Source organism: Oncorhynchus masou, chromosome 5 (genome assembly GCF_036934945.1).
Source record: "Oncorhynchus masou masou isolate Uvic2021 chromosome 5, UVic_Omas_1.1, whole genome shotgun sequence".
NCBI lineage: Eukaryota > Metazoa > Chordata > Actinopteri > Salmoniformes > Salmonidae > Oncorhynchus > Oncorhynchus masou.
Window position 1 is genome coordinate 18,624,917 of NC_088216.1, and position 141,143 is coordinate 18,766,059.

Below are 141,143 nucleotides of genomic sequence, written 5' to 3' on the forward strand. Positions count from 1 at the left end.
ACTAACTAGTCTGTATTCAGAGGGGAAGTGTACTAACTATTATGTATTCAGAGGGGAAGTGTACTAACTAGTCTGTATTCAGAGGGGAAGTGTACTAACTAGTCTGTATTCAGAGGGGAAGTGTACTAACTATTCTGTATTCAGAGGGGAAGTGTACTAACTATTCTGTACTCAGAGGGGAAGTGTAATATAGTCTGTATTCAGAGAAGCTTAATTTGTATTCTAAAGGAAGGGAAGGCTCTGGCAAGGGCCTGTTTTGTTTGTTTGTGTGTGTGTGTGTGTGTGTGTGTGTGTGTGTGTGTGTGTGTGTGTGTGCGTGCTCCAGTATGTGTGTGTGTGTGTGTGTGTGTGTGTGTGTGTGTGTGTGTGTGTGTGTGTGTGTGTGTGTGTGTCTGTGCGTGCTCCAGTATGTGTGTGTGTGTGCTCCAGTATGTGTGTGTGAGATATAGCTCCATTTCTTTCCAGTTCTGCTGTGGTTGATTGGATCAGGCTAACCCACTCCACTCCACTTAGTTTAGCTGGAGACCAAATCCCACAGCCAGGTAGCTAGCCGCACAGTTCTGTGAAATCCTATTTCAATTTCACAACTTTCCCAGATAGACCAGGAGAAAGAAACACACACATTGTTGCCAACCTGTTCTCCACCCCCCCTTGTATATATCCACAGCCTACCTGGTAGACTGAGATTATATTTATATAATATAAGCACACGAGTGCAAACATAATCACTAACACATATATTGAACAGTTTCAACTGTTCTACCTTATTATTATTCGACCATGCTAGTCATTTATGAACATTTGAACATCTTGGCCATGTTCTGTTATAATCTCTACCCGGCACACCTGGAAGAGGACTGGCCCCCCCACATAGCCTGGTTCCTCTCTAGGTTTCTTCCTAGGTTTTGGCCTTTCTAGGGAGTTTTTCCTAACCACCGTGCTTCTACACCTGCATTGCTTGCTGTTTGGGGTTTTAGGCTGGGTTTCTGTACAGCACTTCGAGATATCAGCTGATGTACGAAGGGCTATATAAATAAATTTGATTTGATTTGATTTGATATATGCATTTGTACATGCCCTCTGACACTAAACACACACACACACACACACACACACACACACGTGCGCACCACTTGCAGTGCCGACACAAAGCCCATAATAAGAGCCAGACGTTGGCAGACCACACAACCCTGAGTTGTGGTGAAAACAAAGGCTATTCATATCCCTCCACTCGGAATGAACGTTCTCTCTCCATTCCCTCTCTCGCCTCTCCCTCTCTCTCCATTCCCTCTCTCTCCTTTCCCTCTCTCTCCATTCCCTCTCTCTCCATTCCCTCTCTCTCCATTCCCTCTCTCTCCATTCCCTCTCTCTCCATTCCCTCTCTCTCCTTTCCTCTCTCTCTCCATTCCCTCTCTTGCCTTTCCCTCTCTCGCCCTTCCCTCTCTCTATTCCTCCTTCGCTCTCCTTCTTGCTAGGTGGCAGGTAGCCTACTGGTTGGGCCAGTAAACAAAAGGTTGCTGGTTCCAATCCCCGAGCCAACTAGGTAAAAAAATATTTAGATGTGCCCTTGAGCAAGGCACTTAACCCTAATTGTGCCTGTAAGTTCCTCTGCATAAGACCGTCTACTAACATGTAAATATTCTCTTTCAATCTCTATCTCCTACTTACATTTTTTGGAGGTATAATCTGAGCCCACAACGTTTTTTTCATTTCTTGCGGCTTGTGTGATTTCTAATCATCTTTATTAGCACATAAACTTATTTTTACGGTGAGGCCCTCGTTTTTAATGTGGGCACACTGTTCTCATTGTTGAGAGAGAAGGGGAGAGAGAGAGGGGGGAGAGGGAGTGAGAGCGGAGACCACTGAGCTGGGATAAGAAGGAGAGGGAGAAGGAGGGAGAGGCGGCCCACTGATAACACAATGCATGATGGGAAAGGGATGCTGCCACCCAGTCCAGTGCCAGGACACGTGTTAGATAGCAGGTCTTATTGGCCTGTGTTCCTCATGGACCTTAGCCACAGCACCTGTGTGTGTGTGTGTGTGTGTGTGTGTGTGTGTGTGTGTGTGTGTGTGTGTGTGTGTGTGTGTGTGTGTGTGTGTGTGTGTGTGTGTGTGTGTGTGTGTGTCTGGGGGTCTGACTGTCTGATCTGAAGCCCACTGTTAACACTGTAACCGGCCCCTAATGCATCACCAGGTGCACAGGCCCTCTGTGATTGGACGTCCCGGGTAGAGACAGTGTCAGTTGTTCTGATTGGCTAAGCCCAGACACAAAATGCTACGTGTTGGCACTGGGCACATGGGCTGGTCCAATTGGCTGCTGACTCATTTACTGTGTGTGTGTGTGCTTGCATGTGTGTGTGTTTGCGTGTGTGTGTGCGTGCGTGCGTGCGTGCGTGTGCGTGTGTGTGTGTGTGAGGAAGCTACTAGGCCTGGTGAAAGATGGTGTTCTGCAGTTGGATGGAGAATGATTGCAACAGGAAAACCCTTCTCGTCCTTCTATTGGGGAACACATGAAAACCTTGTCATTACACAGTAGAATAAAGGTGAAGCAATACCATGCTCTCCACCTGTCAAGGGAGGGATAACACAGACCCCACAACATACTGTCTCCCTTTGTACTGAACCAACCCCCCTTCGGTTCTGTCCCAAATCTATCTCCTCTTATCACTGTTCATCCCTGAGCCATGTATGAATGATATATTGTACTGTATATACAGAACATATGCTTGGTCCATATGGCCAGCCCTGAGCGGAAATATCTCAAAGCACAGGCTAATTAACATTTTAGAGGGAAGAGACCAAGGCGTTGGAAACGGAGGCCTCGTCCCAAATGGAACCCTACTCCCTTTAAGGTGCACTACTTCTGACCAGGACCCCTATGGACCCCGGTCAAATGTAGTGCACTATAAAGGGAACAGGGTGCCACTTGGGACGCAAACAGAGTCTCTGACCTGTTTGGAAGTGGATCACCAACACCAACCCAATGCAAATGTGTTAATTGAGACTTTTTTTTTTAACCATCTGATATCAAAGACGTGAGATGGATATAGGATGGATGCTTTTGTGGGAAGATCCAGTTGGTTAAATAAATCGCCATCCGGCTTGGTAAAACTAACAAAAGAGAGATTCTTTGTGGGGATGTATTGTGGACCATATGGCCCAACTGGAGGTGAGATCTCCAAAAACCTGTACTGGAACACACTAATAACCACAATCACACACACACAATCTCTCTCTCACACACACACAATCTCTCTCTCACACACACACAATCTCTCTCACACACACACAATCTCTCTCTCACACACACACAGTCTCTCTCTCACACACACACAACCTCTCTCTCTCTCACACACACACACCTCCATTGAGCCTTGGGATTGATCCTCAGATAGTTCAGTTTAAAAGTGAATTATTGGAACCGTATCAATAATTACACAAATGGCCACACACACACACCTCCATTGAGCCTTGGGATTGATCCTCAGATAGTTCAGTTTAAAAGTGAATTATTGGAACCGTATCAATAATTACACAAATGGCCACACACACACACGTGCCCGTGCACACACAGCCACAAACCCGCACATCCTCTTCCATGTTCACACACATGCTGCCCAGCACAGTACACACCACACCTGAAAGATGCTGCTCTCCCAAACCAGTTATTCTGGCTGCAGAACAATCATCACAACTATCCAACCGTTGTCAGTTTCTCTCTTTAACAACCAGTAATTATTATCAGAATTATTGTTTTTATTTATTATTATGAATTTGGTGGCCGGGATATGATGCCAAATAAACACACACAGAGCCACGCACGCACGCACGCACGCACGCACGCACACGCACACACACACACACACACACACACACACACACACACACACACACACACACACACACACACACACACACACACACACACACACACACAGCCGTATGCACAGACACCAATAAACCAAGGAAGCCAACCTGCATGAGATGGCAAGCACATCAAAGGCTGGGCCGAAACCGGTCTGTTCCAGTGTGTGTGTGTGTCTGCGTGTGTGTGTGTGTGTGTGTGTGTGTGTGTGTGGGGGGGGGTGTATGAAAGGCATGTGAATCCCTGCCAGAGCCACCTCAGGGAGAAAACGTTGAAAAAAATTGATTTTTCACACCGCTATCTCAGGGGGGTGAGGAGGGAGGTAGGGAGAAGGTAAGTAAGGGAGGAGGAGGGAATAAGGGAGGAGGAGGGAATAAGGGAGGAGGAGGGAAGAAGGGAGGGAGGAGGTGGAGGGAGGAAGGAAGGGAGGCAGGAGGCAGGGAGGAGGGAGGGGGAGTAAGGGAGGAGGAGGGAGGAAGGGAGGAGGAGGGAGGGATGAGGACAAAAGAAAAACAGAGAAAGAGGAGGGAGGAGGGGGTGAGTACTGGTTGTGTGTGTGTGTGTGTGTGTGTGTGTGTGTGTGTGTGTGTGTGTGTGTGTGTGTGTGTGTGTGTGTGTGTGTGTGTGTGTGTGTGTGTGTGTGGTTTTGGAATGGATATGGGGCCTGTGCTAATTATTTCAGTTCACTTTTAGGGGGTTTAACATTAGTTTAATGGGTTCAGATGTTGAAGCCAAGACAGAGTGGTGCTGAATGTTGTTTTCTGCTAAATAGCATAGCAGGTTTACACAACAGTAAACTGTGGTTAGAGCAACATGTAGTACACACATTCTGTAGGTGGGTAGAAAACTCCTTTACAAAATGTCTGACTTCACTTCGGTGTCAATTCATGATGTGTGTGTGTGTACACGTTTACTATACTTGTGAGTACCAGAAGTCTTCAAAAGAATAGTGAACTACCTACATTTTTGAGAAGTGAGGACATTTTGCCAGTCGTCACTTGTAAAACAAAATGTGGGTTAGGATTAAGGTTTGAGTAAGAATTAGGGTTAGTGGTTAGGTTTAGGGTTAGGAGTTAAGGTTAGGTTTAGGGGATAAGGTTCACATTTTGAATGGGAATCAATTGTTGGTCCACACAAGTATAGTAAGACATAGCTGTGTGTGTGTGTGTGTGTGTGTGTGTGTGTGTGTGTGTGTGTGTGTGTGTGTGTGTGTGTGTGTGTGTGTGTGTGTGTGTGTGTGTGTGTGTGTGTGTGTGTGTGTGTGTGTGCGTGCGTGCGTGCGTGCGTGCGTGCGTGCGTGCACACGCGGATGTGTGTTGTGTGGCCACGACAAGTACCGTTACCCACAACAAGTGTGAGTGGTGTGTGTGACTGACTGTGTGTGGGAGGCTGAATGAATAAAGCATTGACAATGGAGACCAGCCCAGGCCAGCAATTACCCAGACTAACCGACTGACAGACATAGGGTAGAAAACCCCTCACATCCTAAGAGTTCAAGGCAGACAGGACAGGGTGAACAAGTTCATACAGAACTGCATGGCTGCGGGACAGACTTAGTGTACACCACCACGCCCTAGAGATGCACTATAAACCTGGCATGGTGACAAATATTAGACAAGACAGGTAGTTCGGTGTAGGGTGAAGTTCCCACGGCCTAGACGCTGATCTTAGATCAGTTTAGCGTTTCCGCCACTAATGGTTAAGGTTAGGATTGGGGGAGGGAAAGCTGATCATAGATTTGTCCCTAAAGGAAACGTCACCACGGAACAAATAGCTAACTTCCAGCACAGGGCTGTAATTGTATCAATAAACATGCATTGTATTTATACTAGGTCTGTATCGAGTACCACAGTATGAGTCATAATAGCCATAAAACCTGGCTACATTTCTTTAAATGGGAAATTCTGTGATCTGTCTTGTGCAAGTTTTAAATTGACACAATAACTGTTAGCAAAGGTGTCAGCTAGAGATGATGTGCAGGGGCTTGCATGGATTGGTAGTTTTCCTTGATGTCGACTTTGATACTAATCAGCATTTTGTAATCTGAGAGTAAATAGAGATGAATATATTGATAAAAGTCACCTTGTCCGAGAGAGATTTACATGGTTATCAAAATGTCACGCCAGGGTAAGCCTACACGAAACACAGCCCTTATTTTAAGTGTTTATGAAGTCTCTTATGGGAAAAATTTATGGTGGAAAAAGGATTGGAACCATTTCCATGTTTGACCGCTAAGTTTAATGGGTATTATGACACCTCTAATGTGGGGCTCTATAGTATCAATAAAGATGTATTGTTTCTATACCAGGGCTGTATTGTATCAATAAAGACATATTGTATTTATACCAGGGCTGTATTGTATCAATAAAGACATATTGTATTTATACCAGGGCTGTATTGTATTGAATAAAGATACATTGTATTTATACCAGGGCTGTATTGTATCAATAAAGACATATTGTATCTATACCAGGGCTGTATTGTATTGAATAAAGATACATTGTATTTATACCAGGGCTGTATTGTATCAATAAATATATATTGTATCTATACCAGGGCTGAATTGTATCAATAATATATGTTGTATTTATACCAAGGCTGTGTTGTATCAATAATATATGTTGTATTTATACCAGGGCTGTATTGTATTAATAAATATATATTGTATTTATACCAGACTATATTGTATCAAAAAATATATATTGTATTTATACCAGGGCTGTATTGTATAAATAAAGATATATTGTATTTATACCAGGGCTGTATTGTATAAATAAAAATATATTGTATTTATACCAGGGCTGTATTGTATTAAAAAATATATATTGTATTTATACCAGACTGTATTGAATCAATAAAGATATATTGTATTTATACCAGGGCTGTACTGTATCAATAAAGATATATTGTATTTATACCAGGGCTGTACTGTATCAATAAAGATATATTGTATTTATACCAGGGCTGTATTGTATCAATAAAGATATATTGTATTTATACCAGGGCTGTATTGTATCAATAAAGATATATTGTATTTATACCAGGGCTGTACTGTATCAATAAAGATATATTGTATTTATACCAGGGCTGTATTGTATCAATAAAGATATATTGTATTTATACCAGGGCTGTATTGTATCAATAAAGATATATTGTATTTATACCAGGGCTGTACTGTATCAATAAAGATATATTGTATTTATACCAGGGCTGTACTGTATCAATAAAGATATATTGTATTTATACCAGGGCTGTACTGTATCAATAAAGATATATTGTATTTATACCAGGGCTGTACTGTATCAATAAAGATATATTGTATTTATACCAGGGCTGTACTGTATCAATAAAGATATATTGTATTTATACCAGGGCTGTACTGTATCAATAAAGATATATTGTATTTATACCAGGGCTGTACTGATTCAATAAAGATATATTGTATTTATACCAGGGCTGTACTGTATCAATAAAGATATAATGTATTTATACCAGGGCTGTACTGTATCAATAAAGATATAATGTATTTATACCAGGGCTGTACTGTATCAATAAAGATATATTGTATTTATACCAGGGCTGTACTGTATCAATAAAGATATATTGTATTTATACCAGATATATTGTAGGTGTGTTTCATCCCAGGAAGATGTTCCTTTCTTTCTGTCCTTGTTCCCTTCACATGTCTCCAACTTCAGCCCAGCATAGGTGAGTAAGTGGGCTGGAACAAAACCCTGCATAACCCACAATATTTACAGTATCTCCAGCACTATGTAGTGAGGGAGATCCCTATAGGCCAACACTATACACCTAGTTACACAGTAGTGAGGGAGATCCCTATAGGCCAACACTATACACCTAGTTACACAGTAGTGAGGGAGATCCCTATAGGCCAACACTATACACCTAGTTACACAGTAGTGAGGGAGATCTCTATAGGCCAACACTATACACCTAGTTACACAGTAGTGAGGGATCCCTATAGGCCAACACTATACACCTAGTTACACAGTAGTGAGGGAGATCCCTATAGGCCAACACTATACACCTAGTTACACAGTAGTGAGGGAGATCCCTATAGGCCAACACTATACACCTAGTTACACAGTAGTGAGGGAGATCCCTATAGGCCAACACTATACACCTAGTTACACAGTAGTGAGGGAGATCCCTATAGGCCAACACTATACACCTAGTTACACAGTAGTGAGGGAGATCCCTATAGACCAACACTATACACCTAGTTACACAGTAGTGAGGGAGATCTCTATAAGCCAACACTATACACCTAGTTACACAGTAGTGAGGGAGATCCCTATAGGCCAACACTATACACCTAGTTACACAGTAGTGAGGGAGATCCCTAGAGGCCAACACTATACACCTAGTTACACAGTAGTGAGGGAGATCCCTAGAGGCCAACACTATACACCTAGTTACACAGTAGTGAGGGAGATCCCTATAGGCAGTACACCTAGTTACACAGTAGTGAGGGAGATCCCTATAGGCCAACACTATACACCTAGTTACACAGTAGTGAGGGAGATCCCTATAGGCCAACACTATACACCTAGTTACACAGTAGTGAGGGAGATCCCTATAGGCCAACACTATACACCTAGTTACACAGTAGTGAGGGAGATCCCTATAGGCCAACACTATACACCTAGTTACACAGTAGTGAGGGAGATCCCTATAGGCCAACACTATACACCTAGTTACACAGTAGTGAGGGAGATCCCTATAGGCCAACTCTATACATTTAGTTGCACAGTAGTGAGGGAGATCCCTATAGGCCAACACTATACACCTAGTTACACAGTAGTGAGGGAGATCCCTATAGGCCAACACTATACACCTAGTTACACAGTAGTGAGGGAGATCTCTATAGGCCAACACTATACACCTAGTTGCACAGTAGTGAGGGAGATCTCTATAGGCCAACACTATACACCTAGTTACACAGTAGTGAGGGAGATCTCTATAGGCCAACACTATATATTTAGTTGCACAGTAGTGAGGGAGATCCCTATAGGCCAACACTATACACCTAGTTACACAGTAGTGAGGGAGATCCCTATAGGCCAACACTATACACCTAGTTACACAGTAGTGAGGGAGATCCCTATAGGCCAACACTATACACCTAGTTACACAGTAGTGAGGGAGATCCCTATAGGCCAACACTATACACCTAGTTACACAGTAGTGAGGGAGATCCCTATAGGCCAACACTATACACCTAGTTACACAGTAGTGAGGGAGATCCCTATAGGCCAACACTATACACCTAGTTACACAGTAGGGAGATCCCTAGAGGCCAACACTATACACCTAATTACACAGTAGTGAGGGAGATCCCTATAGGCCAACACTATACACCTAGTTACACAGTAGTGAGGGAGATCCCTATAGGCCAACACTATACACCTAGTTACACAGTAGTGAGGGAGATCCCTAGAGGCCAACACTATACACCTAGTTACACAGTAGTGAGGGAGATCCCTATAGGCCAACACTATACACCTAGTTACACAGTAGTGAGGGAGATCCCTATAGGCCAACACTATACACCTAGTTACACAGTAGTGAGGGAGATCCCTATAGGCCAACACTATACACCTAGTTACACAGTAGTGAGGGAGATCTCTATAGGCCAACACTATACACCTAGTTACACAGTAGTGAGGGAGATCTCTATAGGCCAACACTATACACCTAGTTACACAGTAGTGAGGGAGATCCCTATAGGCCAACACTATACACCTAGTTACACAGTAGTGAGGGAGATCCTATAGGCCAACACTATACACCTAGTTACACAGTAGTGAGGGAGATCCCTATAGGCCAACACTATACACCTAGTTACACAGTAGTGAGGGAGATCTCTATAGGCCAACACTATACACCTAGTTACACAGTAGTGAGGGAGATCCCTATAGGCCAACACTATACACCTAGTTACACAGTAGTGAGGGAGATCTCTATAAGCCAACACTATACACCTAGTTACACAGTAGTGAGGGAGATCCCTATAGGCCAACACTATACACCTAGTTACACAGTAGTGAGGGAGATCCCTATAGGCCAACACTATACACCTAGTTACACAGTAGTGAGGGAGATCTCTATAGGCCAACACTATACACCTAGTTACACAGTAGTGAGGGAGATCCCTAGAGGCCAACACTATACACCTAGTTACACAGTAGTGAGGGAGATCCCTATAGGCCAACACTATATATTTAGTTACACAGTAGTGAGGGAGATCCCTATAGGCCAACACTATACACCTAGTTACACAGTAGTGAGGGAGATCCCTATAGGCCAACACTATACACCTAGTTACACAGTAGTGAGGGAGATCTCTATAGGCCAACACTATACACCTAGTTACACAGTAGTGAGGGAGATCCCTATAGGCCAACACTATACACCTAGTTACACAGTAGTGAGGGAGATCCCTATAGGCCAACACTATACACCTAGTTACACAGTAGTGAGGGAGATCCCTATAGGCCAACACTATACACCTAGTTACACAGTAGTGAGGGAGATCTCTATAGGCCAACACTATACACCTAGTTACACAGTAGTGAGGGAGATCCCTATAGGCCAACACTATACACCTAGTTACACAGTAGTGAGGGAGATCCCTATAGGCCAACACTATACACCTAGTTACACAGTAGTGAGGGAGATCCATAGAGGCCAACACTATACACCTAGTTACACAGTAGTGAGGGAGATCCCTATAGGCCAACACTATACACCTAGTTACACAGTAGTGAGGGAGATCTCTATAGGCCAACACTATACACCTAGTTACACAGTAGTGAGGGAGATCCCTATAGGCCAACACTATACACCTAGTTACACAGTAATGAGGGAGATCTCTATAGGCCAACACTATATATTTAGTTGCACAGTAGTGAGGGAGATCTCTATAGGCCAACACTATACACCTAGTTACACAGTAGTGAGGGAGATCTCTATAGGCCAACACTATACACCTAGTTGCACAGTAGTGAGGGAGATCTCTATAGGCCAACACTATACACCTAGTTGCACAGTAGTGAGGGAGATCCCTATAGGCCAACACTATACACCTAGTTGCACAGTAGTGAGGGAGATCCCTATAGGCCAACACTATATATTTAGTTGCACAGTAGTGAGGGAGATCCCTAGAGGCCAACACTATACACCTAGTTACACAGTAGTGAGGGAGATCTCTATAGGCCAACACTATACACCTAGTTACACAGTAGTGAGGGAGATCCCTATAGGCCAACACTATACACCTAGTTACACAGTAGTGAGGGAGATCCCTATAGGCCAACACTATACACCTAGTTACACAGTAGTGAGGGAGATCCCTAGAGGCCAACACTATACACCTAGTTACACAGTAGTGAGGGAGATCCCTATAGGCCAACACTATACACCTAGTTACACAGTAGTGAGGGAGATCCCTAGAGGCCAACACTATACACCTAGTTACACAGTAGTGAGGGAGATCCCTAGAGGCCAACACTATATATTTAGTTGCACAGTAGTGAGGGAGATCCCTAGAGGCCAACACTATACACCTAGTTACACAGTAGTGAGGGAGATCCCTATAGGCCAACACTATACACCTAGTTGCACAGTAGTGAGGGAGATCTCTATAGGCCAACACTATATATTTAGTTGCACAGTAGTGAGGGAGATCCCTATAGGCCAACACTATACACCTAGTTACACAGTAGTGAGGGAGATCCCTAGAGGCCAACACTATACACCTAGTTACACAGTAGTGAGGGAGTAGAGGCCAACACTATATATTTAGTTGCACAGTAGTGAGGGAGATCCCTAGAGGCCAACACTATACACCTAGTTACACAGTAGTGAGGGAGATCTCTATAGGCCAACACTATACACCTAGTTGCACAGTAGTGAGGGAGATCTCTATAGGCCAACACTATACACCTAGTTACACAGTAGTGAGGGAGATCTCTATAGGCCAACACTATATATTTAGTTGCACAGTAGTGAGGGAGATCCCTATAGGCCAACACTATACACCTAGTTACACAGTAGTGAGGGAGATCCCTATAGGCCAACACTATACACCTAGTTACACAGTAGTGAGGGAGATCCCTATAGGCCAACACTATACACCTAGTTACACAGTAGTGAGGGAGATCCCTATAGGCCAACACTATACACCTAGTTACACAGTAGTGAGGGAGATCCCTATAGGCCAACACTATACACCTAGTTACACAGTAGTGAGGGAGATCCCTATAGGCCAACACTATACACCTAGTTACACAGTAGTGAGGGAGATCCCTATAGGCCAACACTATACACCTAGTTACACAGTAGTGAGGGAGATCCCTATAGGCCAACACTATACACCTAGTTACACAGTAGTGAGGGAGATCTCTATAGGCCAACACTATTCACCTAGTTACACAGTAGTGAGGGAGATCTCTATAGGCCAACACTATACACCTAGTTACACAGTAGTGAGGGAGATCCCTATAGGCCAACACTATACACCTAGTTACACAGTAGTGAGGGAGATCTCTATAGGCCAACACTATACACCTAGTTACACAGTAGTGAGGGAGATCCCTATAGGCCAACACTATACACCTAGTTACACAGTAGTGAGGGAGATCCCTAGAGGCCAACACTATATATTTAGTTGCACAGTAGTGAGGGAGATCCCTAGAGGCCAACACTATACACCTAGTTACACAGTAGTGAGGGAGATCCCTATAGGCCAACACTATACACCTAGTTACACAGTAGTGAGGGAGATCTCTATAGGCCAACACTATACACCTAGTTACACAGTAGTGAGGGAGATCCCTATAGGCCAACTCTATACATTTAGTTACACAGTAGTGAGGGAGATCCCTATAGGCCAACACTATACACCTAGTTACACAGTAGAAGGGTGGTATTAATGTATGTGACACATTAACTCTGGATCTACATATCTGTCTTTACAGAGATACTCTTACTAGTGAAACCACACTCTCTTACAACATGAAACCACAGTGTGGTAACTTACTAGTGAAACCACACTCTCTTACAACGTGAAACCACAGTGTGGTAACTTACTAGTGAAACCACACTCTCTTACAACGTGAAACCACAGTGTGGTAACTTACTAGTGAAACCACACTCTCTAACAACGTGAAACCACAGTGTGGTAACTTACTAGTGAAACCACACTAACAACGTGAAACCACAGTGGGTTAACTTACTAGTGAAACCACACTCTCTAACAACGTGAAACCACAGTGGGGTAACTTACTAGTGAAACCACACTCTCTAACAACGTGAAACCACAGTGTGGTAACTTACTAGTGAAACCACACTAACAACGTGAAACCACAGTGGGGTAACTTACTAGTGAAACCACACTCTCTAACAACGTGAAACCACAGTGGGGTAACTTACTAGTGAAACCACACTCTCTAACAACATGAAACCACAGTGTGGTAACTTACTAGTGAAACCACACTCTCTAACAACGTGAAACCACACTGTGGTATGTGTACTCAACAATAATGTTTCTCCTGGTTACAATAACCTCATTGTTTCCCACAATAGGCTGATCATGGGGAGTAATTTGCTTCTGAGCTCTAACACAGGGAGAGTTTACCACAACGCATTAGATTACAAAACACAAGCGTTTCAATGGGGCACATAACGGAACACACGTTTCAATGGGGCACATAACAATAACACACGTTTCAATGGGGCATATAACGGAACACACATTTCACGTTTCAATGGGGCACGTTTCATGGGGCATATAACGGAACACACGTTTTGGGGCAATGGGTTTCAATGGGGCATATAAACGGTAACACACATTTCAATGGGGCATATAACGGAACACACGTTTTTCAATCAATGGGGCATATAACAATGGGGCATATAACGGAACACACGTTTCAATGGGGCATATAACGGAACACACGTTTCAATGGGGCATATAACGGAACACACGTTTCAATGGGGCATATAACGGAACACACGTTTCAATGGGGCATATAACGGAACACACGTTTCAATGGGGCATATAACGGAACACACGTTTCAATGGGGCATAACGGAACACACGTTTCAATGGGTCATATTTCAATGGGGCATATAACGGTAACACACGTTTCAATGGGGCATATAACGGTAACACACGTTTCAATGGGGCATATAACGGTAACACACGTTTCAATGGGGCATATAACGGTAACACACGTTTCAATGGGGCATATAACGGTAACACACGTTTCAATGGGGCATATAACGGTAACACACGTTTCAATGGGGCATATAACGGTAACACACGGTGAGCCCATAGAAATAGAATCCAGATATTCAAATCAGTCAAATGTCATGGTGATGATGTGATGTCGAGGTTTACGCCCCTTTGCCAACTCACCAATTACAATAATGCACTTGACAGACGAGACAGCTCAAAGTTCAAATCAGAGGCTAATGATAACCACAACATAGACTACAGGAAAGCTTGTCAATGCTGGTAATGATGTTTTGTGTTGTATTATCGTGTTCACTGATGCATGAACCAACCATTTGTTAGGATCAACTTTTCTATCTCCCAGGAACTTGTTTTTACGTCCCTGTCCTTCTATAGCAGGGTTTCCTCACTCTGTCATCGGAACCCCGAGGGTGCACTTTTGGGGTCCCGAGGATCGAGTTTGAGAAATGCTGCTCTACAATATTTACTAAGTCACCTATAACGTAGTGCCTGCACAACTACCATATGGTTATGGATGAAGACCCCTCATGAAAGTAAAATAACCGTCATAAGCGTAACGAACAGCTGACTGAAGACGGGAAGGCCGGGAATTCATGCAGTTGAGTCTGTTTTGGGCTTAACATGGACTCTTAACATGATGAAACGTTGTTGCTCCTTGCTGAAACAAGCAAACTAGTCTCGGTTGCCTAGGCAACGGTCTCCACAATGCAGCAGCAGCATATAGAAACAGAATGAATAGAACAGGCTTGGAAACTCTTAACACTGGCAATTTGACTGTCAAACTCATGGGTACACTCAATAATTTCTATGGTAATGTAGAATGTTCAATCAAATTATGTTAACTGATGTGGCTCATGAAATGGAGTGCATTTTTTGTCATTTCAGTTGAGTTGAATCAACAAATCACACCGCATATTTTAGCACAGATATTTACTTCCTGTTTTGCTCCTCTTTGCTGGTATGGGGCTATTTGAACGGTTATTACGGTGACAGCAGTCATTTGACTGGCCAATTACCATCATCCAAAATGCCATGACTGTCACAGCCCTACAGTATAACCTGTTAATGGATCATGTTATGTTTGTACGTTTGAGAGTCAGTGATGTGAGATTCCATGTGTGCAGATGAGAGCCAGTCAGACTGACGGGCTGTGTAGATTGAATAATCACATCAGACACACACCACACACCCTATCAAGTAGTACATTTCAGAGGTGGGTGTTTGCCTCAGAAAGCAGGCTTCAAGAAAAGGCCTAGGACTACACTAATGTAACTCCTAATGTGACTGGAGTGTAGGTTACAGTGTATTATTACTGATGCTGCCTGAATAATACACAGAAAATGGCATTTTTTAATTAATGTTAACTATGGACTTAAATATATTATTATTAGTGACCTCTTGAATAATAATGTCTTTTCTATATACACTGAGTGTATACAAACCAGATAATGCATTTAAAAACTACACAGAACTATCAAAAGTGTAATGCATCTGTCCCTTTACATATCAAATCATATATGAAGGAAGAGTTATGATACAGAGATTACAATGGTAATCCAATGCGGTTAGGGACAGTCAGAGTTAAGGAGAGGAACACCTTCCTAATATTGAGTTGCACCCCCTTTTGCCTTCAGACCAGCCTCAATTCGTCGGGGCATGGACTCTACAAGGTGTCAAAAGCGTTCCACAGGGATGCTGGCCCATGTTGACTCCAATCCTTCCCACAGTTGTGTCAAATTGTCTGGATGTCCTTTGGGTGGTGGACCATTCTTGACACACACAGGAAACTGTTGTGTGAAAAACCCAGCAGCGTTGCAGTTCTTGACACACTCAAACCAGTGTGCCTGGCACCTACTACCATACAGTACCCCGTTCAAAGACACTTAAATATTTTGTCTTGCCCATTCGCCCTCTGAATGGTACACACACAATCCATGTCTCAATTGTCTCAAGGCTTAAAAATCCTTCTTTAACCTGTCTCCTCCCCTTCATCTACACTGATTGGATTTAACAGGTGACATCAATAAGGAATCATAGTTTTCCCTGGATTCACCTGCTCAGTCTGTCAAGGAAAGAACAGGCATCCGCAATGTTTTGTACACACAATGTATGTTATGTGCTATATATTTTAGGCTATATTATTCATTTAGATTATTCATTTAAATTGTATTTCATATCATATATTATTCTAGTTATTATTAGCATATTATTATAGCTTGTGGTAAGGTAACCACATGCTTCTGGCAACAACAAAAAAGTCTGATATCCATTGGATGGTTTTACGGGCCTCTGAACTATAAACACACCAATACTGAGGGGAAATCTATTCCCGCTTCCCCCTCCCTTTTCGGGAGCCTATATGAAGTGTCATCAACTACGCAACTCAATTAGCCGACCCATTGATGAAAATACAACCGACAGGCTACAGGGGAAAAAAAGACAATTCCGCAAGTAGGAGAAAGAGATCGGGATTATTTGTGTATTAGTAGGCCTATTGTACTGTTAGACATTCACTGCACTGCTGGAGCTAGGAACAAAAGCATTTCGCTGCACTTGCTTTAACATCTGCTAATCTGTGTATACATACACAACCAAATACACATTTATTTGATTTGAAAGAGATGCACCCCAGACAATGAAGCTTCTAAAAGGTTGAACATTTGGTCTCCGACACACAAGAACCACCCGCACTGTCCCATATTCTGGCCTGTCAAACTGCTCTCTTAGAACGATAAAACATGCTGTCGTCGTTGGGTGTTCTTTTTGATGTAGGCTAACCACCGCAGAATAGACCCAGCATCCCGCCACTTCGTCGTCACATGGGTTTTATATTCAGACGACTATTTTTGTTCTCAATGTTTTTTGAATTTTTTTATATAGCCTCATATTTATTTTGACTTCGATAATAATAAATAATAGGCATATAGGCAAAATATTATAAATGTTATAATAAATGTAAAATAATGTATTATAATAAATTATAATATAAATAATAACAGGCCTACATTTAATTAAAATTCGTGGTTTAAATAAAAAGAGTGTGAGAAAATTAATGTGGGATAATAAGCTGTTTATGATAGTCAGACACATCACAGCAACAAAACGGAGGAGTTACCACTTGTCTAGACAATTATAGCTAGCATCGGGGATACAGGTGAGCTTTGCTTGCATTGTGGTGCTTCACTTTTGACCGTTAAGTGTCACACAGTCACACACGAAATAAAATAATATTACTTAAATGATACAATAATACACCGGTAGGCACTAAAGTTATTAGTCTAATCAATAACAAATACTCCTCTTTTGACTGAGATGTAGATTTTGACTGACGTGAATCAAATAATTCCCCTCTTAAATGAATTGTAACATAATTATAACATATTGTTAAAGTGTAAAGGTATTCTACATATCAACCTTAGAAATAATATGGCAATGCTTTGAAAGGCTTTCTCCAGTGATGATATTAATTTACATAGCACGTACCATTATAGCGCAGGGAGATGTGCCAACTCTCTCAAAGACCCATTTTACTTTAAAAATTCTGCTTCCAAAAAAAGTGAGAGAGAGCGAGAGGGAGAGAAGAGGGCGAGAGAGCGCGACTCTGTTTTTTCTTCGGTGTTACCGGAAGCAAAAACAAGTCCTTTAAACAAGTCGGCCTGTGGCCCAGAAAACGGTCTTTGAAAAAGTTAGTCTTCTCTTCTGCGAGAGAAAAGGAAAGGAAGGACAGCGTAGCAGCAGACTCCCTACTTCCCCTAGTGATTCTGGATTCTTCTTTTCACTTGTTATCACAAGTTGCATCCATCCTCAACGCTCGTCGACGGCCCAAGAAGTTCGGGAGACGTTCGAGTCCAAGTCCTGCTGCCTTCAACACGGAGCAGTGAAAGAAAGTTCTGCAACTAATCAGTGACGTGAGAGAGACGCCGAACCACCAACAAACGTCTCACAAATAGGTCAAATACTGTGTGGACGGAGATAAGATAGAAAGTAAGTTTTGGTTTATGTATTTTTTCCACCTTCAAAATAACAGCTCTCTGCTCCCGTTTCCAAAATGTGTATCCAAACTAACACCAACACCCCAATCTCTTCCTCCAACTGTCTGTCTTCTCGTTCTGCTTTCCCCTTGTCCCCCTCTCTCACTCTTGATCCACAATCGGAGAGTCCCCTGGTCCCACGCCTCCTCCTCCTCAAAGCGTACGAGATGAAAGAGACGTCTTCAAAATCGTTATTGCATTGCCGAGATACCAAAATGCCTACACCGCAGCAACAAAGACCTGTCGAGAAATCCTCGTGTAAAATGCTGACTACTTATGTGATAGCCGTAGCCTACGTTCCAATGTCAATACTGATAGCGGTTTATACCCCAATATCAGCGACACAAAAGGAGGTTAATGTCCCTTTAAAATGGAATAAGAATGATGGCAGTTGTATAGCCTTATTAGCGTCGGGGCCGGTCAGAGCGATCAGCCGGTCGTGGTCTCGTGGAAGCGTCGAGTTGGTTGAATTATTAATAACGCGAACTGTTCGCAGTCTGTCGCGGGGAGCAAGTGGCCAGGGTAGCAGCTGGGGGTTTAGGAGCATTATGCGGGCTCGGGCTAAATCACGGGCAGCGGGGATTACGGGCTGCCTGTACTGTCTTGCGCTACCGTTACCAGCCGCAGAGGAACGGAGAGAAAAAGAGGGAGATGAGTAAAGGATAGAGGTGTCAGGTGTAGGCTCGTGGAATAGTCCAGGTCAGGTCAGGACAGGTAGTTAGTTCAACTTGGAACTTTGCCCTGTGTTTCGTAGTGACATTCATGAACTGCAGTCGATAGAAACATAATAACTATGCCAACATTCAAAATAATGACGTATTTCTAGGTCATTTGGGTCAGCGACAGTTTCTAAAGTGGCCAGAGTGCACGGCCTTGCGCGGCCTTTGGCAGTGCCACACATTTGGTGAGATGAGGCAGCGCGCGCTCCGAGGCCTTCCCAGACGTTCTCATAAAAACGCCTCAAAGTTCCGAGCCTATAGAAAATGATATGTAATATGTATGGATCATGGATGCAATAGCAATTGAATTTGGAATATCCCACATTGGAATATAAAAAAAGGTTATGGATAGAACCAAAAAATAGTTATATGCTTACTTCATATATGGCACCCCTTAAGGTTCTACCGTGGAACCAAACTTGGTTCCACATAGAACCCTATATGGAACCAATTTTGGTTCAGTGAAGAAGAACCCCTGGGGTTCTGATCAAAGAACCCTACAACACGGTTCTATATAGAACCTTTAGGGGTGCCATATGAAGCAAGCAATATAACCCTTTTTGGTTATATCCACAACCTTTTTTTCTAAGAGTGTATCACAGAAAAAAAAGTTGACTATCAAGACACAAGCTGAAGAAAGTTTAGGCTATCCACCTAAGTTTATTTAGCTAACAGGTGCAGGACAATTGATGTGACATTACTGACTTCAAGAATGGAATTTAACCCATAAAGTTGGGTTTTAACACATAAATGGTTTATTGTTCTGTGTCTGTCCTGCATGGCTATACTTTTCGGGAGTTCGTGCAGTTTTTCAAAAGGTTATATAGGACTGATATGCCGCTCATTTGCAGTCATACTCAAATTTGCAACGCAGGTTGAAGACACAAACACACACACACCACAAAAAGGCCTCCCCACATGCGTAAAAAAACCCAACAACTTCTAAATAGGCTATTTATGTACCTTTGATTAAAAAACGATAATCCCTTTTAACGATAAATGTTCACTGATTTTGTTATTATTTTGGGGTTGATACTATCCGGACTACAATCTGGATCTAGTCAACCAGACATGCCACATATACAATACATGTATTTGTTTTTGATACTCTAAATATATCTTTCTTTATACGTGAGGTCTATTTTTTGGTTTGTTTGAGATGAAATAATCTGGAGCTATTCAATCAGACACGCAATGACATTCCTGCAGCACATCACATCAGGAGTAACATAACGGCGTGATCAATTATTGAACATTGACCTCTCAACGCATTTGGCCTCATCTATTATTCATTCATTGAATTATGATTTAAGTTATCATTTAACACGAGAGGGTTAAAAGGTGTGGGGGAGGGTGGTGCGGGAGAAAGTCTGTCAAGAACGCGACAAAACATTTCGCTCAAAGTTTATGCTCTGCTTTTGAACATAAGAAATATACTGCAGTGTGTTGAGGAGTGTAGCCTGGAAACGAAAGACAAACAGAGTTGAACTTAATCCTCGCACAGTTAGGCCAGTTATTTCTCCTAACTCATTTTAACAAACAAAACAAAAACATTGTGATAAATGTCTCTCAAATATGTCTATCTTTGGCAAACATTATTTTGCCATGGTAATATTGATTTTCACAGGCCTTAGACAAATGTTCTCTCTGAAGCAATCAAAATAGAATAGAGATTCCAAATTCCAATCGTTTCTCTTTTGCCGTCTGTTGTAGGTCATTTCACCGATAGAATATAGCTTACCACAATAACAAATATTAAACAATAAGTAGGCTAATAAATACAACTTCGATCACTAAATAGCATGCAGGGTAGGCTATGATGATATATTGACAATAGGATCTTAGTTATGAAGATGAGATGACCCACTGTTTATGTATCAGACCTATGAAAATGTCACTTAGTTTAACTGTTAATTGCAATAGTCTATCAGCTATAGCCTTTTTTGGAATAACTGTACAGAATTTTCTTTTCAAAATATGTTGTCCATTTAATTATCTAGGGCAAGTCCTTATTAATTCATATACAGTATTATTTTATAACAAATTATTTGCATACTTCCCAAAGCCTACAATAAGGGCATTTAATTATTTTAGTAATTAATTTTCAATGCATTGGTTTTTCATCGTTAACTGGAACATAGTGTTTTATAAGTTATTTCAGTATTTTTTTATCATTCTTTACAGAATTTAGGACATCATATTATATTTCACACACAGGTGCTAAATGAGAAGCTGCCTCTTCTATGACACAGTAAAGTATATCTACGAATGAATACTTTTATATACTCCATCGTTACAAATTATATTTCTTCATGGTCACAATATCAATTTAGCATAACCAGTTTCAATTTAACCCCCTAGAAACCGGTTTGACATTAGTTTTCATTTAGCAAACAAATTATTACTGTTACACATTTCAGAAGAACAATGACAAATCTAAAAACGAAAAATGACTTTTGTTCAACAAATATTTCAAGGTTAAGAGTTGAGGAACCGAATTTACCTCCAAAGCAATTTGTCATGTGTGTTTTTATGGTTAATTCTTCAGGTCCGTTTTTAACACTTTTTAAACACCTATTATTTTCTATTCTTTGTATTAATTGAAATAAATTTAAAAAAACTACAAATATGCACAATTATAGGTATAATAAAACTGTTCAGAAGAAAATAATTTTAAAGTAAAAAGAAATTGTCAATCAATTCGTAAAATATTCCATCTGAAAGATAAACACTTTGTTGAAAATAATATTGTTAAAAATGTATATCGCATTAAGACTAAACGAACGAAGAAAAACGAATAATGACGAGCTATATCGAAAAATGTTCAGTATGACGATAAATGAATGCAAGAACTTGGACCAAAAGGACTGGATATGCCTGCAGTATCGGGGCTATAGAAATGCATATAAAATAGGAACCTATTATGGTGGTAAATTCTGCAGTACTTTGTGCACGAGGGCACTGCAATGAGTCGGACTCTTGTCGCATAGCCTATATTTTTTTTAAATAAATACTAAACCTCTGTCACATATGGAAATAAACACACTAATTTCAACGAAAAACGTAGTGAAATTTCTCTAAAAAATATGACAACTGACAGATTAATAATTAATAACTATATATTTTTTAAGTGGCCAAGGCTTGTTGATGGCATGCATACACGCGAAGCTGGCTGTCCTATATTCACAACTCAGTGTGGCAGGGATGAAACTGCCCTCGGAATTGTAATTTCATGATTTGACAATAGAATCAATAATCATAATATATTGTAATCTAGGCATAATATAATCTATTCCTGCAATATGAAGTCTCCATGGGGCGGCAGGGTAACCTAGTGGTTAGAGTGACTTGCAAAATAAAATAAAGGTCAAATTAAAAAAATGCCCCCCTCCAGTTTTACCCCATAACCTTTGTATTATAGTAATCATTCCCTATTTGTATTTATATTTGATTAACAGTATTTACTTGAAACTTGGTAGATGAAAACTATTTGTTTATAAAAACATTGAAATAATGTTTTTAAGATGTTGGGATAAAGTCATAAATAAACTAATTGGGATTTGCTTGATTTGGTTTATCAAACACTATAGGCCAGGGCTGGGCCGCCTAGCCAAGAAGAGAAAATAACACTAAGACTGTAAGCCTTCAATGCTGGTTAAAACGGCTTCAAATAGTGTGTTTTCTCTTGGACGGAGACAACATGGGGCCAAACCATTCTCTTAAAAAATATCGAAATAATACTATGTTCCAGGGAGTTAAAAAACAAACAGTTGAACTTTTGTTGCCGTGCCGACGCAACACGGCCTAATTGTCTCCACACAGCAAGAGCAAAGGCAAGCCTTAACGCGAGCCCTCTACGCGTCAATTAGAGGAAGCTTTGGACTAATTAAAGGTAATTAAGGGTTAGCGGTGCACAGCGGTTACCGCAGCCCCCATCTCTCGCGACCGCATTGTTTTAAGACCAGCCATTATGTGGGCTATGAGTCTTAAAAACCTCACTGGCTGGAAGCTCGAGTGACGGCGGTATCTGGAACGATCAGAGCGGAACGTTCAGCTGGGACCCTCTTTCAACTTCTCTGGCTCTTTATCGATTAGACAAATTAGTTCTGGAAGAAAAAGTTATGGGATAGGTGGCCTGTAGTTCTGAAAAAACAAGGCACAACAAGTTAGGCGGGCCCAGTTATTGCAGCATAGAGGGCAAGTGTCAATGTTGAGAAAGACATATTTCTATCACCTTTCCTAAAACACGTGGATGTATTAATTACGAAATTACATATTCCCTCACACCAGGAACTGGCTCACCACTTTGCTCATCATATCATTTAGTATAGGTGAGCAGTTGAACAATATAGATCCACACTAATGTCATCCAGGTGTACACACTGAGACTCAGCCCTCAAACTGGGCCTTTGGTCAGGACATCTTCTATCTACAGTTGAACTATATACAGGAACTTCATGTCGATGGACCTACTAACAGCAAACGGAAAACACACAGGAGACCAAACGGATACGAGGAGATATGATGACTGCCGATGTGACCTTGACAAGAGGTCTCCCACATACAGAATCCCCACCCTGACATTACAGATCCATACAGACACGGTCATGTTAGCAGGCCTATCTCAACATTCCCTCAAGCAATCAAATCAAGATAAAGACAAGAGTTCAGCCTTCAACATTAAAACCCCAAACCGAATCTGATCTGCCTAGCAGGCCTATACTGTGTGTTCCTCCTCTGTTTGGGACTGGTCAACAGAGCTGTGAGAAGGGAAAAGTGCCATATCCCACACAAGGTCGTTCGTCCCAAATGGAACACTATCCCCCATAGGGCAGTGTTCAAAAGTAGTGCACTACACAGGGTTTGGGTGCCATTTGGGGCGTACACAAGGCCCTGGAACACACAAGGGCCTGTTTGTCTGCAGGCTGAGAGGGAGAGGGGTTTATTCTAGCATCGCATTGCGACTGACTGAGTGTTGTCTAGCATTACAAATCTCACTCTCTGGCTGGATGGAGTTTGGACGGCTTTTCTGGCCATTTCTCCTTTTCTCTGTCTGCATCTCCTTTACAGTCTGACAGTGAGAGTAACAGAAAGAGAGGGAGGGAGAAAGGGGGAAGGAGAGAAAAAACAAAACAAAGTGAAACATAGGCACTACTGGCCAACGAAGGGTTGGTCGCTGCCCCCTGGCTGGCTGACCAACAGGCTCTCACAGTCTCTTTACAAGATGTTCCAAACATGTTTAAGGTTAAGTTTAGACATTAACTCAGAATCTTCCAGGCCAGGGTTAAGTTTAGACATTAACTCAGAATTTTCCAGGTTAGGGTTAAGTTTAGGCATTAACTCAGAATTTTCCAGGTTAGGGTTAAGTTTAGACATTAACTCAGAATTTTCCAGGTTAGGGTTAAGTTTAGACATTAACTCAGAATTCTTAAGGTTAGGCATTAAGTCTGAATAGTTCATGTAAGGGTTAAGGTTTGGGACAGGCTGAACACAAAAATCAACAACAACTTTCTTTTGCTGGATTCGAACATACAACCTTTGTCACTAGAGGCAGATGCTCAGGCCCATCCTCGTCCACAACGCCCTTGAAAAACCCAAACCTACTTGAAGGTAACAGTGCTGTTACCCCTAGTGGTCTTTTTACACGTCTGCTCCCGACCTCCTCAGACATGGATGCACATCGAATACTGATTGTGTCACAGGTGACCTGGCTGGGCTTGATACAGTTACGGTTAGAGTGTATAAAGTATGTCCCCATCGCTGTGAGACTCAATACCACGTGGCTGTGAAACTCCACGAAACCCAATACACAACTAATACTCAAAGGCAAAAAGTGAGTTGAGTTCCTGGTTGCTAGACTTCTGGTTACAGGACCAGGAGTTGAAAACGGAACACTACCCTGCTAATGACTGACCTTGTCCAGGCTGGTACAGTCTGGGACCGGTGCTTATCACCTACTGCCATGGGCAGCTCTGTAAACCTGAATAGATACTAGGAGACGCAGGCTGGCGCGTGCGCTCACACACACACACAGACGACACACACACACACTCAGGCACAGACACAGACGACACAGACGACACACACACACACACACACACACACACACACACACACACACACACACACACACACACACACACACACACACACACACACACACACACACACACACACACACACACACACACACACACACACACAGACACAAATGACACACCCACACAGACAGACAAACAAACAAACGATAGCCATGCACACACACCAGTACATCACTGGGACAAGCTTCCTGACGTCCAGGATCTATATAATAGGCGGTGTCAGTGGAAGGCCCAACAAATTGTCAAAGACTCCAGTCACCCAAGTCATAGACTGTTCTCTCTGCTACCACACGGCAAGCGGTACCGGAGCGCCAAGTCTAGGACCAAAAGACTCCTTAACAGCTTCTACCCCCAAGCCATAAGACTGCTGAACAATTCATCCACCGGACTATTCACATTAACCCCCCCCCCTTTGTTTTTACACTGCTGCTACTCGCTGTTTATTATCTATGCATAGTCACTTTACAAATGACCTCGACTAACCTTTACCCCCGCACATTAACTCGTTATTGTTATGTACATTTATTGTGTTACTTTTTGATTAATTGGATTTTTTAAAACTTTCGTTAATTTAGTAAATATTTTATTAACTATTTCTTGAACTGCATTGTTGGTTAAGGGCTTGCAGTAAGCATTTCACTGCAAGGTCTACACCTGTTGTATTTGGCACATGTGACAAATACAATTTTTATTTGATATAAAAACATTCATACACCGAAATAGAACCACAAGATGCACAGACACCTGCCCCTGAAATGGAGCAACCGAGCCATCGACAGCGGCAGTGTGTACCTCAGTAGGCTTTCTAAGTAAATACTCCCTCCCATTAAACAGCCATAAACTGTTTGCAAACGTGACACAGGGCAGAGAAACCAGTAATTACACCTCTAAGTCCACATGTTGGTCAAAGGAGGAGATGGAACACACAAACCGTCTTCAGTTCAGCCGTGAGAAAACAAGCTAATTAACTAAGCAGTGGGCCGGGTCAGTTAGAGTTAGCTTCAGCTACTCTTAGCCAACACAGTTGTTGTTTGTAAAGAGGACTGGTGCAGTGGAGGGTCTACAGTGTGTGTGTGTGTGTGTGTGTTAAAGAGTGTGTGTCTGTCTGTGTGATGTGTGTGTTCGGGGGGGGGGGGGTGGTTCTCTGCTCCCCCAGGAGAAAAAGAGTGGACTCCTAATCTGTTTTCCTGGCTCTTCTTTAAAGGGAGAGCATGACACTAGAGACACTCTCTGATCTGCTGCCCCATCCCTCGCTTTCTCTCCTCCATCTCTCCATCCTTCTTGCGGTCCCTTTAGCTTTTACCCCTGCTGTTTTGGCCAGTGTGTGTGTGTTCTTTTCATTCTGACAGCCCCTCTCCTCTCCTGATGCCGTAGCTATAGAACTGTGACGCCATCATCACATCACTCACTTTTGATTAGTTTTCCTTCCAATCTGTTTTCTATTACAACAGAATGCATGTATGTACTGTGTAAAGCCATAGGCTGTCACAGTGCTTAGTCTTGTGTAACCAGACAAGTGTGTCTCTGAATATTGCATATACTCAGCTGTGACAAAGATTATAATGCTTTACACTTTGTGGTGGTAGCTAACTCACCCCATCCACTGTCAATGTGTAGCTAGAATTAGCGACCACCTGGTAGATTTGGTAATGTTAAAAAATAATAATAATTTATGATGCCACTTATTTAGCTGTTTGGATGACTCCCTTACATTTACATTTGAGCCATTTAGCAGACGCTGTTATCCAGAGGGACTTACAGTTGGTACGTTCATCTTAAGATAGCTAGGTGGGACAACCACATATCACAGTCGTAGTGAATACATTTTTCCTCAATAAAGGACCTATTAGCAAAATCAGAGATTGGGAGGGTCTGGGGGGAGTCAACTGTAAGTGTTAGTTCAGGAATTCTGAATATCATTTTTATTTGAGGTGAGGAGGAGGATTATTTAAGATACTCTGGAAGCTGAAATTATCTCGCCCCAAAATGGACGCCGCCCGTCACTCGATGGCCACCATTTTGTTGGCTCTAGTCTGTTTTCGGCACTTCTCGTGCATAGCTTTTTGGATGAAAATATTTTGGATGAAACTACTCTGTCTCTGTGTCCCACTCCTTAGATGACTGCTTGTCTTCTTATTGGTTACGGTTTGTGTATTTTGAACTCTTCGACCAATGAGAACCAGGCGTTTGACGTTTCCCTCCCTCTCTCTGTTTCCAGGGGCTTCCTGTGTGTGACCGGGGGAGACATGGGCGCTGCCCATCGCCTTTACTGACTCTACTGGGAGAGAGTGAGAGCGAAAGGGGGGGGGTAATAGGGAGAGCGAGGGAAGGAGAGAAGGCGAGGGAAGGAGAGAAGAAGAGTGCAAAAGAGCTAGAAAGACAGAACATTAGAAAAATGAAGAAAGATAAAGAAAGATGGAGGGAGAAAAAGACAGAGACAGGCAGGAATCTGCCTGGATTTTTGATCCTGCCTGGGCAGAACTCAGCTGTGATCACAACATTAATATTCATGAACTCAGCCCCTCACATCCCAACTCAGACCCCCTCCCCACACCCTCTCCCCCACCACCCTTTCTCCCCCTCACCCACTCCCACTCCATTGGGTGGCAACACTTGGTAGTGCCACATGGTGAGACAGCTGTTGCAGGCCAACATGGGCATCTGTGCCCACTACAGAGAGAGAGAGAGTTCAGGAGAGGAAGGAGGCAGGCGTGGGGTGGCATCAGTTGGGCCAGGGCAGGGAGAGATAGGCCATCAGTGGGCCAGGGCAGGGCAGGGCAGGGAGAGATAGGCCATCAGTTGGGCCAGGGCAGGGCAGGGAGAGATAGGCCATCAGTGGGCCAGGACATTGAGGGCAGGGAGAGCAGGGAGACGACCCTGATGCAACCTGAGGCCTGGACTGAAGGAGAGATAAGGGAGAGAGAGGGGTATAATCACCCAATTCCAGCCTGTATGGTGAAAAGTAGAGAGATGGAAAGAGAGAGGGGTAGTTGTGCCATAAGCATCCGATGCCAGCCGTGGGTAAAAGGTAGAGAGAGTGACAGAGACATTGAAAAAGAGAGAGGGGAGGGGGGAAAGAGGGAGAGAGACAGGGAAAAATAGGGATAGAAAGGGAGAAAGAGACAGGGAAAAAAAGAGCGAGAGACAGGGAAAGAGGGGGAGAGAGGGAGACTGGGAGAAAGAGGGAGAGAGAGGGAGACTGGGAGAAAGAGGGAGAGAGAGGGAGACTGGGAGAAAGAGGGAGAGAGAGGGAGACTGGGAGAAAGAGGGAGAGAGAGGGAGACTGGGAGAAAGAGGGAGAGCGAGGGAGACTGGGAGAAAGAGGGAGAGAGAGGGAGACTGGGAGAAAGAGGGAGAGCGAGAGAGACTGGGAGAAAGAGGGAGAGCGAGAGAGACTGGGAGAAAGAGGGAGAGCGAGGGAGACTGGGAGAAAGAGGGAGAGAGAGGACTGGGAGAGAGAGACTGGGAGAAAGAGGGAGAGAGAGGGAGACTGGGAGAAAGAGGGAGAGAGAGGGAGACTGGGAGAAAGAGGGAGAGAGAGGGAGACTGGGAGAAAGAGAGGGAGAGAGGGAGACTGGGAGAAAGAGGGAGAGAGAGGGAGACTGGGAGAAAGAGGGAGAGCGAGGGAGACTGGGAGAAAGAGGGAGAGAGAGAGAGACTGGGAGAAAGAGGGAGAGCGAGAGAGACTGGGAGAAAGAGGGAGAGAGAGGGAGACTGGGAGAAAGAGGGAGAGCGAGAGAGACTGGGAGAAAGAGGGAGAGAGAGGGAGACTGGGAGAAAGAGGGAGAGCGAGAGAGACTGGGAGAAAGAGGGAGAGAGAGGGCATCACAAGCATCCCATGCCAGCTTGTTATGGGTGAGAAGTAGCACCTGTCCTTTAAGAGCAGAGCGGAGCATTAGCATGATAAAACCATCCATACTCCCAGTTCCATGTGAAGTGTTGAGTTCTCTCAATACATACACTAACAACCCCATCCATTCTCTCTCTCTCTCTGTGTCTTTCTCTCATCTCCCCACACCCCCTCACTCTATCTCTATATCTCCCCCTCTCTCTTCATCCCTCTTTCTCTAACACCCCAACACCTCCCCATCCCTCCCTCCCTGATATCTACAGAGGGCATGGGACCATTCCCAGGGTGATTATCCCATGCCAGGTGCCCCCTCCTCCCCCTCTCCTTTCCTCACTCCCTCAGCCCCACCACACACCCTTGCCATTTCCCTCTCTCCCCCGAGCGCCAGCAGTGCCCCCCCCCCCCAGTGGCAGTGCCAACGTGGGCAGCCTCTGCCTTGGCGGTTCCCGGGCCTTCTGGTGCCCCAGATAGGCCGTGTGTGAGTGTGTGCGCAATGGGCCAGCCCTATGTGGGCATCGCCAGGCCTTTAAACTGTGTCAATGCTCCAGATGCTGAGAGAGACTGGGATTAGAACAGGCGGACAGGCATCCGTGTGGACACACACACAGACACACACACACACCAACATTAATATTGTATTAGGATCCCCATTAGCTGTTGCGAAAGCAGCAGCTACTCTTCCTGGGGCCCAACACAGAACATGAACCATGACATAATACGGAACATTAATAGACCAGAACAGCTCAAGGACAGAACTATATACATTTAAAATAAAAATATACATGCTTTCATACATTACTGCCTTCATAATCATGTGAGTCATAATGCTACTGAATGCCAGTGTAACACATTAAAATGCAATAACAAGGAGGTGCGTTGCAAATAGGCTGACACTTTTGGCTAAATTCCCCTGATGTGAATGAAGCTACCTTGTTTCTATAGTTACCGCCCGTAATGGGTATCCTGGGGTAAAGTATAGACTTTTTACAGTTACCACCCGCAATGGGTTTCCTGGGGTAACATGTCATCTCTTAAATTTGTAGGCCTTTGGTACAGATACCACCCGCTATGGAATTATTTAGGTACAATGCAACATTCATGAAATAACCAGGCCTTGAATCTTGAGCCTTGTTACAGTCTATCACCCTTAATGGGTTAGCTGAGATAGTGTAATGGGTTGCAGTCTACCACCCTTAACGGGTTAGCTGAGATAGTGTAATGGGTTGCAGTCTACCACCCTTAATGGCTTGCAGTCTACCACCCTTAACGGGATAGCCGAGATAGTGTAATGGGTTGCAGTCTACCACCCTTAACGGGTTAGCTGAGATAGTGTAATGGGTTGCAGTCTACCACCCTTAACAGGTTAGCTGAGATAGTGTAATGGGTTGCAGTCTACCACCCTTAATGGGTTAGCTGAGATAGTGTAATGGGTTGCAGTCTACCACCCTTAATGGGTTAGCTGAGATAGTGTAATGGGTTGCAGTCTACCACCCTTAACAGGTTAGCTGAGATAGTGTAATGGGTTGCAATCTACCACCCTTAACGGGTTAGCTGAGATAGTGTAATGGATTGCAGTCTACCACCCTTAATGGGTTAGCTGAGATAGTGTAATGGGTTGCAATCTACCACCCTTAACGGGTTAGCTGAGATAGTGTAATGGATTGCAGTCTACCACCCTTAATGGGTTAGCTGAGATAGTGTAATGGGTTGCAGTCTACCACCCTTAATGGGTTAGCTGAGATAGTGTAATGGGTTGCAATCTACCACCCTTAACGGGTTAGCTGAGATAGTGTAATGGGTTGCAGTCTACCACCCATAAAGGGTTAAGGTCCTTGGCTCCCACTGAGACTTTCACCTCAGCCACCGTGATCAGAGTTAACAGACGTGAACGCAGCAACCTTGAATCGGTTGGAGTTTCCTCCCTTTAAACTCTCCTATTTCATGGTTTCCACCTCAACAGCTTGTCTTATATTTCCATCTTAATTCCGCAACACCACATTCACACCCAGCAGTGTCCACCAGTCACTAGTGATGGGGGGAGAAAATCGATACAGTTACATATCGGGACATCGTTTTTTTTTTACAATAAATCGTATCATTTCGACAATTTCACAATATTATTTTTGCGCTCGTTGGCTGTACCTGCACCAGAACTCCAGTATTTTTCCTTAATAGCTTGTTCTCCATCTTCTTTTTTAAATAGCGACACAAATGTTTTCAGCCCTCTTGTTTCCATGACCGATCAAACTCCTTATTTAATGTCTCTCTCTTGTCCCTCTGCGGCAGACATGGTGAGCAATATGTCTGGAACATCGAATCGCAATAAAAATCACAATATCGAACCGCAATACACATAGAATTGTGACAATCGTATCGGCACCAAAGTCTGATGATAATATGGTATCGTGAGGTCCCTGGTAATTCCCAGCTCTACCATTCACACTCATACCAGTACATAAAGGTATCAACTCAAGGACAGAACTACATACATTTCAAATACGAATATACAATTGATACACTTAAGCTCAACGTTCCATACATCAACAATACTTCGCTGTACTGAGGAAGGCCCAGATGTCCTAATGTCACTGCACCAATGTTCGTCACATCACACACGTGCTAAACACGTAACACACACACATGATCATCCATGAAAGTAAGTTATTGCTACCATTTATGTTCGTATTTACAACTGCTGTGCAGTATCACTGCAGCTTGCTAAAGCATTTGTAATGTACTTTGCACAAATAAGTTAGTTACTGATCAATGTAGAGAACATGAATCATTTGAATATAGTGGTTGAAATATATTGCAAGTCAAAAGGCTTTGGCAATGGCGTCACATGGTGTATTAATGCCAGAGCAGCACCTTTGAAAGTGGATTTGGATTACACAGAGAGAGAGAGGAGGGGGGCCTTGGAGACCTGACATACACACACCCCTGTGTCCACACACTGGCCATTGAGCTGGGTGCCAACACCCCGCGGGCATGGGGAGATTGGAGACAAACACACTTATACATTCAGGCACATACAGTGCCTCCAGAAAGTATTCACACCCCTTGACTTTTTCCACATTTTGTTGTGTTACAGCCTGAATTTAAAATGGATTCAATTGAGATTTTGTGTCACTGGCCTACACACAATACCCCATAATGCCAAAGTGGAATTATGTTTTCAAAAATTGTAACAAACAAATTAATTAAAAATGAAAAGCTGAAAGGACTTGAGTCAACTATTCAACCCTTCACATAATAAGCTGCATGGACTCAATAATAGGGTTGAATGTGATTTTTGTATGACTACCTCATCTCTGTACCCCACACATACAATTATCTGTAAGGTCCCTCAGTCGAGCAGTGAATTTCAAACCACAAAGATTCAACCACAAAGAACAGGGAGGTTTTTCAATGCCAGGCAAAGAAGGGCACCTATTGTTAGATAAAAAAAGCAGACATTGAATATCTCTTTGAGCATGGTGAAGTTATTAATTACACTTTGAATGGTGTATCAATACACCCATTCACGACAAATATACAAGCGTCCTTCCTAACTCAGTTGCCGGAGAAGCTCAGGGGTTTTACCATGAGGCCAATGGTGACTTTAAAACAGTTACAGATTTGAATGGCTGTGATAGGAGAAAACTGAGGATGGATCAACAACATTGTAGTTACTACACAATACTAACCTAAATTACAGAGTGAAAAGAAAAAACCTGTACAGAATAAATATATTCCAAAAACATGAATCCTGTTTGCAAAAATGCACTAAAGTAAAACTGCAAAACCTTTCTGTCCTGGATACAAAGCATCATGTTGGGGGAAATGCAACACAACACATCACTGAGTACCACTCTTCATATTTACAAGCATGGTGGTGGCTGCATCATTTTATGGGTATGCTTGTCATCGGCAAGGACTAGGGAGTTTTCTTTGGATAAAAATAAACGAAATAGAGCAAAACACAGGCAAAATCCTAGAGGAAAACCTGGCTCAGTCTGCTTTTCAACAGACACTGGGAGACAAATTCACCTTTCAGCAGGATAACAATCACATTTCTAAAAACATGTTTTCAAATTGGTGTGTGTAGATGGGTGAGAGAAAATATACATTGAATCCATTTTGAATTCAGACTGTAACAACAAAATGTGGAATAAGTCAAGGGGAACAAATACTTTCTGAAGGCACTGCATGTGTACACAGTGACAAGCAGTCATGCACACGCACACGCACACGCACACACACCAGGATGGTGCTGGACAGTTCTGAAACAGTTGAAGAGCTGCATTAGTATTAGGGGGGAAGATGGTGATGACACCAAGATTGTAAATAAGGGTGGCACATGCGCTTGCTGAAATTAGCTAAGGCTGTATACCATATACAACATCTACAGTCAAATTAATTCAAGTGAGTGAGTGGAAATGTTAACAAGGGCCTCTATCTCTCTCTCTCTCTGTGTATGTACAGTGGGGCAAAAAAGTATTTAGTCAGCCACCAATTGTGCAAGTTCTCCCACTTAAAAAGATGAGAGAGGCCTGTAATTTTCATCATAGGTACACTTCAACTATGAAAGACAAAATGAGAAAAACTGTAGGATTTTTAATTAATTAATTTGCAAATTATGGTGGAAAATAAGTATTTGGTCACCTACAAACAAGCAAGATTTCTGGCTCTCACAGACCTGTAACATTCATTTAAGAGGCTCCTCTGTCCTCCACTCGTTACCTGTATTAATGGCACCTGTTTGAACTTGTTATCAGTATAAAAGACACCTGTTCACAACCTCAAACAGTCACACTCCAAACTCCACTATAGCCAAGACTAAAGAGCTGTCAAAGGACACCAGAAACAAAATTGTAGACCTGCACCAGGCTGGGATGAACTGAATCTGCAATAGGTAAGCAGCTTGGTTTGAAGAAATCAACTGTGGGAGCAATTATTAAGAAATGGAAGACATACAAGACCACTGATAATCTCCCTCGATCTAGGGCTCCATGCAAGATCTCACCCCGTGGGGTCAAAATGATCACAAGAACGGTGAGCAAAAATCCCAGAACAACACGGGGGGACCTAGTAAATGACCTGCAGAGAGCTGGCACCAAAGTAACAAAGCCTACCATCAGTAACACACTACGCCGCCAGGGACACAAATCCTGCAGTGCCAGACGTGTGCCCCTGCTTAAGCCAGTACATCTTCAGTCCCGTCTGAAGTTTGCTAGAGAGCATTTGGATGATCCAGAAGAAGATTGGGAGAATGTCATATGGTCAGATGAAACCAAAATATAACTTTTTGGTAAAACTCAACTCGTCGTGTTTGGAGGACAAAGAATGCTGAGTTGCATCCAAAGAACACCATACCTACTGTGAAGCATGGGGGTGGAAACATCAAGCTTTGGGGCTGTTTTTCTGCAAAGGGACCAGGACGACTGATTCGTGTAAAGGAAAGAATGAATGGGGCCATGTATCGTGAGATTTTGAGTGAAAACCTTCCATCAGCAAGGGCATTGAAGATGAAACGTGGCTGGGTCTTTCAGCATGACAATGATCCCAAACACAACGCCCGGGCAACGAAGGAGTGGCTTCGTAAGAAGCATTTCAAGGTCCTGGAGTGGCCTAGCCAGTCTCCAGATCTCAACCCCATCGAAAATCTTTGGAGGGAGTTAAAAGTCCGTGTTGCCCAGCAACAGCCCCAAAACATCACTGCCCTAGAGGAGATCTGCATGGAGGAATGGACCAACATACCAGCAACAGTGTGTGAAAACCTTGTGAAGACTTACAGAAAACGTTTGACCTCTGTCATTGCCAACAAAGGATATATAACAAAGTATTGAGATAAACTTTTGTTATTGACCAAGTACTTATGATCTACCATAATTTGCAAATAAATTCATAAAAAATCCTACAATGTGATTTTCTGGATTTTTTTTCTAATTTTTGTCTGTCATAGTTGAAGTGTACCTACGATGAAAATTACAGGCCTTTCTCATCTTTTAAGTGGGAGAACTTGCATAATTGGTGGCTGACTAAATACTTTTTTGCCCCACTGTATGTCCTCCTGTCTGTCAGTGAGCAGTAGTTAGTTCTAGTAGTACCAGTCAGTTCTGGAGTGTTATCCCTCCTATCTAGTTAGTAGTTAGTAGTAGTAGTACCAGTCAGTTTTGGAGGGTTATCCCTCCTATCCAGTTAGTAGTTAGTAGTAGTAGTTAGTAGCCCTCCTATCAGTCAGTTTTGGAGTTATCCCTCCTATCAGTTAGTAGTTAGTAGTAGTAGTACCAGTCAGTTCTGGAGTGTTAGCCCTCCTATCTAGTTAGTAGTTAGTAGTACCAGTCAGTTCTGGAGTGTTAGCCCTCCTATCTAGTTAGTAGTTAGTAGTAGTAGTACCAGTCAGTTCTAGTTAGCCCTCCTATCTAGTTAGTAGTTAGTAGTAGTAGTACCAGTCAGTTCTGGAGTGTTAGCCCTCCTATCTAGTTAGTAGTTAGTAGTAGTAGTACCCAGTGTTATCCCTCCTATCTAGTTAGTAGTTAGTAGTTAGTAGTACCAGTCAGTTCTGGAGTGTTAGCCCTCCTATCTAGTTAGTAGTTAGTAGTAGTAGTACCAGTCAGTTCTGGAGTGTTAGCCCTCCTATCTAGTTAGTAGTTAGTAGTACCAGTCAGTTCTGGAGTGTTAGCCCTCCTATCTAGTTAGTAGTTAGTAGTAGTAGTACCAGTCAGTTCTGGAGTGTTAGCCCTCCTATCTAGTTAGTAGTTAGTAGTAGTAGTACCAGTCAGTTCTGGAGTGTTAGCCCTCCTATCTAGTTAGTAGTTAGTAGTAGTAGTACCAGTCAGTTCTGGAGTACCAGTCAGTTCTGGAGTGTTAGCCCTCCTATCTAGTTAGTAGTAGTAGTTAGCCCTCCTATCTAGTTAGTAGTTAGTAGTAGTAGTACCAGTCAGTTCTAGTTAGTAGTTAGTAGTAGTAGTACCAGTCAGTTCTGGAGTGTTAGCCCTCCTATCTAGTTAGTAGTTAGTAGTAGTAGTACCAGTCAGTTCTGGAGTGTTAGCCCTCCTATCTAGTTAGTAGTTAGTAGTACCAGTCAGTTCTGGAGTGTTAGCCCTCCTATCTAGTTAGTAGTTAGTAGTAGTAGTACCAGTCAGTTCTGGAGTGTTAGCCCTCCTATCTAGTTAGTAGTTAGTAGTAGTAGTACCAGTCAGTTCTGGAGTGTTAGTATCTAGTTAGTAGTTAGTAGTAGTAGTACCAGTCAGTTCTGGAGTGTTAGCCCTCCTATCTAGTTAGTAGTTTAGTAGTAGTTCTAGTACCAGTCAGTTCTGGAGTGTTAGCCCTCCTATCTAGTTAGTAGTTAGTAGTAGTAGTACCAGTCTGGAGTGTTATCCCTCCTATCTGGTCAGTGTTAGCCCTCCCTAGTTAGTAGTTAGTAGTAGTAGTCAGTCAGTTCTGGAGTGTTAGCCCTCCTATCTAGTTAGTAGTAGTAGTAGTACCAGTCAGTTCTGGAGTGTTAGCCCTCCTATCTAGTAGTACCAGTCAGTTCTAGTGTTAGCCCTCCTATCTAGTTAGTAGTTAGTAGTAGTAGTACCAGTCAGTTCTGGAGTGTTAGCCCTCCTATCTAGTTAGTAGTTAGTAGTAGTCAGTCAGTTAGTAGTTAGTAGTAGTAGTACCAGTCAGTTCTGGAGTCCTATCAGTTAGTAGTTTAGCCCTCCTATCTAGTTAGTAGTAGTAGTACCAGTCAGTTCTGGAGTTAGCCCTCCTATCTAGTTAGTAGTTAGTAGTACCAGTCAGTTCTGGAGTGTTAGCCCTCTATCTAGTTAGTAGTTAGTTAGTAGTAGTTAGTAGTACCAGTCAGTTCTGGAGTGTTAGCCCTCCTATCAGTTCTAGTAGTAGTAGTACCAGTCAGTTCTGGAGTGTTAGCCCTCCTATCTAGTTAGTAGTTAGTAGTAGTAGTACCAGTCAGTTCTGGAGTGTTAGCCCTCCTATCTAGTTAGTAGTTAGTAGTACCAGTCAGTCTGGAGTGTTAGCCCTCCTATCTAGTACCAGTCAGTTCTGGAGTGTTAGCCCTCCTATCCAGTTAGTAGTTAGTAGTAGTAGTACCAGTCAGTTCTGGAGTGTTAGCCCTCCTATCTAGTTTAGTTAGTTAGTAGTACCAGTCAGTTCTGGAGTGTTAGTAGTTAGTAGTAGTAGTACCAGTCAGTTCTGGAGTGTTAGCCCTCCTATCAGTTAGTAGTTAGTAGTAGTAGTACCAGTCAGTTCTGGAGTGTTAGCCCTCCTATCAGTTAGTAGTTAGTAGTAGTAGTACCAGTCAGTTCTGGAGTGTTAGCCCTCCTATCTAGTTAGTAGTAGTAGTACCAGTCAGTTCTAGTGTTACCAGTCAGTTCTGGAGTGTTAGCCCTCCTATCTAGTTAGTAGTTAGTAGTAGTAGTACCAGTCAGTTCTGGAGTGTTAGCCCTCCTATCTAGTTAGTAGTTAGTAGTAGTAGTACCAGTCAGTTCTGGAGTGTTAGCCCTCAGTTCTATCCCAGTTAGTAGTTAGTAGTAGTAGTACAGTCAGTTCTGGAGTGTTAGTTCTGGAGTTCTGGAGTGTTAGCCCTCCTATCTAGTTAGTAGTTAGTAGTAGTAGTACCAGTCAGTTCTGGAGTGTTAGCCCTCCTATCTAGTTAGTAGTTAGTAGTAGTAGTACCAGTCAGTTCTGGAGTGTTAGCCCTCCTATCTAGTAGCCCTTCTATTAGTTAGTTAGTAGTAGTAGTACCAGTCAGTTCTGGAGTGGAGTTTTAGCCCTCCTATCTAGTTAGTAGTTAGTAGTAGTAGTACCAGTCAGTTCTGGAGTTTTAGTTCAGTTAGTAGTTAGTAGTAGTAGTACCAGTCAGTTCTGGAGTGTTAGCCCTCCTATCTAGTTAGTAGTTAGTAGTAGTAGTACCAGTCAGTTCTGGAGTGTTAGCCCTCCTATCCAGTTAGTAGTTAGTAGTAGTAGTACCAGTCAGTTCTGGAGTTTTAGCCCTCCTATCTAGTTAGTAGTTAGTAGTAGTAGTACCAGTCAGTTCTGGAGTGTTAGCCCTCCTATCTAGTTAGTAGTTAGTAGTAGTAGTACCAGTCAGTCAGTGTCTGGAGTGTTAGCCCTCCTATCCAGTTAGTAGTTAGTAGTAGTAGTACCAGTCAGTTCTGGAGTGTTAGCCCTCCTATCCAGTTAGTAGTTAGTAGTAGTAGTACCAGTCAGTTCTGGAGTGTTAGCCCTCCTATCCAGTTAGTAGTTAGTAGTAGTAGTACCAGTCAGTTCTGGAGTTTTAGCCCTCCTATCCTATCAGTCAGTTCTGGAGTTTTAGCCCTCCTATTAGTTAGTAGTTAGTAGTAGTAGTACCAGTCAGTTCTGGAGTTTTAGCCCTCCTATCTAGTTAGTAGTTAGTAGTAGTAGTACCAGTCAGTTCTGGAGTTTTAGCCCTCCTATCTAGTTAGTAGTTAGTAGTAGTAGTTAGTTAGTAGTTAGTAGTAGTAGTACCAGTCAGTTCTGGAGTTTTAGCCCTCCTATCCAGTTAGTAGTTAGTAGTATACCAGTCAGTTAGTAGTTAGTAGTTAGTAGTAGTAGTACCAGTCAGTTCTGGAGTTTTAGCCCTCCTATCTAGTTAGTAGTTAGTAGTAGTAGTACCAGTAGTTCTGGAGTGTTAGCCCTCCTCTAGTTAGTAGTTAGTAGTAGTAGTACCAGTCAGTTCTGGAGTTTTAGCCCTCCTATCAGTTAGTAGTTAGTAGTAGTTAGTTCTGGAGTTTTAGCCCTCCTATCTAGTTAGTAGTTAGTAGTAGTAGTACCAGTCAGTTCTGGAGTGTTAGCCCTCCTATCTAGTTAGTAGTTAGTAGTAGTAGTACCAGTCAGTTCTGGAGTTTTAGCCCTCCTATCCAGTTAGTAGTTAGTAGTAGTAGTACCAGTCAGTTCTGGAGTGTTAGCCCTCCTATCTAGTTAGTAGTTAGTAGTAGTAGTACCAGTCAGTTCTGGAGTTTTAGCCCCTATCTAGTTAGTAGTTAGTAGTAGTAGTACCAGTCAGTTCTGGAGTTTTAGCCCTCCTATCAGTTCTGGAGTTATCTAGTTAGTAGTTAGTAGTAGTAGTACCAGTCAGTTCTGGAGTTTTAGCCCTCCTATCCAGTTAGTAGTTAGTAGTAGTAGTACCAGTCAGTTCTGGAGTTTTAGCCCTCCTATCCAGTTGGTAGTTAGTAGTAGTAGTACCAGTCAGTTCTGGGTGTTATCCTATCAGTTAGTAGTTAGTAGTAGTAGTACCAGTCAGTTCTGGAGTGTTAGCCCTCCTATCCAGTTAGTAGTTAGTAGTAGTAGTACCAGTCAGTTCTGGAGTTTTAGCCCTCCTATCCAGTTAGTAGTTAGTAGTAGTAGTACCAGTCAGTTCTGGAGTTTTAGCCCTTCTATCCAGTTGGTAGTTAGTAGTAGTAGTACCAGTCAGTTCTGGAGTTTTAGCCCTCCTATCTAGTTGGTAGTTAGTAGTAGTAGTACCAGTCAGTTCTGGAGTTTTAGCCCTCCTATCTAGTTAGTAGTTAGTAGTAGTAGTACCAGTCAGTTCTGGAGTTTTAGCCCTCCTATCTAGTTAGTAGTTAGTAGTAGTAGTACCAGTCAGTTCTGGAGTGTTAGCCCTCCTATCCAGTTAGTAGTTAGTAGTAGTAGTACCAGTCAGTTCTGGAGTTTTAGCCCTCCTATCCAGTTAGTAGTTAGTAGTAGTAGTACCAGTCAGTTCTGGAGTTTTAGCCCTCCTGTCAGCCTCGGTTGGCACTGCGTTGGCAACAAGCCCTAATTTAGGGAATTAAAAAGCACTAGACAGGCCCTTTGTGCCACTGCGCGCCCGCTTTAATCTCCCCACGCCTCAGCGGGCACCCACAGCACGCGCACACACACACACAAACACATGCACACACACAGTGTCAGAAGTGGGCACGGTGCCCATATGACCCTGGGCAATATGGAAATGTCCACCAAAACCACTAACTAAGCGCCCAGGCTGCCTCTGGTAGAGTCAGTACACAGTGGGAACACACTCTAATACCATCCCCCCACTGCACTGAAGCACAGAGATGCACAGAGATACACACCACACCACACCACACACACAACACCACACACACCACACCACACACACCACAACACGCAGATGCTTGCACATGCAATTAAATGTATGCATAGTTGTATTCATAGAAAGAGCGAGAGAGAGACACACAGACACACACGCATACGCATGCATTATTTCAGTCTTTTTCTATCAAACACAGAAGTTTGTGTTTCTCTTTGAAGTGTGGGTAAGTGTAACTGCAGTGTCAACGACAAGGCCAATTTCTCATGAGGTCATCCATCACCTCTAATGAAACTGGCAGAGCCTAACTGTCTTGCTGTGTGTGTGTGTGTGTGTGTGTGTGTGTGTGTGTGTGTGTGTGTGTGTGTGTGTCTCTCCCTGGGCAGATCCACTGGCGCCTCGCTAACCCAGGGAGGAGAAATGGACTGATTTAATTACAGATGAAACACACACACACAGGCTGGCTATCACACAGACAGATTTTTTTTCACACAGACTCGCACTCAAAGAGCATAGATTTTAAACAAAGTTCATAAACACACACCTTTTTTCAAGCCAGTCTGTTCATGTTAGCATGTTAGGAGGCTACAATGGGGAGCTGAGTGGGTGCTGACTGGTGTGATGTTGACATGTGTTAAAGCTATAGCTACAAAGCCAAAGCTAACTTAAAAGTGGCAATCAGCAATTGCTACATCCATTTTTGGACTTAATTATACGTACCGATAGATTTTTGAAGAACATAACGGGAAAATGCCTCATGAGCTTAGTTCAACTGTCGTACCACATCAGAACCAAAAATATAAGCGTGTTTTACTTCAATGTTTGCGAACAATGTAACTTGTAAACAAACACTGTATAGCCTCAAAACATGGTTAAAACTCTAATGTTGACAACATGGAGGGTCAGTCCTTGCATCCATAGCTTTATCTGTTCATTTGAGTGGTTACATTTCTCCAGTGCCATCCCTCAGCTTTTTACAGAGACAGGAATATGCTTTATGGTTTCTACTGCTGATGGCTGCTTTCAGTAGCTTCATAACACGACAGCATGAGAGTTACAGTTGAGGAGAAAACGATCAGCGTTTGGTCAATCTGTAGTTAAACGGTCCTCTTTGATGGTGACGGAGGTGAATATCTCTTTGATTCTTGTTACGAAACCAATAACTAGCCTGCTAATATTGTTGCACTCACTAAGTCTAGGTGTCTGAGGCCTAGTTAACTGGTCTGTAACCGCATTTAAGCTTGTAAATGTGTGAGAAATCAGCGTATGCGCCTCGGTGTTGAAGGTTCAATATGGATGGGAGTGTGTCCTGGATAGTGTGTTTGTCTATGTCCGAGCACTAACCCCCCCCCCCCCCCATATCATATCATTCTAAAGAAGGGCAAACCAGCTGATGATGATTTGCTCTTTCATTCAGGCTAATTTTTATCCAGAATTTAGATGTACGGCTGTTGGCCAAAACCTTGGCCACTAGGCTAGAAGCGTTGCTCCCTTCACTCATCAATATCGACCAGACGGGGCTTGTCGAGGGCAGATACTCGTAGCATAATATAAGGAAACTTCTAAACATTATTCAACATGCAAATCTATATAGCCCGGAGGCCTTAGTGATCTCACTTGATGCAGAGAAGGCCTTTAACAGGGTCGAGTGGACCTATCTGAATATGACACTAGGAGATGAGTTCATCAAATGGATAGGGGTATTTGACACCTGTCCTACTGCTGCTGTTCTCACCAAAGGGGTCAGATTTCACACTAAGACATGGAACCAGGTAGGGTTGTCCAATGACCGCTCTGTTATTAGCTGTGGCAATAAGGCTAGAGGATGCTATAGGTGGGATCCAATAGGGGACCAAAGGCAATAACATTTCTCCATATGCGGATGATGTTTCGCTGCTCGTGTAGAAATTCTATTCCAAAACTTGTAGACCTTATTACCTGTTTAGGAGCTTCCTCTGGGTATAAAGTCTGAGGCTGGGGCACGTGGTGACTCCCAGGCTATTCATTCAACAATCAGCCTTTCCAATGGCCTCCCTCTGCTTTCACGGACTTGACTATTCAAATCTCTCCTGTGCTAAAATGCATGTATAGATGACCCCACTCCTGCTCTCTATTCAAAATGATCTTCATAGGTGGTGTTGCCCGCCTCTGTCGTGGTTAGGCCGTACTCACCTTATCAAAATGAATATTCTCCCTCGCCTGCTATACCGTTATCAAATGGTCCCACTTTTACTTCCCAGAAAAACCTTTACCCAGTTAGACCGTGCTATCATCATTTTCTCCTGGCCAAGGAAAAGACCTAGGCTGAGGGTACAGCTATCTCACTCTACCTACCAGGTTAGCTGGTCTAGCAGCCCCTTCTCTTAAATGTTATCAACTGGCATCTCAACTGAGCTTTATTGAGAGTATTGAAAACTCAAGAGCCTCTTGGCTTAATGGTGAATCAGCTACTATTGGGACAATCCCACTCCGTAAACTTTTATGCATATCGCAGACAAAGATAGGCAAATAACTAAAGACAATTCATTACATGCTGAAGAACATCTCTCTATTTGGGGACAGGCCCGAAAGTTAGAAGGGCACAATGATTGTTCCTTATTACTGACCCCTTTGAATGAAACCTAATGTGTCTTGTCTTTACAGTAGGTCTCAGGAAGCAGGAGGTTCCCTTATCCATTGTTTCTGGGATTGTTGTTACATAAAAACCATTCTGGTCGGAGGTTCTACAGGAGATAGATAACGTTTTTGAACGCTCTCTCCAGCTGGGAGCAGCATTTTGTAGACTGGAAACTAGAGAGGAGCTGCCTCTTCGATTTCCTTACGCACATGTTACACATTTTATTACATTGTACACAACAAATGTATTCTTCTGCTGTGGATACCTGATAAGGCTTCCTCAAGAAGCCAATGGGAACAAAGGCCATTGATTTAATTCCCAATGAGGCTTTCTCTACTCTAAATAAGCCTTGTCAATTTCTTAAGATGTGGGACCCCTTCGTGAACCAACTCTGTCAAAACAAAGTGTTAATATCAGGACTGTCAGGCCTGGCCTGGCACGATTCAGCTACTCGAGGACAAATCTACTTTATGTAGGCTGTTTGTACTCATACTTGACCTCTGTGATTGTGTAGTCTGATGCTTATTGTGGGTCTATGATCTGTATACTGATTAATGGTATTTTATTTATTTTTTATTCTTGTCTTGTCTGTCTGTCTGTCAATTGTGCTCTTCATTCTCCTGTGTCTTGTTTTTTTTGCCTTGTTTTGTGTATTTTTCTTACTCTGTAAAAGCCACAAAAGTTAATACAAATGATATTAAAAAATATATATAATACATTTAAAAAATCTGCAGTTAAGTGCTAACAAATACTGGCATAATCAGTGAAAAGCTGATTGGCATTAGCGTTAGTACGCTAACTAGCCTAGCTGCCCCTCCCTGCTGCTCTCGGCAGGTTCACAGTGTTAGCACACTAAATAACCTAGCTTCCCTCCCAGCTGCTCTAGGCAGGTTCACAGTGTTAGCACACTAACTAGCCTAGCTGCTCCTCCCTGCTGCTCTAGGCAGGTTCACAGTGTTAGCACACTAACTAGCCTAGCTTCCTTCCCTGCTGCTCTTGGCAGGTTCACAGTGTTAGCACACTAACTAGCCTAGCTTCCCTCCCTGCTGCTCTAGGCAGGTTCACAGTGTTAGCACACTAACTAGCCTAGCTTCCCTCCCTGCTGCTCTAGGCAGGTTCACAGTGTTAGCACACTAACTAGCCTAGCTGCTCCTCCCTGCTGCTCTAGGCAGGTTCACAGTGTTAGCACACTAACTAGCCTAGCTGCTCCTCCCTGCTGCTCTAGGCAGGTTCACAGTGTTAGCACACTAACTAGCCTAGCTGCTCCTCCCTGCTGCTCTAGGCATGTTCACAGTGTTAGCACACTAACTAGCCTAGCTGCTCCTCCCTGCTGCTCTAGGCAGGATCACAGTGTTAGCACACTAACTAGCCTAGCTTCCCTCCCTGCTGCTCTAGGCAGGTTCACAGTGTTAGCACACTAACTAGCCTAGCTGCCTCCCCCCTGCTTCTCTAGGCAGGTTCACAGTGTTAGCACACTAACTAGCCTAGCTGCCCCCCCTGCTTCTCTAGGCAGGATCACAGTGTTAGCACACTAACTAGCCTAGCCCCCCTGCTGCTCTAGGCAGGTTCACAGTGTTAGCACACTAACTAGCCTAGCTGCCCCCCCTGCTTCTCTAGGCAGGTTCACAGTGTTAGCACACTAACTAGCCTAGCTGCCCCCCCCTGCTTCTCTAGGCAGGGTCACAGTGTTAGCACACTAACTAGCCTAGCTGCTCCTCCCTGCTTCTCTAGGCAGGTTCACAGTGTTAGCACACTAACTAGCCTAGCTTCCCCCCCTGCTTCTCTAGGCAGGTTCACAGTTCACTTAAAACAAAGACACACTTTGGCCCAGAAACCGGATACACTCCCACTTCTCCTCCTTCTCTCTCTGCCTTTCTCCTTCTCTCAATCTCCACCTCACACTTTCTTTCTCCCCTTCTCCCTCCTCACCTTGTCACTCTTTCCCTATTTCTTTCTCTGCTTCTCTTTCTCCCTTCTCCTTCGCTCAACCCTCTCTTTCCTTCCCCCCTCTCCTTTTCCTTCCCTTTCTTATTCTCTCCATTTCTCTCTCCCCACTGGTTTCACTTAATAAGCTTCAAAGGGTTTCTGGGCAACGTGCTATCTTAAAAAAAGTAACCATGGCATTTATTTGGCACACAACATCTTCCCTCTTTCTGAGGATATGGGGGTTGCCATGACATCAGTGGGCACCTTATAAAGCACACCATTGTTGCTGTTTGTGTGTATGTGTGTATATGTGTTTGTGTGTGTGTGTGTGTGTGTGTGTGTGTGTGTGTGTGTCAGGCGTCTTGTGCCAGCTTGGTCTAAACGCTCAGGCTCCTCATATGAAACGCAGAACGTTGCCTATGCCAGGGAGGAGAGAATACAATTATACCGGCCAACTCATGCTTACCAGACTAGTCACACACATTCTCTCTCCTTTACTCTCCCTCCCTCTGACACACACAACTGAAAGGTTACACATACAGTGTTCACACTAAACTACGATAATTCTATAAGATAAAATGTCGTGGTTAGGGGTTATATTAGCCTATGTGTTAACAAGTAGTGTTTAAAATAGTTTTTTCTCTCTCAGTGCCAACTCCTCCTTCTCTAACAATGATCTCCTGTAGCTCCCCCTTCCCCACACTACCCACTCCTTAGGCTCTCTTCCTCTATGCCCAGAATGCTTTCCTCAGACACCACTGAACACACGCACACACAAACCTCTGTCAGACACACACACACACAATGGACTGAGGGTCTTGGGCCCATGCAACCATGGACTATGTGTGGTGAGTTCTCATCTCACATCTCTATATTCTGGGCCTCTGGTGGTCTCTATTGGTCACTGTATGTAATTACATTTCTATTCAACCTCAGGTATGAGGCTGGAATTGATTCATTCAATGAAGTTGAAAGAAAAATGATATTATTTCATTTAAAGTCTGCATTGAACCATCCTATTGCAGCTACTGTATATTATAAATATTGCTGTTTTTTAAAATCTGTTTATGTTTGACTAACTGATAGTCAGGGGCCAAAGCAAAACCTTTCTCCCCTCTAAGACAAAGTGGACTTATTTTGTTACTGGTGTTGATGGCAGAATTCCCAGTACAGAATTAGGGCCTCTGAGCTCTGATACCGCTCCTGAATCCCATTCCCGGCAAGGCATCATTGCTTTCCTGGTGATCACAGTGGAGGACACCCCTTCTATATCAAGCCAAGTCTCTCTCTCTCTCTCTCTCTCTCTCTCTCTCTCTCTCTCTCTCTCTCTCTCTCTCTCTCTCTCTCTCTCTCTCTCTCTCTCTCTCTCTCTCTCTCTCTCTCTCTCTCTCTCTCCCTCCCTCCCTCCCTCCCCCTCTCTCCCCCTCTCTCTCTCTCTCTCTCTCTCTCCTACTCCCTCCCTCTCTCTCTCTCCCTCTCCCCTCTCCCTCCCTCCCTCCCCCTCCCTCCCTCCCTCTCTCCCTCCCTCCCTCATGGGTTCACACACACAGCCTCATGGGTTCACACACACAGCCTCATGGGTTCACACACACACCGCCTCATGGGTACACACACACAAACAGCCTCATGGGTTCACACACACACAGCCTCATGGGTTCACACACACACACAGCCTCATGGGTTCACACACACACCGCCTCATGGGTTCACACACACACAGTCTCATACAGTGTAAGTGAGCTACTCCCTGAGCCCAGATAGGATTTAGTTATTAAAAGTGAGTAGTACTACTGTTTGAGTAAAAGTTAGACAGTGTTACTGTGACTATTGACTAAGGCTTCTCATACTGAACTTGAAGGATCACTCACACAGAGGACAAAACAGAAAAAACATCTGATAAAACTGCAGTTCCACACAATAAGATGACAGCTCTTAAGATTGTTCAAATAGAATGAAGACCAGCTCTATTATACGACATTAAAACAAATAGTTTTGAGCTGATTGGAACTCTGGGTCCAATTCATTAAGGTAGGCCTTTGAAGGCGTTAGAAAAGTCCCCTTTATCAAAATGTTCTCTGGGCTGGCTCAGTCCAGTCCAACCTGCATTGATTAATATGTGTATTCACGCTTCAGGCAGATAGCTGTGAGGGCTAGCCTAAGCCAGCCCAACACAGGCTAGCACACACCAATCCCACATCAGCCCAACATCGGATATCCTACATCAGCACCCAGCCCAACAAAGGCTAGCCCACACCAACCCAACACAGGCTAGCCCACACCAACCCAACACAGGCTAGCCCACACCAGCCCAACACAGGCTAGCCCACACCAGCCCAACACAGGCTAGCCCACACCAGCCAAACACAGCCTAGCCCATACCAACCAAACACAATCCCACATCAGCCCAACATCGGATATCCTACATCAGCACCCAGCCCAACAAAGGCTAGCCCACACCAACCCAACACAGGCTAGCCCACACCAGCCCAACACAGGCTAGCCCACACCAGCCCAACACAGGCTAGCCCACACCAGCCAAACACAGCCTAGCCCATACCAACCAAACACAAGCTAGTCCACACCAGCCCAACACAGGCTAGTCCACACTATCCCAACACGGGCTAGCCCACACCAGCCCAACATGGGCTAGCCCACACCAAACCAACACAGGCTAGCCCACACCAACCCAACACAGGCTAGCCCACACCAACCCAACACAGGCTAGCCCACACCAACCCAACACAGGGTAGCCTACACCAGCCCAACACAGGCTCGCCCACACCAACCCAACATGGGCTAGCCCACACCAGCCCAACACGGGCTAGCCCATACCAACAAAACACAGAATAGCCCACACCAACCCAACCCAATGAGCAAAGGCACATCGGCCCAATGTGGGCAGCCTAGATGGGGCCAATATTTTAGCCCAAATTGGACCCATACCGAGACGATGTGGACATGTTTGCTGGGGCTAAAACCTACAATTTCTAGTTCCTTGTAATTTTATCGCTCTCTCCACGGTGCCGCGAGAAAACAATATAGTCCAAATCTCCCAACCTCCTTAATGTTGTTCGAATCTAATGTCTCACGTTGGGCATATTAAGCAGATTGCCTGTGTTAAACTACTGCTGTCAGAGCAGCATGACAGACATTACCAAGCACTTAAGGCACTTTGTTTGTGTGTGTGTGTGTGTGTGTGTGTGTGTGTGTGTGTGTGTGTGTGTGTGTGTGTGTGTGTGTGTGTGTGTGTGTGTGTGTGTGTGTGTGTGTGTGTGTGTGTGTGTGTGTGTGTGTGTGTGTGTGTGTGTCTCTGTTTGTCTGCATGTGTGTGTTTGTTTGTAGGTGTGTATGTGTGTTCGAACACCCCAAATCTGATTTTGCCCATTCATCCAAGTCTGTAATCGTGCCTGACAGTTTGGTCCATTTAAAATGTAAAAATACAGTAATAAAGGCTCAATAGAGTAATCATATCATGCTGCTGCTCTACAACTGTGCTGTCACCTCTACTGTGATCATAAGAGACAGGACCTGAGAGAGAATGACAACATCAATGCTTGGCTAACAACTATCACTGTAATAAATATGTGTATGGATCTGAAAGGCCTTGGTAGACTGTATATTGTGTCAGTACAATGGATATCTTTAATGCCATACAAACCCCATTAACACAATATCTGCTTTACATGCCACTGTTCTTAAGGCCGACACACACACACACACACACACACACTTGTTACTTGTGGATAATGTGTGCATTGTTATTGTATTGCTAGATATTGCTGCATTGTTGGAGATAGAAACATAACCATTTCGCTGCACCTGCGATAACATCTGCTAAACTGTGTACGCCACCAATAAACTTTGATTTGATCTGAAACACACTCAATCTCTCTCTCTCTCTCGCACACACGCACACTCATACACCCCCCCCCCCCACAACGCCTCATTAAAGAAGCCTCTTCATGGGTTCAGTACCAGTTCCCCCAGGCTCCTATCCTGACAGGTGTCTCCCACAGTAGTCCTGTAGGCCCTGTCTAACCCTGTACCAGTGGAGATGCACAAAGTCCTCATTGTGTGTCCCCACAACCCCCCGTACCATTCCTAACACCCCCGTCACACCCCTCCCCCCGTAAAAGCATCCTGGGCATCCTTCTTTAACCGGGGGAGATTATGCAGATTAGCTCTCATGCCACCACAGTGACAGAAGCCCACTTATAAGAGATTCATTCAGAGGAGTCTATAGATCACAGTTCATATAGTCTGTCTATAGATCACAGTTCATATAGTCTGTCTATAGATCACAGTTCATATAGTCTGTCTATAGATCACAGTTCATATAGTCTGTCTATAGATCACAGTTCATATAGTCTGTCTATAGATCACAGTTCATATAGTCTGTCTATAGATCACAGTTCATATAGTCTGTCTATAGATCACAGTTCATATAGTCTGTCTATAGATCACAGTTCATATAGTCTGTCTATAGTCTATAGATCTGTTGTATAGACCACAGTTCATATAGTCTGTCTATAGATCACAGTTCATATCGTCTGTCTATAGATCACAGTTCATATAGTCTGTCTATAGTAGAGACTGGGATGTATGATACTGTTGTATAGACCACAGTTCATATAGTCTGTCTATAGACCACAGTTCATATAGTCTGTCTATAGATCACAGTTCATATAGTCTGTCTATAGACCACAGTTCATATAGTCTGTCTATAGATCACAGTTACTATAGACCACAGTTCATATGTCTATAGACCACAGTTCATATAGTCTGTCTATAGACCACAGTTCATATAGTCTGTCTATAGACCACAGTTCATATAGTCTGTCTATAGTAGAGACTGGGATGTATGATACTGTTGTATAGACCACAGTTCATATAGTCTGTCTATAGATCACAGTTCATATAGTCTGTCTATAGATCACAGTTCATATAGTCTGTCTATAGACCACAGTTCATATAGTCTGTCTATAGACCACAGTTCATATAGTCTGTCTATAGATCACAGTTCATATCGTCTGTCTATAGACCACAGTTCATATAGTCTGTCTATAGATCACAGTTCATATAGTCTGTCTATAGATCACAGTTCATATAGTCTGTCTATAGACCACAGTTCATATAGTCTGTCTATAGACCACAGTTCATATAGTCTGTCTATAGACCACAGTTCATATAGTCTGTCTATAGACCACAGTTCATATAGTCTGTCTATAGACCACAGTTCATATAGTCTGTCTATAGACCACAGTTCATATAGTCTGTCTATAGTAGAGACTGGGATGTATGATACTGTTGTATAGACCACAGTTCATATAGTCTGTCTATAGATCACAGTTCATATAGTCTGTCTATAGACCACAGTTCATATAGTCTGTCTATAGTAGAGACTGGGATGTATGATACTGTTGTATAGACCACAGTTCATATAGTCTGTCTATAGACCACAGTTCATATAGTCTGTCTATAGATGACAGTTCATATAGTCTGTCTATAGATCACAGTTCATATAGTCTGTCTACAGTAGAGACTGGGATGTATGATACTGTTGTATAGACCACAGTTCATATAGTCTGTCCATTGTAGAGACTGGGATGTATGATACTGGTCTATAGATCACAGTTCATATAGTCTGTCTATAGATCACAGTTCATATAGTCTGTCTACAGTAGAGACTGGGATGTATGATACTGTTGTATAGACCACAGTTCATATAGTCTGTAGATCACAGTTCATATAGTCTGTAGAGACTGGGATGTATGATACTGGTCTATAGATCACAGTTCATATAGTCTGTCTATAGATCACAGTTCATATAGTCTGTCTACAGTAGAGACTGGGATGTATGATACTGTTGTATAGACCACAGTTCATATAGTCTGTCCATTGTAGAGACTGGGATGTATGATACTGGTCTATAGATCACAGTTCATATAGTCTGTCTATAGATCACAGTTCATATAGTCTGTCCATAGTGGAGACTGGGATGTATGATACTGTTGTATAGACCACAGTTCATATAGTCTGTCTATAGATCACAGTTCATATAGTCTGTCCATTGTAGAGACTGGGATGTATGATACTGTTGGTGGCTGCAGGGGGTGTTCACACATACATACTGGCTGGTTAGCGGGCTGTACACACACACACACACACACTGCTGCCTAAAGTAGCCCCCCCCCATACACACACCATGCCCACCCTGAGGTCTATATGTGGTCAGTAGCTACTGGTTGGTCAGGCTGTGTAGACTGGGGCTTTGTCACAGTGTGGCATGTAAATCAATAGACTGGGGCTTTAATAGACCCTGTTCACCCTCCTGTGTCTGAATTGGACCTGTGTGTGTGAGGGGGGGGGGGTGCGCTAGTTTAGGCAGCAGTGTGTGTGTGTGTGTGTGGGCGTGTGCATTCAATCATGTCAGTTGGTTGAAGGGATTAGGAAAGACAGGGATGGTGTTTTAGAGGAATGCAGAGATGGGTGGGAAGAAGAGAGAGAAGAAAGTGATGATAGAATAAGGAGGTTCTGGGATAGGTCGGGGGTCAGATAGGGACAGAGGTTATAAGAGGGTTAAACTTTTCCCTACATGATAAACAGCAGAAAACAGATTTAAGAGAGAAATGCATGCCAATAACGACCATCTGGTTTATTTACCTCATCCTTTTCTCCCAATCTCTTTCCCTCTCCTTTTCTCCCAATCTCATTTCCCTCTCCTTCTCTCCCAATCTCTTTCCCCTCTCCTTTTCTCCCAATCTCATTTCCCTCTCCTTCTCTCCCAATCTCTTTTCCCTCTCCTTCTCTCTCTGGTTCTTTCCCTCTCCTTCTCTCCCAATCTCTTTCCCTCTCCTTCTCTCCCAATGCCCCTCTCCTTCTCTCCCAATCTCTTTTCCCTCTCCTTCTCTCCCAATCTCTTTTCCCTCTCCTTCTCTCCCAATCTCATTTCCCTCTTCTTCTCTCCCAATCTCTTTCCCTCTTCTTCTCTCCCAATCTCTTTTCCCTCTTCTTCTCTCCCAATCTCTTTTCCCTCTTCTTCTCTCCCAATCTCTTTCCCTCTCCTTCTCTCCCAATCTCTTTTCCCTCTTCTCTCCCTCTTTCCTCCTCTCCCTCTTTTCCCTCTCCTTCTCTCCCAATCTCTTTTCCCTCTCCTTCTCTCCCAATCTCTTTTCCCTCTTCTTCTCTCCCAATCTCTTTCCCCTCTCCTTCTCTCCTTCTCTCCCAATCTCTTTTCCCTCTCCTTCTCTCCCAATCTCTTTCCCTCTCTTCTCTCCCAATCTCTTTCCCTCTCCTTCTCTCCCAATCTCTTTCCCTCTCCTTCTCTCCCAATCTCATTTCCCTCTCCTTCTCTCCCAATCTCATTTCCCTCTCCTTCTCTCCCAATCTCTTTTCCCTCTCCTTCTCTCCCAATCTCTTTTCCCTCTCCTTCTCTCCCCTCTCCTTCTCTCCCAATCTCTTTTCCCTCTCCTCTCCCAATCTCTTTTCTCTCTCCTTCTCTCCCAATCTCTTTCCCTCTCCTTCTCTCCCAATCTCATTTCCCTCTCCTTCTCTCCCAATCTCTTTCCCCTCTCCTTCTCTCCCAATCTCTTTCCCTCTCCTTCTCTCCCAATCTCTTTTCCATCTCCTTCTCTCCCAATCTCTTTCCCCTCTCCTTCTCTCCCAATCTCATTTCCCTCTCCTACACCCCCAAATTCCCCCATACCCATCTCTCAAATCTCTCTATCTACACTGTACATATTTGTCAAATCCTAAATAACAAAATCTCTTCATATTGTATGAGGGCTGACACAAGACAAATATGTTTTTTCGATATGAGAATGATAACAAACTGAAGTCCAACTGTCAACTATGTTTAGTGTAAAGGCACCTCTATCTGCAGAGCAAAACAACCTTCTTTTGTCTTCAGTTGGATTTGATAGCTTTTTTTTTTTGTTCCCCCAAAAATCTCATGGAACACGTGCCAACATTTTTAAGAGCTACGAAATAACTGGGCTATTTTTTTTTTACGTCTTCTTCCACCACCTCGCAGGTGTTTCGTTTTAAGGCGTGCTGCACAATGCCAAGCGCTGCTCGCCTTGGCTCGTCTTGAATGCAGAGGGCCCACGGGGGAAAACTTGGGTTGCAGGAGAGAAATCGTATTGATTAGCAATGAACTACGCTTCCCTGTCTCTGTTCTTTATGTCTCTTTCTCACACACTCTCTCTGCTCCACTTTTAAAGTGTCGATGGGGGAAGAGAGAGAAAAAACAAAACCTTTGTATACCAAGCCAAAAAAAATTGGGGAAGAGAAAACTAAACGTTAAACTGAAAACGTACCTTCTGGTCTGTAGAGAAAGTGAGTGTGCTTGAAGTGGTACAGAACAAAGACGTTGCTTTAAGTGAGACTTGGCGTTTGAAATTAATAAGTGTGACAGGGTGTGTGTTTGCTTCCTTACTTGTGCGCGTGTGTATGTGCATGTGTGTGTGTGTGCGTGTGCGTGCAACAGCAGTATACGTGGCAGCAGAATCTACCTTTGTCCGGACCAGCTAGCTTTAGGCCAAAGCGTCAGTCTAACACGAACACCTCTCTTATTTCACCCCTTCATGCCTTTAGGCCAAACACCGGCTCTATAGGCTTTACCTATTAAACCACGTTCTGAGATACATTTCTATAATGATTTTTCTGCCTCAAAAATAGCCGCCTGTATGAGCAAATATTCAACATGCTATCTCGTTCTGAAACTTGACCTGTTTTGTGAGACAGTGTTTAGTATTCTGGATAAGTCAGTGCTTTAGATACACAAGAACACACACTTGTGTGAAAAAGAACACGGACAAATACATATACACACGCTGCTACTACCACTAAACCATACAATCACAGCCAGAAGTTTGTCAATCTATGTCAAAACAGAAAACATTGCAGTGTTTTATACTGCCGCCATGTGGTTTCCTTGAGTAACTACCGGTGAGTCATTTTTAATCGGCCGAGGCTGCGGATCCGTAGGTCACCGCCTCGTTCTTCCCCCCAGGATCCCGCTGGAAAGATTCATATCATGTTCTGCGCATGTGTTTTCTTTACCTCTACTTTACGCACACATTTTTGTTGACCTTCCCTTCAGATGATGAATTTATTATTATTATCACATTTTTCATTGTCAATCGTGAACGATACTTGTTCAAGTTTTCCCGGTGAAACGCCCATGCAGCATCTTCATGCCAATCATTTGAACTCAATCAGTTTAATGGGAATATGCATTTGGATATTGTTTGGTTATGTACAGTGAGCTGATTTTAGAACATATGCTGTTAAACTGTAACATAGCCTAACTGCGTTTTGTTCAAATCAAACCACTTATTTTGCCTAGTGGCGCACGCTGTTGAGTTGAGGCTGCATGAGAGGAAAATGCGTAGGTTCACACAATCATCCTAAAATGTCATAAGAAATTATGTGCTGTTTTTTTACTTTACAGTGACAACCTATGCTATTATTCAGTTCTATTATGTACAATACTATCGTTATGTGCTCTTGCAGACATTTATTCAGCTTTGGTCTAACTTTATTAAACAAGTACCAATCGCCAGAGTAGCCTGTTCTCTACTATTGGTAGATAGAGACTTTGCAAATAGAGAATTCCGAACATGTGCAGAAGCTTCGGGACCTTCAGCAGTTGGTAATGTTCAGAGAATACTGATAGTCACTGAGAATGAGTCACTGATGATATGTCCCAAATAGCACACTATTCCCTATGGGCCCTGGTCAAAAGTAGTGCACCACATAGGGAATAGGGAACCATTTGGGATGCCTCCATGGGGAATAGTGAACCATTTGGGATGCACCTGAAAGGGCGTGGGTTCTGGTTGAGTAGAGATCTCCTCTAAACACAGTACAGAGGATTGAAGTATGATGCATTGAGCATGATAGGGACATAAACAAACACACACACACTCATTAACAAACACATACACTCTTCTAGACTATATATTTTATAAGAGAGAGGAGAGAGAAAGAGGGAGAGGGAGGAGAGAAGAGGATGGACAGGTGGTCAGCCAGTCAGGATCAGTCATACACCTGCTAGATGTAGATGAAAGGATGAGAAGAGGGGGGAGATGTATGAGATGGAGAGGGGGATGAAAAGAAGGAGTGGGGAAAGAGGGACCATCTGCTTTTTTTTCAGAGGGACGAAAAAAGGGGAGATAGAACTGGAGAGAGAAGTGGTAAGTGCCAGAATATAGCAGAGGAGAAGAGAGGAGAGACGCAGGAGATGAGAGGAGAGGTAAGGAGATGATGAGATGGGGGGTGATTTGGATGAAACACGGGAGGAAAAGAGCGGAGAAGAGGAGAGACGACACATGATGACAGCAGGAGGAGAGGAGAGAGTCTTCCAGGAGGGGGGTCCAGGAGGAGAGGAGAGACACATAACAGGAGAGGAAAAATACATTACAGACAAAAAGAGGAAGAGAGACACGGGAGGAAAGGAGAGACACCAGAGAAGAGGAGAGGCAGGAGGGTGGGAGAGACACAGGAGGAGAGGAGAGACACAGGAGGAGAGGAGAGACACAGGAGGAGAGGAGAGACACAGGAGGAGAGGAGAGACACAGGAGGAGAGGAGAGACACACAGGAGGAGAGGAGAGACACATCGCAGAGAAGAGGAGAGGCAGGAGGGTGGGAGAGACACAGGAGGAGAGGAGAGACACAGGAGAGACACAGGAGGAGGAGAGACAGGAGGAGAGGAGAGACACACGGAGGAGAGGAGAGACACAGGAGGAGAGGAGAGACACAGGAGGAGAGGAGAGACACAGGAGGAGAGGAGAGACACAGAGAGGAGAGACACAGGAGGAGAGGAGAGACACAGGTGGAGAGTAGAGACACAGAGATGAGGAGAGGAGGAGGGTGGGAGAGACACATGAGGAGAGACACAGGAGGGAGGAGAGACACAGGAGGAGAGGAGAGACACACCAGGAGGGAGGAGAGACACAGGAGGGAGAGACACCAGAGAAGAGGAGAGGCAGGAGGGTGGGAGAGACACAGGATGAGAGGAGAGACACAGGAGGAGAGGAGAGACACACGGAGGAGAGGAGAGACAGGAGGAGGAGAGACACGGAGGGAGGAGACACCAGTGGAGAGGAGACACACAGGAGGAGAGGAGAGTGGAGAGGAGACACCAGAGGAGAGGAGAGGCAGGAGGGATGGGAGAGACACAGGAGGAGAGTGGGAGGAGACACAGGAGGAGAGGAGAGACACCGGAGGAGAGGAGAGACACCAGTGGAGAGAGGAGAGACACCAGAGGAGAGGAGACACCAGTGGAGAGGAGACACAGAGGAGGAGGGGAGACACAGGAGGAGAGGAGAGACACAGGAGGAGAGGAGAGACACCAGGAGGAGAGGAGAGACAGGAGGAGAGGAGAGACACCAGAGGAGAGGAGGAGAGACACCGGAGAGACACCGGAGGAGAGGAGACACCAGAGGAGAGGAGACACCAGAGGAGAGGAGACACCAGAGGAGAGGAGAGGCAGGAGGGTAGGAGAGACACAGGAGGAGAGGAGAGACACAGGAGGAGAGGAGAGACACCGGAGGAGAGGAGAGACACCGGAGGAGAGGAGACACCAGTGGAGAGGAGACACCAGAGGAGAGGAGAGGCAGGAGGGTAGGAGAGAGGGCTTGCAGGGCTAAGTCTGGCAGCGGTGTGGATGTAGTGGCACACTAGCATCAGGAGGGGACATGACTCTGCATGCAACTGGGGTCCAGCTGGGTCAACGCTTTGCACAGCCATGTTGTTTTGGCTTTGGTTCTCTAACACACACACACACACACACACACACACACACACACACACACACACACTCTCTCTCTCTCTCCCTCCCTCCCTCTCTTTCTCTCTCTCTCTCACACAAACACACATACAGACCCAAACACACACATAAATTGCGTGGCTCTGGCTATGCCAGGTCGCTTCCAATGGAAACGCCAAACTGGTTACTCTAACGCTGGGTGACAAGGGCACCTTGGGCTGCAGATGTTCCTCTCCATGACAGATGGTGTTGGCATTGCCAGGGGACAGTGGGCCCGTGCCCGCCCGTGCCAGCCTGCTCCATGCCACCTGCACCCCCTTATACTTCCTCTCTCTGTGGCACACACACACATGCAGGCAAGAAAGCACACACACTACAGATACACACATATGAATGCATACACACAAAGACAGACAGACCTAATCTAATCACTCACTCACACATACACACACGTTTACTACTTCTCTGTGTACTCAACCATCCACACCACACACACACTCAGGCCCTCACAGACACACACACACCTCACGGCCAACGCAACAATGCCTGTGTGCTTTTGTAGACACACATCCATCTCCATGGCATTTCAGTGTGTATTTATCATGAATGGATCTCGTATTGCCGTTGGTACTAATAGCATTGTAGCTGCTAGTAGTGGGTATTGTAACACTCAGAATCAGCCATTATGACATAGTCCCAGTAATAACAACATGTATTCAACTCAAATTGCTTGGTGTGAAACACCGTTTTTTGGCAATAACACAAGAAAAGGTTAAAACCGCTGCTGCTTTATCTGAATTCTGGAATGTTATTGGACCCTCTGTTACAAACCCTGAAACGTTGAATCATGTTGAACATTATCCATTGCAATTTTGTATTTCCACATAAAAAAACAGGATTCCAACAGGATGTTTAATCGATGACAGAGCCTGTTTAATGATACCATTTATCTTCATAGAGATGGTGACAGGATCCTGGAGGCGATTCGTCTGGCCTGGCGAAATCAGCGCTCCACCAGGATTATAACTCCCTCCCTCCCTCCCTTTCCATTCCTCCCTCCCTCTCTCACTCTAAGCTTCTCTCTCTCTCTCTCACTTTCCCTTCCTCCCTCACTCTCTCTGCCTCTCTCTTTCTTTCTCTCTCGCTCAAACCCTGCTGGTGGCCAGATCACCAAACTACTCCACTCTACCACTCCATTCGATTTCAATCAGACACATTTTACAATGTCGTAAAAGTGTGTGTGTGTGCCATCACATAAAAGCCCACTTCAAAAGATCTAAAAGTGTCTGGAGTCAGATTACTACACCTACCGTATCCACCATGTTTGGCGGGTCCTCACAACCCTTCCCACTGTTGGCTTCTGGTCTTGGGACATCTCTGAAACCATGGATAGAGGAAGACATTGGAATGGATTGGCTGAGAAATGCAGGAAAATGGAGCTGCGGGTAGACAGATGTCCCAAAAGGCACCCTATTCCCTACTTTTGACGTGCACTTTAAAGGGAGACACTTGGAACACAGACATAAACTCATCAAAGGTTTTCTCACAGACGTCATGATGGATTTTCTGGAGGTCTGGACGAGTGAAAGTGCCCCCATGCCAACTAGCAAATAGACAAATCCAACTCTCTCTCACACACACACACACACACACACACACACACACACACACACACACACACACACACACACACACACACACACACACACACACACACACACACACACACACACACTGCTGTCAGCTAGAACCAGGCTCGGTTAGATGAAACCAGGAAACCAAAAGGGTTTCATATGTTTCTATAATTTAGATCACCTTAGTCGGCCAGATCAATGTCTCCGTCTTGGCCTTGTTCGGTCGTTCCCACTCTGTCCTTCACTTTGTTCTGTGAGAGATTTGGAGGAATGAATCTGGATGGTGAAACCCATTCTTTTGATGCATCATGAGAAATAGAGTAGAATAAATGCTGTAATGGATCTGGAATGGTCCTGTATGTTCCGACTGGAATGTTGTGCTTCTACACGTTACTATGCTTGATTGGATACTTGCTAGTGTTACGGTAAATAAGGTGACCTTGACATTTGGCTGAACTAGTCCTTCATGATGCATGTCGGTATGTGTCGCTCATATTCTAAATGAATGAATACAGTCTCCCTGTTTCTTATCTGAGCGACAGACGGATGCAGGGGATCAGTGGAAGAGACTTTGTCTGTGGTTTCTTCTCCCCACCTGCTGAGTCTGACACACAATCCATTAACACTTGAGTTTGGCAAAGCCAGACTACTTTCTCTCTGCACTTACTTACAACAGTTAACTCCACATTCTGAGCAGAAGGAGATCGCCCCTGGATCCCCCTGAGTCTGTCACTCACCGACCCAGCTGGAGTCTTTTACAGTATCCCCGACTCACCCACACTACACCCGTATCCAAAACGATAGGACCCTTTTATCCCTGCCACCCTTGCCCCCGTGCCAACAAGCACTCGCCGCCTCTGTCCTAAAACCATGTGTGACATGTCACTACCCAGAGCCACTACCCAGCTCCCTCGGCAAAAAAAAGTACAGGGAAAAGAAAACCAGAACAAAACAACGATCTTATCCCGCCTCGTTAGAACCTGGCAATCCTCCCTCTCTCCTTCCTGTCGTCGTTAGACAATAAGTTGAGTGGAGATTCTCTTAAGTGCTTCTGAAGTAGACCGTTTAGGAGCTTTTAGACGGCATGTTTTTTTTAAGCGCTGGCGGGTAGCGATGGTCGTGGCAACTGGCAGGGGAGGGGGGAGAGAGCTGTGCCTGTTTTTCTGCCCATGAGGAGAAATGTTGAGTGGTGTGTGTATGTATTTGCATGTATATATATATATATATATCCCATTTACGCTTTTGTGCATACAAGTGTGGGGTCTGTGTGGCGTATCTACATGTGTGTCTGTGTGTATCTAATGTCTGTGTGCGTGTGAGACAGGAACCCCATGGATGGATGATGGCATGGGGCGGGCGCCATGGCGACGTGCGGTGATGAAAGCCCACAGCAGGGTGAGGAGGAGGAGGAGGAGGAGGAGGAGAAACAGGGCAAGACGAGAGAGGAGGTGCAGCGGTCTCCATTCTCTTCGCCCTGCCAGGTCTTGATTATGTTAATTGGAATCATTAAGGGAACGACGAGAGACGTCACCTGCAGCTCACACAGCCCTGCACCTGCCACCGCAATGACAACATCATTATCATCACACACACACACACAGGGAAGGAAGGAGAGGGAGAGACAGGGGGACAATGGCAGCTCCTGAACAGCCGACTGACGACATCCAAAATAGTGATTCTATTCTATCCTACACTACAGTTCCACTGGATATATGGAAGAGTGGTCACCTGTCCAGGAACATGGCGGTTGTGGCCCAAATCCCACACTATATTTGTTTCACGACTTTGGCACCACCCTATGGGCCTTGGTCAAAAGTAGTGCACTACATATGAAATAGGATGGCATTTGGGATGAATCCATGGTTTGAGAATGTTATCGGACACAGTAAGACCCACTAGAACCTGGCCCATGATAGCATCTATGAATAAACCCTTCTCTTTCAATTCACTAACAACCAGAGGGATTCTTCTGTCTCAGCTTGATACTGTTAGCAGAGTGCGAGGATCTCATCTGACAATAAGTGAGGATGTAGTATAATACTATCCACAGCAAGTCTCTTTGCTCCACTAATTGTGAAAGAGGTTTCATAGACTGGCAGACTGGCACCATTACTGGCACACATCTCCAAGTCCTCCTCATTATTGTGCCCATCCCCATCCCCCCGGCTACACCCATCTCTGCCCCCCCCCAGCACCCGGCAAGCTGGCACAGCCCCCAGGCACTGTCTCCCTGCCCAGCTGCTCCTGTCGTTAGTGCCATAGAATGTATCTACCACTGTATTGGTGTAAAGACCAGTTATTCTACCGTCTATCGCCTATTGCCCAGGACCTAGCAACTGCCTCCTCTAGCCTGGCATTTCAACATCTAAAGCCCAGGAAAGCCTCAGGCGTTTGGGGAAGGTCCGGTCCTCTGCCATGCCATCCGGAGGCTTTTAATTAGCCCCACTGTCAGAGGTCTGAAGGAGCAGAACCAACCACACAGCTCAGAGACATGGGGATATCAGGCTGAGTAGGTCTAACTACCAATACAACTGTTTGCTCCAAAAGGCTCTGAGGGCCAAGCTGGTCAGGTCAAAGATCACATGCCTGGTTTTCTTGGTGGTTCTGGTTAACTCATGTTTATGGGATAACTGAGAGGTGACCTAATTAACCACCAATATTCAGTAAGGTACACGGTGAGATTTACAATCAATGTATACTGAACAAATTTAGTGCATTCGGAAAGTATTCAGACCCCTTGACTATTTCCACATTTTGTTACGTTACAGCCTTATTCTAAAATTGATTAAATAAATATTTTTCCTCATTAATCTACACACAATACCCCATAATGAGAAAGCGAAAAGAGGTTTTTAGAAATGTTTGCAAATGTATTAAAAATAATAACAGAAATACCTTATTTGCATAAGTATTTCAGACACTTTGCTATGAGACTTGAAATTGAGCTCAGGTGCATCCTATTTTCATTGATCATCCTTGAGGTGTTTCTACAACTTGATTGGAGTCCACCATCAATTGATTTGACATGATTCGGAAAAGCACACACCTGCCTATATAAGGTCCCACAGTTGACAGTGCATGTCAGAGCAAAAACCAAGCCATGAGGTCGAAGGAATTGTCCGTAGAGCTCCGAGACAGGATTGTGTCCAGGCACAGATCTGGGAAAGGGTACCAAAAAATGTATGCAGCATTGAAGGCCCCCAAGAACACAGTGGCCTCCATCATTCTTAAATGGAAGAAGTTTGGAACCACCAAGGCTCATTCTAGAGCTGGCCACCCGGCCAAACTGAGCAATTGGGGAAGAAGCGCCTTGGTCAGGGAGGTGACCAAGAACCTGATGGTCAATCTGTCAGAGCACCAGAGTTCATATATGGAGATGGGAGAACCTTCCATGACCACCATCTCTGCAGCACTCCACCAATCAGGCCTTTATGGTAGAGTGGTCAGACGGAAGCCACTCCTCAGTAAAAGGTACATGACAGGCCGCTTGGAGTTTGCCCAAAGGCACCTAAAGGACTCTCAGACCATGAGAAACAAGATTCTCTGGTCTGATGAAACCAAGATTGAACTTTTTGGCCTGAATGCTGAGTGTCACATCTGGAGGAAACCTGGCACCATCCCTACAGTGAAGCATAGTGGTGGCAGCATCATGCTGTGGGGATGTTTTTCAGTGGCAGGGACTGGGAGACTAGTCAGGATCAAGGGAAAGATGAAAGGACAAAGTACAGAGAGAGGCTGTAATGATGCCAAAGGTGCTTCAAGGAGAAGAACCCACCACACAGCTCAAAGACATGGGGATATCAGGCTGAGTAGGTTTGAATACTTATGTAAATGTGATATTTCCATTAAAAAACATGTATACATTTGCAAACATTTCTAAAAACCTGTTTTTACTTTTTCAATATGCGGTGTATTGTGTGTAAATTTCAATATTGTGTGTAAATTGATGAGGGAAAAAAATATGGAATCATTTTTAGAATAAGGCTGTAACGTTACAAAATGTGGAAAAAGTCAAGGGGTCTGAATACTTTCCGAATGTACTGTATATAATTAACACAACATGCAACAATTTCAATGATTTTACTGAGTTACAGTTCATATAAGGAAATCAGTCAATTTAACTAAATTAATTAGGCCCTAATCTATGGATTTCACATAAATGGGCAGAGGAGCAGCCATGGGTGGGCCGGGGAGGGCATAGGCTCACCCACTGGGGAGCCAGGCCCTGCCAGTCAGAATGAGTTTTTCCCCACAAAAGAGCATTATTACAGACAGAAATACTCTCTGTTTCATCAGCTGGCCGGGTGACTGGTGTCAGACGATCCCGCAGGTGAAGAAGACGGATTTTGACGTCCTAGGCTGGTGTGGATACACGGTCTGCGGTTGTAAGGCCGGTTGGATGTACCAAATTCTCTAAAACGAAGTTGGAGGCAGCTTATGGTAGAGAAATTAACATGAAATTCTCTGGCAACAGCTCTGGTGGACATACCTGCAGTCAGCATGCCAACTGCACACTCCCTCAAAACTTGAGACATCTGTGGCATTGTGTTGTAAGACAAAACTGCGCATTTCAGAGTGGCCTTTTTTTGTCCCCAGCACAAGGTGCACCTGAGTAATGATCATGCTGTTTCATCAGCTTTTTGATTTACCACACCTGTCAGGTGGATGGATTATCTTGGCAAGGGAGAAATGCTCACTAGTAGGGATGTAAACACATTTGGGCACCACATTTTTGAGAAATAAGCTTTTTGTGAGTACGGAAAATGTCTGCAATCTTTTAATTTCAGCTCATGAAACATGGGACCAACACTTTACATCTTGCTTTTATATTTTTGTTCAGTATAAATGACTACGAATGCAAATGGAATGGGCTTCTAATCGCTGACTCTAAAATGGGGACAATGAACCTATTCTAACCTATTCTAATTGCATGGAGCACTTGAACTGTGATCACTTCACTACAATTCTTCCCACTAAACTCTGGGACCCCTGAAGAAAGTGTAAACTCTGAGCCTCATTGTTTGTCTTTTGGCGTTAACTAGGCCACTTAGCGATCCGCCATGACGATGATCGGATCCCCCAGGCGTTGAACTTGGCAGCGTCGCCGTGCCCACGCCAAAAAACGAATAAGCCCCCCCATCGTCGTCACTCTGCCCCTATTCCCTCCCTCCCTCGCCATGGGAACCAGGCCATCTTTAAAAACGCAGGAGTGCTCGACGAAGCTCCCACAATGCAAGAGGGCTGACATCTGTCTCGCTAAGTGGGCGCACTCTAGTGCTCCTTGTTTGTTCCAATCACGCCCGACCCCCCTCCTCCATCCTGTACCCTTTCTTTTACTCTCCCCTTCTCTCTGTCCCCCTCTCTCTCCCCCCTCTATACTCTAGTGTTCCTCCTGTGTTCCCATCACCCTCCCCCTTACCTCTCTTCTATCTCCTCCCTCTCTCTCTCTCTCCAGAGAAGAGAGGAAGGAAGATGAGTCACATGGAATGTGAGGAGGAGAAGGGGAAGATATAGGGTGAAGAGATATGAAGCTTTTTGCTCATGAGATCGCAATCTCAAGATCACTCAGTACTTCCCAGCATATACTGCACGACCTCCCCCCACTATATCCTGAGATTACTTCCCTTTCACCATTATGTAAATTAAGCATGCAAACATGCAACATTCAGTCTTGGAATATCCAGTCAGTCTGTTGATTAAATATCTTGATCATTAGCACGTCAGATGGATGATTGAGATGTAGGCCTCAGAGCTGAGGCAACTCTGATTGGATGTGTTAGTTTACCCTCGTAACCTCCCCACTCAACGGAGATGAGAAATAACAACAGCCCAGACCTTCCCCTCCTTACTAACCAGACCCCCTTATTTCATTCTATATGTTAAGTCCAGAGCAAATATTATTCTCGTCAAACTCTTTTGTGGAAATATAGCCGTCAACCCTTTGCAAATGCAAATGTAGGCCTAAATCCATGGGTCTCAATCAATGCAAGCATCCCCCATAGCTTTATAAAACACTGAATGCAAATTGCTGTGAGTAAGTAAGTAAGCGGTGTTATTGACAGCATGCCAAGGCCAGGCTACACAATGTAAAGAAGAGCCTCCTTTATATTCCACTGGGGATGTATGGATGTGTGGGATGAGTTCATTTTACCAGGCACACACACACACACACACACATGCACTCACGCACAAAGGTCCAGGTTCCAGGAAATAAATGAATAATACTTGTTTTAGGCCCCTAACTGAAAACACTCAAGTGCATCTGCAGGTTTAAAAGCTACAGTCTGAGATCTGGGACACTGTTCAATAGTAATTTCAACTAATTATATACCCATTGATTGTTGAGGAATGGAACATATAAATGCCTCATAAGCTCAGTATAACCTTAAAGAATCATTGGTACAACAGATTTTAATTTTTGAGTGGTTACATTATCCCTCAGTTTTATACCAAACCAAGTAGTGTGGCAGGGCCACCGTTTTGCTGAAACACAAACTCCAGATTGTGGCTTTAAGGATGTCAAGAAGAATTCCCACCACAGTGAAAGAGCCAGGGGAGAAAGAGACAAGATGCCTGATACATAATGCAGTGTCTCATGCTGAAACAATTCCCTCTGTTTGCTCCTCTAAAGTGCCCATGTTCAATGCTTGTGTACACACCAGCTCTTCATCCCAAATGGCACCCTATCCCCTATAGAGTGCACTACGTCTGACTATAGTGCACTAAATAAGAAATAGTGTGCCATTTGGGCAGTTCACTGCTTTCAGATGTAACTGGAGTGTGGTGAAACTGCACTAAAACATTTTAATAAAACATGGAGGCCGATACTACTGGAATACTTTAGTGCTTGGAATACTACATGTTTTCTATGTATATTCTCCTGGAATACTACATGTTTTCTATGTAGATTCTCTTGGAATACTACATGTTTTCTATGTGGATTCTCTTGGAATACTACATGTTTTCTATGTGGATTCTCTTGGGAATACTACATGTTTTCTATGTGGATTCTCTTGGAATACTACATGTTTTCTATGTAGATTCTCTTGGAATACTACATGTTTTCCATGTGGATTCTCTTGGAATACTACATGTTTTCTATGTGGATTCTCTTGGAATACTACATGTTTTCTATGTAGATTCTCTTGGAATACTACATGTTTTCTATGTAGATTCTCTTGCATGAATCAAAGCACATCAAGGGTAAAACCAAGTAACAAGCCAAAAATAGATTGACATTTTTATTTCACAAAAAGAAAAGGCAGTTCAGTTCAGATGAAACTAAACAAGTTATTCAACATGATTACACTGTGGAGTGGATGACTCATTCTGCCACAGGGTTGAACAGAAATGTTCATGACTAAAAATGTTAGTCACTTGTCAACAATCATTGGTGGCACTTGCCTCCAAATCGTTTTTCTCTGAATTAGAAATTCAGACTCACACATACAATACACATAATCAATGTCCACATCTGACATCACAATAGAAATATTTTCTGTCCAAAAATGATGAATAGTCATCAAAATAGGCTAGAGCAGGTGCTGTGGGGGGGGGGGGGAACAAGTATTTAGGGCGATATCTTCGTAGTGCAAGAATGTTGCGTTGCAATGTGCAAAAATACTATAAACTTCATTATAATCTCGCAGTGTGCGTTTTCTAATTCGCACAGAGCATTTGCACCTGGAAAATGTCGCCCTTAAACTACAGTATCTTCAGTTACAAGTGCATGGAGGCCACAGCCTCAATATTCCCCTCCTCACGACCAGTCTCACATTTGCATTCTTCCACCACCATCACGCGCTTCTCCCGCACCTCCACCCCACAGCGCAGAGGCACCGTCACCGTGTGAGCCTTGGATGGAGCGCAGCGGGAACAAGGCGCGCGGCGGTGTCCCCCTGCACCCGTCAGCCTGGCAGACTCCCAACCAGAGGGAATGAACAGCGAACTGCATTGACCGAAGCACAGTTTGTTGTGGACTGTCACCGCTTCGCAGCCATCCGACGTTATCCGCTGTACATGGAAGATCAATTTTTTAAAAATTAGACTCGCATAAACATTTCGTATTTTGATGTTTCAAGCATTAGGCCCTACTTATTAAAAATATCACTTTTAACTTTCTAATTTAGTCTAATAATTTGATTAAACATTAGGCCTACGGTCCTCTATTGTCCTACACCATCTTTGTCATTATTAACCAAAATTGAAAGGTCTGCCTCACCTGAGTAAAAGGCACCGCGGCGCAGCTCTGTCTGTTGGCAGAGTCTTTGAGACTGAGGGGCAGCGACATGGACATGGCCTTACTGTGGTCGCTCTTATCCATGGCCCTTTGCCACATCTCAAATCCTTGCCTCTTCTTCAAACCCATCCCGCCATTGCCCTGACTGCCGTGGTGCAGATGTGACAGTGGATGCAGAGGCACCGCAGCTGCTTTGTCAGGGAGCGCAGGAGGGCCAGGGCGACCCGTGGACAAGAAGGCTGGGAAAGGCATCCTCGGACCGGGCGCACCTCGGGGGAAAATCCCGCCTCGTCTAAAAAGACCCGACAGACCCAGGTTATTGGGGTTGAGTTTGACTACTTTGACCGTTCCCCGAAAAGGCTCCTGTTCGTCGACTGGACCGTTACCGGATGATTCAAAGTCCCGGCTCGCGCCATTCTTAGGAACGTTCTTGATGGAGTTGTGAGGGAATGGAAGAGACAAAGCCACGGCAGAAAATGTGGACAAAAACACAAAGTTGATGAAGAAAGTCATTTTTCCCCAACAAAAAGAGAAAATCTTTGATATTTTGTTCCAGATTCAGAAAACGCTAATTATTCCGCAGCAAATAAATCAATAATCAATTGGTTGTCTATATTTTAGTGGTTCAAGGTTCCAAATGGAAACCTTGCTGTCAGTCTGGGCTACGAGACACTGGAGTTGGTGGCAGCCTTTTATAAGAAATAACCAACCCAGCCTTAGCCTCTTGGAAGGTGTCATAATTCCCATGCTAATGGTCAGTATATCACACCTAGCATTTAGGATTTTATTAGGATCCCCATTAGCAGTTGCTGAAGCAGCAGCTACTCTTCCTGGGATCAACACAAAACATGACATAATACCATAAAAACATCTTTCTTTAAACATCAAGAACCGCCCAGACTGAACTACACCTGCTGGGTCATAAGATCCATTGACATTTACAACTTCAAAGGGTTTAAGTTTATTACAGGTGAGTGTTTGAAAGGTGGTGAAGACATTTGAAGTAGTTCTATAGAGTTTTGCTAAGCTCTGAGGATGTGAGTTTGAGAGGTACCCTGTATCAACAGAATAATACCTAGCCAAACAACGGGCTTTCACTACATGTGGTGGTAAAGTCATAATGGGTTTATGTTCCGTGGGTATAAAGCCCAGCTCCCTTGTTATGGCCCATCATAATGCCATTAGAGTCCTGTGTTCTCTCACCCATGACCTGATCAATCACTGGCTGTCTGGAGTTCTAGAACCCTGCTAGGAGTTCCCATGGGCTCTGTGTTAATTGACACATGAAATTTCCCATCCCCACCCCCCCTCGACCACTTTCCCATAGGCAGCTTCTATCTGTTAGACACCTGACCAAGTGAAGTTCAGAATAACTGTTACTGAGTGAAGTGACTGTTAAGGAGAACAAAAATGTATGTACGTACTACCATAAACCCCTTTGGATTAAAGTGTCTGCTAAATGGCATATATTATTATATTATAACTCAATGTTACTTAATGTTCCCAGACATGTGACTGACCATGATACTGTGATTCTGCCTCTGACACTTCAGATATATTCCACAAGAGGGAGTAGTTGTCAAAGAGTTTTCCTGTTCACTAGACTGCTAATCATCACAAATTCACATACAGAGAGAGACAACCACTCCCCATCTACCATAAACCCTAAGCACCACAATAACCACAGTCTACTGACAAGGAGGCTTCATCTGCAAGTCTCATTTATTATGGTGTTGTCTCTGGTCTGGTTGACCTACCATGCCTGGGTCAGGCTCTGTTGTCTGTGTTGCTGCTGGTCTAATAATAGGTGTTGCCTAGTCTGACGAACAACACTGCTGACACCATCATGGACGCCAACTGAAACAGACACACACAACAAAAACCACACACACGTATTTGGCCACGGGAAACACATTGAAGCGTCATTAACACACACCACAGGCCACGGAAGGGAAACTATAGCTCTGTCTAACTTTGACTCTTCTGAAATAGGTTTAGCTGGCTTTGCTGAGTTCACTCATGTGGTAATGGGGTTGTTCACATCGAGCACGCGCACACACACACACACACACACACACACACACACACACACACACACACACACACACACACACACACACAGTGCATGTGGAAACTATGTTTTAACACAAAAGTCTAACTTTGAGGCTAAGCTAATGTTTCAGTTCATTTGTGTTGGGGTGGTATTAGTGGTTGTGGAGTCTCTCAGGAGAACAGTGTCATGAATGGAGTCATTTCAATCGTGGATGCAAAGGCAGATCTGCATCCTAAATAGCATAAGTCTACATCCCAAATAGCATAAGACTGCATCCCAAATAGCACGCTATTCCCTACTGTACATGGTGCACTACCTTTGATATGGGCCCTGGTCAAAAATAGTGCACCATATAGGGAATAGGGTTCCATTTGGGATGTAGACTTAGTCTTATCTGCCTTGGCATCCACTATTGAAATGACTCCATTCATGACACTGTCTTCCTGAGTGAGAGACTCAATAACAGCTAGCAGTGATTGTGTTATTTTGTCGATCCTTGTTGATTCACAAGGCCAATTTACTGTTTAAGACTTTTATTTACACAATGGTGATCACAATGGAAACCACCTGTGACTGTTTGTGGCCAATGTCTCTACCCTCTAGTCATTTTGTCCCCATATATGTTTGGGCAACTCTCCCCATATACATTTGGGCAACTCTCATCATATACATTTGGGCAACTCTCCCCATATACATTTGGGTAACTCTCCCCATATACATTTGGGCAACTCTCCCCATACACATTTGGGCAACTCTCATCATATACATTTGGGCAACTCTCCCCATATACATTTGGGTAACTCTCCCCATATACATTTGGGCAACTCTCCCCATATACATTTAGGTAACTCTCCCCATAGACATTTAGGTAACTCTCACCATATACATTTGGGTAACTCTCCCCATATACATTTGGGTAACTCTCCCCATATACATTTGGGTAACTCTCCCCATATACATTTGGGTAACTCTCCCCATATACATTTGGGCAACTCTCCCCATATACATTTGGGCAACTCTCCCCATATACATTTGGGCAACTCTCCCCATATACATTTGGGCAACTCTCCCCATATACATTTAGGTAACTCTCCCCATATACATTTGGGCAACTCTCATCATATACATTTGGGTAACTCTCATCATAGACATTTAGGTAACTCTCATCATATACATTTGGGCAACTCTCATCATATACATTTGGGCAACTCTCATCATATACATTTGGGCAACTCTCCCCATAGACATTTAGGTAACTCTCCCCATATACATTTGGGTAACTCTCCCCATATACATTTGGGCAACTCTCCCCATATACATTTGGGTAACTCTCCCCATATACATTTGGGTAACTCTCATCATATACATTTGGGTAACTCTCCCCATATACATTTGGGTAACTCTCCCCATATACATTTGGGTAACTCTCATCATATACATTTGGGTAACTCTCCCCATATACATTTGGGCAACTCTCCCCATATACATTTAGGTAACTCTCCCCATATACATTTAGGCAACTCTCCCCATATACATTTGGGCAACTCTCCCCATATACATTTGGGCAACTCTCACCATATACGCTACCATTCAAAAGTTTGGGGTCACTTAGAAATGTCCTTGTTTTTGAAAGAAAAGCACATTTTTTGTCTATTAAAATAACATCAAATTGATCAGAAATACAGTGTAGACAATGTTGTAAATGACTATTGTAGCTGGAAACGTCTGATTTTTAATGCAATATTTACATAGTCGTACAGAGGCCAATTATCAGCAACCATCACTCCTGTGTTCCAATGTCACATTGCGTTAGCTAATCCAAGTTTATAATTTTAAAAGGCTAATTGATAATTAGAAAACCCCTTTGCAATTATGTTAGCACAGCTGAAAACGGTTGTTCTGATTAAAGAAGCAATAAAACTGACCTTCTTTAGACTAGTTGAGTATCTGGAGCATCAGCATTTGTGGGTGAGATTACAGGCTCAAAATGGCCAGAAACAAAGAAATTTCTTCTGAAATTCATCAGTCTATTCTTGTTCTGAGAAATGAAGGCTGCTGGCCATATCTCAGACTGGCCAATACAAATAAAATATGGTCAAAAGAACACAGAAACTGGACAGAGGAACTCTGCCTAGAAGGCCAGCATCCCGGAGTCGCCTCTTCCCTGTTGACGTTGAGACTGGTGTTTTGCGGGTACTATTTAATGAAGCTGCCAGTTGAGGACTTGTGAGGTGTCTGTTTCTCAAACTAGACACTCTAATGCACTTGTACCTCTTGCTCAGCTGTGCACTGGGGCCTCCCATTCCTCTTTCTATTCTGGTTAGGGCCAGTTTGTGCTGTTCTGTGAAGGGAGTAGTACATGGTATAGCCTTCATTTCTCAGAACAAGAATATACTGACGAGTTTCAGAAGAAAGTTCTTTGTTTCTGGCCATTTTGAGCCTGTAATCGAACCCCCAAATGCTGATGCTCCAGATACTCAACTAGTCTAAAGAAGGCCGGTTTTATTGCTTCTTTAATCAGAACAACAATTTTCAGCTGTGCAAAACATAATTGCAAAAGGGTTTTTTAATGATCAATTAGCCTTTTAAAATGATAAACTTGGATTAGCTAACACAACGTGCCATTGGAACACAAGAGTGATGGTTGCTGATAATGGGCCTCTGTACGCCTATGTAGATATTCCATTAAAAGAAATCAGCCGTTTCTAGCTACAATAGTCATTTAAAACATTAACAATGTCTACACTGTATTTTTGATCAATTTTATGTTATTTTAATGGACAAAAACAAGGTCATTTCTAAGTGACCCCAAACTTTTGAACGGTAGTGTAAGTTTGGGCAAATCTCACCATATAAGTTTGGGCTAATCTGGAAGGACACTTACCTCCATGACACAGATCCCAGAAGCAGTGGAGCCAAAGATGACGCTCTGGTCCCGGATCACATTGATCAGTTTGTTAATGCAGCTCTGGTGACCGACAGATAGATAAAGAGGATGTCACCATCTGTTCCTTCACAAGACATGGCCACTACCCAAGTTAGGATTTGGCCCTTAGAAATAGGCAACGGAGTAATGGCTTTTGACACTGCTACATCCACCATAGTTTCTGGAACCATGCTGAAAAAGACAAATGTAAGAACATATCCAAACCAGAACAGTTTGATGTGGGTCAACACGATAGAGTGAAAGGGGTCAAAGTCGTCCCAGCTATGGTGGATGTGTAACCAGGCCAGCTCGGTACAGCTTGGTTTGGCTCGGCTTATTCATGTGGAAAAGTCTACCCTACCTTTGGGTGTATCAGGCCCTGGGTGGTGTCGAGGCCGTCGCAGGCGGTGCTCGTCAGGTCAACACAGCACGTCTTGGGGTACAACAGGCCAGTGTTAGCACTGAACGCGGAGTTCTTGAAGTCATCCGTGGAGTTGTCAAAGCCACAGCACTTGTACTGCACACAGTAGAGAAAGGCAGAGCGTTGAGACAGTGAAACAGATGGGCTTCTATTGGTTCCCATTGACAATTTCGATGGGCTTAGATGTTTCTTCCGGAGCTTTTGCACATGTACAGTGAAGAATGGTAGCTCTAGTCTGAATACCAGACCTGTTTAGTGCAAACATTGCACTCCTTGTAGTTCGTGTCATATGCCAAAGTTTGGCATGACAATGAGAGGCAAGGAGTGGAATGATAGACTGGTACCCAGGGTATGGTAGATCCTACTGGTATTAAGCAGCAATCAGCAGTAAAAACAATGACAAAGTGTCCCCCCCACCTGTTTTGGTAAAAAGCTGAGGGATGAGGCTGGAGAAATTTAACCACTCTCAAATTCATAAACAGAGATATGGATTCAAGGACTGATCATCCATGATATCAACATCATAGTTGTAACAATGTTTTTAGGCTATATAGTGTTTGTTTACATTTACTTTGTTCACAAACATTGGAGTAAAACAAGCTTACAGTATATTTTGGGTTCTGAACTAAGCTCATGAGGCATTTATAAGTTATAAACTTCAAGAATCAATGGGTACATATAAATAATTTATAAGTCCAAAAAATGAATGTAGCCATTGCTGATTGCCCCTTTAAAGTCAGAGTTCACATAGCCCACTAACATGGACCATGATGGTGTTCCAGGCTGTTGATATGGGGTCTGAAGCCGTTGGTCCCATATAGGACATCCGTAAAGAGTCCTTACTGGCTCCACGAATCATAACCTCCACCTGAAACACAGGAAGTCGCCCAATCATTTACCCCAGTGCTTGACTGTTAATCCCACCAAGAAAACTTTACAGCATTTTTGTAGCAGTTCAGACAGTAAGGCTGTGTGTGAATCATCTGTGCTTTGTACAGTTTCTTTGTTGCAGTTTAGATAGTGAAAGTGAATAGATCATCTGTGCATTGTACAGTATCTTTGTTGCAGTTTAGACAGTGAGGATAGGGTCAATGTGGATTGTCTGTGCTTCGTACACTTTTTATTTTGCAGTTTAGACAGTGAGGGTGTGAGTGGATTGTATGTGCTTTGTATGGCATCTTCTTTACAGTTTAAACAGTGAGGGTGAGTGGATAATCTGTGTTTTGCACATTATCATAGTTACAGTTGAGCCAGTGAGGGCGTGAGAGTGGATCGTCTGTGCTTACCAGATCTTTGTACACCAAGATGAAAATAACCCCAGTAACCTCAGCTGTAAACATCATGGACACGATGAAGAAATACTGTCAGATCAAGGAGAGGGTTAGAATCAACCACAACATAGTTCCAAAGGTGAGCAGGGTAAGAACTGTACACTCTCTATACCTGTGCATTCCCACTTTCTGGTCTCCTGTGACCCAACATATAGTTCCATCTAGTGTACAAATAATTAAAGTGACGCTACAGATGTTTTGTATAATTTCACCCAGTAGTTTTGAAAGTAGCGCTCACTAGCCAAAACAGGCGCCTGAAAAGTGTGCACAATTTTGTACAACGTCATCCATTTCGAATGATATGCTACGTCCCAAACAAAATAGATATTTTTTAAAAATCGTGCAATTCTTATGCTATGTTAGCAATTCCAATTCGTACGATATGTTACGAATTCGTAAATGCTTAAGATCCCGTTCAATCTCTTTAAGTGGAATACGCAAAGACTATAGAGCAACCATCAAATTTCTCTGTGGAACTTGCCTAGCACATCTGATTCAACTAATAATCAAGCCCTTGATTGACTACTTAAATCCGTTCAGAAGGACACAACATCTTGGAACGTTCAGATAGAAATATGTTATGTAGAACAAACATGCCTCTCCAACATGTGGAAAAAGGAATCATGTCGGCTATACTCATGGCTTCACTATCTGCAATGTTCGACAACATTTGGCAACTGAACGTGGCCCAGGTGTGCTAGTTCAGGGCTACAACAAAATTGTGAAACATCTGGGGGTCCCCGAGGAGAGGTTTGATTAACAAGGGTATAGACTACACAACACAACAACCAAATAAGTAGGCCAAAATGGCTCCTTCTAACACTCTCAACCATTACCAAGACTTTATGAAGACTACACTCCACAAAAGTGACCCACCTTTCTTCTAGACTGAGCCCCAAATGGTAGTCCCCCCCATGTTATACTGTCGATGAGGTTTATATCTTGTAAAACGACAGGGGAAATTTGCTCATTTGAATTTCATGTTTGTTTTATTATTTAAAAGTGAAACATGAATTGACTCCTTCAAGTCACAAGTTTGTCCAGAAGTTAGAGTTTATTGACCCCCTTGTCACCCTCTGGAAGTCACCCTCTGAGTTTTGACATCAACACGCGTCAACAGAGGGCCCTCAGAGCGAATTGGTCGGGGCGATTTGGGATTCACGGTCTCTTACCAGCAAGATGAGGCAGCGGTTCTCGCTCCAGGCCCCGTAGCAGCCAATGAACCCCAGCAGAGACAGGATGGCCCCCAGGCACATACACACATAGCTGATGGTCACCAGCTGTGCCGAGAAAGAGCCCATCACCTGGACAAAGGTGGCCGCCCCGTACCTAATCCACACGCCTAGGCCAAACAGCACAAGGCCACTCACCTGGATGGGGGAAGAGATGGACCATAGAGTTAGAATGACTAGATTGTAGAACCTTCTGATTTAAGACAGTGTCCCAGACAGTGTCCCAGACAGTGTCCCAGACAGTGGGGGAACTGGTCAGGCGACCATATTGGGGTAGAGAATGAGATGCGCATCCATGAGATTGGATGCGCATCTGGTTGTTAGAGCGTTGGACTAGTAACCGAAAGGTTGCAAGTTCAAATCCCTGAGCTGACAAGGTACAAATCTGCCGTTCTGCCCCTGAACAGGCAGTTAGCCTAGGAACAGTGGGTTGTCATTGAAAATAATAATTTGTTCTTAACAAAGGTTAAAAAAACAAACGTGTAAAGGGTATTGATAGAGTGTATTGACATTGGACATACTGATTGGGTGAATTAACATGAGATTGATCATATTGATGCATCATTATCGTGTTTTCCCCAACAATTACTGTAGACGCGGGCTAAGAGTTGTTCAAACTAGATTCTGAAATGAATGCAGGTCCTCAACTAAACTATATTGAATTTAAAATGTTGGACTATCCTGAGCATACCATCAGTAACACATAGGGCCAGTTTCCTAGAACCGATTAAGCATAGTCTTGGACTAAAAAGCTATTTGAATTGAATTTATTTTGGGTAACAGACATATACAACAAAGTGTACAATATGGACCCAGAGGATATCACTTGAAAGTATTCATTAAAACGCTTGTTTCCAAAGTGGTCCTCAATGGTAAAAACAATATGATTAAAAGGCAAGACAAAATTACAAACAACCATAAATACATTCATTTATATTGCCATCCTAAAAAGCAGCACCATGGAGATTCAAAGGAGATTCTCTGAGGTCTGATGATTCTATCGAACTTTCACTCCAACCTACATGTTGTAGTGAATGTAATCGTTCTGCAGTGTGGGTTTGATTGAGGTCCAGCCTAATAGCCTCTTTTGGTATAATCTACAGATAACCCCCCCCAAAAAACGATGCACTTACAAATATGAAGCCACTGAGTGACATCATCAGGTACCTCAACAGGCCATACAGGTGATGTAGTCTGGACATGGCTGACAGCGCTGTAATGTCATGAACCGGTTGGTTCAATCTACGGAAACCATACATACAGGTTAACATTTTTCATAGACCAACAATCTGGAAATGTTCAATACTCAACGTTGTTGTTGAATTGTTATCCATCATTGACATGACAAACACTCATTACATGCAAAAATAATGTTATCCAAAGTTAGCTAGAAGTTAACTAGTTACTATAGGCTTGGATATTTCATATTCATTTTGAAAAATTTGCATTTTTAGCTAGTTAAATAACGTTAGCTAGCTAGCTACTGTATCACCCTTGCTTTAATAATGACCAGAAAAACTATAAAATTGGCCAAAGGCAAAAGCTAAAAGTTATGAAATTCCTTATTAGCTGTTCAATAATTGACAAATTAATGAGTTGCACTTGCATTCTTAATTACCTTTTTGTAGGCTACAAGTGGTATTTAGCTAGCCCAGCTGACAAGCTAACTTGCTATCGGTATCTTCTTTTGACAGGAGCACGAACCTTCATGACAATGCGCATCCGTTTCCCAGGGCAACGCAGTTCATAAGGTCATAATCAGAGGTGTCACTTATTAACATTTTGTAACAATAGATGTAGCTCGAGGATACAACGTTAACTTTATTTCTATTGTGCTTTTCAATAGCAACCTTGTCTCAGAGCATTTCATATTATTCTGTATGGAAATCTATGACACTCTACAGCCCATCGGAAAGTATTCAGACCCCTTGACTTTTTCCACATTTTGTTACGTTAGCCTTATTCAAAAATATATATTTTTTATCCCCTCAGCAATCTACACACAATATCCCATAATGACAAAGCGAAAACAGGTTTTTAGAAATGTTAGCAAGTGTATTTAAAATAAAAAGCAAATACCTTATTTACTTAAGTATTCAGCATATTTTCTATGAGACTCGAAATGGATCCTATTTCCATTGATCATCCTTGAGATGCTTCTACAACTTGTTTGGAAACCACCTGTGGTAAATTCAATTGATTGTACATGATTTGGAAAGGCACACACCTGTGTAAATAAGGTCCCACAGTTGACAGTGCATGTCAGAGCAAAAGCCAAGCCATGAGGTCGAAGGAATTGTCCGTAGACCTCTGAGACAGGGTTGTGCCAAGGCACAGATCTGGGGAAGGATATCAAAAAATGTCTGCAGCCTTGAAGGTCCACAAGAACACAGTGGCCTCCATCATTCTTAAATGGAAGAAGTTTGGAACCACAGAGACTCTTCCTAGAGTTGGCCACCTGGCCAAACTGAGCAATCGGGGGGGAAGGGCCTTGGTCAGGGAGATGTCCAAGAACCTGATGGTCAATCTGTCAGAGCACCAGAGTTCCTATGTGGAGATGGGAAAACCTTCCAGAAGGACAACCATCTTTGCAGCACTCCACCAATCAGGCCTTTATAGTAGAGTGGCCAGACAGGAGCCACTCCTCATGAAAAGGCACATGACAGCCCGCTTGGAGTTTGCCCAAAGGCACCTAAAGGACTCTCAGACCATGAGAAACAAGATTTTCTGGTCTGATGAAGCCAAGATTGAACTCTTTGGCCTTAATGCCAAGCTTCACATCTGGAGGAAACCTGGCACCATCCCAACGGTGAAGCATGGTGGTGACAGCATCATGCTGTGGGGATCTTTTTCAGTGGAAGGTACTGGGAGACTAGTCAGGTATGAGGGAAAGATGAACGGTGCAAAGTACAGAGAGATCCTTGATGAAAACCTGCTCCAGAGCGCTCGGGACCTCAGACTGGGGCAATGGTTCACCTTCCAACAGGACAGCAACCCTAAACACACAGCCAAGACAACATAGGACTGGCTTCGGGACAAGTCTCTGAATGTCCTTGAGTGGCCAAGCCAGAGCCGGACTTGAACCCGATCGAAAGTCTCTGGGGAGACCTGAAAATAGCTGTGCAGCAATGCTCCCCATCTAACTTGACAGAGCTTGAGAGGATCTGCAGAGAAGAATGGGAGAAACTCCCCAAATACAGGTGTGCCAAGCTTGTAGCGTCATACCCAAGAAGACTCGATGCTGTAATCGCTGCCAAAGGTGCTTCAACAAAGTACTCAGTAAAGGGTCTGAATACTTATGTAAATGGCATATCAGTTTTTATAAATATTTTTGCTTTGTCATTATGGGGTACTGTGTGTAGATTGAGGGAGGAAAGCAATTTAATACATTTTAGAATAAACCAGTAACGTAACAAAATGTGGAAAAAGTCAAGGGGTCTGAATACTTTCGAAAGACACTGTATATAGTATGATGTGTTACGTTTTGTAGGGTATGTATTAATTTAAGGATGTTCACCACCCATTTTGTATGATATGTTACAAATTACAATAAAACATACAGTATGTTACAAAATATAGCTAGGTGGCTAACTTTAGCTAGCTGGCTAATGTTAGCTAGGCTTGGGGTTAGGGTTAAGGTCAGGGAAATGGTTAGCTAAAATGGTTATGGTTAGCTAAAAGGGTTAGGGGAAGGGTTAGCTAGCATGTTAAGTAGTTGCAAAGTAGCAAAAAAGTAGTAAGCAGTTTCTAAAGTTGTCCGTGATGAGGTTCAAACTCTCAACCTTTGGGTTGCTAGACGTTCGCCTTATACGCCCACCCAGTCAACCACTTTGCTTTCATTTAATTAACCATCTGTTATGTAACCATACCAAAAGTAACATATCATACTATTTTGCATTTCACAGATTTACATTTACTATGTTACATCTAGTCTGAGACCAGGCTGTCAATTTCAAGTAAAAGTGCTTCATATCATAAAATTACTAACAAAGACAGGAGGAAGGAGAATTAAAAAAATAGCCATTAGCTAATAGCTAATTAAAATCATGCTTTTAATGTATCTTCATAAAAGTCTTGTCTTCAGCAGGGATTTAAAAAGAGGCACCGAATCTGCAAGTCTGATCTAAAAAGTAGCCTAGTCGATGCCAACTTTAGGTGAATATGATTGAGAAACTATTGCAAATAAGAACATGTTTAATTTCCTCATAAAGAATAGAACAAGAAATAAACAAGTCAGTGGTAATTTCTAAACTTCAATATTTATATGTACAAAATGAGACACTGTATATCCATTCAAGACTGTTGAATAAAAAATAAAAATAAAGTCTTGCCAGTTAGAGCAAGTGTAAAGCAATTACCTTCTCAAAACATCATGTAAAGTCTTCAGCTTCAGCAAGAAACAAATAAGGATAGAGATAAAGAAATCTAAATTTACAGATAAATAAGTACTGAATGCATACAGTAGGCCCTATACAGGATACAGATATTGTTGATATACCATGGAGGTGATCGAGTCACAACAGGGTTTTGAACAACGCTCCTTCCTCTCTTGTTTTTCTTTTATAATTGAAATATTTTAATAATCTTTGGTGTTTGAAATTAAACATGTCGACTGAAGGTGTCAAGGTGAGGCAATGATGATGGTTAAACAGGCGTGGTCCTGGATGTCGGTGTCCTCAGTGCTACTTGTTACCAATCTGTTGGTAGAGAACCATTGACACCACCATGGCAGCAATCTGAAACGATGACACGTCACAAGTGTTAACAGAATATAATGGTTACGTTCCAAATGGCATCCTAATCCCTTTAGAGTGCATTACTTTTGACAGGGGCACAAATTGCACCCTAATACCTTTATAATGCACTACTCCTGAAGAGGGCCCATAGGGCTCTGGTCAAACATTGTGCACTATGTAGGGAATAGGATGCTATTTGGGATGCTGATAGTATTGTAACAGGTGTACTGTACCTCAAGCGCAGCGATGCCCAGTCCAACAGCTCCAATGATGACAGCGTTGTCCTCTATCAGGTTCAGCAACATGGTAAAGCAGCCAATGACATTCTGGGTAGGAAACAGTACTCCAGTATTAGAATTAGATAGCTGCATGGGGATTCAATGATTATAAACACACAAACACAGGCTATTAAATGTCAAACCTAGCCAGGGGCAGGAGATGTTCATGACTATGTGACCCAACCAAAGTGTAAGGAAACCCTCCTGGTCTAAACACAGCACATCGGATGGCCCTGTATTGTACTGTTAGATATCTGTACCGAGTGTTTAGCAGCAGCAGCTGCACAGGTTTCAGTTTTACTACAACATGTTGGTGGGTACGTAGGGTTAGTTGGGTTCTCTTGGAAAGGGGATCCATCGAAGTCTGTGTAATTGCGGTATCCACAGCACTTGAACTAGGAGGGAAGCACAGAGACACAAATCATTATGACATGGTAGCATCTACAGAACACAGTAAGCAACTAGCGTAGCCAAGCACCACTGCCTTCTCTGAAACCTGCATAACATATGCATTTATTGAGTACACAGAAGTGCGCTAATAACATCCACTGGCAGAGTGGCAGTAAATTCACTACTTAATATAGTAGAATGAATGAATGAAGTATACCCGTTCCATGGTACCATTCCATAGTGAAGTCAGGCTCTCATCCTTCCCATAGTCTTTTTGAATGCTGTCAACAACCTTCCCACTAAGGTCCTCAAGAACTTCCTGAGCCTAAAACATACAAAACAGAACACAAACCCATTTCCACAAATTCAGAAAATCTTTATTATCCCAACATTAGGCAATTTGATTTACTACTGTATAAAAACTGTTTTCATCTGCCAATATGAACAAAACCACCACCAGCACAGCCAAATAAAGTTTCAAACGTTCCCCCTATTTACTAATTAGCGCACTGCTTTTGACCAGGGCCCATACAGTGTTAATAACTACCTACCAGTGGTTGGAAGACGAGGACCACCACACACCCAGCCACCTCTGCAATGAATATGATCAGGATGATGATGAAGAACTGGAAAGGAACAGACAAGCATACAGGGTTAAGGGTTTGATGGGAAAAAAGCAAAGGGTCAAAATGATGACCAATATGATGGCAGGTCAGGATGATGTTAAAGAACTGGAACGAAACAAAATGGTGACAGACAAGCATACATTCAGGGCTTCATAACAAAGCAGAAGGTAATGGGTCAAAACTATCACATTAGAGCAAAGGTCAAAATTCTATAAATATATAATTGTGTATATCAACAAGGAAAGTCATTTTGCACAAAACATTTTTTTTAAAGTAACAAATAATGAATTAATCTTTCCATACCAGTATGTATATTCAAAAATAAACAGAGTAAAGTCAAGTTGGTATTTGTATTAAATTGATTTCTGAATATTTATGTTCAATGGTCAAAGATGACACACCAGCATCAGCATACACCTGGACTCCTTCATGGCTCCACAGCACCCTAGGAAGCCCATGATAAGCAGGACCCCTCCGACCCCCATGAGCAGGTAGGCCACGTTAGCCAGCTGGCCCAGTTCTGTTGGGGCGTCCTTAATGTTGTCCAGTACTCCCAGTAGAGAGCCACTGTCCACCTTCACCCACACCCCCACTGCCAGGATGGCCACACCTGCCAACTGATACACACAACAGGGAGGTGGGAGAGAGAAAGAGGAGAAATAGGGGGAGGGGATAGTTTTAGTGTTTGGGAAAATGTTGATGAAGAGTACAGGGTGTATACTTTGAATGTTCTTTGAAAACTCTAAACCATATCATTAGAATGCGTCATGGAGAAAAGGTGAATATAAGTGGGGCAAATGTTGTCAACATCATACAAAATATGGTCATCTCTGCAACCATTAACTTCACAATTTTTGAAAGAAATCCCAAACCCACAGTAATTAGCGAGCATGACAAGGCAAGTAATTCATCTTCTTACTGCGACTAAAAATGACTTACAATATTAGTTCTGGGTAATATTATAACCAGAGAGTATATAAACTCAGCAAAAAAAGAAATGTCCCTTTTTCAGGACCCTGTCTTTCAAAGATAATTCGTAAAAATCCAAATAACTTCACAGATCTTTTTTGTAAAGGGTTTAAGCACTGTTTCCCATGCTTGCCTTTCTAGGGAGTTTTTCCTAGCCACCGTGCTTCTACATCTGCATTGCTTGCTGTTTGGGGTTTTAGGCTGGGTTTCTGTACAGCACTTTGAGATATCAGCTGATGTACAAAGGGCTATATAAATAAATTTGATTTGATTTGTTCAATGAACCATAAACCATTAATGAACATGCACCTGTGGAACGGTTGTTAAGACACTAACAGCTTACAGACGGTAGGCAATTAAGGTCACAGTTATGAAAACGTAGGACACTAAAGAAGCCTTTCTACTGACCCTGAAAAGCACCAAAAGACAGATACCCAGGGTCCCGACTCATCTGCGTGAATGTGCCTTAGGCATGCTGCAAGGAGGCATGAGGACTGCAGATGTGGCCAGGGCAATAAATTGCAATGTCCGTACTGTGAGACACCTAAGACAGCACTTTAGGGAGACAGGACGGACAGCTGATTGTCCTCGCAGTGGCAGACCACGTGTAATAACACCTGCACAGGATCGGTACATCCGAACATCACACCTGCGGGACAGGTACAGGATGACAACAACAACTGCCCGAGTTACACCAGGAACGCACAATCCATCAGTGCTCAGACTGTCTGCAATAGGCTGAGAGAGGCTGGACTGAGGGCATGTAGGCCTGTTGTAAGGCAGGTCCTCACCAGACATCACCGACAACAGTGTCGCCTATGGCCACAAACCCACTGTCGCTGGACTAGACAGGACTGGCAAAAAGTGCTCTTCACTGATGAGTCACGGTTTTGTCTCATCAGGGATGATGGTCGGATTCACGTTTATCATAGAAGGAATGAGCGTTACACCGAGGCCTGTACTCTGGAGCGGGATCAATTTGGAGGTGGATGGTCCGTCATGGTCTGGGGTGGTGTGTCACAGCATCATCGGACTAAGCTTATTGTCACTCAGGCAATGTCAATGTGGTGCATTACAGGGAAGACATCCTCCTCCCTCATGTGGTACCCTTCCTGCAGGCTCATCCTGACATTACCCTCCAGCATGACAATGCCACCAGCCATACTGCTCGTTCTGTATGTGATTTCCTGCAAGACAGTAATGTCCGTGTTCAGCCATGGTCAGCGAAGAACCCTGATCTCAATCCCATTGAGCACGTCTGGGACCTGTTGGATCGGAGAGTGGGGTCTAGGGCCATTCCCCACAGAAATGTCTGGGAAACTTGCAGGTGCCTCGGTGGAAGAGTGGGGTAACATCCCACAGCAAGAACTGGCAGATCTGGTGCAGTCCATGAGGAGGAGGTGCACTGCAGTACTTAATGCAGCTGGTGGCCACACCAGATACTGACTAACTGATTTTGACCTCCCCCCCTCCCCCTTGTTCAGGGACACATTATTCAATTTCTGTCAGTCACATGTCTGTGGAACTTGTTCAGTTTATGTATCAGTTGTTGAATCTTGTTATGTTCATTCAAATATTTACACGTTAAGTTTGCTGAAAATAAATGCAGTTGACAGTGAGAGGACATTTCTTTTTTGCTGAGTTCAGGTAAAGTTTTCCTTAATACACAAATCTATCCTCACAAAGATATGACTGTCATTTATGGTCCCTGTAGAAATTGGATGTGACACATTCCTGTTCTGAAGTGCACTTTCTTATCCTGTTCGCTCCCTGAATGACCTTGAAAATATCTAAGGGGTCATTGACCCTAACAGGTCAGGAGGCTTGGGTTCAAAATGGCGGTTATGTGGACATCTACAAGTCCAGAGTGCTAAAGAGGACAGGGGAAGTGACAACTTAATTCAAAGCCATCAAACTCCTTTCAGTACTATAAAACCTTAGTGAATTTAATAGCATATTATGCTAAAAACAGAAGCTTTCTATAGACTGTTGTGGTGTTAGTATTCTGATGGAATATAGGAGATGGGGGATAATTGAATGTTTGCTGAATACAAGTTGAATCTTACAAAGATGGCTCCATTGAAGATGAACATCATAATCTTGAGAAACCCGGAGCAACACATCTTTGCTGTCTGTTGTTTCCTTCTCCTGAAAAACAAAACGAAACTTCAACAGTGAGTTTAGGAGATAGACTTGGACATACAGAATATCCAGTCATTTACGGTTTCAGGCCAGTGTGTGTGTGTGTGTGTGTGTGTGTGTACATAAAGCTGTGGAGTTGTAACTAGACAGCCAACCTGTCTGGTTACAAGATTTTATACCAGGCTTGTCTGAGTCATGTTACAATGACATAGCCACCATTTTGGTTACACATTAACTCGGGAGAAGGAGGCGGTTATGGGGCGAAAGAAATGCTCTCTAAATTTAGCATTTTATTTGTTTTCATTTAGAAATAAACTGGGTTTGGAATTGAAATGAACAATCAGAAAAGACAACCACCGAACCAACATTTCCATTTTGTAAAGCTGTGTTGCCAGCCAAATTCTAAGACCTACCAATCACAATATCGCTTGCTTCCTTGTTTCAATTGTTAGTCCAACACCCCCAAAAACCCTTAGACTGGTAATACGGATTTCACACCTTGCAAAACGGTACCAGTCCATCTCTTTTACTTGAAGTCAAAGCTACTTGGCAGATAACTGTTAATTAATGGGTCCTGGGCAAAAGTAGTGCACAAGATATGGAATAAGGGGTCACGCTCAGAGTGGATGTTTTATTACTAGAGGTATTTTACAGGCGTTGGTGTTATTGGAACAGTCAAGGAGTCTTATCAGAATCTTCCTGGCAGTCACTGGCGTTCAGTAGCATAGAAAACACCTCCATGAGATACAGAGACTTAGCTATCAAGACCCATAATATCTTTATGGTCTGTTTCTTCAGTAGCTTGTTGGCTTGGAAAAGTGGAAAGTTGGAAAAGTGTCACTGGATGAGTCCAAGCCTAGTTGTTTTAGCCAGAGTTGTCTAGTGTCGCCTATTATACTTTATTATCATAGCAAAGACTCCACAACACACGCAGACGGATCGTTTTGAATTGTTATGTCAATCCTGTATTAGTTTATACCCTCTTCTCTAGCAGCTCGCTGGCTTCCCGCGAACTGGAGAAGTGTCACTGGATGAGACCAAGCCTAGTTTTAATTGCCACAATGACCAGGTTGTTCCTTATTGCTGTTTATGCGTCAGTCTTTAGTGTACTTAAACAACTTTAACCTAGTACCCACAGGGCCATAAACGTCCCCGTGACCCAGGAAATAACAAGATTGAGAGGCAGAATGTTTTAAGAACATGTCGTCCGGTAACAAAGGTAAAGGGTGAGTTTCCCGGACGAGGATTTACGTCTAGTCCTGGACTAAATAGCATGTGTCCATGAAACTGGCCCTAAATGTGACTTATCAACAACACCATCCCAGGACTCAGTTTCTCTCTTTACATGACTAGTGTATGAGAATGCAGCAGCACCATCAACATATTACCACGTCATTAATAAGATGCCACTTGATCTCATGACTGTTTGGTTCACATTAAAGCTCTGTCTTTCATCCATTGGGCAAAGTTCTCCCCTTAGATACAGGGAGGTTCAAACAACAGTGACCTGGTTCATGTTAATCAGTCATTTATTAATCCCAAAAATCATCCCTTCTTACAGACAAAAAAATAATATTTTTTATACAATGTATCAGTTAAATAGAACAATTTCCCTGGATGTATATGGTCTGACTTTATGTTGCAAATTAGATGCAAATGTGACCTGTGTCACAAAATGTATTACATTGAGTATTAGTTTATTTACTGAAGAAAGTACTGGTTTTCATGGGGTTTTTATGTAGCACATCAGACAAGTAAGATTATATCATTCAAGTCTGTGTATAGTGGATTATTTTAAATGGAGTAGAAGAATTGAGTCTCTTACCTGTGCTGAGGTGACGACTGTTGAGGTTTGAGAGGAGTGTTCGTCTCCAACAAGTCTCTATCTGGCCCTTTATCCTCACCCACCCCCACAGGTCTCACACACACACAGGAGGGGAGGGAGTAAGTGACCACCTGATTGTTTTCTAGTGTAGGACAACTTCCTGGAGGCTAAAGTCCTACGAGAGGGAACTTTATGACGGAGGTGAAAACACACACACACTAGAGGGTGAAAACACACACACACACACACACACTAGAGGGTGAAAACACACACACACACTAGAGGGTGAAAACACACACACACTAGAGGGTGAAAAACACACACACACTAGAGGGTGAAAACAAACACACACTAGAGGGTGAAAAACACACACACACTAGAGGGTGAAAAACACACACACACTAGAGGGTGAAAAACACACACACACTAGAGGGTGAAAAACACACACACACTAGAGGGTGAAAAACACACACACACTAGAGGGTGAAAACACACACACACTAGAGGGTGAAAACACACACACACACACTAGAGGGTGAAAAACACACACACACTAGAGGGTGAAAAACACACACACTAGAGGGTGAAAAACACACACACTAGAGGTGAAAACACACACACTAGAGGGTGAAAACACACACACACACTAGAGGGTGAAAAACACACACACACTAGAGGGTGAAAAACACACACACTAGAGGGTGAAAAACACACACACTAGAGGGTGAAAACACACACACACTAGAGGGTGAAAACACACACTCTAGAAGGTGAAAACCCAACTATACAGAGCATTCGGAAAGTATTCAGACCCATTTACTTTTTCAAAATGTTGTGACATTACAGCCTTATTCTAAAATGGATTCAATAAAACAACTCCCTCAATACCCCATAATGACAAAGCAAAAACAGGTTTTTAGAAATGCTTGCAAATAAAAAATACCTTGTTTACATAGGTATTCAGCATCTTTGCTATGACTCTTGAGCTCAGTTGCATCCGATTTCCATTGATCATCCTTGAGATGTTTTGACAACTTGATTGGAGTTCAACTGTGGTTAATTCAATTGATTGGACATGATTTGAAAAGGCACACACCTGTTAATATAAGGTCCCACAGCTGACAGTTCATGTCAGAGCAAACACCAAACCATGATGTCGAAGGATTTGTCTGTAGACGTCAGCCAGAGCCCACAGTGGTCTAAGGCAGGGTAGCCTAGTGGTTAGAGCATTGGACTAGTAATCAAAAGGTTGCAAGTTTGAATCCCCGAGCTGACAAGGTACAAATCTGTTAACCCACTGTTCCTAGGCCCTCATTGAAAATAAGAATTTGTTCTTAACTGACTTGCCTAGTAAAATAAAGGTAAAATAAATAAACTGCATCTCAGTGCTCGAGTTGTCACTACAGACCCTGGTTTGATCCCGGTCTGTATGTATCACAACCGGCCGTGATCGGGAGTCCCATAGGGTGGTGCACAATTGGCCATCATTGTAAATAAGAATGTGTTCTTAACTGACTTGCCTAGTTAAATGAAGGTTAAAAAAATACATAAAAATAGCTATGCAGCAACGCTCCCCGTTCAACCTGACAGAGCTTGAGAGGATTTGCAGAGAAGAAATGGGAGAAACTCCCCAAATACAGGTGTGAAAAACTTGTAGCACCATACCCAAGACTTGAGGCTGTAATCGCTGCCAAAGGTGCTTCAACAAAGTACTGAGTAAAGGGTCTGAGTACTTATGTAAATATTATTTTCAGTTCATTTTAATACATTTGCAAAAATGTACAAACCTATTTATGCTTTGTCATTATGGGGTAGCGTGTAGATTGAAGGAAAAAAAACTATTTTATACATTTTATAAAAAGTCTAATGTAACAAAATGTGGAAAAAGTCAAGGGGTCTGAATACTTTCCGAATACACTGTATGCTGAACCTATGTCACATTCCTCTTCAGGATCTATTGAACCTCAAGACAAAGTATTTCAAACTCCCTTTCATTCAAAGGTATGGTATTGCACTCCCTCAATGTTCAATGCGTGGCTCATCATTTATTTATAGACCAGGAAAACGTTGTCATAACCTGCACACGTTGACGTCACTCAGCCAAGTGTTATGACCTGTCGCTAAGTCCAATAAGCACTGCTGTATAAAAAAAATAACTGCCAACAACCCGAATGGCACCCTATTCTCTATGCGGTGCACTACTTTTGACTAGGGCCTATAGGGAATAGGGTGCCATTTGGAACACAACCAACCTTAGCCCTCAACTCTACTCTTACCCCTTTTATGAATGGAACATCTGGAGATTAGAAACATTTAGATTATGTCTAAGGTAGACAGACCTACTAGGTCTATGTCAAATGACCACAAACAACGGCAACAAGTAAACTGTATTCATACCTGTTGACTGACATGGGAGTTCATAGCATTCACCTTACGGTATACAGTAATTTGAAGCCGTTTCTACGACACCCATTAAATGAGGAAGTCACAACATGTTACTAAACAGTTACTGTAATTGATTGTAGGCAAATTAAGATATTTTGGATGAAAGAAGGAGAGATACACCTGACCGGACTTCATTAAATTGTTTTAATTCGTTCATTTGACTCATTGACTGAAATGAATCAATTGAAATCATGCTATGACTTTTACATTTGACCTGAGCACTAAGACATGAACCTATAAAACACAACAAAACCAGACGCAAATATAGTAAGTTGTTTTTCCATTCAATGTCGGATGTAGAATCTATTAGCTCATTCAGTTCCAGTACTTAGTGGGACAATGCAGGGCAGGAAGGTCCAGCACAGTTGAATTGACTGCATTGAAATTGAATTGACCCCCAACATCTAGTTGAGTCAAGAAACTTTGGCAAGTTGGTTGGTTAGTCATAGTTGACCTGACATTTTGGTTTTACAGTGTATAGGCTACAGATGAACATTCCTAAGCAATAGCCTCATAAGCCAGCCCTCTAGACACTCCCTTAGTATAGGGCCTTGAGTTTTTCCACCACACAGCCAGGAGAAACTCAGGGCCCGACGTTGTCATTGACGTTAGGCAGACCCACCTGAGCTATTGACACTATTAGTGGGTGCTTCCATTATTGCTGCAGTAACATTCAATATCCACATGGGGGCAGTATGATCAAGACACAATCAAACATATCTGAACTACAGCGCTGAACAACGTTTCTCAGGCTCGGCTTGGGTTGTGGGAAGGTCCCCAGATGAAGTCTCCCCTAGGTACAGATCTAGGATCAGCTTACCCTCCCCAATCCTAACCATTAGTGGGGGAAATTTAAAACTGACGCAAGATCAGTGTCTAGGGGAAACTTCACACTACTCCGAGAAGCTTATCCTATAGCAAAATACATTCCATCAGCTCATTCTAAACAAGAGGACTGATGTGAAATCTGTTGTTAGAAGCAAATTGAGTGCAAGAGACTGGGGAACCAGTCAGTAATAGGGATAGTAGCAACAATGTTATACAAAACCAAAAGTACATTCACAACGCTAGATTTCTGGCAAGTCAATGAGCGTGTGTGGGAGTGGTTGTGTATTTAATTTTTTCAGTGTGTGTGTGTGTGTGTGTGTGTACGAGCATGTATACGGTATGTATGTTTAAGGCGTTATCAGCAGGAGCAGCCACCCTTGTCTGGGGGCGTGTCCTGCAGGCTGGGGCCCTTGTGATTGGCCAATGGGCTGGGCTCCCCATTCACGCTCTCGCTCATCTTCTCGCAGATGACGTCGACGAGACGCTCGAACACCTGCTTCACGTTGATGTTGTCTTTGGCACTGGCCTCAAAGAACTGGAACCCTGGAGAAAGAGGGAGGAGAACAGGGAAACAAAGGATTACTAGAAGTAACAAGCCTAGCAAAAGACTGACTTGTTTTGTATTCTCTGTGAGTGTATATGTTGAAGTATTCATATACAGTATTTGTTTATTTTCTGGGTGTGTACTGTCTATATACCAATGTTAGTCTGTCTTTTAAGATATATATATATATATATATATTTACACATACATACATACATACATACACATATAAATATATATACACACACACACACACTCATATACACATCTCTGCCACCCTCTGCCAGCCAGTCTCTGTCCGTCCTCAGAGAGAGAGACAGACAGTGTGTGTGTTCTCTCCTACCCAGTTCATCAGCCAGTCTCTGTCCGTCCTCCGCTGGTACCAGCCTGTCGTCCTCCAGGTCAGCCTTGTTCCCCACCAGGATCACCTGGGCGTTGTCCCACGAGTACGTCTTGATCTGGGTCGCCCTGGAGACCGGACAACGACAATCAATATACGACTTTCATAACAATGGTATGCATCTGTATATAACCTCAGAGGTAAATAGTGTTGGAAAACCCTTGCATTCCAGCTGTTTCATGACTTGATTTTCCAACAACAGGTAAGGGAGAAAGCAGAGCCCCATGGGAGTACTGTACCCACACACAGTGAGAGTTAGTGTGAATGTCTGTGTCAAATTGAATAAACTTTATTGATCCCAGAAGGGGATATGACCCACCAGTCCTGCACAGCATAGAAGGAGTCCTGGTTGGTGATGTCATACATGAGCAGGAAGCCCATGGCTCCTCTGTAGTAGGCTGTGGTGATGGTCCTGTAACGCTCCTGGCCCGCCGTGTCCTGTAACACACACACACACACACACACACACGGTTGTTTTAAAGAGTCAGTACCATGTCATATATCCCTCCACTTAAATAAATACACACAGCACAGCTTAAATGGACACCTCCAGTTTCAAAACACAATTGGCCCTGTCTTACTGTAGAAACAGACAGCCGAGTAGCCGCCATGGTTCACCTAGCATACAGAAACACTGTCAACCAACACACCGTCGGCCCTGCAGCCCACACACCGTCGGCCCTGCAGCCCACACACCGTCGGCCCTGCAGCCCACACACCGTAGGCCCTGCAGCCCACACACCGTAGGCCCTGCAGCCCACACACCGTAGGCCCTGCAGCGATGGAGAAGCACCTTCCAGATGGAAATAGAATAACTTTAGGAATTAAATTACACATTATGACCTCATTGACTTGAAAACAGGGACACCAGTTCAGGTATTTCTATGGGGGTTCACATTGCCCCAGCCCAGCAAAAGCCATGAGGGCCATCCATCATACAGACACAATGGTGCCATACTTTATGTGAGTAGTGGGGGAGTATTAGGGGTTAACTGGTTCACTGTAGCCTACTCAGCACAAGGAAAGAAGACAATGATTAACCCATAAGCACAGCAGAGCGGAGGGAAATCCATGTCAAGACAGCCCTCGTGTTTCCACGCCCTCTATGTACACCAGGATACAATGACACCACTGCAGAATACTGTGAACCCGGTCTGACTAACAGAACCCACAACTATAGGGCAAAGAGTTATTCCATCCTGAGCAGGAAAAACTCTGGGTCCTAGTTATAGTAGATGTAACTAGGACCTGGAAGTTGTTCCTGGTCAGGCCACTAGCAATAACACCTCAGCGAATAGTCAATATGACAACTAAGCTAATGTGGATGGTTTATCTAGAAAGCAACATATCAGCAGTCATAAAGATATGACCAGTAGTTTAGTGTAGTGGTGAGTAAGCTACTGTGAGAGAATCTTCTAGGCAGACCTTTTCCCTATACCTACATAGTGCACTTCTTTGTCAAAAGTAGTCCACTATATAGGTAACAGGGTGCCATTTGGGACGCAGACCCAATCTTCTTCTTGTGAGAATCCTATCCGACAGACAGTAATATTGTAATAGGGCGGCAAGTTGGGCCAGTGACCGAAAGCTTGCTGGTTCGAATCCCTGAGCTGACGAGGTGAAACATGTACTTATCCCTAGTTCCTCCTGCAAGTCGCTCTGGATAAGAGAGTCTGCTAAATGACCCACTGGGTGTCAGATTGCACTGTAAGCATATTAGAAAGCAGAGACAGCAGCACAGCCTTCTGCATCTTTTATGAAGTGGACGTCCAGGGATGATGTTCAACGTCAAGTGTGGTTAACGTCGAGTGTGAGAGATATAGTCCAACCACAGTCTGTGTCCAAAATGGCACCCTATTCCCCATATAGTGCACTACATTTGCCCTGGTCAAAAGTAGTGAATGAGGGAATAGGGTGCCATTTCAGATACTTGTACATAATACAGTAAACAGGCACCATGTTTCATGCAACTGTGGGCCCCTCTTTGATGTGTATAGCTGTTATTTCAGTGGACAAACATCCTTCTCACTCAGCATACCATCAGAGAGAGCAGCCTGCTGGAACTTAAGGGTAAAAGAGAAGAATGTTGTTATTAGCAAAAACTTCCTCTCCTTCCTCCCTTGTTCTGAGTTGTCTGGTAAAACAAGCCAGGCGAACATAGCAGGAAAAAAGGCACATTAACAAGCAAGAATGTGAACAAGGATCCGCACATTTGACCATAACCTGTTGTTGAGAAAACGTATGGCTTTTCAACCTCAACTCTGAATCCACGATATGGCAATCTATAATATAACTGAGGGGGTTTTCTCTAATTTCAAACATGTCAGGTGTGGTGTACCGAAGGGCAGCCCTCTATTCTTTTCTATGTTTTACTACTGACCTGTACTGGCACTGAACAAAGCCTGTGTGTCCATGTATGCTGATGATTCAACCATATACTGGGAGGGTAAACAAGTATTTGAACCCCTACTGATTTTGTATGTTTGTTCACTGACAAAGAAATGATCAGTCTGTCAATTTAATGGTAGGTTTATTTGAACAGTGAGAGACAGAATAATAACAAAAATATCCAGAAAAACATGTCAAAAATGTTATAAATTGATTTGCATTTTAATGAGGGAAATAAGTATTTGACCCCCTCTCAATCAGAATGATTTCTGGCTCCCAGGTGTCTTTTATACAGGTAACGAGCTGAGATCAGGAGCACACTCTTAAAGGGAGTGCTCCTAATCTCAGTTTGTTACCTGTATAATAGACACCTGTCCACAGACGCAATCAATCAATCAGATTCCAAACTCTCCACCAGACCAACGAACTCTCCAAGGATGTCAGGGACAAGATTGTAGAACTACACAAGGCTGGAATGGGCTACAAGACCATCGCCAAGCAGCTTGGTGAGAAGGTGGCAACAGTTGGTGCGATTATTGGCAAATGGAAGAAAACAAAAGAACTGTCAATCTCCCTCGACCTGGGGCTCCATGCAAGATCTCACCTCGTGGAGTTGCAATGATCATGAGAACAGTGAGGAATCAGCCCAGAACTACACGGGAGGAGCTTGTCAATGATCTCAAGGCAGCTGGGACCACAGTCACCAAGAAAACAATTGGTAACAGACTACCATGAAGGACTGAAATCCTGCAGCGCCCGCAAGGTCCCCCTGCTCAAGAAAGCACATGTACATGCCTGTCTGAAGTTTGGAGAGGAGTGGGACAAAATCCCTCCTGAGATGTGTGCAAACCTGGTGGCCAACTACAAGAAACGTCTGACCTCTGATTGCCAACAAGGGTTTTGCAGAGGGCTCAAATACTTATTTCCCTCATTAAAATGCAAATCAATTTATAACATTTTTGACATGCATTTGTCTGGATTTGTTTGTTGTTATTCTGTCTCTCACTGTTCAAATGAACCTAACAATAAAATTATAGACTGATCATGTCTTTGTCAGTGGGCAAACATACAAAATCAGCAGGGGATCAAATACTTTTTTCCCCTCACTGTACATGTCAGCAACCACAGCTAATAGAGTCACAGAAAGCATTATAGAGTGGCAGTCTATTTTGGAATGGATAGCCAGTAATAAACTGGTCCTGAACATCTCTAAAACTAAGAGCATCGTATTTGGTACAAATCCTTCCCTAAGTCCGAGACCTCAGCTGAATCTGGCAATGCATGGTGTGGCTGTTGAACAAGTTGAAGAGACAAAATTACTTGGCGCTATCTTAGATTGTAAACGGTCATGGTCAAAACATCTAGATTCAATGGTTGTAAAGATGGGGAGAGGTCTGTCCGTAATAAAGAGACACTCTGCTTTTTTGACACCACACTCTACAAAGCAAGTCCTGCAGTCTCTAGTTTTATCTTATCTTGATTATTGTCCAGTCATGTGGTCGAGTCCTGCAAAGAAAGACCTAGTTAAATTGCAGCTGGCTCAGAACAGAGCGGTACGTCTTGCTTGTCATTGTAGTCAGAGGGCTAATAGAAATACGATACAGCCAGTCTCTCTTGGCTAAGAGTTGAGGAGAGACTGACTGCATCACTTAGTGTTTTTATAAGAACAATGAGTGTTGGAAATTCCAAATAGTTTGCCTAGTCAGCTTACACACAACACTGACACACAACACTGACACACACACACTTACCCCAGCAGACATGCCACCAGGGGTCCTTTCACAGTCCCAAGTTCCAGAATAAATTCAAGAAAATGTACAGTGTTATACAGAGCCAAGAGTGCATGGAACTCCTCTCTCATATAGCGCAAATGAACAGCAAGCCTGGTTTCAAAAAACAAAACCACCCCTACTGGTTGTGCGTACGTACGTACTGACGTGTGCCCTACTGGTTGTGCGTACGTACGACTGACGCGTGCCCTACTGGTTGTGCGTACGTACGTACTGACGTGTGCCCTACTGGTTGTGCGTACGTACGTACTGACGTGTGCCCTACTGGTTGTGCGCGCACTGACGTGTGCCCTACTGGTTGACGCGTGCGTGTGCCCTACTGGTTGTGCGTACGTACTGACGTGTGCCCTACTGGTTGTGCGTACGTACTGACGCGTGCCCTACTGGTTGTGCGTACGTACTGACGTGTGCCCTACTGGTTGTGCGTACGTACTGACGCGTGCCCTACTGGTTGTGCGTACGTACTGACGTGTGCCCTACTGGTTGTGCGTACATACTGACGTGTGCCCTACTGGTTGTGCGTACGTACTGACGTGTGCCCTACTGGTTGTGCGTACGTACTGACGCGTGCCCTACTGGTTGTGCGTACGTACTGCCATGTCTGTGGAACTGATAGATACATTTAAAAACATGAACATGTAGTGTATATATTTTGTAAAGTATTGTCTTTTTCCTGTAAGACTAGCTGTCGCCATTGGCGTCGGCTAACGGGGAACCTAATGAATCAAAATCAAACCCCATCTTACCCAGATCTGTAGCTTGACCCTCTTGTCGTTGCGGTAGACCGTCTTAACCTTGAAATCGATGCCCACGGTGGAGACGAAGGCAGAGGTAAAGGAGTCATCAGCGTAGCGGAAGAGTAAGCTGGTCTTCCCCACGCTGCTGTTGCCGATGATCAGCAGCTTGAACATGTAGTCAAAGTTCTGGTCCGCGGCATCCTTCTGGGCCTGGGTCTGCTGCTGGCCGGCACCGGGGTCGCTCGCCAGCGCCATCTAGGAGCGGAGAGGAGGAAACAGTTGAAGCAGTGCAACTCCTAGACCAGGGGTGCGTTCAGTATGACACACTGTTATAACGTTTAAATCCACGGAAACAGTCCTGTAACGAACGACCAGTTAAAGAAGGTTATGATTATGGTGACCCAGAGGCCAATTGAGTTGTGCAATTTCAAATGGTCATATTGTTTAGGCCTCACCACGCCCACATACATTTGAAGACAGAAGTTTACATACACTTAGGTTGGAGTCATTAAAACTTGTTTTTCAACCACTCCACAAATTTCTTGTTAACAAACTATAGTTTTGGCAAGTCAGTTAGGACATCTACTTTGTGCATGACAAGCCATTTTCCCAACAATTGTTTATAGACAGATTATTTCATTTATAATTCACTGTATCACAATTCCAGTGGGTCAGAAGTTCACATACACTAAAGTTGACTGTGCCTTTAAACAGCTTGGAAAATTCCAGAAAATTATGTCACGGCTTTAGAAGCTTCTAACAGGCTAATTGACATAATTTGAGTCAATTGGGGGTCTACCTGTAGATGCATTTCAAGTAGAGGTCGACCGATTATCATTTTTCAACGCCGATACCGATTATTGGAGGACCAAAAAAGCCGGTACTGATTAGCCGGAAGATTTTGTATTAATTTATTTGTAATAATGACAATTACAACAATACAGAATGAACACGTATTTTAACTTCATATAATACATCAATAAAATCAAATTAGCCTCAAGTAAATAATGAAACATGTTCAATTTGGTTTAAATAATGCAAAAACAAAGTGTTGGAGAAGAAAGTAAAAGTGCAATATGTGCTATGTAAGAAAGCTAACGTTTCAGTTCCTTGCTCAGAACATGAGAACATATGAAAGCTGGTGGTTCCTTTTAATATGAGTCTTCAATATTCCCAGGTAAGAAGTTTTAGGTTGTAGTTATTATAGGACTATTTCCCTCTATACCATTTGTATTTCATTAACCTTTGACTATTGGGATGTTCTTATAGGGACTTTAGTATTGCCAGTGTAACAGTATAGCTTCCGTCCCTCTCCTCACTCCTCCCTGGGCTCGAACCAGGAACACAACAGCCACCCTCAAAGCAGCATTACCCATGAGCAAGGGAAACAATTACTAGAAGGCTCAGAGCGAGTGACGTTTGAAAACGCTATTAGCGCGTGCTAACTAGCTAGCCATTTCACTTCGGTTACTACTTTTCTCAGTGCCTCTTTGCTTGACATCATGGGAAAAAAAATCAAAAGAAATCAGCCAACACCTCAGAAAACAATTGTAGGCCTCCACAAGTCTGGTTCATCCTTGGGAGCAATTTCCAAATGCTTGAAGGTCCCACATTCATCTGTACAAACAATGGTACGCAAGTATAAACACCATGGGACCACGCAGCCGTCAGGCCGCTCAGGAAGGAGATGCAGTCTGTCTCCTAGAGATGAATGTACTTTGGTGCGAAAAGTGCAAATCAATCCCAGAACAACAGCAAAGGACCTTGTGAAGATGCTGGAGGAAACACATACAAAAGTATCTATATGCACAGTAAATCGAGTCCTATATCGACATAACCTGAAAGGCCACTCAGCAAGGAAAAAGCCACTGCTCCAAAACCGCCATAAAAAGACAGACTATGGGGACATAGATTGTACTTTTTGGAGAAATGTCCTCTGGTCTGATAAAATAAAAATAGAACTGTTTGGCCAGAATGACCATCGTTATGTTTGCAGGAAAAAGGGGGAGACTTGCAACCTGAAGAACACATCCCAATCGTGAAGCACGGGGGTGGCAGCATCATGTTGTGGGGGTGCTTTGCTGCAGGAGGGACTGGTGCACTTCCTAAAATATATGGCACCATGAGGAAAGACAGTCATGTGGATATATTGAAGCAACATCTCAAAACATCAGTCAGGAAGTTAAAGCTTGGTCACAAATGGGTCTTCCAAATGGACAATGACCCCAAACATACTTCCAAAGTTGTGGCAAAATGGTTTAAGGACAACAAAGTCAAGTTATTGGAGTGGCCATCACAAAGCCCTGACCTCAATCCTATAGAACATTTGTGAGCAGAACTGAAAAAGTGTGTGCGAGCAAGGAGGCCTACAAACCTGACTCAGTTACACCAGCTCTGTCAGGAGGAATGTGACAAAATTCACCCAACTTATTGTGGGAAGCTTGTGGAATGCTACCCGAAACATTTGACCCAAGTTAAACAATTTAAAGGCAATGCCACCAAATACTAATTGAGTGTATGTAAACTTCAGACCCACTGGGAATGTGATGAAAGAAATAAAAGCTGAAATAAAATCACTCTCCTATTATTCTGACATTTCACATTCTTAAAATAAAGTGGTGATCCTAACTGACCTAAGACAGAATTTTTACTAGGATTAAATGTCAGGAATTGTGAAAAACTGATTTTAAATACATTCGGCTAAGGTGTATGTTAACTTCTGACATCAACTGTACTTTATAAAACTATTCAATATTTGATCAGTCATTGGACCGGACTATGTGATGATCAGGGTGAATTTATGAAAATGTTGTGAGTCAGCAGGTTCCCTCCATAACTCTCGCTAGCCCTCTCTATTTTCCTGCATCGTGAATGAAAGCCAGAGCCCCACCCCACATTTCCTACAATTCTAAACATTTTTGCTATGGGGTGGAGATACATTGTCACTGTTTTAAAGCAAATTGTCTGCAATTCTACCATTACTTTTTTTGCCATGACTTGTGCAAGGTCAATATGAAAGTAGTGAAAGTGACTAACAAAATCAATGGTTGCCCCCTGGAGGTCAGGAGCCCGGGGCACGTACCCGGTCGGTAGTTCGGCCATGATTACGACAAGTTTAGATAGCTGGCTAGACTAACTTACCAATCTACATTTTGTTCTACAAACATGAGTTAATTGAGTGACTGTCAGGGAGGGGAAAAAGGAAATCTGCAGCAACCAAGTTTGGAAATTGCACTTTTTGTATTCTATTATTCTAACTCTCAACAGTAAGTAAAGACGCCAACTGAATTCCAAAAAACATTTCCCATAAAGATCCGGACCTCAGTGTCCTCACGGCCGTGTATATGCCTCAACTTCTCAAAAATATAGACTGATTCGGAACCCAATTTGACATGCTCCTATAAACTAAACATGTTGATGCTCATGGGTCCTTTTACATGGAAATGACCCCAGAATGTACACTTCTTCTCTCTCTAGCTCTCCTCCATCTCTCTCTCTCTCTCTCCTGGCCTGGAGCATATGAGGGACACTGAGCTGAGCAGTGCTCTTTGCCTGATTAAGACCGTTTCCTTGGCAACCAGCTCAGCACAAACCATCCAGGGCCATAAAAACTAATCTGGCCAACAAAAACTAAGCATTACAGAGACCCAACAGACACACACACTGAATACAGTAACACGACTAGAAGAAACCAGTGCATGTTACTGTTGCCAAAATAGCACTTAGATCTCAATTCTGACTGCATTCATGTTGGTCATGTTGGCATCTATGTTTGTGGCTTTTATGGGGAGAATTGACCCATATCAACGCATTCAATTTCAATGTAGGCCTTTTTATCAATCATAAAACCACACAGGTATATTCCCCTCCTTCAAAAGGGACATTCAAAAGCAAAGATACTCCACATTTCCCTTTAAAATGGAGGTATATTAAGTAAAAAATGACATATTCCACTAGTAACAGTTGGGAACATTACAAGTCTATTTCAGTATGTTCCAACCTGAGGCTAGAATCATTGTTCTATGTGACAAGGTGTACGTGTGGTGACCCAGAGGAAGAGGGACTTGAGTCACAGTGGTGGTAGAAGGCAGGAAGGAATCAGGACATGATGCAACATTCCAGTCACGGTACATAGTGGGCATATCTAAAAAAAAACTACTACTTTCCCTAGTCTAGAGTGCACTACTTCTGATCAGAACCACATAGCTGGGATGTGTTTGTTTGTTTATGTGGATGGAGACGGTAAAGGAGGTCACTTGTTTGAGGTGATGATGGGTGGGACGCTTTTAATTCCTCCCAACCGGATATGATGACCCAAACAATTTATGGTTGTCTGCGGAATGGCACCCTGTTCCAAGTGTATATCCCGAATGGCACCCTATTTCAAGTTGTGCACTAGGGAGTGCCATTTGGGACGCAAACATTACAATCTCATGCATGTACGGCCAATAGACTAGAAGACTAATATACAAAATGTAAACCGTTGAACTGCCTGCTCAAAAAGTAAACAGTAAGGCACTAAATTCCCAATTCAAGTTGGCCAACAGCTTTCGTTATTTTATAAATGTATTTAGTTGACGGTAATAGATCTGTACAAATAGGCCTAGTCTGCTCTACTTTGATATAGTAGGCCTAAAGCATACAAAATAATGATAATATTGGTTGTAGGCACTTGCTGAAAGATTTTTACATAGAGAAGGCAACAGCTGTCCCAAAACCACACGAGCGGTCCTAGTCTAAACTGATTGTAGCCTTTTGCGAAAAAATATTAAAAACACCCTTAACTTTTGAGTTTGACAATCATGAAAGGGATGCATCTCCGGGCTTCCATATGGCCAATATCTCATTGCTGTACAACATGAAAAATAAGAAAATAACCAAAACCTCATAAGAAACGCTCCTGAAAATACTGTCGGGTTCTTTACCTCAAATCCAGTGTGTGAATCGTTTTTTCGTCCACTCCCTCCTCCCGTTCCAACTCGATGTCTTTCTTTCCTCTCGCCTACTGTACGATACTCCCGGATCTCATGCTCGCTCCTCCGTAGATTTTTGCGATATGGAAGGCTGCGGAAGTTCCCCTATATTAATCCAGTGTCACCGACAGACCGACACAGAGAACAGCGATGAATCCACGTTCACACAACCTCTGTATGTAGTGTTGCCCGTTTGCTGAACTTCAAAGGTAGTTAACGAGTGCCGTGCGCACAGGGGTGCGCGTTGTGCATTTCAACATTGTTGTTTTTTGATGTATTGTTACTTATTTTCTCTCCCTCTCGTTCAACAAAGTTGACATTGTTACAGTTCAGAGAAAACGTATAGTCAACCAGGCAAACAAATACAAGATTCTCCACCTTTTCCTCTACAACAGTTACTCAAATATTGTAGGCCTATATTACTAAATATTAAAACGATATAGATGAGAATACATACAAGGATCAGCGTAGTTAAAAGAAAAACCCAATCAGCTTTAGTATCAGCGATAGTGTGCTATGTAGGCATATGAGTAGGGTTTCAAAATGCCAGTGTCTTTTACCAAAATTCCCCGGTTTTCCACAAATCCTGGTTGAAAATTCCTGGAATTAGGAGGGAATAAGAAATCCTGGAAAACTCCTACCAGGATTTCCTTAAAACCGGGGAATTTGGGGAAAGTTACCAGAATGGTGCAACCCTGTGTATTAGACACATGTTGATATATTTATACCACTAACTAAACCGTGGGAATGTATTTCTATCTTATCATGGAGGATACCCAACCCACATTACAGTTTTGATTGAATAGGGCCTTATGTATTACTGAGAAGTTCCAACTAGCACCTGAATGCTGCATCATTCTTCATTCAGCCTTCTGAATGTCCATCCCCACAGCAAAGTGATGAAGGCAGTCTAGCATACTGCACAGTCTAGCTGACACAGAGCAATATGAAAGGTATGGTCTAGCTGACTGGCCTGTACCACCCAGGGCTCTGACTGATCATATAAATAATGCTCCTTCCTGCATGAGAAAAGGAAGTACGCTATAGATCCTGGGCACAAGGCCAAATGGCACCCTACTCATTTAGTGCACTACTTTTGATCCTGTGGTCAAAAGTAGTGCACTATATAGGGAATAAGTTGTCATTTGGGACACAGCTTCTGGGGGATTGAGATGCAGGAGGACTGCCATATTGCAGTAGAGTGGATTTTTAATTTGAGCTGTGTGCTCTGAGAAGCATTACATATATCTTCTGTGTGACTGCAATGCACCACTTATCTCTCAGTGCAATTGTTCTGACTAGGCATAGTTGTCTGGTTCTTAATGATAAGCCATAGGATGGACTGAGTTAACATTAAGTATTCTCACTATTTCTATCTTTATCTAAATACTGTAATCAAATCTTATTTTAAATATAGCATTTAACATACAAAACAAATTCCTATCTTTTAGTTATCCAATATAACATTAAACAAAAAAACAACAATTCGAATGACTTTGTATTAAAATATATACAACATTGTGTACAATAACAAAATACCTCAATGTAAACAATGTAAAACTATTAAAAAACTTTCAAGTACAAAATATCAAACTACCCATTCTACATCATCCCCACACCAGTCTAAAGCAGCGATTGAACTGTCAAAAAATATATTACTTCTACTGAAGTAGGAAACTACAGATGAAAGCCATGTTTCTCTCAGTCTATCTACATGACGAAGAAAGCTGGTTTCTCTGATAAAATGTGGATGAGCAGGTTTATCTGAGATTGAAAAAAATATAAAACTACTAGATAGCAAACTACCCAAATTATACATCATGTACTTGACCAGTACTGCCCAATCCTAATGTACCACACTACACTTATATAAATACTGTTTTTATTTGGACAGGTTTGTCCCAGATAAGGACCATACACCTTTCTATCCATAATACTAAACTAGCAGGTTTCTCACAAATGGAAAATATAATAAAACATTCTACATAATCACTGTACCAGTTGGTAAACCAAAAGTAACCACCAGCTACTGACCATACAAACATTTCAGCCATGTTTCTCTGTCTCTCTATAGTACTAAACTAGCAGGTTTCTCAGCGATGGACGACAGGTGTCTCCTAGCCGGGTCATTGACATCCCAGAGCCTCTGGAACTCAGTGATGAAGGGCAGGACTAGGTCTGGTTCCTCCGTGACCAGGATGTTCTCCTTGTTGCTCTGGATGGCTGTCAGCGTCCAGTTCAGGGAGCCGGTGATTAGGCGCCGGCCGTCCACCACGGCGAACTTGTGGTGCATGTGGACGGCGCCGGAGTCACACCTCACACAGATGCCTGGGGAATACACAGGATGAGAGGGGCCATGCTATATTATGAATACAGTCACAGTTGTGGTGCATTGTGTTGGAGTCACACCTCCCACAGAGTTGGACCTCACAGATTCCAAATAGAGAGAAACAGAAAGAGAGACAGACAGACAGCTTGTGCCATTCATAATGTCTGTCTAAGGATGTGGTTCCCAAACGTTTTTTTTCTTCTTCTTCTTAAAAAAGAAAGAAAGTGGCACACCTTGATGGCATAAATAATTTTGCAGCACATCTCAAATTTCCCAGTTAATGTATTTAGTAGTAATGAACTCAATCTAACTGATCCAAACTGTATTTTTTTAATTAAATAGGGTTTATTTGAACTATTTTCATAGTTCCTTAATAAAGATGATTCATTTGTGTGTACCCAGTGCTTGACTTGGACTGGAATTAGGTTCAGGTACTCATTTTGCATGCCGGTACTGTTTCTATTTAGGTGGAGGAGCGCCACAATATTTTGAACATATATTCTATAAAGGGGAACACCTGTAACCCCACCTCTTCAAGGAATACCAATAATTTTGAACATATATTCTCCATGGAAAGGGGAATTTGCTCTGGATGAGCTCAAGCAGTAGAACATTTGAGGTACCAGTACTCAGCTCCTGCCCAAGTCAAGTATTTAACCCTTTAAGAGCGTCCCGCAAATCCATGCTAGAAATAAAATATGTATACTAAACAAAAATATAAACGCAACATGTAAAGTGTTGGTCCCATGTTTCGTGAGCTGAAATAAAAGAGCCTAGATATTGTTCATAGGCACAAAAAGCTTATTTCCCAAAAATGTTTGGCACAAATTTGTTTACATTCCTGTTAGTGAGCACTTCTCCTTTGCTAAGATAAACCATCCATCTGACAGGCATGGCATATCAAGAAGATGATAATCATTACACAGGTGCACCTTGTGCTGAGAACAATAAAAGGCCACTCTAAAATGTTCCGTTTTGTCACAACACAATGCCACAGATGTCTCAAGTTGAGGGAGCGTGCAATTGGCATGCTGACTGCAGGAATGTCCACCAGAGCTGTTGCCAGAGAATGTAATGTTTCTTTCTCTACCATAAGCCACCATTAACATTGTTTTAGAGAATTTGGCAGTATGTCCAACCAGCCGGACAACAGAAAACTAAGTGTAACTATGCCAGCCCTGGACCTCCCCACATCCCACTCCCCACATCCAGCTTCTTCACTTGTGGGATCGTCTGAGACTAGTCACCCTGACAACTGATGAAACTGTGGGTTTGCACAACCGAAGAATTTCTTCAAAAATGGTCAGAAACCGTTTCAGGGAAGCTCATCTGTGAAGCTCATCATAACCAACTTCAGTGGGCAAATGCTCACCTTCGATGGCCACTGGCACGCTGGAGAAGTGTGCTCTTCATGGATGAATCCCGGTTTCAACTGTACGGGGCTGATGGCAGAAAGCCTGTATGGCGTCGTGTGGGCGAGCGGTTTGCTGATGTCAACATTGTGAACAGTGTCCCATGATGGCGCTGGGGTTGTGGCATGGACAGTCATAAGCTACAGATAACGAACACAATTGCATTTTATTGATGGCACTTTGAAGGCACAGAGATACTGAGGCACATTTTCGTGCCATTCATCTCCCACCAACACCTCATGTTTCAGCATGATAATGCACGGCCCAATGTCGCAAGGATCTGTACACAATTCCTGGATACGGAAAATTTCCCAGTTCTTCCATGGCCTGCATACTCACCAGACGTGTCACGTATTGAGCATGTTTGGGATGCTCTGGATCGACGTGTACGACAGGTCATTCCAGTTCCCGTTAATATCCAGCAACTTCGCACAGCCATTGAAGAGAAGTGGGACAACATTCCACAGGCCACAATCAATAGACTGATCAACTCTATGTGAAGGTGATGTGTCACACTGCATGAGGCAAATGGTGGTCACACCAGATAATGACATTTTATGTTATTTCATCTATGCCACTACCTTTCTTTAAGGTACCTGTGACCAACAGATCTGTTTTCCCAGTCATGTGAAATCCATAGATGAGGGCCTAATTAATTTCAGTTAACTGATTTCCTTATATGAACTGTAACTCAGTAAAATCTTTGAAATTGTTGCATGATGCGTTTCTATTTTTGTTCAGTGTAGTTCCGGTAAAATACGTCTTTAGTTTTGAACGGGTTGAGCTAGAGACAAGTGGTTTTTATGCATTGTGTAGGTGAAAGTTGTGCAACCACAGACACAAAGCCATGCTCCATTGGTTTCTTTGGCAGAGGCTTTGATACAGCTAGCCCAATCAGATTTGCCTGTGCTAATGGTTCTCGTGGGAGAAGTAAATTGATACAAAATGACTTTGCTTGTGATGCTCGCCCCTCAAATGATTAAAATATACTCGAACCAGAGCCTGAGCACACGGGACTTGAAACCACAATACAGATGTAACCATGTACTATTCAATGTATTTATCAGAGCTGCATTGGTGCTCCCAAGTCTAAATTCAATGTGTAAACCCACAGGTTTCTGACTCGTCTGTGCTTGTGCTGGCAAGCCCACTAGGGCCAGACCACGCTTGCAACATATTCTATCATCCCTCTGAATGCGTTCCAAATGGCGTTCCTATTCTCCTAAATGGCGTTCTGAATGCGTTCCTATTCTCTATATAGTAGGTCTGCCCAATTCATCAAATTCACATCAAAATATTTCCACATCTCAAGAGATCCATGTCACAGGCAATATTTTTTGCATCTCAGTCTTGTGTAGTGTTTGTTTTTATAGTTGCCTCTGTGATTTGTCTCCTCTTGCGGCGGCTTCCCACACACACCAAGCTCCGCCCCGCCACTCAAGCGGTGCAGTTCCTCCTCCTCGCCATTAGATTCACTTAGTTCACATGCTGTTCTGTAAGTCAAATAAAGTCAACCGATTGTTCCAAACAAGAACATTTTGCTTTCCACTTTTCTTCTTAATGTAAATCATTCTATTTCTATGATTCCAACAGTCCGCCCAAGAGTTTGATCTATATCACATGTCAAATAGCAATCACAGTATTTGGTTAAAAACCTGTTTTATTCACAATGAGCTTTTCTGCCCACATCTTGCAGCCCTACACTAGTTCCGACCAAAAAGTAGTGTACTATATAGGGAATAGGGTGCCATTTGAGATGCAAACACCATCTATGCATTATGAGCATGGACAGTGTGTAACTGACTACACTGAAGAAGTTGGAGTGCAGAGCAGCTTGATAAAACCACATTGTAAATCACATGAATTATGATTAGGCTATAACCAGGAACCAGGAACCACTCTGGGATCTAGTTATAACTCTCCAGAAGTAACTTTATTGACTGAATTGATTGATCAATAAGACCAAGTGACTTCAGACTCTGCATTATCATTATTATATTATTTTTTAGCTAGGTTTTTTAGCCCATAGATTTTGTTGTAATGTTTGAGTCACACAAAGATTACATGAATACATATTAGAGAAGGCAAAATGTATATAATTGCAGAAAACAAACAAACCTGAAACATTTTCTCCCCGTCAACAAGAGTGGTGTGAACAGTGTGTCATGAACAGTGCTTGTTCCCATAGAAATAGACATGGCGCGTGGGATGTCCCCCAATGCTGGAAGGGGGGCCTGAGTGAAAAACTTTGGGAACCCCTGGCCCAACCTGTTTTGCAGATGAGTGATGTCGGGGGATAGGGGGAATTGTACATAGCTAGGTGGTAGATTCCAATAACTGCTTTAGGATTGGGCCTCTGCCATCAGCCTACCTGCTCTGCGGATGGCCCCTATCTGGGAGCCGGTGATGAGGGTGTAGTCCATGTCAGTGAGGATACGGATGGGGATGCCCCTGGTGTGGAGGGCCAGCACGGCCCGGCTCAGGTCCAGGTTGGTGAAGGCGAACACACACAGGTCCAAGGAGGAGGAGGCAGACAGGATGTGGCCCAGGAGACGGGTGAAGGAGGTGTTGATGTTGTGGGGTAAAGGACAGGGGCAGGGGCTGGGGGTGGAGAGAGGGCGAGAGGAGGGAAAGATGATGGGGACAGGGGAGGATGATGGGGGGCAGAGGAGAGGAGGATAAGAGGGAGAGGAAAGGGAGAGAGAAGGAGTTACTGTGGAAGGTGTATCTACTGTATAGTGGTCACTCATTGAGTCATTATTCCTATCCCATAGCAAAACATCTCAAATCAACAGAAAGGCTATCAAAAAACAGCCACATTCTTAGAGACATTGGATAGATATATTATTAATGAATATGATGGTGAGTAGTTAATGTTGACTGTACTGGCATCCCAAGTGGTACCCTAGGGCACTAGTATGCACTACTGGGCCACTACAGGGACCTGGTAAAAGGTGCCATTTGGAACACATTCTATTACTTACAATGGTGAGTTAGGAGTGAAGAGACGCTCCGTGCAGGCGACCTCTGTAGGGAAAAAGAAGACTTCTTTCAGGGGCCCGGTGGATATTTTCCGGGGCCAGAGGCGACAGAAGAGCCAGCCCAACCACTCCACACTGAGAGTGAGGGCCACAGCCCCCAGACCCACCATCTTCACCATCTGAACCACTGACATCTGTGGGCAGCGGGAGAAGTTGTCATGAAAATGTTGAATGGAAGCGCTAAATTACGACAGTAGGCCTTCCCACCTTTTCCCCTGCCTTTCAGCTCTTGGTTAGGATTAGCCTAGCGAGGGTGAAGTATTGACTGCTAATAATAGTTGAGGTCTGTTGGGTATGCAAAATAGCCATTAACTTGTGAACGGAGCTCGTTTTCACCAGCTTTATAAGGACAATGACAACGCTAGCAAATAATGGACCACTACTGCAGGCGGGTGCAGAGGCTATAGTAACTTCGATAGTTGGCCAGCTAAATGAGTTTATTAGTCAGGGCCATCGAGCTATCTTATCTCTGCAAGTCTGAGCTACCTTCATGCAGTCGCTATTTTTGTAAGCACACTTTCTCAGTTCATACATGCTGTGTGCTAGAATTAACTCTTATTTTAAACCACCTTAGCTACCTTGACTTTTTTCACCGTCGAGCATCTGTTTTCACGATGGACTTTTAGTTGAGTGGACTTCGAAGACGAACGTCGACCAGTGCTCTAGAGCTGTCAATCAATTTAAAACTCGCGGGATATTTGCAACGTTTCCACCAATCAGTGGACAGTTGTTAAAGCGGTTGAACATGTATTATTATTGTAATGAACTTAATGAAACAGCAGGGAGCAGGTCTTGAACCCTCGACCTTCTTCGCCCGAGGTCCGGCGCGCTATCGACTGTGACGTAAAAGCATGCTCAAACGGCAGAGTCGATTTCCGCGCTTATAAACCCAGGGTCGTTACATTATTTTGTGAAACGTATGATGTAGAAAGAGGGGTTATTTGACAGGGTCAGAGAGGTTGGTTGGGGATGATGGGATTAGTGAGGTTTGTAGGGAGTCATTTTATTGTATTAGAAATGCAGGGTTAGTTAAGAGAATATAGTGGTGGAGATAGGTCGTGAAAGGATTCACACACCTGTACAGTTGGTGTATGTGTACGCACTTATCAGTTGGTTGCGATTCGCCAATAAAATTTAAAGAAGACAAAGAAGAAGACAACGACAGTTGTTCATGTTAACTTCCGGTTCTGAAGGCGATCTCAGGAGGAAAAATGTCGGAAGCAGATGTTCTGTTTGAATCAGATGGCGTGTCGAGTGGAGATGAGAATCATTTGATTACAGTGACGAATGCAAAAAGGAAATAAGATAAGTAAAGTGGTAGTGGAACCTAGTAAATCCAAATCTAGTTCTGAGTATTTTGTGGTTTTGGTTCGAGGTTGTTTCCTGGGAGGTCCGTTTGAAGTCTATTAAAAGTGTGGATGCGTTGGATGAGGTGGCGTCGAGTGTTATCAATGGTGTTATCTCTGGGGTGGCGCTAGAAGTAAATGCAAAGGATATACATGAAGAATTGGGTCAAGTGGTTGGTGCACAACGACGGACCCGCATTGAAAGATGGATTGCAGAAACCCACTCCATCCAGCCATTCTATTGGGTTTATTTTTTTTAATGAAGTCTCTCCCTTCTCACGTGTATTTGGGTTATATGGGATTTCCTGCAAGAGCCTTCATGCCCAAACCCATGCAGTGTGATAAATATACATTATTTGGTCATGTGTCAAGTGTATGTGGACGGGAGGTGTATTCTATGCCAGTTGAGCCTAAATGCTGCAATTGTGGTGGTGAACACAGAATTTCTGAAGTGTCCTGTTTGGGTGAAGGGGACGGAAGTGGCAAGAATAAGGGCTGTCCAGAATGTATCTGGAGGCATTGAGACGAGTGGAAGGAGTGAAGTTGAAGTAATTGTAGTAGTAGAAACAAAATGTTCCGTGTTAACAGGGGGATCATGACATTTTGCATATTAAGGTGGACTTTATAGCATTTATTACTTTGGTTATCAACAACACAGCACAAACGGAGAGGAAATCGGAGAAAATAGGCATCTTTGTGAGTTGCCTGTGCATTTCTGGGGACTCAGTGACTTTTCCGCAGAGGCATACAAGGAATCCTGTCGGTGAACGCTCCGGCCTCACAGGCACCTGAGCCTGTGTAGGGATGTGACTGGAGGAGTGGGACTGTTTGTGTGTTTTGTTTCAATACTCCGTACATTAGGTGGCGGCAATACACCAATAGGTGTAGTTTGCCGTAACTTTAAAGAAGAAGAAGAACTTCCGGTTCTCATTGCTTGCTATCTTCACTAAATAGCCGGAGTGTGGTCTTAGGAAAGGTAGCTAAACAAATACATGGTTTAATGGAAAAAATATATAATATAAGCTAGCTTGATTATATATAATGTTGTTCTTTCCATTATTAATAACGAACCATTCGGTTTCATGATACTAAACCATCGGCAAGGAAAGATGTAGGAGAGTTGACTGAGTTTATGACAACAACACACGTTGTTGTTGTTGTAGCTAAACTAGCTAGCTACATGCACCTAGCTAGCTAGCAGGATTATATTGTTAATTTACAGTTTACAAAACGTTGAGTTGATTGAACGACTGCGATCCATTCCGTTACAAAATTGCATTATTTGTCTTTGATGTACATTTGCTCCACAGAGTTTAGCCAACTATCTAGCTAACGTTACGGTACACGTGAAGACTACCTAATATGGGTCGCCGCAAGTCCAAGAGAAAGCCCCCCCCAAAGAAGAAGCTTACTGGAAATTTGGACACTCAATTCACCTGTCCGTTCTGCAATCACGAAAAGTCATGTGATGTGAAAATGTAAGTAACAAAGTACAGTATATTAAGTGTATATATACTCTCGTTCAGAAGTTTGGGGTCACTTAGAAATGTTCTTGTTTTTTAAAGAAAAGCACAAAAATGTCATTTTAAAATAACATCAAATTGATCAGAAATACAGTGTAGACATTAATGTCTGATTTTTGTAAACGTCAGATTTTTTTAATAGAATATCTACATAGGTGTACAGAGGTCCATTATCAGCAACCATCACTCCAATGGCACGTTGTGTTAGCTAATCCAAGTTTTTATAATTTTTAAAGGCTTATTGATCATTGGAAAAACCTTTTGCAATTATGTTAGCACAGCTGAAAACTGTTGTCCTGATTAAAGAAGCAATATAACCGGCCTTCTTTAGACTTGTTGAGTATCTGGAGAATCAGTATTTGTGGGTTTGATTACAGGCTCAAAATGGCTAGAAACAAAGAACTTTCTTCTGAAACTCATCAGTCTAGTCTTGTTCTGAGAAATGAACAAGTTCCACCGACATGTGCCCAACATAAATGGAATATTGTGTCCAGCCAGTATCTGGTATGGCCACCAGCTGCATTAAGTACTGCAGTGCATCTCCCCCTCATGGACTGCACCAGATGATGCTGTGACACACCGCCCCAGACCATGACGGATTACAGGCCTTGGTGTGTAACGCTCATTCCTTCGATGATAAATGTGAATCCGACCATCACCCCTGGTGAGACAAAATTCGCGACTCGTCACTGAAGAGTAGTTTTTGCCAGTCCTGTCTGGTCCAGCGACAGTGGGTTTGTGCCCATAGGCAACATTGTTACCGGTGATGTCTGGTGAGGACCTGCCTTACAACAGGCCTACAAGCCCTCAGTCCAGCCTCTCTCAGCCTATTGCGGACAGTCTGAGCACTGATGGAGGGATTGTGCATCCTGGTGTAACTTGGGCAGTTGTTGTTGCCATCCTGTACCTGTCCTGCAGGTGTGATGTTCGGCTGTACTGATCCTGTGCAGGTGTTGTTACACGTGGTCTGCCACTGTGAGGATGATCAGCTGTCTGTCCTGTCTCCCTGTAGCGCTGTCTGAGGTGTCTTACAGTACAGACATTGCAATTTATTGCCCTGGCCACATCTGCAGTCCTCATGCCTCCTTGCAGCATGCCTAAGGCACTTTCACGCAGATGAGCAGGGACCCTGGGCATCTTTCTTTTGGTGTTTTTCAGTCAGTAGAAAGGCCTCTTTTAGTGTCCTAAGTTTTCATAACTGTGACCTTAATTGCCTACCTTCTGTAAGCTGTTAGTGTCTTAATGACTGTTCCACAGCTGCATGTTCATTAATTGTTTATGGTTCATTGAACAAGCATGGGAAACAGTGTTTAAACCCTTTACAATGACGATGTGTGAAGTTATTTTGGATTTTTACGAATTACCTTTGAAAGGCAGGGTCCTGAAAAAGGAATGTTTATTTTTTTTGCTGAGTTTATATATGCATCTTTTATTTTTTTTTACAATTTTCTACATTGTAGAATAACAGTGACGACATCAAGCTATGTAATAACACATGGAATTTATTTTACCTTTATTTAACTAGGCAAGTCAGTTAAGAACAAATTCTTATTTTCAATGATGGCCTAGGAACAGTGGGTTAACTGCCTGTTCAGGGGCAGAACGACAGATTTTGTACCTTGTCAGCTCGGGGATTTGAACTTGCAACCTTTCGGTTACTGGTCCAATGCTCTAACTACTAGGCTACACTGCTGCCCCAGAACTGTATGTGCCCTGGTCAAAAGCACACTACGTGACCATAAGTATGTGGACACCTGCATGTGCCCTGGTCAAAAGCACACTACGTGACCATAAGTATGTGGACACCTGCTTGTCGAACATCACATTCCAAAATCAATGGGCATTAATATGGAGTTGGTCCACTCCTTTTCTGCTAAAACAGCCTACACTCTTTTGAAAAGGCTTTCCACTAGATGTTGAAGCATTGCTGTGGGACCTGGCTTGCTCGGCTTTCCAAATCATCCTAAAGGTGTTCGATGGGGTTGAGGTCAGGGCTTTGTGCAGGCCAGTCAAGTTCTTCCACACGGATGTCGACAAACCATTTCTGTATGTACCTCACTTTGTGCACGGGGGCATTGTCATGCTGAAACAGGAAAGGGCCTTCCCTTTTGCCACAAAGTTGGAAGCACAGAATCGTCTAGAATGTCATTGTATTCTGTAGCATTAAGATTTCCCTTCACTAGAACTAAGGGGCCTAGCACAAACCATGGAAAAACAGCCCCAAGCTATTAATTCCTCTTCCACCGAACTTTACAGTTAGCACTATGCATTGGGGCAGGTAGCTTTCTCATGGCATCCACCAAACCCAGATTAGCCTGTTGGACTGCAGACAGTGAAGTGTTATTCATCACCCCAGAGAACGTGTTTCCACTGCTCCAGAGTCCCAATTGCGGCGTGCTTTACACCACTCCAGCCGACACTTGGCATTGCACATGGTGCTCTTAGGCTTCTGTGCGGCTGCTCGGCAATGGAAACCCATTTCATGAAGCTCCCGACAAACAGTTCTTGTGCTGACGTTGCTTCAAGAGGCAGTTTGGAACTCAGTAGTGAGTGTTGCAACCGAGGACAGATGAGTTTTACGCGCTACAGCACTCTGTGGTCCCGTTCTGTGAACTTGTGTGACCTACCACTTCGCGGCAGAGCTGTTGCTGCTCCTAGATGTTTCCACTTCACATTAACAGCACTTTCAGTTGACCAGGGCAGTTCATGCAGGGCAGAATTTAGACAAACTGACTTGTTGGAAAGGTGGAATCCTATGACAGTGCCATCTTTAACGTCACTGAGCTCTTCAGTAAGGCCATTCTACTGCCACTGTTTGTCTATGGAGATTGCATGGCTGTGTGCTCAATTTTATACACCTGTCAGTGACGGGTGTGGCTGAAATAGCCACATCTACTAATTCAAAGGGATATTCACATACTTGTGTGTAATGTTATACATTTTAGTGTAGTTCTCTAGGAGGTACTGCACCTCAGGCTGTAGCTCTGACATTTTAATGATGCAACTATTTATTAATACTTTGTTTAAACTTTTGATTTTCTTGTATTGCCAACAGGGAAAGGACCAGAAATACTGGGATAATATCATGCACAGTTTGCCTGGAGGAGTTCCAAACCCCCATTACCTGTATCCTTTGAAGTCTATTGAACTCACACAACAGCTATTGTTCTCATAATCACAGTATGTTCACATGCACACTAATAATTTGATATTAAACTGCAGAATGACAGATGTTTACCTTGTCAGCTCGGGGATTCGATCTTGCAACCTTTCGGTTACTAGTCCAACGCTTTAACCACGAGGCTACCTTCCGCCCCATATGTAGTTTTTTTAATAAAAACTGTTCTTCACTTTGTAAGCATTACATGACAAAGTAGCCCGACCGTGGTGGATTCACAGACCTCCACGGACAAGGAGGGTGAAAAGATATCCATTATAATAAAAGCACTGCATGAATCTCTTATTTTGGTATGAGACCAAATTGGCTTTTATAAACATTTCATAAAATTCTACATCATTTTACATCACTGGAGACGATCAGAGTCTTTTGTTAATACCACAACAGAGCAGAGAACACCTGAGCGCATTTTGCAGCACCAGAGACGACGTGATTTCTATACAGGCTATTTAAAAACAAACAGGAAAGTTTAAGTTTGGAACAGTACTAATGTTGTGTATCAACTGTAAATATTCAGCACAACTGAACTAGTCACTACGGAAGTATGGCCTGTTTGCATTTGTAAACTATTTTCATTTGGGAAACTATCATTTTCAAATATATTCTATTTTATTTCAAGATATTGTTACAAAATAGATGTGTGCAGACTGTGATTAGGGCATGGGAGTATAAGTTAAATTAACAGACTAGAGTTTCATAGCTCACCGCATGATCCTCAAACCAATGCATTCAATGTCTCGCAGGATCACAATGTGTAATTTGTGTTTTACATAGCAGATCCGAATATAATGGCATATAGTCTGCTTTACCAGGCCTGTAATGTTACACCAGAAACACCTTCTGTCGTTTCTTATCTGAAGCTGAGTAGTCCTCCTATTTGTTACCAAGACTCAACAGTGTGCACGCCACAGGCAACGCTTTGATACAAAATAACAAGAAATGTTAATATTTTAACACCGTCTGCTTCCATTTGGTCACAAAACAGTAATTCAAGAAGATCTAAATTCATATTCCCATGAAACTGATTGAGATCAAATGATTGACAGGCAGTCTGAACATTTCACCAGTAAAACGTGAAGAATTACCATTCGCCATTGACAGTGATAATGGCCTACTTTGAAATGAGGTATGACTAACTTGGTGTTTGAGGGTATTAAACATTTGACATTTTCTTGAGACAAGACGTGTGGGCATATAGGCAGTTTTTAATCAAACTATTATATTAATCTGACTATCCACAATAATGGCATTATTGTGTGCATGTAACCGTACTAGTTGATACGTAATCACTAAGGCTGCAGCAATGGTCATTTCCTAAGGAAAGGATGTATAGGTATTTTAACATCAGGAATGCTAACAGCACAGTTAGACTGTAAGTTGCTCTGGATAAGAGCATCTGATAAATGGCTCAAATGGAAATACACCAATGATTAGACAGTTGCATGCAAGTCACATTTACTCCAATCTCCTGTTGCTAACATTTTCTAGGTTGAGTGTGTATATAAGTTACACGTCCTTACCTTACTCTCTAAGATCTGTCAGAGCCTGTGGACGTGTACAGTGATTGGATAGACGCTTGTGAAGCAGCCAATCAGTAGCCCAGGCTCACCGGGGTGGAAGACCTCACGTTGGAACAGGAAGCTGATTTAGAGGTGGTGCTCGTCTGTTTCTCACCAATCACTGCCAGTCTTCAGCTCAAGATGATGGTCCCGTTCCAGGCCGACTACATTGCAGACGTCGCATTGCATCAACCAATAGTTGCCACGTCATCAACTGCGGTTGGGCATCACATTGCAGTGTCATGTGGTTAGCTGATATGTGAACCAACTATCCAGACGTTGTGAGATCTGGCAGATGCCTACAATGTAGTCAGCCTGGTAAGCAACCTCTGACCTTTACCTCACCGCACATCTCCCACACTAGTGACCTGGCGTCCACCGAGACTGTCTCACGTAGCTGTAGTTCAGTCCAGAGCCCTATATAGGTTACGCCCAAATGGCTCCCCATTCCCTATGTAGGACACTACTTTTGACCTGCTCCCGTAGGGCTCGGGTGGAAAATAGTGCACAATATAGGGAATTAGGGTTCCATTTGGGATGTGACCTTAGAGGTATATATATGACTCTGGTTAAGTCAACCTATTCCCCTACTCACCATTTTAATTCATACAGACTTCATTTTAGCGGTCAGTTGTCATGGCTCCTAGCTTACTGGTAGGATTATACAGTTAGTTGCTGCTCTTGGGTTAGTTTTTGTTTTATCACAATTCGTTTTTACTCTCCCCTGTGTACAGAGATACACAATACCACAGTGTACAGCAATACCATAGTGTTGGGTCATTCCATTGGGGTATATTCAGTGTAACTCTGAGTGTGTTTATGCAGAGTAAACTAGTGGGGTGTACCAGAAAGCAGGATTGTTAAGTTAGCCAGCTAACTTTGATATGCAGTTAAATATATCTTTATTTTATATTTAGAAAGCTAAACTTGAATATGGGTTGTTGTTGGTTGTCAAGTCAATTATACCATGACGATTTCAAGTTGGATTTTGTTGGGACTGTTAGCTGGCTAAGTCATTGATCCTGCTTTCTGGAACAGTCTAAACTCTCAAGTGGTTTATGAAATATTTTCTATGAATATCCCAGGTCCTTTTTCTTAATGTGAAAATGGTTACGGTATCTCCGTGAAGACATGTTGCACCATTCCTTTGTTAGAGAAAATGTACTAAAAGGGAGAGGTAGGATGGTACATAAACAGTAGGTCCAAATTAGTATTATTGATTTGATTATTTTAGTTTTTCAAATGATAAGAAAATTGCCAATGATTTGCAATTGGTTGCCCTTTGTAATATTGTAACGATTTTTATTTTCAATGTGACAAATTAAAAAGTGTTGTATTTTGACATCCACAATGAATGTGTCTGTGTCGATGGGTCTGAGAGTTAACCAGCAAAACTCTAAAGTATATAGAGCATGTTTCTACTGGAGAGACATGCCGTTTCATTTCCTGATAATAGGCTAGCTAGAGGAAACCGCCAAACAGTTTACCACTAAAACCTTCACATTTTCCTCGTCATAACTCTGATGTGAGCACCGTGTGTGTATGTATGCCCCAATGCATTTGTGTGATTGTGTGCTACCCATGGTTCTCAGCTGTGGATATTGACAATGAGTTATGATCACGATGATGAGTGGTTATCAGTTTGTTCTATCCCTCCATCCCTATCTCAATCTCTCCTCTCATTCAACATGTGAGGTCAAGTGTCACTCTAGCCTCTGTTGTCAAGGCTGCCAATAACCCACACAACGGTGCCATGGCAACCGTTTCCAAGGTAACATGTATTTTGTTTCTAGACACCTGGAGCTGTGCTCACACAACTTGCTATTTTAGTAACTTTTACACATTCACCATCAACAGGTTGCGTAATGTATGTGCATGTAATTGCTGCATTTAAACACAATGCAAATTAGTAAGGAATGTTTACAGGGCATAGAAACAGTTGATGGTGTTAGGTACAGTGGTGTTAGGTACAGTGGTGTTAGGTACAGTAGCTTTGTGCTAAAATATTTTTGCGGCGTTTGATCACTTTCATCTCGTGGTATTAACTCGAGTTGCAGAATTGGGATAAAAAGTCTACCTTTTTGGCTTATAGCTGGCTGTCTGGATCCAAATAATGTGGCCACGGCTTTGTTTCATCTGTTGGGAAGAATGACAACAAGTACTGCATGCTGTGTCTAGAGATTGCAGAAGAGGCTCTGGGAATGTTCCTAACCACTGCCAAAATGTAGTGGTTTTTCGTGCTCTTTTCAGCTGCCGTGGCGTCACCCAGGTGGGTGCTACAAGTTTGGCAATGTAGGAGCGGGTCCTATTGAGGAACTGGCCATCAGAGACGCACATGTAGTGCACTGATGAAGCGCTCCGGGACGGTTTGTGTCTCTGTACCATCGATGCCCCGTCTGCTGACGCTACACTGCCTTTCCAATCCAAACGGCCTCAACTCCCAGCCTTTCACCAGAAGCCAAATGGAGACATTCCATGTTCATCTCTACCATCTGAATTTTAATTTAGTTGAGCTTTTTTATGCACTTTGAGATTAACTGTAATGAAAAGCTCTGCAAGTTAAATTATTATTACAAAACAATGCCAATGACTAAAATTAAAGGAAAGCTAATGTTGATTTATTGGAAATACATTATCAACAATAATAATGTACTAAAATGTATTTCAATACATTTTCCCCCAACACTAGAGAATGCCAATCTGCAACCATTCATCAGTTAGCGGGTGTATTTATTATGAACCAAACAAAAGCCAACACTCTGAAACATTGAGGGACATACCTAAACTTGTCCAATAAGAAACTCTTGTTTTTGTTACAAAAGTTTAGTCTCAAAACATTTTGTTACAGTGTGCACTAATGAATACACCCAAGCCAAGACAATGTAGTAGCCTGGGTAGACCAGACTGAACACAGTGTTTCATTGTGAGCGCAGAATTCAGTCTAGTTTAACCGGGGCCAGGCTATCAAAATATTCCCCAGATCCCTTGGTGAGATGGATGTCGGAGTAGAGTGAAGCTGCCTCTAGACACAGGTCAATTTGGGCATCTTCACCAGAAGTGGTTTAGGTTAGTATTTGGGGAGGGTGAATTGATCCTAGATCTATACCTAAGGGCAACTTCTATCTGGAGCTGAAACGTCAGCCACCGCAATGTAGTCCTTAAAGTTGTCACTAGACACTGATCTACGGTTAGTTTTATCCTTGGGAGGGAAAGCTGGTCCTAGATCAGTCTACAGTATCTGGTGCTGATATGGTATATCAGCCACCACAATGTAGTCCTTAAAGTTGTACTTAGACACTGATCTACGGTTAGTTTTATCCTTGGGAGGGAAAGCTGGTCCTAGATCAGGCTACAGTATCTGGTGCTGATATGTTATGTCAGCCACCGTGATGCAAGCCTTAACATGTCTTCATGTGTTACCGTCTCTAGCTGTCGCTGCAGACGTCAAAGTTCCACTCACAGTTGTAGCATGTGGTTATATAAATAGTGATGGGAGAGAGGGGGGGAGTCACAGGGTGGTGGTAGTGTTGTCATGGACCAGCACAGGTGAAAATACAAGGTTCCTCTTTATCTCTACACACTTGTAGAGTTGATTGGGCACTGTACTATATAGGTGAAAAAATGTATATAGGAAGTGAGTGGCCTGTGTCGTCCAGCAGCCGCTAACATGGCATGCATGCCAGAGACGGCGTGGCTTTGAATCCGGCCCACTGCCCTTTGACCCTTCCCCTATCTGTCCTGTCTTTCCAACACTATGTTTTCAATAAAGCGAGAAGAAAATAGAAAGGGAATTTACCTCGTCCATTAAAAAATAAGAGTATTTTTGTTGGAATGATTATAGGTCAATTGTCGATGCAATAGCTTCCACTCGGCTACGCGTATTCTCAAGCAATAACATCGACATCTGTATTATCAACCCGAGAATACCCGTGGTCGAGACGGGAGCACCGGATCTAATCTCCTCCCTCCATCCTGTCTTCTCCCCTCTATCATTCTCTCCTCTTCTTCATTCTTCACTCGTAGAATGACAGATGGGAGGGAGGGGGCCGAAGACATCTGGGAAAATGGTGGCCTGGGAAAGAAAAGTGTTGGATTAAAAAACAAACAATAACATGCACTGTACACAAAGAAAGAAAGAAATCGGTGCCTGAAGTGAACTGGTAAACAGTATCAAACAAGCTTTTAACCTACTGTAGCTCTCTCCCTGCCTGCCTGTCTCATTCTCTCTCTCTCGTCCTCTCCCCCTTTTATTTTTCTCTCTTCCTGCCTCCCTCCCTCCTGCTCTCTACCTCCTCTCTCTGCCTGTCCCATTGCGAATAAGGCAGTCAGCATGACTCAACCACACTCTCACTTTCTAATTAGAGGCAGTGGATGTCAATCAACAGCTGGGAGTAGAAGAGGAGAGGAAGAGATTGAATGTATCAGCACCATGGACAGCTCCCTGTGGAGAACTCGGGGCTGGTTTACAAACATCGAGTTTACTCCTCTCTCTCATACACACTCTTTCTACCACTAATGTTGAATTTAAGGTTTATATCTTGATTGATATTCTGATATTCTCTCTACCAGCCCATCAATCACATGGTGTAACCTGCACCTTGAATAGAGGAAATGAGAGAGAGTCCCACTCTGTCAAAACTCGCACCAACCTTCTTCCTGTCTGTCTACTTCCCCTCTCATCGTCATTGACAGGAAGTGCCAAAACAAGTCCGACACGTCAAGTATTCTGACACTATATCCCTCATTACCTGGCTTATAGCTTTCTACCTCTCGCTCGCCCTCTTTCTCTCTCTCCCTCTCTTCCGCTCTCTCTCTCTCATGTGGTAGACACTAACAAAAGGGTGTTTACTGGTAGGCTATGAGGACAGGAAGCTCATCATTAAAGGAGGACATTCCTCCTCTACATTACTGTTGGAACAAAAGCACTGCTGTCTATGTTGCTGCTGTTTGTCTACAGCATCAGCTCTCCTCCAGGCCCTATAGCCACTGATCCTGGAGTCAGAGTCACTATTCTCGAACTTTAGGGATCCATTGACAACGTGATCAATCTGTAGCAAATGTATTGTATTTTGTTCCTCATAGTTTTTGGCGTCACTTAGTAACAAAGAAAGAGGTATTTTGTAGAAGAGGGAACACTGAAGGCTAAATACACAGTAATGACTATTCCATTTAGACACGTTCTGACCATTGTTAATAGCAGCACCTGTTTTGTCGTCTCCGTGAGAGGATTGTGTATTAGGGTTTCTTTGTTTGTAGATACTGTACATCCGTGGAAGTGGAACATAGTAAAGCTACTCTCAGAATAGCAGTGAACTGATTCTTTCAGCCTTATACTGCACACTGTTCATTTCCCCCTCAAGTATCAGACCTTAAAGCAGCCATCAGCAGTAGAAACAGTAACAAAGCTCTTTCCTCGTCCGTTTCTGTAAAAAGCTGAGGGGATGGGTCTGGAGATATGCCACCACTCTCAAATTCACTGACATAGCTTTGGATGCAAGGACTGACCATGCAAGATATCAAAATGATAGTTTTAATCATGTTTTGGGTTCTGATGGGGTACGACAGTTGAACTAAGCTCATGAGGCATTTATTTATAAGTTAGGTTATATTCTTCAAGAATCAATTGGTACATATTACTTTATAAGTAAAATAAATTGATGTAGCAACTGCTGATTTCCCTTTTAATTCTTCCTAAAATAAAGAAATTAAATGACATTCCAAGAACAACAAAATACCTAACCAATAAAACACCATAGAATAATATTCTGTGATATTGTTGACAGTTTTGACAGTGCATGTTTATTTTTAATGGGACCTGTCTTTGGTTATCTATTCATCAACATATTACTGCTTCCTTCCATCAATAAACAATGTGTTATTCATCTATACTGAACAAAAATATAAACGTAACATGTAAAGTGTTGGTCCCATGTTTCATGAGCTGAAATAAAAGATCCCGGAATTTTTCCATACCCACAAAAAAGCTTATTTCTTTCTAATCTTGTGCACACATTTGTTTACATCTCTGTTAGTGAGCATTTATCCTTTGCCAAGATAATCCATCCACCTGACAGGTGTGGCATATCAAGAAACTGATTAATCAGCATGATCATTACACAGGTGCACCTTGTGCTGGGGACAATACTCGGCCACTCTTAAATGTGCAGTTTTGTCACACAAAACACAAACACAATGCCACAGATGTCTACATTTTGAAGGAGCATGCAATTGGCATGCTGACTGTAGGAATGTCCACCAGAGCTGTTGCAAGATAATTTAATGTTAATTTATCTACCATAAGACGCCTCCAACGTCGTTTTAGATAAATTGGCAGTACCCCCAGACCAGCCTCGCAACCGTAGACCACGCCAGCCCAGGACCTCCACATCTGGCTTCTTGACCTGCATGATCATCTGAGACCAGGCACCCTGACAGCTGATGAAATTGAGGAGTATTTATGTCTGTAATCATGCCCATTTGTGGGGGAAAACTAATTCTGATTGGCTGGGCCTGGTTCTACAGCACCTCTGCCCAGTCATGTGAAATCCATGAATTAGGGTCTAATGAATGTATTTAAATTGACTGATTTCCTTATATGAACTGTAACTCCGTAAAATCGTTGAAATTGTTGCATGTTGCGTTTATATTTTTGTTCAGTATAGATTTCGTTTAGAATAGCCTACCAACAAAAATATAAATAAAACTCGATACTAAGCCACTGGTGAATTGTATCCTAAATGTCGCAACACCCGGCACGAAATGACAGGCTTAAATAGCTCATAATAATAAGTGATATGCTCACCCATCCATCGCACTTCCACCGTTGTCCCAGATCGGATATCTCGAGTCCGTACCACATAGAGTAACCATGTTTTCATAAAAAATATATCATCGAGAAACGCCCCCCAATTCATTTATCTTTCGCGGTTTGCATGGTTTAGGCGGTAGGAACGTTCCAAGGATCCCAGATAGCACTGATCCGAAAGCTCTGGGATGAACCAGCGCTCGTGTCATCTCCCGGCTGATTCTGAACTGCAACCTCTCACTTCTCCGACACCATCCTGAAGAAAGAGCACGCCCTTCATCACTCTTAGCTCACACGCTCCTGTAGAAAATGCATAAAACCAAAAGGCCCAGTGGACTTCTTCTTCAAGCTTATTTCCACTGAACAAGAGTGAGGAAAGTCAAATGATGTCCAACAACGACGTGCGTAGAGGCTAAATGACAGTCGGATTGAAGTTACTGTACAACTCCATATAATGACCATTGTACTAGGTTGCTAAGGGGAATGGTAGCTGTGCCACTTACCTTGGCCCAAAGCGTGTCCAACCTGTGCTCTCTCTGCCTGCCTCTCTCTCTCACACGGTTAATGGCGCCATAACCGTCCGAGGCAGACTATTTGGTTATCAGGCGACTGCAGAAAGGCAAAGACCAATATTTGTAATTTACTAAGACAGATAGTAGACTCTCTTTGTATTCTGGGGTTCGGTGGTTTGCATTTGGACTTGATCAACACACACACACACACACACACACACACACACACACACACACACACACACACACCCCATTAGCAGAGGAATACTAATGGTCCTGGTTGCATGGTGGTCCAGATAGTATACAGTGTCAAGTGTGTGTGTGTGAGGCCCAGACTCCAGACAGACTGTGACTCCAGGGTCATAGGCATTGTGCCAGGCATACAGAGTGTGAGTCAGGGAGGAGACATCACCATAGCACCAGGAGTCGGAACACACTCATACACACACACACACTCATTTCTAAAACGGCTAGATTAGTAGACACGTCTGCTTTTCTTTGCCAACCCGATAACTATGACTGCCTCCCAAATGGCACCCTATTCCCTACACAGTGCACTACATTTGACCACAATGGGCTATATACAGTATATAGTAGTGCACTATGTTCAACATCTAGTTTTGATTTACATTTGGTTGAGTTGTCAACTAACGTGGATTCAACATGAAATCAAAACATTTCACCATGTCATTGGATTTAGGTGGAATGTTGTGTAAATAAATAGGAAATGCCTTTACGTTGATGACTTTTTCAAAATACAATCAGTTTTCCACTTTGATTCAACGTCATCACATAGATTGTTTTGGTTGAAATGGTATGGAAACAATGTTGATTCAACGTTATCACATAGATTGTTTTGGTTGAAACGGTATGGAAACAATGTTGATTCAACCAGCTTTTGCCCATTTGGTGTCAAGTGTAAATTAGATGGAGAGAACTTCATGAAGAGGGGGAGGAGGGGAGGAGGGTGGGAGAGATGAGGGGAGGAGGGTGAGGAGGGGGAGGAGGGTGGGAGAGACGGGGGAGGAGGGTGGGAGAGACGAGAGGGAGGAGGGTGGGGGACGAGAGGGAGGAGGGTGGAGAGAGGGGGGAGGAGGGTGGGAGAGACGAGGGGGAGGAGGGTGGGAGAGACGAGGGGGAGGAGGGTGGAAGAGACGAGGGGGAGGAGGGTGGGAGAGACGAGGGGGAGGAGGGTGGGAGAGACGAGGGGAGGAGGGTGGGAGAGACGAGGGGGAGGAGGGTGGGAGAGACGAGGGGGAGGAGGGTGGGAGAGACGAGGGGGAGGAGGGTGGGAGAGAGACATACAGTGATGGAAAAAAGTATTTGATCCCCTGCTGATCTTGTACGTTTGCCCACTGACAAAGAAATGATCAGTCTATAATTTTAATGGTAGGTTCATTTGAACAGTGAGAGACAGAATAACAACAAAAAATCCAGAAAAACGCATGTTAAAGTGAGAGAGAGAGAGAGAAAGAGGGAGACAGTGTGTGTACGTGAGTGTGTGTAGCAGAGAGAGAGGGACAGGAGGAGAGGGAGACAGAGTGAGAGAGAAAGAGGGAGACAGTGTGTGTACGTGAGTGTGTGTAGGAGAGAGAGAGGGACAGGAGGAGAGGCAGACAGAGTGAGAGAGAAAGAGGGAGACAGTGTGTGTACGTGAGTGTGTGTAGGAGAGAGAGAGGGAGACAGAGTGAGAGAGAAAGAGGGAGACAGTGTGTGTATGTGAGTGTGTGTAGCAGAGAGAGAAGCAGGTGCATCACTAATGTCTTTTTAAAAAGGTTACAGCATGGCACTCCTCTTTTCTAATGGGGCGCCGACTGTGCTTGAGAGGCAATTTCCGGAGAAGATGATGGGGCTACGAGAGAGTGCTGGGAGTTCTCAATGTGTGTGTGACTTTGTGTGTGATAGAGAGAGAAGATGTGTGTAGATATGCCAGCTTGCATCTGTCTGCATATTTTGAATAATTATTGTAGCTTATCAATTAATTTATTTGAAAAATGCTGTACATAAAATCAGCCAGCTGTTCCAAACACCCATTCTCAGCATTTTGTCAAATATCACATTTCCAAATTGAGTCTAAATTCATCAAAAGGAATGCTTAATAACCCAAATCAGCTTTAAAAAAAAAAAATCTAACTGTGATGCGTGCATTTTCCTCTCAATAAATTACAAGTGAGGTAAATGTCGCCACCATGTGGCAACAGAACACTCACACAGTTTGAGATTGACCGTTCCATGAGTTCGAATGATTTGTTTGGAACCAATTTGTCCTAAATAAACTACAACATTCGCTCACATGTTTTATTTGAAGAGAAACTGTGCCTTTATTTCTTTAATGGGGCGAACTGCTACATCCATTTTTGGACTTTTAAAATAAGAATATACACCCATTGATTCTTGAAGAATATAACTTATAAATGCCTCACAAGCTTAGTTACATTTTCAAACCCCAGCAGAAGCAAAAATATGAGCTTGTTTTAGTCTCCTTTATTTGTAAAAATAAATAAATAAGAAGATGCAATTGTTAACAAACAGTGTAGAGCCTCAAAACATGCTTAAAACTATCAGTTTGAATTGGAATTTGAGAGTGAGTTAATTTCTCCAGTCACATCCCTCCGCTATTTACCAAAATATTGGCGGGGAGTTCGCCTGTTGTTGTTTGTACTGCAGATACACCTCTCATTCAGGGAGAAATATGTTCATAGAACACTAGGTGAAGCATTGCACCGTACTGGATTGCTTTTCTCAGTGTCCTTACATTTCTTTTTGCTGAATTCTACTAGGAATCTCCACGAGTTAGAGTGGAATCCTTAAAGAAACGATACCTTCAGGGCTTAATCATATAAACATGTCATTCAAATCAAATCAAATGTTATTTGTCACATACACATGGTTAGCAGATGTTAACGCGAGTGTAGCGAAATGCTTGTGCTTCTAGTTCCGACAATGCAGTAATAACCAACAAGTAATCTAGCTAACAATTCCAAAACTACTACCTTATAGACACAAGTGTAAGGGGATAAAGAATATGTACATAAAGATATATGAATGAGTGATGGTACAGATTGGCATAGGCAAGATACAGTAGATGGTATTGAGTACAGTTTATACATATGAGATGAGTATGTAAACAAAGTGGCATAGTTAAAGTGGCTAGTGATACATGTATTCCATAAAGATGCAGTAGATGATATAGAGTACAGTATATACGTATACATATGAGATGAATAATGTAGGGTATGTAAACATTATATTAGGTAGCATTGTTTAAAGTGGCTAGTGATATATTTTACATCATTTCCCATCAATTCCCATTATTAAAGTGGCTGGAGTTGAGTCAGTGTGTTGGCAGCAGCCACTCAATGTTAGTGGTGGCTGTTTAACAGTCTGATGGCCTTGAGATAGAAGCTGTTTTTCAGTCTCTTCAGTCTTTCAGCCCCAGCTTTGATGCACCTGTACTGACCTCGCCTTCTGGATGATAGCGGGGTGAACAGGCAGTGGCTCGGGTGGTTGTTGTCCTTGATGATCTTTATGGCCTTCCGGTGATGCGTTGTGCAGACCTCACTACCCTCTGGAGAGCCTTACGGTTGAGGGCGGAGCAGTTGCCGTACCAGGCGGTGATACAGCCTGACAGGATGCTCTCGATTGTGCATCTGTAGAAGTTTGTAAGTGCTTTTGGTGACAAGCCAAATTTCTTCAGCCTCCTGAGGTTGAAGAGGCGCTGCTGCGCCTTCTTCACGATGCTGTCTGTGTGGGTGGACCAATTCAGTTTGTCTGTGATGTGTACGGCGAGGAACTTAAAACTTACTACCCTCTCCACTACTGTTCCATTGATGTGGATAGAGGGGTGTTCTTCCAACCAGAGCTTCCAACAGCGCGGTGAAAATAACGAGAGCTTGTCAACCTTGGTATAACAAAAGGCATTTATTTTTCTGACAAATCTATACAAAATAGAGGATACATCCTAATATGAATACAACATTATGATGAGCCCCGTCTTCATGGAGACGGCTTTGTAAGGGGTTCTCAACGAGTCCTCAGAGTGCCTGAAGAACCACTAAGTTATGATGACTGCATAGTTATGGTAGGAGTACATGACAGCCAGGGAACACACAAAATAAAAAAGTTTGGATCACCACATTAACAGTTAGAATGTTGTGTTTTTCTCTCTCTCTCACACACACACACACACACACACACACACACACACACACACACACACACACACACACACACACACACACACACACACACACACACACACACACACACACACACACACACACACACACACACACACACTTCAGTCAGTCACCCAAGTTGAGTTAATTGTTGATCACTGACTGTACAGCCTGTGTGTTAACAATGCGTCTGTTATAGGATGTCACTTCATCTCTCTCTCTTTATGCTACAATCCAGCTAAAGTTAGATGTCTGCTACTCTTGCTCTTAACAGACAGTTTCAGGATGTTTGATGCTCGTGTTAGCATGACTGATATAACATACAGTATAACATAATCAAACACAACGAGAACCCTATATACCTTTAAGACACGATACACTCTTGTTCCAGTGTTCTAACTTGACTGGAGACAGAAAAAGGTGAAAGAGAGAATGAACGAGGGATCTAGATAGAGTGGTGAATAGGGATGAGAGGAGGCACAGTACAGATGTTGACCTGACAAAGACAGGGTTGAAGAGAAGCCTGGACTCCCAACTGAACATGGTTCCATTTCACTTTTGTTACAACAGATCGATAGTTGGATTTCAAGCTATTTAAGGAGAAGGAGAAGTATGAAAGTGATGACAATGGGGAGGAAGAGGAAGAGGAGCAGGAGGAAGAGGGCATGGTCTGTGTAAACGGATAGCAGCAAAACTGCCATGCTAAGTGAAAGAGTGAACGACACTGACCTCGCAGCACCATTTCACTTCATAAATATAAAAACGATAGAATTACATCAACAGGTAAACAAACCACAAAAGTTCACTTCAATAGTGATAATGAACGACAGGTAGCCAGTCCACTTCAATAGTGATAATGAACGACAGGTAGCCAATCCACTTCAATAGTGATAATGAATGACAGGTAGCCAATCCACTTCAAGTGATAATGAACGACAGGTAGCCAAGTCCACTTCAATAGTGATAATGAATGACAGGTAGCCAGTCCACTTCAATAGTGATACTTCAGTAGTGATAGCCATGAATGATAATGAATGACAGGTAGCCAGTCCACTTCAGTAGTGATAATGAATGACAGGTAGCCAGTCCACTTCAGTAGTGATAATGAATGACAGGTAGCCAGTCCACTTCAGTAGTGATAATGAATGACAGGTAGTCAGTCCACTTCCACTCAGTCCACTTCAGTAGTGATAATGAATGACAGGTAGCCAGTCCACTTCAGTAGTGATAATGAATGACAGGTAGCCAGTCCACTTCAATAGTGATAATGAATGACAGGTAGCCAGTCCACTTCAATAGTGATAATGAATGACAGGTAGCCAGTCCACTTCAGTAGTGATAATGAATGACAGGTAGCCAGTCCACTTCAATAGTGATAATGAATGACAGGTAGCCAGTCCACTTCAATAGTGATAATGAATGACAGGTAGCCAGTCCACTTCAATAGTGATAATGAACGACAGGTAGCCAGTCCACTTCAATAGTGATAATGAATGACAGGTAGCCAGTTCACTTCAACAGTGATAATGAATGACAGGTAGCCAGTCCACTTAAATAGTGATAATGAATGACAGGTAGCCAGTCCACTTCAACTGTGATAATGAATATATCTTTATAGAAATATATCAAATGTATATTCCAGAATGTAGGAAAGTTATTGGGTGTTAGTAACTGGGCTGTTGCATCGTGACGTTTTGAGGGTTGTTTGAGCTATTAATGTATGTTTTGTAACATTTGTATCCACCTGTATAATAACAGTAATATAATCACATGTTGTTACAGTATATCCAGTTGAATGTTACTCCTTGTCAGATGAGGGAAAACAACATCACATTACTATAGTGTGAAGCTACAGCAGAGGAGAGACTAGTATTTAACTAAACTAAATATCCCCCAAAACACAAAATACACAACATATACTTAATCATATATAAGCATATAAGCCTCTGGTAGTTAAACTGCGCCATCACCATCATTTGCAAAATGATCCTCTTTCACCTCATACAAATATTTAAAAAATCTTCTTAACTGTTCTTATTCCTTTGTCCTGGTTATTTTTCCTGAGTTTTACAAACAGCTCCTTTGATTCCATCGTTCAGTCACTGAGGACTTACATTACCAATCAAAAGTTTGGACACACCTACTCATTCAAGGGTTTTTCTTTATTTTTACTATTTTCTACATTGTAGAATAATAGTGAAGACATCAAAACTATGGAATAGCACATATGGAATCATGTAGTAACCAGAAAAGTTTTAAAGAAATTAAAATATATTTTATATTTGAGATTATTCAAAGTAGCCACCCTTTGCCTTGATGACAGCTTTGCACACTTTTGACATTCTCTCAACCAGCTTCATGAGGTAGTCACCTGGAATGCATTTCAATTAACAGGTGTGCCTTGTTAAAAGTAAATTTGAGGAATTTCTTTCCTTCTTAATGCATTAGCAAAAACAGATCAAATAAGAAAAGAGAAACGACAGTCCATCATTACTTTAAGACATGAAGCTACTTTGAAGATTCTCAAATATAAAATATTTTTTGATTTGTTTTAAACATTTTTGGTTACATGATTCCATATGTGTTATTTTATAGTTTTGATGTCTTCACTATTATTCTACAATGTAGAAAATAGTAAAAATAAAGAAAACCCCTTGAATGAGTAAGTGTGTCCAAACTTTTGACCGGTACTGTATATTGATCTCATCTTTCCACTGTGTTTTGTTTATTTTTATGCACCGTGCCCCTCTTTCTGTGTCGTTCAACCACTGTTTAGTGTTCTCTGTCTGTACATGAAAGTAGAGTAGAAGAAGACTTCTCTGTCTGTACATGAAAGTAGAGTAGAAGAAGAAGAAAAAGAGGAGACCCAAAAGGAGAAGTGAAGACAAAACAATAGAACTGTGGCGGAGGGAAAGGTACTGTAATTGCTTCCACAGCTCTTAGTAGTCTTGGCTTTGGTGAGCTTGTATTTGTACACCACTGGGTCATCTTGGAAAAAAATCAAGTGGGAGGCAAAAAAAACATTTGATGAACAAGGTCGAGACAGACAGAGGTTAAAAGACGCCATATCCGATCAAATCCGTTTAGCCCGCAGAGGACTTAGCCGGTTACCATGGCCGTGGCCTGGGTCGTCTCCTTGGTGATGGAGGCTAACCACAGATCTAGGATCAGATTCCACTTACCCCCAACCCTAACCATACAAGGATGACAAGATATTTGACCATGTAATAATGGTTAGGGTAAACTTCTACCTACTTCAGGGTCGTATTCATTACTGCACACCGTAGCAAAATGTTTTGCAACGGAAACGAAAACAAGCCTTTCTTATTGGACAAGTCCAGGTAGTCCCTCCCAGGTAAGGTTGTTTTGAGGTTGGATCTGGGTGATTTAGGTTCTAGGTTCCATGTTCTAGACCTGGGTGGAGAACGAGCGTCGGAGAGGGAGCCGCCCCTCAGGGTGGGCAGGGCAGGGGGCGTGGTGCTCAGAGATGGATGGCAAGTCTAGACTTCGCTGGAGATGAAGCGCCGCGAGGGGAGGAGCACATCGGGAGGGGCGGGGCACAGGTATGGCTGATGGTCATGTGATCTCAGTGTACGGTAGTCTTGGAACCTGGGGGAGGGGAGAGAGAAGGAGAGAACAAGATTAGGAGGCAAGAAGTATAGGAATGTGTTAAAGAATTAGAAGTACAGGGTGACTGAGGGGAATCATACAAGTGGGATTGAAAGATTTAAAGAGGTAGAGGTCTGTGTTGGGAGGGGACAAGGTTTAGACGGATCGGGTTTCATAAAGCTGGAAAAAGGGGAGGATATTATGCTGAACAGTATAATCTATTTAAACTTGATTTATCCAGGTTAATCATAAGGGATATGAGGGTTAACCAGGCGAGAGAACACATGTAGCAACCAAACCAATAAACTAAAGAGTAGAGGTCGACCGATTATGATTTTTCAGTGCCGATACCGATTATTGGAGGACCAAAAAAGCTGATACCGATTAGTCGGACGATTTTTTTATTTTATTTATTTGTAATGATGACAATTACAATAATACTGAATGAACACTTATTTTAACTTAATATAATACATCAATAAAAGTCCATTTAGCCTCAAATAAATAATGAAACATGTTCAATTTGGTTTAAAAAATGCAAAAACAAAGTGTTGGAGAAGTAAAAGTGCAATATGTGCCATGTAAAAAAGCTAACGTTGGAGTTCCTTGCTCAGAACATGAGAACATATGAAAGTTGGTGGTTCCTTTTAACATGAGACTTCCAAGGTAAGAGGTTTTAGGTTGTAGTTAATAGAGTATTTATAGGAATATCTCTATATACCATTTGTATTTAATATACCTTTGGCTATTGGATGTTCTTATAGGCACTATAGTATTGCCAGTGTAACAGTATAGCTTCCGACAACAGCCACACTCGAAGCAGCGTTACCCATGCAGAGCAAGCGGAACAACTACTCCAAGTCTCAGAGCAAGTGACGTTTGAAACGCTATTAGCGCACACCCAGCTAACTAGCTAGCCATTTCACATCGGTTACACCAGCCATTAGGCCGATAGGCTTGAAGTCATAAACAGCGCTGAGTTTGCGAAGAGCTGCTGGCAAAACGCACAAAAGTGCTGTTTGAATGAATGCTTACGAGCCTGCTGCTGCCTACAATCGCTCAGTCAGACTGTTCTATCAAATCATAGACTTAATTATAACACACAGAAATACGAGCCTTTGGTCATTTATATGGTCAAATCCGGAAACTATAATTTAGAAAACAAAACGTTTATTATTTCAGGAAATACGGAACCGTTCGGTATTTTATCTAACGGGTGGCATCCATAAGTCTAAATATTCTTGTTACATTGCACAACCTTCAATGTTATGTCATGATTACGTAATATTCTGGCAAATTAGTTCGCAATGAGCCAGGCTGTCCAAACTGTTGCATATACCCTGACTCTGCATGCAATGACACAATTTCACCTGGTTAATACTGCCTGCTAACCTGGATTTCTTTTAGCTAAATATGCAGGTTTAAAAATATATACTTCTGTGTATTGATTTTAAGAAAGGCATTGGTGTTTATGGTTAGGTACAGTCGTCCCAACGATTGTGCTTTTTTCGCAAATGTGCTTTTGTTAAATCATCCCCCAGCATTGCATCGATTATATGCAATGCAGGACAGGCTAGATAAACGAGTAATATCAGCAACCATGTGTAGTTATAACTAGTGATTATGATTGATTGTTTTTTATAAGATAAGTTCAATGCTAGCAGCAACTTACCTTGGATTCTAGTTCATTGACGTAACAGGCAGGCTCCCGTGGAGTGCAATGAGAGGCCGGTGGTTAGAGCGTTGGACTAGTTAACTGAAAGGTTGCAAGATTGGATCCACCGAGCTGACAAGGTGAAAATCTGTTGTTCTGCCCATGAACAAGGCAGTTAACCGTCATTGAAAATAAGAATGTGTTCTTAACTGTTCCTAGGCCGTCATTGAAAATAAGAATGTGTTCTTAACTGACTTGCCTAGTTAAATAAAGGTATAAAAAATATATATATATATATAAATAATCGGCAAAATAGGAGCCCAAAAAGGATTCTTCACAAAAAAAAATACCGATTTCCGATTGTTATGAAAACTTGATATCTGTTCCACTTCCCTAAGTTTTATATCTTTATGTTTGGCCATTCCGAGTTAATTGGCACTGTATCTGCCCTAATTAATCGGCCATTCCTACTACTAATGAGATCCATAAAAAATACCCTTCTTGTAAGAATGAATATGAACAAATAATTAATTGAATTCACATTCATATTTACAAGAGATGTGAGGATGGCTCATTTTATGAGAACACTATCCCCTGTGACCCCCAGCCCTTACCTGAGGGCAACTTAACTTTTCAAGTGGACTCTCCACGCGAGGTAGGGTGGACAGTAGCATGCCGTGGGGGGGCTGAGGGCGCTGGGGGGCAGCGGGGGCAGGGCTGACGCCGTCTGCTGGAAGTTGTTGATCACACATGTCACCTGGTAGAGAGAGGTGGAGATTGAAAGGATGGATGGAAAAGAGACACAGAGAGAGAATAAGAGTGATAGATGGAGAGAGAAGGGGTAGGGAGAGAAGGAAGAGAGAGTAGAGAGAGAGATAGAGAGAGAGAGAGAGAGAGAGAGAGAGAGAGAGAGAGAAAGAGAGAGAGAAGAGAGAGAGAGAGAGAGAGAGAGAGAGAGAGAGAAGACAAGTTAGAGAGTGATGAGAAAGAGAGAGAAAGAGAGAGATCCCCAGAGAGAGAGAGCCCTCGTCCCCAGAGAGAGAGAGAGAGAGAGAGAGAGAGAGAGAGAGAGAGAGACTGTAAAAATGTGCTGCTGAAGACAAGTTATTTAAAGTGATGTAAATTGAAACATTGCAGCTCTAACTTGAAACTGAATGGGTAATGTCCCCATCCCCCCACCCCTACCCCCATCTAGCCCTCATCCCCACCACTACTCCCACCACTACCCCTACTCCCATCTAGCCCTCATCCCCACCACTACTCCCACACACTACCCCTACATCCCCCCCTACCCCCATCTAGCCCTCGTCCCCACCACTACTCCCACCACTACCCCTACACCCATCTAGCCCTCGTCCCCACCACTACTCCCCCCATCTCCCACCACTACCCCTACTCCCATCTAGCCCTCATCCCCACCTCTACTCCCACCACTACCCCTACCCCCATCTAGCCCTCATCCCCACCTCTACTCCATCCCCTCACTACTCTCACCCTACCCCCATCTCATCCCCACCCCTCATCCCCACCTCTACTCTCCCACCACTACCCCTACCCCCATCTAGTCCTCATCCCCCCTCATCCCCACCTCTACCCCCATCTAGTCCCATCCCCACCCCTACCCCTACTCCCATCTAGCCCTCGTCCCCACCACTACTCCCACCACTACCCCTACCCCCATCTAGCCCTCATCCCCACCTCTACTACCCCACCACTACCTCTACTCCCCCCTACTCCCCCCATCTAGTCCTCATCCCCACCCCTACCCCCATCTAGCCACTACTCCCACCGTCCCCACCACTACATCCCACCACTACTCCTACCCCCATCTATCATAGTCCTCATCCCCACCTCTACTCCCACCACTACCCCTACTCCCATCTAGCCCTCATCCCCACCTCTACTCCCACCACTACTCCTACCCCCATCTAGTCCTCATCCCCACCCCCATCTACTCCCCACCACTACTCCCACCACTACCCCTACTCCCATCTAGCCCTCATCCCCACCTCTACTCCCACCACTACTCCTACCCCCATCTAGCCCTCGTCCCCACCACTACTCCCACCACTACCCCTACTCCCATCTAGCCCTCATCCCCACCTCTACTCTCACCACTATTCCTACTCCCATCTAGTCCTCATCCCCACCACTACTCCCACCACTACCCCTACCCCCATCTAGCCCTCAACCCCACCACTACTCCCACCACTACCCCTACTCCCATCTAGCCCTCATCCCCACCTCTACTCCCACCACTACTCCTATCCCCATCTAGTCCTCATCCCCACCACTACTCTCACCACTACCCCTAGCCCCATCTAGCCCTCATCCCAACCACTACCCCTACCCCCATCAAGCCCTCAGGTCGTAGTAACTAGTAACCAGAAGGTTGCAAGTTCAAATCCCCGAGCTGACAAGGTACAAATCTGTCGTTCTGCCCCTGAACAGGCAGTTAACCCACTGTTCCTAGGCCGTCATTGAAAATAACAATTTGTTCTTAACTGACTTGCCTAGTTAAATGAAGGTAAAATTAAATAAAAATAAAAATCCCCACCTCTACTCCCACCACTGCCCTCATCCCCACCTCTACTCCTACCCCATCTAGCCCTTACCCCTAGCCCTCATCACCACCCATCTCCCCATCTAGCCCTCATCACCACCCCTGGCCCTCACCCCATCTCCCCATCTAGCCCTCATCACTACCCCTACCCCCATCTCCCCATCTGGCCCTCATCACTACCCCATCTCCCCATCTAGCCCTCATCACTACCCCTAACCTCATCTCCCCATCCCCACCCCTACAACTACCCATCTCCCCATCTAGCCTCCTTCCCTCATCCCCACCACTACCCCATCTAGCCCTCATCCCCACCTCTACTCCCCCAGTCCCCACACAAGGAAGATAGCGATGGCCCCTCCAGTCAGGTATCTAACCAGGATGTTCATCTCCCCACCCCTACTCCCCAGTCCCCTCACCAGGAAGGCAGCGATGGCCCCTCCGGTCAGGTATCTAACCAGGACGTTACCCACCCCTACACGACACCTTACTCCCACTTCTACCACCCCCCTACTCCCCAGTCCCCTCACCAGGAAGGCAGCGATGGCCCCTCCGGTCAGGTATCCAGCCAGGACGTCACCCCAATGGTTCCTGTACTCCGTGACCCTCACCACCCCCACCAGCACAGCCAGGGACAGGAGGGTCAGACACAGGGTGGGCTTGGTCAGCCGAGTGCCCTTTGTACGGAACACCAGCGTCACGTACATCTGAAACACACACTCATTTAAAAGCTACTCTGCAGACACACACACACAGAGGTGGAGGTTAAGATGCAAACAGAGCTATACATTCTAGATATACAGTACCTCCACAGAAGCACACACAGAGCTATACATTCTAGATATACAGTAACTCCACAGAAGCACACACAGAGCTATACATTCTAGATATACAGTACCTCCACAGAAGCACATCCGGCCAGGCAAGGTGGGCCATGTTTTTCACCTGTTTTGTGTCTACCCTTTCTTACAGACCAGGCTCCCAGAACGCGAAGGCAGACGCATTGTCCCAGCTGTATGACACAGAGGAGCGGCCCCTGGATCCCACTCCCATACTCCCCGCCTCCTGCCTGGTGGCGCCGGTAGTGTGCGAGCTGGACACGGACATTGAGCAGGCGTTACGTGCAGAGCCCGCTTCCATCCAGTGTCCCGCAGGGCGTCTGTACGTTCCGTCTGCTGTCCGTGACCGGTTGATCTATTGGGCCTCCTCACCCTCCTCTGGTCATCCTGGGATCTGTCAGACAGTGCGCTGTTTGAGCGGGAGGTACTGGTGGCCTACCTTGGCTAAGGACGTGAGGGTTTATGTTTACTCCTGCTCGGTGTGCGCCCAGTGTAAGGCTCCTAGGCACCTGCCCAGAGGTAAGCTACACCCCTTACCTGTTCCACAGCGGCCTTGGTCACACCTGTCGGTGGATTTTCTTACTGACCTTCCACTTTCACAGGGTAACACCGTGATCCTGGTCGTTGTGGATCGTTTCTCTATGTCCTGTCGTCTCCTCCCTTTGCCCGGTCTCACTACGGCCCTACAGACTGCGGAGCACTACGGGGTGCTTGAGGATATAGTGTCTGATCGGGGTACCCAGTTCACGTCTAGGGTCTGGAAGGCGTTCATGGAACGTCTGGGGGTCTTGATCAGCCTTACTTCAGGGTTTCACCTCGAGAGTAATGGGCAGGTGGAGAGAGTGAACTAGGATGTGGGCAGGTTTCTGTGGTCCTATTGCCAGTTCCGGCCGGGGAGTGTGTGGAGTTCGTGCCCTGGGCCGAGATGGCACAGAATTCGCTCCACTCCTCCACCACTCCTCCACTAACATCTCTCAGACCGAGGTTCCTGCGGTGGATTACTGGTTCAGGCGCGCGGAGGAGACATGGGAAGCCATCCGTGTCCACCTTCAGCAGGCCGTGACACGCCAGAAGGTTACTGCAGATCGCCACAGCAGTGAGACCCCGGTGTTCGTACCGGGGGACCGGTTCTGGCTCTCGACCCAAAACCTGCCCCTCCGCCTGCCCTGCCGGAAGCTGGGTCCGCGGTTTGTGGGGCCATTTAAAGTCCTGAGGAGAATGAACAAGGTTTGTTATAGGTTACAGCTTCCACCTGATTACCGTATGAACCCCTCGTTCCATATGTCTCTCCTCAGGCCGGTGGTGGCTGGCCTGCTCCAGGAGTTTGAGGTGCGGGAGATTCCTCCGCCCCCTCTGGACATCGGGGGCCATGGCGTACTCCATTCGCTCCATACTGGATTCGAGGCGCCAGGCCTTCAGTATCTCGTGGAGTGGGAGGGGTACGGTCTGGAGGAGAGGTGCTGGGTTCCGGTCGAGGACGTGTTGGACCAATCTATGCTGCAGGAGTTCCACCGTCTACGTCCGGATCGCCCTGCGCCTCGCCCTCCGGGTCGTCCCCGAGGCCGGTGTCGACACGCTGCTGGAGCCGCGCATCAGGGGGTGGTTACTGTCACGACTTCGGCCGAACTTGGTCCCTCTCCTTGTTCGGGCGGCGTTCGTTGTTGCCGACCTTCTAGCCATCGCTGATCCTCTTTTAATTTTCCTTTGGTTTTGTCTTGTATCACACCTGGTTCCAATCCCATTCATTATATGTGTGTATTTAACCCTCTGTTCCCCCTCATTGTCCTTGCCGGTGATTGTTTGTTTGTAAGCTTTGTGCAAGATATGTTCTGGTGTGCGACGGGTTTTGTACCCACTTGTATTATTTAGTATATTTTGGTTTTTGAGCACTTATTATACCAAGTTTGATCTCCTGCACCTGACTTCCCTGCCACCAGCACGCACTCTTACACAGTACCTCCACAGCAGCACACACAGAGATATACATTCTAGATATACAGTGCCTGCACATAAGCAGACAGAGCTATAGAGTCTAGATACACAGTACCTCCACAGCAGCACACACAGAGATATACATTCTAGATATACAGTGCCTGCACATAAGCAGACAGAGCTATAGAGTCTAGATATACAGTACCTCCACAGCAGCACACACAGAGATATACATTCTAGATATACAGTGCCTGCACATAAGCAGACAGAGCTATAGAGTCTAGATATACAGCACCGCCACAGAAGCACACACAGAGTTATAAAGTCTAAATATACAGTACCTCCACAGCAGCACACACAGAGATATAAATTCTAGATATACCCTCTACCTCCACTAAGCACATAGAAATGTACAGAAACATACATTCACACTTCAAAACACTGATATCAGAAAACATATCTCTATTCTTCCCGGTGTCACACTTTATTCCTTCCCCTCTAACTTCCCCCTAGTTCCTACCACTGTGTAGACAGCAGAGTAGATGCTGAGGGCCGCGTCCTTGGAGGGGAAGGACTTGCGTGCAGACGCAACCAGGTAGGGGTTCCCAGTGCAGGCGCGGCGCTCTGTGATGTACTGCATGGGGGACTGGCAGCCCAAGACTGTGTAGTTGGGGCGGCAGGCAGACAGGAAGTGAGGGGTCTGGTTTCCTGTCACCACCTGGCCTGCATTGGCGAAGATGGTGGTGGCGAAGAGGCCAAAGGAGTAGACGCCTGAGGGGGTGGAGGAGGAGAACGGGGGTGGAGGAGGTGGAGGGTGAGGGGAGAGGATGGGGGAGGAGAGAGAGAGGGATAGGAAGAGAGGGAGACGAGAAGGGAGAAATAGAGAGACAGACGAGATGGCAGAGAGAGATAAAAACCCTTCATTCTATGTTGAATGACAGTAGTGAGGCAGCATGCCCAATATATTGCACAATATATTAGGACCAATATACACCAGGTTTAATATGGTCTAATGTACAGTGGGACCTATAGCCGAGGCTCACCCAGAAAGCGTACTATCCTGCGGAGGAGGGGGTTGAAGTAACAGCAGTCAGCCGTCACAATGGTCTTCTCCTGAGCCCCCTCCGCTTTCACAAAGAACGTTGTCACCTCTCCAATCAGAATCTACAGACAGACGAACAGACGGACGGATGGACAGACAGACAGAGAGAAAGGCAGAGAGGTTAGTGTAAAACACTGAAAGCTATGAGCAAATCCAAACCCACTACATAAGAACGGTATCCTGTATTTGTTCACAGTATACTCAGTTCTTGTATATGGCATTATTTATGTCTAGTTTCAGGTGGGTACTGGTTTAGTGTGGAGAGGAGGTGGGTACTGGTTTAGTGTGGAGAGGAGGTGGGGACTGGTTTATTGTGGAGAGGAGGTGGGTATTGGTTTAGTGTGGAGAGGAGGTGGTACAGGTTTAGTGTTGAGAGGAGGTGGGGACTGGTTTAGTGTGGCGAGGAGGTGGGTATTGGTTTAGTGTGGAGAGGAGGAGGGGACTGGTTTAGTGTGGAGAGGAGGTGGGTACTGGTTTAGTGTGGAGAGGAGGTGGGTACTGGTTTAGTGTGGAGAGGAGGTGGGGACTGGTTTATTGTGGAGAGGAGGTGGGTATTGGTTTAGTGTGGAGAGGAGGTGGTACAGGTTTAGTGTTGAGAGGAGGTGGGGACTGGTTTAGTGTGGCGAGGAGGTGGGTATTGGTTTAGTGTGGAGAGGAGGAGGGGACTGGTTTAGTGTGGAGAGGAGGTGGGTACTGGTTTAGTGTGGAGAGGAGGTGGGTACTGGTTTAGTGTGGAGAGGAGGTGGGGACTGGTTTATTGTGGAGAGGAGGTGGGTACTGGTTTAGTGTAGAGAGGAGGTGGGTACTGGTTTAGTGTGGAGAGGAGGTGGGTACTGGTTTAGTGTGGAGAGGAGGTGGGTACTGGTTTAGTGTGGAGAGAAGGTGGGGACTGGTTTAGTGTTGAGAGGAGCTGGGTACTGGTTTAGTGTAGAGAGGAGGTGGGTACTGGTTTAGTGTGGAGAGGAGGTGGGTACTGGTTTAGTGTGGCGAGGAGGTGGGTATTGGTTTAGTGTGGAGAGGAGGTGGGGACTGGTTTAGTGTGGAGAGGAGGTGGGGACTGGTTTATTGTGGAGAGGAGGTGGGTATTGGTTTAGTGTGGAGAGGAGGTGGTACAGGTTTAGTGTTGAGAGGAGGTGGGGACTGGTTTAGTGTGGCGAGGAGGTGGGTATTGGTTTAGTGTGGAGAGGAGGAGGGGACTGGTTTAGTGTGGAGAGGAGGTGGGTACTGGTTTAGTGTGGAGAGGAGGTGGGTACTGGTTTAGTGTGGAGAGGAGGTGGGGACTGGTTTATTGTGGAGAGGAGGTGGGTACTGGTTTAGTGTAGAGAGGAGGTGGGTACTGGTTTAGTGTGGAGAGGAGGTGGGTACTGGTTTAGTGTGGAGAGGAGGTGGGTACTGGTTTAGTGTGGAGAGAAGGTGGGGACTGGTTTAGTGTTGAGAGGAGCTGGGTACTGGTTTAGTGTAGAGAGGAGGTGGGTACTGGTTTAGTGTGGAGAGGAGGTGGGTACTGGTTTAGTGTGGCGAGGAGGTGGGTATTGGTTTAGTGTGGAGAGGAGGTGGGGACTGGTTTAGTGTGGAGAGGAGGTGGGTACTGGTTTAGTGTGGAGAGGAGGTGGGTACTGGTTTAGTGTGGAGAGGAGGTGGGGACTGGTTTATTGTGGAGAGGAGGTGGGTACTGGTTTATTGTGGAGAGGAGGTGGGTACTGGTTTAGTGTGGAGAGGAGGTGGGTACTGGTTTAGTGTGGAGAGAAGGTGGGGACTGGTTTAGTGTTGAGAGGAGGTGGGTACTGGTTTAGTGTTGAGAGGAGGTGGGTACTGGTTTAGTGTTGAGAGGAGCTGGGTACTGGTTTAGTGTAGAGAGGAGGTGGGTACTGGTTTAGTGTGGAGAGGAGGTGGGTACTGGTTTAGTGTGGAGAGAAGGTGGGGACTGGTTTAGTGTTGAGAGGAGCTGGGTACTGGTTTAGTGTAGAGAGGAGGTGGGTACTGGTTTAGTGTGGAGAGGAGGTGGGTACTGGTTTAGTGTGGAGAGGAGGTGGGTACTGGTTTAGTGTGGAGAGGAGGTGGGTACTGGTTTAGTGTGGAGAGAAGGTGGGGACTGGTTTAGTGTTGAGAGGAGCTGGGTACTGGTTTAGTGTAGAGAGGAGGTGGGTACTGGTTTAGTGTGGAGAGGAGGTGGGTACTGGTTTAGTGTGGCGAGGAGGTGGGTATTGGTTTAGTGTGGAGAGGAGGTGGGGACTGGTTTAGTGTGGAGAGGAGGTGGGTACTGGTTTAGTGTGGAGAGGAGGTGGGTACTGGTTTAGTGTGGAGAGGAGGTGGGGACTGGTTTATTGTGGAGAGGAGGTGGGTACTGGTTTAGTGTGGAGAGGAGGTGGGTACTGGTTTAGTGTGGAGAGAAGGTGGGGACTGGTTTAGTGTTGAGAGGAGGTGGGTATTGGTTTAGTGTGGAGAGAAGGTGGGGACTGGTTTAGTGTTGAGAGGAGCTGGGTACTGGTTTAGTGTAGAGAGGAGGTGGGTACTGGTTTAGTGTGGAGAGGAGGTGGGTACTGGTTTAGTGTGGCGAGGAGGTGGGTATTGGTTTAGTGTGGAGAGGAGGTGGGGACTGGTTTAGTGTGGAGAGGAGGTGGGTACTGGTTTAGTGTGGAGAGGAGGTGGGTACTGGTTTAGTGTGGAGAGGAGGTGGGGACTGGTTTATTGTGGAGAGGAGGTGGGGACTGGTTTATTGTGGAGAGGAGGTGGGTACTGGTTTAGTGTGGTGGGGAGGTGGGAACTGGTCTACTGTTAGAGATATAACTACTGTATAGAGATATAACAACTGTATAGAGATATAACTACTGTATAGAGATATAACTACTGTTAGAGATATAACTACTGTATAGAGATATAACTACTGTTAGAGATACACTATAACTACTGTATAGAGATATAACTACTGTATAGAGACATAACTACTGTATATCGATATAACTACTGTTAGAGATATAACTACTGTATAGAGATATAACTACTGTTAGAGATACACTATAACTACTGTATAGAGATATAACTACTGTTAGAGATATAACTACTGTTAGAGATATAACTACTGTATAGAGATATAACAACTGTATAGAGATATAACTACTGTATATCGATATAACTACTGTTAGAGATATAACTACTGTATAGAGATATAACAACTGTATAGAGATATAACTACTGTATAGAGATATAACTACTGTTAGAGATATAACTACTGTATAGAGATATAACTACTGTTAGAGATACACTATAACTACTGTATAGAGATATAACTACTGTATAGAGATATAACTACTGTATAGAGATATAACTACTGTTAGAGATACACTATAACTACTGTATAGAGATATAACTACTGTTAGAGATACACTATAACTACTGTATAGAGATATAACTACTGTATAGAGATATAACTACTGTTAGAGATACACTATAACTACTGTATAGAGATATAACTACTGTATAGAGATATAACTACTGTATAGAGATATAACTACTGTTAGAGATACACTATAACTACTATATAGAGATATAACTACTGTTAGAAATATAACTACTGTTAGCGATATAACTAATGCATAGAGATACACTATAACTACCGTTAGAGATATAACTACTGCATAGAGATACACTATAACTACCGTTAGAGATATAACTACTGTTAGAGATACACTATAACTACTGTATAGAGATATAACTACTGTTAGAGATACACTATAACTACTGTATAGAGATATAACTACTGTTAGATATATAACTACTGTATAGAGATATAACTACTGTTAGAAATATAACTACTGTTAGAAATATAACTACTGTTAGAGATACACTATAACTACTGTATAGAGATACACTATAACTACTGTATAGCGATATAACTCCTGTATAGAGATATAACTACTGTTAGAGATATAACTACTGTATATAGATATAACTACTGTATAGCGATATAACTACTGCATAGAGATAACTATTGTATATAGATATAACTACTGTTAGAGATATAACTACTGTATATAGATATAACTACTGTTAGAGATATAACTACTGTATAGAGATATAACTACTGAATAGAGATATAACTACTGCATATAGATATAACTACTGTATATAGATATAACTACTGTATATAGATATAACTACTGTTAGATATATATCTAATGTTAGAGATATAACTACTGTTAGAGATATAACCACTGCATAGAGATATAACTACTGTATATAGATATAACTACTGTTAGAGATATAACTACTGTATAGAGATATAACAACTGCATAGAGACAACTACTGTATATTGATATAACTACTGTTAGAGATATAACTACTGTATAGAGATATAACTACTGTATAGAGATATAACTACTGTATAGCGATATAACTACTGCATAGAGATAACTACTGTATATAGATATAACTACTGTATATAGATATAACTACT

The 141,143-nt window shown here is 43.5% G+C and overlaps 8 protein-coding genes across 22 annotated transcripts in view; 1 reads left to right on the plus strand and 7 right to left on the minus strand.

Moving 5' to 3' along the window:
- Positions 1-17,775, minus strand: part of LOC135535741 (nuclear factor 1 X-type-like) — a 152,355-nt gene extending 134,580 nt beyond the window's left edge. For all 14 annotated transcript variants that reach the window (XM_064962261.1, XM_064962223.1, XM_064962198.1 and 11 more), the window contains exon 1: positions 17,631-17,775. In XM_064962261.1, coding sequence (XP_064818333.1) covers positions 17,631-17,633 — 3 coding nt within the window. In that variant the 5' untranslated portion in view covers positions 17,634-17,775. The remainder of the gene's footprint in view (positions 1-17,630) is intronic.
- Positions 17,776-65,442: 47,667 nt separating this feature from the next.
- dand5 (DAN domain family, member 5) lies at positions 65,443-66,750 on the minus strand. The gene is made up of 2 exons (XM_064954543.1): positions 66,059-66,750; positions 65,443-65,850 (listed from the first exon to the last, which is right to left on the minus strand). The coding sequence occupies exons 1-2, from the start codon at positions 66,587-66,589 to the stop codon at positions 65,557-65,559; spliced, it is 825 nt and encodes a 274-aa protein (XP_064810615.1). The 5' UTR covers positions 66,590-66,750; the 3' UTR covers positions 65,443-65,556.
- Positions 66,751-67,729: 979 nt separating this feature from the next.
- LOC135535845 (tetraspanin-16-like) lies at positions 67,730-78,140 on the minus strand. The gene is made up of 7 exons (XM_064962267.1): positions 75,173-78,140; positions 73,980-74,177; positions 72,763-72,837; positions 72,237-72,344; positions 71,417-71,572; positions 71,014-71,097; positions 67,730-67,933 (listed from the first exon to the last, which is right to left on the minus strand). The coding sequence occupies exons 1-7, from the start codon at positions 75,308-75,310 to the stop codon at positions 67,874-67,876; spliced, it is 819 nt and encodes a 272-aa protein (XP_064818339.1). The 5' UTR covers positions 75,311-78,140; the 3' UTR covers positions 67,730-67,873.
- A 139-nt stretch (positions 78,141-78,279) lies between these two features.
- Positions 78,280-85,129, minus strand: LOC135535855 (tetraspanin-1-like). The gene is made up of 8 exons (XM_064962279.1): positions 85,006-85,129; positions 83,105-83,186; positions 80,471-80,686; positions 79,995-80,069; positions 79,661-79,768; positions 79,314-79,448; positions 79,009-79,101; positions 78,280-78,775 (listed from the first exon to the last, which is right to left on the minus strand). Exons 2-8 carry the CDS (start codon positions 83,159-83,161, stop codon positions 78,722-78,724), a joined length of 738 nt encoding a protein of 245 aa, XP_064818351.1. The 5' UTR covers positions 83,162-83,186; positions 85,006-85,129; the 3' UTR covers positions 78,280-78,721.
- A 2,446-nt stretch (positions 85,130-87,575) lies between these two features.
- rab3da (RAB3D, member RAS oncogene family, a) lies at positions 87,576-99,639 on the minus strand. 2 transcript variants are annotated; one of them, XM_064962292.1, is made up of 6 exons: positions 99,568-99,639; positions 99,063-99,215; positions 94,147-94,392; positions 89,542-89,660; positions 89,166-89,290; positions 87,576-88,821 (listed from the first exon to the last, which is right to left on the minus strand). In XM_064962292.1, exons 3-6 carry the CDS (start codon positions 94,390-94,392, stop codon positions 88,637-88,639), a joined length of 675 nt encoding a protein of 224 aa, XP_064818364.1. In that variant the 5' UTR covers positions 99,063-99,215; positions 99,568-99,639; the 3' UTR covers positions 87,576-88,636. The 2 variants fall into 2 exon arrangements, with proteins under 2 accessions (XP_064818364.1, XP_064818359.1); XM_064962287.1 differs by lacking the exon at positions 99,568-99,639 and having other exon boundaries at positions 99,063-99,539.
- A 1,072-nt stretch (positions 99,640-100,711) lies between these two features.
- On the minus strand, positions 100,712-106,026 carry pld6 (phospholipase D family, member 6). The gene is made up of 3 exons (XM_064954555.1): positions 105,836-106,026; positions 105,223-105,452; positions 100,712-101,438 (listed from the first exon to the last, which is right to left on the minus strand). Exons 1-3 carry the CDS (start codon positions 106,024-106,026, stop codon positions 101,179-101,181), a joined length of 681 nt encoding a protein of 226 aa, XP_064810627.1. The 3' UTR covers positions 100,712-101,178.
- A 2,086-nt stretch (positions 106,027-108,112) lies between these two features.
- Positions 108,113-114,849, plus strand: LOC135535884 (transcription elongation factor 1 homolog). The gene is made up of 4 exons (XM_064962298.1): positions 108,113-108,214; positions 108,549-108,716; positions 111,817-111,887; positions 113,473-114,849. Exons 2-4 carry the CDS (start codon positions 108,601-108,603, stop codon positions 113,535-113,537), a joined length of 252 nt encoding a protein of 83 aa, XP_064818370.1. The 5' UTR covers positions 108,113-108,214; positions 108,549-108,600; the 3' UTR covers positions 113,538-114,849.
- A 12,806-nt stretch (positions 114,850-127,655) lies between these two features.
- Positions 127,656-141,143, minus strand: part of plppr2b (phospholipid phosphatase related 2b) — a 30,535-nt gene continuing 17,047 nt past the window's right edge. The window contains 6 exon segments of the mRNA XM_064962305.1: positions 127,656-128,602; positions 130,887-130,959; positions 130,962-131,013; positions 133,347-133,523; positions 136,108-136,358; positions 136,631-136,751. Coding sequence (XP_064818377.1) covers positions 128,494-128,602; positions 130,887-130,959; positions 130,962-131,013; positions 133,347-133,523; positions 136,108-136,358; positions 136,631-136,751 — 783 coding nt within the window. The 3' untranslated portion in view covers positions 127,656-128,493.

Excerpts from the sequence above, each read along its gene's own strand:
- dand5 (XM_064954543.1), bottom strand. The coding sequence starts at position 66,589 with ATGACTTTCTTCATCAACTTTGTGTTTTTGTCCACATTTTCTGCCGTG. Across the intron at positions 65,851-66,058 it reads CCGCGGTGCCTTTTACTCAG|CGGATAACGTCGGATGGCTG; the intron begins GTGAGGCAGACC and ends TTCCATGTACAG.
- LOC135535845 (XM_064962267.1), bottom strand. The coding sequence starts at position 75,310 with ATGTTAACCTGTATGTATGGTTTCCGTAGATTGAACCAACCGGTTCAT. Across the intron at positions 72,345-72,762 it reads TCTTGGTGTACAAAGATCTG|GTGGAGGTTATGATTCGTGG; the intron begins GTAAGCACAGAC and ends CCTGTGTTTCAG. Across the intron at positions 67,934-71,013 it reads CTGGGATCTGTGTCATGGAG|TTGGCGTCCATGATGGTGTC; the intron begins GTAAGTGTCCTT and ends TGTCTGTTTCAG.
- LOC135535855 (XM_064962279.1), bottom strand. The coding sequence starts at position 83,161 with ATGTGTTGCTCCGGGTTTCTCAAGATTATGATGTTCATCTTCAATGGA. Across the intron at positions 79,769-79,994 it reads TCCTCGTCTTCCAACCACTG|GCTCAGGAAGTTCTTGAGGA; the intron begins GTAGGTAGTTAT and ends TGTATGTTTTAG. Across the intron at positions 79,102-79,313 it reads CTGCTGCTGCTAAACACTCG|AATGTCATTGGCTGCTTTAC; the intron begins GTACAGATATCT and ends TTTCCTACCCAG.
- rab3da (XM_064962292.1), bottom strand. The coding sequence starts at position 94,392 with ATGGCGCTGGCGAGCGACCCCGGTGCCGGCCAGCAGCAGACCCAGGCC. Across the intron at positions 89,661-94,146 it reads GGGTCAAGCTACAGATCTGG|GACACGGCGGGCCAGGAGCG; the intron begins GTAAGATGGGGT and ends TGTGTGTTACAG. Across the intron at positions 88,822-89,165 it reads GAGACTGGCTGATGAACTGG|GGTTCCAGTTCTTTGAGGCC; the intron begins GTAGGAGAGAAC and ends CTCTTTCTCCAG.
- pld6 (XM_064954555.1), bottom strand. The coding sequence starts at position 106,026 with ATGTCAGTGGTTCAGATGGTGAAGATGGTGGGTCTGGGGGCTGTGGCC. Across the intron at positions 105,453-105,835 it reads TTCACTCCTAACTCACCATT|CCCCTGCCCCTGTCCTTTAC; the intron begins GTAAGTAATAGA and ends CTCCACCCCCAG. Across the intron at positions 101,439-105,222 it reads AGGGGCCATCCGCAGAGCAG|GCATCTGTGTGAGGTGTGAC; the intron begins GTAGGCTGATGG and ends TGTATTCCCCAG.
- LOC135535884 (XM_064962298.1), top strand. The coding sequence starts at position 108,601 with ATGGGTCGCCGCAAGTCCAAGAGAAAGCCCCCCCCAAAGAAGAAGCTT. Across the intron at positions 108,717-111,816 it reads AAGTCATGTGATGTGAAAAT|GGAAAGGACCAGAAATACTG; the intron begins GTAAGTAACAAA and ends TATTGCCAACAG. Across the intron at positions 111,888-113,472 it reads GTTCCAAACCCCCATTACCT|ATCTGTCAGAGCCTGTGGAC; the intron begins GTATCCTTTGAA and ends TTACTCTCTAAG.